At 44.1% G+C, this 144179-nt stretch overlaps 3 protein-coding genes across 3 annotated transcripts in view; 1 reads left to right on the plus strand and 2 right to left on the minus strand.

Annotated features, from left to right (window-relative positions):
• Positions 1–2165: 2165 nt before the first annotated feature.
• On the minus strand, positions 2166–8503 carry LOC311233572 (uncharacterized protein; the record flags this gene model as incomplete). Its single annotated transcript, XM_084320538.1, has 2 exons — positions 2166–3643; positions 7589–8503. 2 exons carry the CDS (start codon positions 8501–8503, stop codon positions 2282–2284), a joined length of 2277 nt encoding a protein of 758 aa, XP_084176664.1. The 3' UTR covers positions 2166–2281.
• Positions 8504–27120: 18617 nt separating this feature from the next.
• On the plus strand, positions 27121–70373 carry gabrr3a (gamma-aminobutyric acid type A receptor subunit rho3a; the record flags this gene model as incomplete). Its single annotated transcript, XM_084320803.1, has 9 exons — positions 27121–27254; positions 31193–31305; positions 39522–39589; positions 54523–54746; positions 55125–55207; positions 60404–60541; positions 62961–63113; positions 69279–69472; positions 70062–70373. 9 exons carry the CDS (start codon positions 27121–27123, stop codon positions 70371–70373), a joined length of 1419 nt encoding a protein of 472 aa, XP_084176929.1.
• Positions 70374–120801: 50428 nt separating this feature from the next.
• Positions 120802–144179, minus strand: part of map7d2a (MAP7 domain containing 2a) — a gene marked incomplete at both ends in the record, with an annotated part of 40660 nt that continues 17282 nt past the window's right edge. The window contains 8 exons of the mRNA XM_084320541.1: positions 120802–121003; positions 125018–125528; positions 128561–128582; positions 129877–129927; positions 131416–131619; positions 135647–135782; positions 136328–136472; positions 138808–139247. Of these exons, the coding sequence (XP_084176667.1) occupies positions 120802–121003; positions 125018–125528; positions 128561–128582; positions 129877–129927; positions 131416–131619; positions 135647–135782; positions 136328–136472; positions 138808–139247 (1711 nt within the window). The remainder of the gene's footprint in view (positions 121004–125017; positions 125529–128560; positions 128583–129876; positions 129928–131415; positions 131620–135646; positions 135783–136327; positions 136473–138807; positions 139248–144179) is intronic.

Here is a 144179-nt window from a genome sequence, read left to right on the forward strand (position 1 = left end):
CTCATGTTATACTGTAATACTACACAATGCTCATGTTATACTGTAATACTACATGATGCTCATGTTATACTGTAATACTACATGATGTACTGCTCATGTTATACTGTAATACTACATGATGCTCATGTTATACTGTAATACTACATGATGCTCATGTTATACTGTAATACTACATGATGCTCATGTTATACTGTAATACTACATGATGTACTGCTCATGTTATACTGTAATACTACATGATGCTCATGGTATACTGTAATACTACACGATGCTCATGTTATACTGTAATACTACACGATGCTCATGTTATACTGTAATACTACACGATGCTCATGTTATACTACATGTGCACAATCCCCTCCTGCACCTGTACATCCCAGATGGGGTTTAAAAGAGCATCTACGCATCCCGATGTAACAATATGAACGTGGGAGTGCAATTGCAATCAATCTATAATCTATAATAGATCTCAATTAATAATCAGCATGATTCTGCAAATCTTGGAATTAAGGGATAACATTTTAATTGTATAAATTCAGTTGTTGTTGCTTTGAATAAAATAGCTATATAAATCATGATCATCATATTTGTATTTCTATTGCATGTTTAAAATAAATCAAAATGAATGTAATCAAATAAATAACTTGATTGGGGATTGAACCTTTGCCGAAATCATTACACCCTTAATACTAAAATATAGAGTATATATAGTTCAGTATTACAGAATCCTAAAATATAGAGTATATAGAGTTCAGTATTACAGAATCCTAAAATATATAGGATATAGAGTTCAGTATTATAGAATCCTAAATATAGAGTTCAGTATTACAGAATCCTAAAATATAGAGTTCAGTATTACAGAATCCATAAATATATAGTTCAGTATTACAGAATCCTAAAATATATGGTATATAGAGTTCAGTATTACAGAATCCTAAAATATAGAGTATATAATAGTTCACTATTACAGAATCCTCAAATATAGAGTATATAATAGTTCAGTATTACAGAATCCTAAAATATATAGTATATATAGTTCAGTATTACAGAATCCTAAAATATATAGTTAATAGCTCAGTATTACAGAATCCTAAATATATATAGTATAATAGTTCAGTATTACAGAATCCTCTCCTCACCAAATAATGAGGTCAGCGGATCTGTCTGTGTTTGCAGTCTGTGTATCTAATTCCTCATGTCGTGCATCGTCGTGCATCCCCCCCCCCCCCCCCGCCCCTAAAGCTGTTATATCTAACATCGGTTGTACATCCATCCATACGTTGTACAAATAAATATTTACGCCACATCACTGTTAACGACAGCAGGTATGATCCGACACTGAAACGTACTTATATCTTTATTGATTACATAGGAAACAGGACATAGATGAGACTATACACACAGTGTCCTCTCAACTCTAGTCTCCAGACTCCCTACTGTCCATGACATCACCGGCCCCTCCTCCCATCTATACCGTCCTTCGCCCAGAGTTCCATATGAGCCGGGGGACAAACGTGGGTGCAAAAAAGAATCGGACGGAGAAAATTAACAGGAGGAGGGGAAGAGCCTTGGGCTCATATTGGCACATTTCTGCTACATAGGTCCAGAGATAGGAGTGGAATATATTTCCAGAGGTGTTGATGGGGGGGGGGGGGGGGGGGGACTTGTACTTATCAAAGAGTTTGCTGGAAAGAAAAGAACAAAGAAAAAAAGGGGGTTTGGAGATTCTACAAAAAGTAACAAAGATTAAAAGTGTTGTAGAAAAAGTCTGATTTCAAACCATAAGTCTGTATGAAAAGCACCCTGAAAAGGCACTCTCCTGTGTTGTTTATGACATGTTCTCTCCAATTCCCCCCAAGGTTTTCTTCTTGTGTTTTCATGCGGAGCCATGTGGAGACATGTGGAGATGCGTGGAGATGCGTGGAGACAAGTGGAGGTCTGTGGAGATGTGTGGAGACAGGTGGAGACAGGTGGAGACAGGTGGAGACATGTGGAGATGCGTGGAGATGCGTGGAGACGTGTGGAGACAGGTGGAGACATGTGGAGACAGGTGGAGCGCCGTCTCCTCCCGTCCTCTCCGCTCAAGCTGCGGTTATGAATCCAATCAAAGACAGAGATAACAAGACTCTGGTGTGAAAGTCTCAGAAGATCAGTTCTACTGCCCGTATAAATGCAGTGAAGAAGGATAAATCGGCATAGGGACGTTATGTGGCTATATTGGAAACAAATAGCGTTGGTTGAAGCCATAATATCTACTATTGGATACGACTCAGTCCGTCTTTCATTTTCTCATCTGGGTGACGGTGGCCGTGACCTGGGGCCTGGTGGCGATCCTGCGGACGGGGACCTTGGAGACGGGTATCTTGGTGCGAGTGGGGATCTGAGATGAGGAGTGAGGCTGCTTCACAGGGATCTTTGAGTCACGCGGTGAACTGCTGATCCCCTTCGGCTGCTGGTGTGGCTGCTGACTCTCCTCCTGGCCGTGTCTCGCGGTGGAGGCCTCAGCATCAGCAGGGAGATCACTGGATTTGCCTCCGCCGTCTTGGAGGCTGAGGTGCGGAGTGTCCTCCTCCACGGGGGTGCTGGGCCCCGGGCTCCCTTCCTCCGCCGCGGGCTGGTTGTTCCAGACAGGCAGCCTCCCTGCTCGGCCCCCTCCCACCACAGGGATCTTACTGAGTCCAGAGGGTTTCACCACAGGTGTCCTCTTCTCCTCTGTCCTCTTCTCTGCAAGGGGGGACTCGTTCTGCAGCTCTTCTGTGTGGCGCGGTGTGCTCCTTGTTCCCGGGGTATCCATGCCGTTCGGACTCGCCGATATCCTGCTCCTCTCCACTGATGCCTGACAGCTCCTCTCCACCTGGTCACTCCTCTCCACCTGGTCACTCCTCTCCACCTGGTCACTCCTCTCCACCTGGTCACTCCTCTCCACCTGGTCACTCCTCTCCACCGACGCCTGCTTGCCGAATTCCACCGCCGCTTGCTTGCCGAATTCCACCGCTGCCTGCTTGCCGAATTCCACCGCCTCTTGCTTGCCAAACTCCACCGCCGCCTGCTTGCCGAACTCCACCGCCGCCTGCTTGCCGAACTCCACCGCCGCCTGCTTGCCGATCTCCACCGACGCCTGCTTGCCGAACTCCATCGACGCCTGCTTGCCGATCTCCACCGACGCCTGCTTGCCGAACTCCACCGACGCCTGCTTGCCGAACTCCACCGCCGCCTGCTTGCCGAACTCCACCGACGCCTGCTTGCCGAACTCCACCGCCGCCTGCTTGCCGACCTCCACCGACGCCTGCTTGCCGATCTCCAGCGACGCCTGGTTGCCGATCTCTGCCACCGCCTGCTTGCCGAACTCCACCGCCGCCTGCTTGCCGATCTCTGCCGCCGCCTGCTTGCCGAACTCCATCGACGCCTGCTTGCCGAAGTCCACCGCCGCCTGCTTGCCGAACTCCACCGACGCCTGCTTGCCGAAGTCCACCGCCGCCTGCTTGCCGACCTCCACCGACGCCTGCTTGCCGATCTCCAGCGACGCCTGGTTGCCAATCTCCACCGCCGCCTGCTTGCCGAACTCCACCGCCGCCTGCTTGCCGATCTCTGCCGCCGCCTGGTCGCCGATCTCCACCGAGGCCTGGACATCACTATCCTTCACCTGGGCAGAGCTCAGAGGTTTAGCCAACAAGAGGGCACGAGTGGGGGCAAGAGAGGGGGAGGTGGTGGGTTGCAATATAGAAACTGGGATCAAAGTTGGGAGTATGGTAGGGGCAGCGGGCTTATCTAAAGAAGGAGGAGGGGTCGTGGTGGGAGGCACTGGGATAGTCGCAGGGCCAGAAGTGGGCTTAATTGAACATAAAGCAGTTGGGACAGGCTCAGACGTAAGAGTGGGCTTAAATGAACATAAAGCAGTTGGGACAGGCTCAGTAGTAGGAGTGGGCTTAATTGAAGATATGGGAGTTTGGACAGGCTCAGTAGTAGGAGTGGGCTTAATTGAAGATATGGGAGTTGGGACAGGCTCAGACGTAAGAGTGGGCTTAAATGAACATAAAGCAGTTGGGACAGGCTCAGTAGTAGGAGTGGGCTTAATTGAAGATATGGGAGTTTGGACAGGCTCAGTAGTAGGAGTGGGCTTAATTAAAGATATGGGAGTTGGGACAGGCTCAGAGGTGGGAGTGGGCTTAAATGAACATAAAGTAGTTGGGACAGGCTCAGGAGTAGGAGTGGGCTCAATCGAAGATATGGGAGTTGGAACAGGCTCAGTGGTAGGAGTGGGCTTAATCGAATATATGGGAGTTGGGACAGGCTCAGTGGTAGGAGTGGGCTTAATTGAGGACATGGGAGTTGGGACAGGCTCAGTGGTAGGAGTGGGCTTAATCGAAGATATGGGAGTTGGGACAAGCTCAGGAGTGGGAGTGGGCTTAATCGAAGATATGGTAGTTGGGACAGGCTCAGTGGTAGGAGTGGGCTTAATTGAAGACATGGGAGTTGGGACAAGCTCAGTGGTAGAAGTGGGCTTAATTGAAGACATGGGAGTTGGGACAGGCTCAGTGGTAGGAGTGGGCTTAATTGAGGACATGGGAGTTGGGACAGGCTCAGAGGTAGGAGTGGGCTTAATCGAAGATATGGGAGTTGGGACAGGCTCAGTGGTAGGAGTGGGCTTAATCGAGGACATGGGAGTTGGGACAGGCTCAGAGGTGGGAGTGGGCTTAAATGAAGATATGGAAGTTGGGACAGGCTCAGCGGTGGGAGTGGGCTTAATTGAGGACATGGGAGTTGGGACAGGCTCAGTGGTAGGAGTGGGCTTAATCGAAGACATGGGAGTTGGGACAAGCTCAGGAGTGGGAGTGGGCTTAATCGAAGACAAGGGAGTTGGGACAAGCTGAGGAGTGGGAGTGGGCTTAATCGAAGATATGGGAGTTGGGACAGGCTCAGTGGTAGGAGTGGGCTTAATCGAAGACATGGGAGTTGGGACAGGCTCAGGAGTGGGCTTAATCGAAGACATGGGAGTTGGGACAGGCTCAGTGGTAGGAGTGGGCTTAATCGAAGACATGGGAGTTGGGACAGGCTCAGGAGTGGGCTTAATCGAAGACATGGGAGTTGGGACAGGCTCAGTGGTAGGAGTGGGCTTAATTGAAGATATGGGAGTTGGGACAGGCTCAGCGGTGGGAGTGGGCTTAATTGAAGATATGGGAGTTGGGACAGGCTCAGCGGTGGGAGTGGGCTTAATTGAAGATATGGGAGTTGGGACAGGCTCAGTGGTGGGAGTGGGCTCAATTGAAGACATGGGAGTTGGGACAGGCTCAGGAGTGGGCTTAATCGAAGACATGGGAATTGGGACAGGCTCAGTGGTAGGAGTGGGCTTAATCAAAGATATGGGAGTTGGGACAGGCTCAGAAGTAGGAGTGGGCTTAATTGAGGCCATGGGAGTTGGGACAGGCTCAGAAGTAGGAGTGGGCTTAATTGAGGCCATGGGAGTAGGGACAGGCTCAGGAGTGGGCTTAACTGAAGACATGAGAGGTTCAGAGGTAGGAGTGGGCTTACTTGAAGATATACATGTAAGAATTTGGACAGGCTCAGGAGTTAGCTTAATTGAAGACATAGGGTTTGGGACAGGCTCAGGAGTTAGCTTAACTGAAGACATGAGAGGTTCAGAGGTAGGTGTGGGCTTAATTGAAGATATGCATGTAGGAGTTGGGACCGGTTCAGGGGTAAGGATGGACTTGGATGAAAATGTGGGTGTTGGGGTAGATTTAGAGTCAGGCTCAGTGCAGACAGGATCCCTGGCTGAGGCCATGGGGCCAGATGGAGGTGTGGTTGTGTTAGAAAGGGACACAGATGCAGACACCGGGGTTGGTGGCATCTTAACGGAGGGAACTGGGTCAGGAGTGAGTGGTGGGACCTCAACAGTCCTGGGGGGCGCGACTGAAGTTAAGGAATCAAGGGGTTTAGTTGCACTTGAATTTCGGGAAGGTTCGTGAGAAGAGGAGGTTTGGAAGGCATTCATAGGATCCAACTTCGTAGCCGGGTGACGCGGAGAGGGAACGGGGGCAAGAGGAGAGGGAACGGGGGCAGGAGGAGAGATATCGGTTACTGGGGTTGGTTTAGCTGAGATACAGGTTACTGGGGTTGGTTTAGCTGAGATACAGGTTACTGGGGTTGGTTTAGCTGAGATACAGGTTACAGGGGTTGGTTTAGCTGAGATACAGGTTACTAGGGTTGGTTTAGCTGAGATACAGGTTACTGGGGTTGGTTTAGCTGAGATACAGGTTACTGGGGTTGGTTTAGCTGAGATACAGGTTACTGGGGTTGGTTTAGCTGAGGCAGGAGGATAGATACAGGTTACTGGGGTTGGTTTAGCTGAGGCAGGAGGATATATACAGGTTACTGGGGTTGGTTTAGCAGAGGCAGGAGGATAGATACAGGTTACTGGGCTTGGTTTAGCTGAGACAGGAGGAGAGATACAGGTTACTGGGGTTGGTTTAGCTGAGGCAGGAGGAGAGATACAGGTTACTGGGGTTGGTTTAGCTGAGACAGGAGGAGAGATACAGGTTACTGGGGTTGGTTTAGCTGAGACAGGAGGAGAGATACACGTTACTGGGGTTGGTTTAGCTGAGGCAGGAGGAGAGATACAGGTTAATGGGGTTGGTTTAGCTGAGGCAGGAAATGTTAGTGTACTTACTGTAGCAACAGCTGGAGTAGCTTCTGGGCTGGATTTGGCCGCAGTAGAGTAAAGTGAGGGACTAAAAGAAGGAGGCTTGGTGACAGCAGTAGAGTAAAGTGAGGGACTAAAAGAAGGAGGCTTGGTGACAGCAGCAGGGGGCACCACAGGAGTTGGGGTAGTAGCAGAGACACAGCTGGGGGTGGATGCTGTTATCAAAGGGGAAGCTGATTTCAGGGGGAAAGTTTTTAGTGGGGTTGAAAAGCTACTGAAAGTCGCCTGGGTCGTCGAAAAGCTATTGAAAGTCGCCTGGGTCGTTGAAAAGCTACTGAAAGTCACAGGGATTGTTGAAAAGCTACTGAGAGTCACCGGGATTGTTGAAAAGCTACTGAAAGTCATCGGGGTAGCTGAACAGACAGCTGAAGGTATAGGGGTAGTTGAACAGACAGCTGAAGGTATAGGGGTAGTTGAGAAGAGAGCTGAAGGTATAGGGGTAGTTGAGAAGAGAGCTGAAGGTATAGGGGTAGTTGAGAAGAGAGCTGAAGGTATAGGGGTAGCTGAACAGACATATGAAGGTATAGGGGTAGCTGAGGGTTTGGTTGTTGGTTTGGTTGTTGCTGTCGGGGCAGTGGTTGGTTTGACTGTAATGGTGGCCGTGGGTTCAGTGGCCAGGTTACGACTGGAGTCGGATTTGACTGAAGGGGGAGTCGAAGTGGAAGATTTGGTTGTAACAGCGGACACAGAGCCTGGTTTGGTGACAAGAGAAGAGGTCACAGTTGGCTTTGCTATGGGAGTAAAGGATTGGACAGATGTTGTGATGGGGACTAATGGAGAGGGTTTGGCCTTAGTGGTCGTAGCAGAAGAAGATGTCGATGTTGACGGTAGAAGGGGTTTGGATGTGGGAGCTGTTGTGAATAAGGGCTTCTCTCTGGGTACATCTACCCTCGTCTCAGTCCCTAATCCACTGACGGTGTTGCTGGCTTTGCCCCACTCTGCCTCCACATCAGCCAAGATGTCTCCACCTCCTGAGATGGAGTCAAAGGTCAGGAGAGAGGAGATGTCTGCGAGCAGGCTGCTCAAACTGGTCTCACCGGGTTCCATAAGTGCACGCTTGTTAGCCCCCCTCACATCCCCTGTGGTCTTCTGGGGAGAGGTTGTCTCTGATGGGGTCGTGGCTGAGCTGTCCTGTGTGCTGACCTCCTGGGTGCGATCGGATGGCTCACAGCTGGTCGTGGCTGAGCTGTCCTGTGTGCTGACCTCCTGGGTGGGCTCAGACGGCTCAGGGCTGTCCAGAGAACGGGTCTTCGCTCGGGGGGTGAGGGTGAGGTCCTCCTTTATGATCTCTACGCTGTTCGTGCGGGAAGACATGAGCAGCGGACTGGGCGGGGCCTCCTCCTTCTCGTCCTCCTTATCTCTTGGACGGAACTTAACACTGCCGAAGAGCCCCTTGATGCCCCGGCGCTGACGAGGGGCCGGCTGGGACACCGTCTGGGCTCGGCGCTGACCCTCGCCCCTCGCCCCTTCCCTCTTCCCACCCCGCAGCATCGTCAGGAAGCCGAGCGACTTGACCGAGGCTGTGGAGGAGATGGAGGCCGTCCGCTCCTCCTCCGGCTGCTCCTCTTCGGCCCGACTCATCCCGGGCTCCTTCTCCGAATCTGGCGCCGCGCTCTCCATTAATCCGTCCATGGCTTTGCCGCCGGTGCCGGCCGGTGCCTTGTTGTTCCCGTCGCTCTTGCTGCGCATGGAGAAGATGCTGCCCGGCTTGCGTTTCCCGAACAGCTTGAATCCTTTCCTGATCTTCCCTGCATGCTGCGAGTCACCAGGCAGGGCTTCACCGCTCTCCAACTGTACATCCATTTTCTCCTTGGTATCGCCCCCCTCTCACCCCTCCCTCTCTCCGTATCCTCTATCGATGGCTGTAAATATTGTTCCCAGATCAGCTGAATGAGCGTTTCTGCTCTCCCCGTCCTCTCTTCGTCTCTGCGGGCTTCGCTTCTGTTGCGTCTTCCTTCCGTCTATCTCTCCCTCCGTCTATCTCTCCCTCCATCTATCTCTCCCATCCAGCTCTTTCTCCTCTATTTCTCACACACACGCTCCTCCCCTCCGCCTCCTTTTCTCTCTGGCTGCCCTTGCTGGTCTCCATAGCAACTGGGGTCCTAAGCAGCTTTCGTCATCACGCCCCCCCCCCCCCCCCCCCCCTTCCCCAGCGGCTGTCATCACGCCCCCCCCCCATCCGAGACCAGGCTCTCTTTCACTCTTCTCTTTCTTTTTCTCTCACTCTGTTTCCTCTACTACATTAGACCCAATAACAGGCTGATACCAGCTTCATGTAAACCCCTCTTATTTCATCACTCTGTATGACAGACATGTACAATGAGACGGTATACAGCATATATATTTATATATATATATATATATATATATATATATATATATATATATATATATATATCTGAATATACCTGCATATATTTATGTTTTCATACCTGTATATATATCTGTATATATTCCATACCTACTCTTACTAGTTATACCGCTGGCCAGTATGACTTACTGCCATAGTGTCCTTATACCTGTATCACTGTATATATTAATACTATATCTATATCTGTACATATCCCTTACCTACTCTTACTAGTTATACCGCTGGCCAGTATGACTTACTACCATAGCGTCCTTATACCTGTATCACTGTATATATTAATACTATATCTATATCTGTACATATCTCTTACCTACTCTTACTAGTTACACTGCTGGCCAGTATGACTTACTACCATAGTGTTTTTATACCTGTATCACTACATATTAATACTATATCTATATCTGTACATATCCCTTACCTATCTCTTACTAGTTATACCGCTGGCCAGTAGGACTTACTACCACGTTGGATTTCAGAAATCATCTGTCTAAATTCAATCTAGCTCATGCTAGAACCTACAGAGATGCAGCTTCACTGGCACAGAAGATGCTTTTCAACATGCACATGCGTTTCAGCGTTTTCCTTGACGTCACCAGCCGGCAAGTTCTCTCCTCTTGCTGCAGCATGTTTTGTTGACTCCGGTGTATCAGCTGAGACCCTTATTGAGAATGAGGACGAAGGAAGGCAGAAGACTACATCGCTCACAGCATGCCACGAAGAGTGGAAGTGCGAGTGGAGCAGGGGACAGATGATGACGAGGAACTGGAAAATGTGATAGAGAGGCTTCAGCAGAGACGACCTCGGCAAAGCGGCCTAGAGTAACTGGTGTAACACTAACACTAACACTAACCCTAGAGTAACTGGTGTAACACTAACCCTAACCCTAACCCTAACCCTAGAGTAACTGGTGTAACACTAACACTAACCCTAACCCTAGACGTAACTGGTGTAACACTAACCCTAACCCTAGAGTAACTGGTGTAACACTAACACTAACCCTAACCCTAGACGTAACTGGTGTAACACTAACACTAACCCTAACCCTAGCCTAGAGTAACTGGTGTAACACTAACACTAACCCTAACCCTAGAGTAACTGGTGTAACACTAACCCTAACCCTAACCCTAGAGTAACTGGTGTAACACTAACACTAACCCTAACCCTAGAGTAACTGGTGTAACACTAACACTAACCCTAACCCTAGAGTAACTGGTGTAACACTAACACTAACCCTAACCCTAGAGTAACTGGTGTAACACTAACACTAACCCTAACCCTAGAGTAACTGGTGTAACACTAACCCTAACCCTAGAGTAACTGGTGTAACACTAACACTAACCCTAACCCTAGAGTAACTGGTGTAACACTAACCCTAACCCTAACCCTAGAGTAACTGGTGTAACACTAACACTAACCCTAACCCTAGAGTAACTGGTGTAACACTAACACTAACCCTAACCCTAGAGTAACTGGTGTAACACTAACACTAACCCTAACCCTAGAGTAACTGGTGTAACACTAACCCTAACCCTAACCCTAGAGTAACTGGTGTAACACTAACACTAACCCTAACCCTAGAGTAACTGGTGTAACACTAACACTAACCCTAACCCTAGAGTAACTGGTGTAACACTAACACTAACCCTAACCCTAGAGTAACTGGTGTAACACTAACACTAACCCTAACCCTAGAGTAACTGGTGTAACACTAACCCTAACCCTAACCCTAGAGTAACTGGTGTAACCCTTCAGTGTAACTGGTTACCTCTCAAGGGGCCGCCGCAACAGAGCAAGAGACATATTGGAAAGAAGTGCTTTTCTCAAGATGAACAAGTTTAAATAGTCATGTGAATGCTGTGAATGAATGAATGAATGAAAACTTTATTTAACAGATTGCAGAATGGGTACAATACAGTACGGCTCAATACATACAATTGTTAAGGGGATGCAGACCTGAGAAAGACGTTTGTCTTGTTTCCATCAGGGTCCCCCATTTTCAATTCATATAGATCTGTAATGGTTACTTACCAGTTACTTACCAGTTACTGGTAATGCTGACATTTTCTTTTCCAGATATCAAAGACAGTGTTTGAGTTTTTTTTTTATCTGACAGAAGTCATACTACAACCCATATGTGATTTAATATGTGGCCCTTTTTTGCATGATAATTGAAGTAAGGAGAATTAGTTAAGGATCATTTTCAGTAACTGTACAATACTATATACAGTGAAACATTTTGATGCACTATGTGCTTAATTATTTGATATTTTCAAAGATCTGACTACAAGCCCTTGTTCAGGATGTTCGGAAGTTAGTGTGAATTGAACAAGACATTTGGGAGGAGTAAGGTTCAGATTGCTTTTATCCATTGACTGGTCAAAATATGTTCATTACGTTTTCAGTTCAGTTTCACAGACAGACACACACTTAACATTTAAATTTTGGTTGTTATTGTAGCATTCATTATTATTATTATTTAGATAGATGGATGTAAAGGGCTAGACCAACTCTTAACCCCTATCCGGACCTAGACCACCTCTATCTCTAACCAGACCTAGACCACCTCTAACCCTAACTTAGGGGTTAGAGGTGGTCTAGGTCTGGTTAGGGGTTAGAGTTAGAGGTGGTCTAGGTCTGGTTAGGGGCCATAACCAGACCACCTCTAACTCTAACCAGACCTAGACCACCCATATCTCTAACCAGACCTAGACCACCTCTAACTCTAACCAAAACACCTCTAACTCTAACCCCTAACCAGACCTAGACCACCTCTAACTCTAACCAGACCTAGACCACATCTAACTCTAACCCCTAACCAGACCTAGACCTCTTCCTTGTGACACCGACCTCAGAATGTGATTTTATATTTATTTTTTTATATAATGTTTTTATGCAAGCAGATTGCAATCAGTGTGTACTGTGTATTTACAGTATCCTATTGTTGCTTTGTTGGTTAAAAAAATTAAATAAGCCAATTAAATCAGAATATGTTCCATGTCTAACTATTTCTGAATCTATTGACCATTTCAAGGAATGTTTCGTTACTGGGCTTCTAGCCTTCTACTGAACTTATTGTGAATCAGCTGATAAAATAATATTTTGGGTTTGGCTAGACTATACTTAAAGAATACATTTAATTGCATTACAAGAGAATAAAATGCCTTTTTTTCATTAACAAAAAATAGACAAATGTCATCCGTTTTCTGAAACTAAATCTAGACTAAAACAAAAAAGACAAAATCTAGACTAAAACTGACTAAGACTAAAATTCTCAGACCTGTAGTTGACTAAAACTGACTAAACGAAAAATAAATGAAGGTGACTAAATATGATGAAAACAAAAAAGGAGCATTTGACACATGACTAAGACTAAAACTAACATTAAAATAGCTGACAAAATTAACAGATATGTACATATCCCTTACTTACTCTTGCTAGTTATGCTGCTGGCTAGTATGATTTATTACCAGTGTCTTTATCAGTGATGCCAGTTACTCTAATCTGATTACTTTTTTCAGTAAATAGTAATCGAACTTGTTACTTTTTACAAGCCAGTAATCTGATTACAGTTACTTTTCCAAGTGGCTGTGCATTACTATTTAGTTACTATCTCATAATGCTGATGATAGGAGAGCCAGGGGTACAGTCAGCTAGACCGGAGATGGGACGCTCGCGCACGAACGCACACAGCCACACACGTTTACGTTTATAGCTGATTTTAGAATGGCTTCAGCATGAAGTAAAATCAACTATCCAGTTTGTATGCATGCAAATTTCTCTATTCTGATTGGCTGAAACAGTCAAGTTACACGTGGGTATTTGTACTAACCCCACGCTCTTGGTCCCAGGACCCGCCCACAACCGCATTACTATCACTCCACCATGCAAGTTTTTAGAAGTGAAAGCAAGATGGCGGACACGCCGGACAGTAAATATTACGAAAGGATATGGTGATAGGGTCATAAAGACTAAATGAAAAACGATTCTGTCACGGCGAATGTGTTAGTTTCTTAAACAATGTTGGATGGGGGAGCTCCAGTAGCTCACCGCGTATCTCTGCGCTATTTCGGCGTCGGGGACAACCGTGCGCGTCACGGATCTGTGGTACACGAGTTCGACTCCCGGACTCGCCGTATTTTCTCAGAGTGTCTTTCCCCCGATCTATATCCCATTCAACCTGTTTCTGTCGGTCATGCTTGACCAGAAAAAGCGATAAACGCTAAAAAGAACCAGCTGACTGGTCAAAGTTTTTTTTTAAACAATGTTGGATGATGTAATTGATGGGTCATGAGTCATTGTGGAACAAAATAAAAATCGCGCGAATTGATTGATTAATTGCAAATTGTATTACTGTCCGCCTTGTTTCCAACTGGTTAAGTTTAGGCACTCTTTTGAAGTCGCTCTCTTTCGAAGTTGGTTAAGGTTAGAGTTTGTCTTTAGAGCAGGGCGATAAACCACCAGCCCTGATTCCAAACTCTAACCTTAACCAACTTCGAAAGAGAGCGACTTCGAAAGAGTGCCTAAACTTAACCAGTTGGAAACAAGGCGGACAGTAATAAAATTAGCAATCAATCAATCGCTAATTTTATTACTGTCCGCCTTGTTTCCAACTGGTTAAGTTTAGGCACTCTTTCGAAGTCGCTCTCTTTCGAAGTTGGTTAAGGTTAGAGTTTGTCGTTAGAGCAGGGCGATAGACCACCAGCCCTGATTCCAAACTCTAACCTTAACCAACTTCGAAAGAGAGCGACTTTGAAAGAGTGCCTAAACTTAACCAGTTGGAAACAAGGCGGATAGTAATAAAATTAGCAATCAATCAATTCAATAACCCACGCTCAGTTAAAACAGCGCACATCCCAGCTGCTTCTATAGAAAGTAGGTTTAAAAAATGTTTTTAAATAAAAACTCTTATAGGGCAAAGAAAACTTTTTTTAATTTGTTTGACCTACTTTCTATAGAAGCATCTAAGAATGAAGTTCTATAGAAAGTAGGTTCAAAACAAGAAAAGTTGGATGTCTAGTTGAAAGACAGTTGGATGTCTTAGTTTGTTGGATGTCTTAGTTGAGAGACAGTTGGATGTCTTAGTTTGTTGGATGTCTAGTTGAATTAAGCATTACATCACGCGCAGGAGTGGGTTGTGAGAATTAGACCATGCCTAGGGGTGGTCGTTGGCATGGTCTAATTCTCACAACCCACGACTGCACGTGGTGTAATGGCTTTTATACAACTGCCGCATTCATCCAACCTTATTGCTATACAATAAACACACATTAATTGAAGATTTATTGAAAAAACCATCCGCCAGAAAAAGTAGTTCCCAAAAAAAAAGAGAAGTTGCCTCCATGTGGAAGCAGCTCGGAAGTGCATCCAACTGTTCTCAGTAAGACATCCAACAAACTAAGACATCCAACTGTCTCTCAACTAAGACATCCAACAAACTAAGACATCCAACTGTCTTTCAACTAGGCATCCAACAAACTAAGACATCCAACTGTCTTTCAACTAGACATCCAACAAACTAACACATCCAACTTTTCTCTTCTTTTTTAACCTACTTTCTATAGAACTTCATTCTTAGATGCTTCTATAGAAAGTAGGTAAAACAACAACAAAAAAGTTTTCTTTGCCCTATATAGCGGGGGGGGGGGGGGTTCTTTTCCCTATAAGAGTTTTTTTTTTTTTTTTTTTTAAACCTACTTTCTATAGAAGCAGCTGGGAGGTGCGCTGTTTTAAGTGAGCGTGGATTATTGAATTGATTGATTGATTGATTGATTGCTAATTTTATTACTGTCCGCCTTGTTTCCAACTGGTTAAGTTTAGGCACTCTTTCGAAGTCGCTCTCTTTCGAAGTTGGTTAAGGTTAGAGTTTGTCTTTAGAGCAGGGCAATAGACCAACACATTCGCCGTGACAGAATCGTTTTTCATTTAGTCTTTATGACCCTATTGATCCATATCCTTTCGTAATGTTTACTGTCCGGCTTGTCCGCCATCTTGCTTCACTTCTAAAAACTTGCATGGCGGAGTGATAGTAATGCGGTTGTGGGTGGGTCCTGGGACCAAGAGTATGGATTTAGTACAAATACCCACGTGTAAGTTGACTGTTTCAGCCAATCAAAATCGAGAAATTTGCATGCCGTTGTATAAAAGTCGTGGGTTGTGAGAATTAGACCATGCCTTATGGTCTAATTCTCACAACCCACTCCTGCGCGTGATGTAATGCTTTATTATAGTGTACTTTGGCTACTTGAGAGAGAGTGAGAGAGTGAGAGTGAGAGATTCATGTTATGCGCGACTTGCGGAGTACGCACTGAGTCCGTTGTCTCAGAATGGATTTGGTAGAGAGAGAGAGAGAGAGAGAGAGAGAGAGAGAGAGAGAGAGAGAGAGACATTATCACTTACCTAATGAGACGGGTGATGTTGCTTCGCAGAAGCAAAAAAGACGATGACTTCGTAACCTAGTTACTTTTCAAAGTAACTAAGTTACTTTGATAATAAGTAATCAGTAAAGTAACTAGATTACTATTTAAAGGAGTAATCAGTAATCAGATTATTTTTACAAGTAATCTGTGGCATCACTGGTCTTTATACCTGTATCACTGTGTTAATACTACTTGTACAACTCTGTACATACATCTGATTGACACTATTACTCAATAGTACACATTTATATATTTTATACCCAGTTTAATCACCTGTACATTGTATTATTATTATTATTATTATTATTATTATTATTATTATTATTATTATTATTATTATTATTATTATTATTGCACTTTACTGTTACATTTGCACTCTGGTTGGATGCCAAACTTATTTTCATTGTACTGTACTTGTGCTGCATGATGACAATATGAATCTAATCTAATCTTATCTAATTGGCTCCATCTGGTGGAGGGGTGGAGGTAGTACATTCTCAACACCCATTATGTCAGCAGAGGGTTGTTTCTTGGGCCTCCTGGTTGGGCTGCAGGGTTCTTCTGTTTGGTGTTTAGACTTTAGAGTGTGTTTACAGGTTGTTTAGAGTGTGTTTAGAGTGTTTACAGGGTGTTTAGGGTGTGTTTAGAGTGTGTTTGAGTGTGTTTGGAGTGTGTTTGGAGTGTGTTTAGAGTGTGTTTAGAGTGTGTTTGGAGTGTGTTTGGAGTGTGTTTGTTTGCAGTGTGTTTACAGGGTGTTTACAGGGTGTTTACAGTGTGTTTACAGGGTGTTTAGAGGGTGCACTGTATTGGACTTCAGTGCAGCCTTTGATCTAATAGACTGAATTCCAACATGCATATAAAGAGGGTTATTCAACATGTACAGCCTTAACCTCTCCCGCCCGTGCGGTCCGTGTCCATTTAGTTTTTTTTAAATGTGTTGAGTCAAATGTGTTGAGTCATTTTGAAAAGAGGACATCCAGAGCTTTCAATGAGTGTTGGAATTTTTCAGAACTACACTTCCCAAAGGCTTCTAGCGTTTTGCAAGCAAATGACTTCCTCATTATTATTATAATTTTTGTCTTATTACTCTGGATTATATACCACAAAACTGAACCTTATTTGCATATATTGGAGCGCAGTTAGTTTGTCTCCCCTATTTTGAGCATTTAGCAACCATCCAATTTGAAATCAGTTGTTTGAGCCGCCCCTGTGCCTCAAATAGATCCGCTATCAGCTCTATCTTTAATCTTTCAAAATGTTCAGTTGCTATTGCATGCACTCATCTGTGTTTCACTACACACTTGAGTGCATGCTTACCAACTGTCCGTCTGCAACACTACTATCACCAACATCTAAGAAGGGAGATCCCCCCTTGAATGGCCCTTCTAAGGTTTCTCTCCTCCACACTGCCTGTGGAGCTTTTTTCCCTATTGTTAGGTTTTAGTGAGTTTTTCCTTACCTTCGCGTGGGGTATGTCTGGGAGTGCTTGTATTCTTTAATTTTTTATTTAAAAAAAATTTTGCATTCATCTAAAAATGTTTGGACCTTATGGTGTTCTTGTTCTGTTCTTGACTTATTGTTATGTTTTCTTCTTGACTTGTTTAAAGAAGACCTGTACGGCCCATGGGGACATTAACGTGTGTTGTCGGGCCTTATAAATACATTTTATTTGATTTGATTTGATTTGAGTTTCAAAATTGCGGAGCTCTGGCAAGAATAAAAAACCTACTGTACATTCAGTAGATTTCATTATCTGTTCCACATGCACGCCTGGTGATACTAAATCCAAATTGAACTCGGCCATTTGAAAGATAAGATGTGGTCCAATCTATAAATGTGCGAATTGGCTATAATAAAGTCATTTATAGGCCTGCTATTCTATATTCTATAATAATATTACAAATTGCATTGGTCCGGATGGGAGAATTCAGTACTGTATCTACAAAACCTTCTGTTTAATCATCTTCCCTTAATTAATTTCCTTAGATTTTTTTGTACATGTAATCTCAAGAAGGTACTGAACGATGTCTGGTCATTTTTAGCATGGTGTTATTCACTGTCAAAGATGGAAAGAAAATCATAATTCATATTCTCCTTTGTTTCATCACAATTTAAGCAAGCCTAGTATATTTTATAATAGATATTTCTAGACACTGGGAATACATTCACTGAGGTCCATATATGTCCCTAGATACCAAGAACATGTACCTTGTAGAAGTGGAGCAATATTCCATTTACTTAGGTATGTATTTTAGGCAGATTTTCAGAAAATAGGGCTCCGGGCTTAAGAGGTTAACACAACTAACAGACGACTGGTTACAACAGATTGACAGAAGGTTTATGGTAGGGACTGTACTATTGGACTTCAGTGCAGCAGAGACGTATCTAGACCAAGCACTATACTGGGGCACAGGGGGCACCAAGGTATGTGAAGCGGGCGCGTGGAGCGTGCACGCCAATTCTTTTTTTTGCCGATTTTGCCCGGTTTTGGGGCGAAAATGGGCAGATTTTGTAACTATTTTATTTTTTACTTTATTTTGGTTTTAGGGTTAGGGTTAGGTTAGATGCATCCATCTGTATGGAGAATGGGAGGGGTTTGTCTGATGTTAAGGCCTTGAGAACATCACCCACTGCCTTTGGAGCAAGGACCAGAGCCTCTGCCTTTGTTCTTCCTAAAGTCACTATTTTGGAATCATGTAGAATCTTTTGATTGAGCTTGTTTTTTTTAAGAAAATATTTATCATTTAGATGCCTTTATTTCATATTCGACGCAGAGACGGTAGGCTATAGCACATTTTGTTTGGTTTTCAGTTTTCAATCCATAATAAGTTAACAGAAAAAATAAGTACACAACCACATTATTTCAACCTAATAAAACTATGTTTATTGTCATTGTTTTAAGAACACAAGGTGACTTGGTAATACTCACATTTTGAGTAAAAAGAATACCACTGGTCACAATGGTGACCGTAATAATGTTTTTGTTATAAGGCTCTGAAAATGTTACTGAATGATATATCAATGTATTTCCAGCTAAATTGAAATAATAAAGGGTCTCAATTAAATAAGTGTAGTGTCACATGACCAGAACTCGGTCCTCGCAAGGTTTAACTGAGGCTGCGTTAACATGATGGCACACCCTCCTCCAATCCCTCCACCGGACCAAGGCCAGAGAGAGAGAGGAGAGGAGAGAGAGAGAGGAGAGGAGAGGAGAGGAGAGGAGAGGAGAGGAGAGGAGAGGAGAGGAGAGGAGAGGAGAGGAGAGGAGAGGAGAGGAAGAGAGAGAGAGAGAGAGAGAGAGAGAGAGAGAGAGAGAGAGAGAGAGAGAGAGAGAGAGGAGAGGAGAGAGAGAGAGAGAGAGAGAGGAGAGGAGAGGAGAGGAGAGGAGAGGAGAGGAGAGGAGAGGAGAGGAGAGGAGAGGAGAGGAGAGGAGAGAGAGAGAGAGAGAGAGAGAGAGAGGGAGAGGAGAGGAGAGAGAGAGAGGGAGAGAGAGAAAGACGTTCAAGTTAACACGCCATGTGTAGGAAAATAAACAGCTGCCGCAGCCTACCTGAGATCCCTGGCACTGTTTGCTTACTTGGTCCCTTTAAGCTGCACACCGGAGCATCTTTTAATCCAGCTGTTTGCTGTTCTTTGATATTTTCGGACATTTCGTTGATGCGTCGCTCGACACTTTGAGCTGACATGGGGATATCTTTTATCCTTGATTTGATTGTCTCTTTGTTCGGCAAGCCTTCAACATAAGTACACACAGCACGGCCCTTCTGACACACAAACCCGTAGTAGTCTGTCCACGAGGGCTGGAATGCCCGCATTTCTTTTGCTTTAACTTTCTTAGCTGGCGGGGTTGCCATCATGACAGAATGCGACCGCAGTACTGTGTGATTTTACCTGTGAACTGCGCGAGGCCAGCTGACTGCTGGGATGTACCATGTATTAGCTGTCATAGGGGTGTGCAAACCAGTCAACTTACAAAAAAGAGCCTGTTGGAGGATTTCAACAAGATAAATGCGACAGTGCAAAATATTTCACTATAATATTTCAAAGCGAAGTATTAACAGCAGTCCTGATCAACTGGATCACTGGGGCACAGCTGATCAACACTGGGGCACGTGCCCCAGTGATAGTGGTCTAAATACGCCGATGCAGTGCAGCCTTTGATCTAATCGATCATGAGTTGCTACTTATCAAATTATCTGCTTATGGATTTAAAACATCTATCAATTGGATGAAAAGTTATTTATTTAATAGACAACATTGTGTTTTATTAAATGTCAAGCTTTAGATCACTACAATGCGGAATTCCACAGGGGTGGGGGGCGTTTAGGACCTCTCCTATACAGCATATTCACAAATTATCTGCCACGTGTCTTAAAAAATGCATCTATGGGTCTGCTGATGATACTACCATGTACAGTGCATCAGCAGACAAGACTGAGGAGCTTAGCAAAGTCCTCCAAAGTGAATTGATGCTGGTAACAGATTGGGTTTCTGACCAGAAACAAATCATATCTTTACAAGGAGTGGTGATTGAGCAGGTTACTGAGGCCAAATTATTGGGTGTCACACTTGACAAAACACTTTCATGGTCCACTCACATTGATAAGCTGGTTGCCAAAATTAGCAGAGGCATTTCAGTCATTAGAAGGTGTGCCCATTCCTTAACAGAAATTACAATGGTACAAGTAATACAATCCCTAGTCTTATCCCGCCTTGACTCCTGTCCATCAGTCAGGTCTAGTGCCTCAAAACAAGAGCTTAACAAGATCCAACTGACTCAGAACAGAGCTGCCCGCCTGGCCCTTCACTGTTCAATGAGGGACAGTGTGGAAGCAGGGATGCATGCCAGCCAGGCTGTCATGGTTGAGGGTGGAAGACAGACTGGCTTGTAGCATCATCCTCTTTGGTAGAAATATCTGTACCATGAGAGTGCATATATGTTTATAAACACAGATGATACATACAAAAGATCAACATGTTTATAATACCAGACATGCAGCTATGGAAAGATTCACGCTTCCACTACCCAAAACGAATATAGAGCTATGTCAAACTGGAACAAATTGCCATTACATCTAACAAATATTACCAGTAGTTATACCTGGTAATACCTGGTAATATACCAGATTATTATATCTGTATATCTGTATGTTGTGTATGTCATATATGTTACGATGAATTGAAAATGGGGGACCCTGATGTAAACAAGACGAAAGTCTTTCTCTGGTCTGCATCCCCTTAACAATTGTATGTATTGAGCTGTACTGTACTGTACCCATTCTGCAATCTGTTAATAAAGTTTTCAATCAATCAATCAATTCAATTCAATCAATCAAGTTGACAGCTGCGTTAACGTTACAATGTGTTGTGTTCACAACACTGTTTAGTCTGTGACGACGCGTTGCGATAATATACATGTATATTCCATAGTAAAGTACAGTTGACAGCTGCATTGTTTCTTCTGATATCACTTTCAAACTCCAAGTGATTCGTTGCAATGTACGCGGAAATGCTGCGTTTGTGTTGCAATGTACATGCATTTGTCTGAGTGGGGCGAAAGGAAAGGCGCATTACCGTACTGGCGTGCGGTGACGAATGCGGAAGCATTTTTGCACTCTTCCGCTGTCAATAAGCAACACGCTGCCAGCCTGGCTGCCGGCTGGCTGCACATGCGTCGGAGGAAAGCATGTGACAGTCTCCGGCCTCTCGGTCTCGGACCAACAGTAGGGGGGTGCGCAACAACCAGGAAGGGGGTTGGGAATTGGCATAACGACTAACAGTGGGATGGGAGAAAAATCGGAGTGATTAGCTCGTCCAACAATGTTGGCGTGATTTACAGTCCCAAAAAGGGGGGCTAACTGTTCACCTTATGCAGTAACATGACTGTTCACCTTATGCAGTAACATGACTGTTCACCTTATGCAGTAACATGACTGTTCACCTTATGCAGTAACATGACTGTTCACCTTATGCAGTAACATGACTGTTCACCTTATGCAGTAACATGACTGTTCACCTTCTACAGTAACATGACTGTTCACCTTCTGCAGTAACAGGGACTTTCATGTCACAAATGTTCTGTGAAAATCCTGTCGTGCACACATTGATGAGGTGAGGCTACAGCCTGTTTTATTTATCTTCTGTCTGAGCCGTGATGAAACCACTGGTTGTATTATCCTCCCCTCACCCCCCCCCCCCCCATCCCCCCTCTCCCGCCTAGCCCTCCCTCTCCCCCTCCCTGCCTCTGGTTTGTAGGTTACGGAAAGATTTCACCAAACACGGATAAGAAGATTATGTGGGGGCGGGAATTAACGTCATTCCTTTGTCATTATAGGAATAGAATTGATATTTGCTTGCGACTGGGAGGGACTGGCTGGGAGGAGGGTAGAGTCCGACATGCTGTCCGGTGAGGACCAACCAGAAGACAGGAGCAGCCGAGGGGAGTAGAGGGACGACGCACTGTCCCGTGAGGACCAGCCAGAAGACGGGAGCAGCGACGCACTGTCCCGCGAGGACCAACCAGAAGACAGGAGCAGCGACGCACTGTCCCGTGAGGACCAACCAGAAGACGGGAGCAGCTGACGTAACCGCTGAGCGGCCGGGGCCGCGGGACGTGTGGAGCTCAGTGTCAGAAGTCTTAGAGGACGGCAGGGACTCAACGGAAGGCGGCCTGCGGTGGAATGTAGAGCTGCAGAGAGACAGACAGGTCAGTGATGTAGAGCTGCTGCGATACAGACAGGTGAGTGATGTAGAGCTGCAGAGAGACAGACAGGTCAGTGATGTAGAGCTGCTGCAGAGAGACAGACAGGTCAGTGATGTAGAGCTGCTGGGATACAGACAGGTGAGTGATGTAGAGCTGCTGCAGAGAGACAGACAGGTCAGTGATGTAGAGCTGCTGGGATACAGACAGGTGAGTGATGTAGAGCTGCTGGGATACAGACAGGTCAGTGATGTAGAGCTGCAGGGATACAGACAGGTCAGTGATGTAGAGCTGCTGGGATACAGACAGGTCAGTGATGTAGAGCTGCGACAGAGAGACAGACAGGTGAGTGATGTAGAGCTGCAGGGATACAGACAGGTCAGTGATGTAGAGCTGCTGGGATACAGACAGGTCAGTGATGTAGAGCTGCTGGGATACAGACAGGTCAGTGATGTAGAGCTGCTGGGATACAGACAGGTCAGTGATGTAGAGCTGCTGGGATACAGACAGGTCAGTGATGTAGAGCTGCAGGGATACAGACAGGTGAGTGATGTAGAGCTGCAGGGATACAGACAGGTGAGTGATGTAGAGCTGCAGGGATACAGACAGGTCAGTGATGTAGAGCTGCTGGGATACAGACAGGTCAGTGATGTAGAGCTGCTGGGATACAGACAGGTCAGTGATGTAGAGCTGCAGGGATACAGACAGGTGAGTGATGTAGAGCTGCAGGGATACAGACAGGTGAGTGATGTAGAGCTGCTGGGATACAGACAGGTGAGTGATGTAGAGCTGCAGGGATACAGACAGGTGAGTGATGTAGAGCTGCAGGGATACAGACAGGTGAGTGATGTAGAGCTGCAGGGATACAGACAGGTGAGTGATGTAGAGCTGCAGGGAGTGATGTAGAGCTGCAGGGATACAGACAGGTGAGTGATGTAGAGCTGCAGGGATACAGACAGGTGAGTGATGTAGAGCTGCAGGGATACAGACAGGTGAGTGATGTAGAGCTGCTGGGATACAGACAGGTGAGTGATGTAGAGCTGCAGGGATACAGACAGGTGAGTGATGTAGAGCTGCAGGGATACAGACAGGTGAGTGATGTAGAGCTGCTGGGATACAGACAGGTGAGTGATGTAGAGCTGCTGCAGAGATACAGACAGGTCAGTGATGTAGAGCTGCTGGGATACAGACAGGTGAGTGATGTAGAGCTGCAGGGATACAGACAGGTGAGTGATGTAGAGCTGCAGGGATACAGACAGGTGAGTGATGTAGAGCTGCAGGGATACAGACAGGTGAGTGATGTAGAGCTGCTGGGATACAGACAGGTGAGTGATGTAGAGCTGCTGCAGAGATACAGACAGGTCAGTTAAGTTGTGATGTATTCACTGTGGGGTTGTGTGTGGTCAGCCCAACTTCTGTTTTACGTGGGAACGTTCTGCTCGTTCATGTATACGAGGATATCCAGGATTGAGACGTAGAGATTCGTGCTTTTATATCGTCTAGGCTGGACTATTGTAATGCCCTGTATGTGGGTCTTTACCAGCTCTCCCTGCGCTGAACGCTGCTGCACGCCTCTTGACCGGCACAAAGAGGCGTGAGCACATCAGACCAGTACTGGCTTTTCTGCACTGGCTCCCTGTTCGTTTCAGAATTTATTTCAAAATTGCTATGTTTGTGTTCAAGGCCTTAAATGGTCTGGCGCCTCAGTATCTAGCTGAACTCCTCCATCTTTGTACCGCAGCTAGAGCACTGAGGTCAGCAAATAAACTACTCTTAGATGTCCCGAGGTCTAGGCTAAAGACTAAAGGCGATCGAGCTTTTGCGGTGGCTGCCCCTAAATTAGGGAACAGTCTTCCACTGCAAATGAGGTATGCCCAGACCCTACAGAGTTTTAAAACACAGCTGAAGACTCACCTGTTTTTATTGGCATTCTGAGGCTTGGTAAGCCACACATTCCTCGTCGTGTCGTGATTGTTTTTTAAATTGTATTGTAGTTTTTATGACTTTGTGTGTATACTGTATTATTTTGTATTTCTTTTAGTATTTCTGTTTTTGTATTGTACAGCACTTTGGTACAACTTCGGTTGATTTTAAATGTGCTATATAAATAAAGTTGACCTTGACCGTGACCTTATGTAGAGCTTATTCTGAATAAGACTTAAATCCCACAAACCTGATTTTCTTTATCTAGCTGCGACCAGCAGCTCTATAGGTTGCTCCCTCTCCTCTAGCACGAGAGATGATTGTGGACTTTAGGAGGTCAGGGGTCAGGGACTACAGCCCCCTCAGCATCGACGGGGCATCGTTCGAGAGAGTGAACAGTTTTAAGTACCTCGGAGTCCACATACCCGAGGACTTGACATGGACCACACACATTGACAGTGTAGTCAAGAAGGCACGACAACGCCTCTACCTCCTTAGGCGCCTAAGAAAGTTCAAAGTGAGTCAGAAGATCCTCAAGAACTTCTACTCATGCACAATAGAGAGCATCCTGACTGGTAACATCACCTCCTGGTTTGGGAATAGCACCGCACAAGACCGACTACAGAGAGTGACCCGTTCAGCCGAGCGCACAATTGGAGGTGGGCTTCCCACTCTCCAGGACGTTTATAACAAGCGTTGCAGGGCCAAGGCTAAGAGATTAATCAAAGACTCTAGTCACCCAAACAACTGCCTTTTTGAACTGCTGCGGTCATGCAAGCGCTACCGGAGTCTCATGGCCAGTACAGAGAGACTCAGAAGGAGCTTCTATCCCCAGGCCATCAGGATGCTCAATGACAAGGACTATAATACAACCCATCATCTACACACACTGCACACACATCCACATGTACACACTCACTTTAAACAAACACTCACCTTACCACTCACTTTACTCACTTTAGACACTTTAACACACTTTATATGTATCTATTATTAATAGATGTGCACTACATTCATACCTCATTTGCACCCTACTCTAAGTTTTGTACCTCTGAATTACACCTCACTGTTACTCATGTTACTCATTTGACTCTGTATTGTATATTGTATATATGTATACTGACTTTACTTACATTTTACTTACTTCTTAATGACTTTTTTTACTTACTTTCTTTTTACTGTATGTAGCACACTCTCAGGGGCTCATACAGAAACAAGCATTTCATCATAAAGTATTCTGTATTTTGTTTGATAATAAACAAACTTGAAACTTTTTTTATTTGATTTGAAATCTTTATTTCGAACATGTAAATAAATACAAACAATATTAAATCAAAACAAATCATTGATCTCAAGAAATTAAATTTAAAAAAAATTTAATAAAAAAAAAGCAAAACATAACAAAATGTACATGTTCGAAAATGTCAGATATATCTGTTTTCATCCTTGTCTATCAACTAGAAAATGAAAATATGCTGTCAGACCTTCTGTTGGTCTGGAGATGGTCCCGCTGTCAGACCTTCTGTTGGTCTGGAGATGGTCCCGCTGTCAGACCTTCTGTTGGTCTGGCGATGGTCCCGCTGTCAGACCTGCTGTTGGTCTGGAGATGGTCCCGCTGTCAGACCTTCTGTTGGTCTGGAGATGGTCCCGCTGTCAGACCTTCTGTTGGTCTGGAGATGGTCCCGCTGTCAGACCTTCTGTTGGTCTCAGAAAGGAATCAATCAATCAATCAGATTTATTTATATAGCACATTTAACATGACACGTGTCAACCAAAGTGCTGTACAGAGGGTAGATACATAGATACATAGACAACAATCACAACTCCGTTTTACGGGAGGGCACACAGGCAAGCACACAGGAAAACAGGGTATGAGTCAGTGAACGGGAAAGGCTAGTAGGTAGAAGTGGGTTTTGAGCCTAGATTTGAAGGCATCTATCGAGGGGGCAAGCCTAATGGTGGTGGGGATGCTGTTCCACAGTTCAGGGGCTGCGACAGCAAAGGCACGGCCCCCTCTGAGCTTAAGGTTAGACCTCCGGACTGTCAGGAGCCTCTGATCGGCTGACCTGAGGGACCTGGTGTTGGAATAGGGGGATAGGAGGTCTGAGATGTAGGAGGGGGGCTGACCATTAAAGGTCCCATGCATTATAAATGGCCTTTTCCAGTGTTTAGCATTGTTTCCTAGCAATTGGGGATTATATCATCATGTGGTCTGTGTCATTAATTATCATATTGACTCATCAGTCTAGTCTCGAGTTCACGAGATCTTCCCTCACTCAACTAAGCTGTTCTGATTTGACGGTATTGCTGACGTGAATATAGCACTGATTTGCAGTAATGCCCCCTCTATGGTTGTAGCGCATAGTGTAACCCGACACTTCCTCAAACGGGTTTTGACAGAGAGGCAGAGAGGCTAGTTTCTGATGTAGCTAGTTGCTGATGTAGCTAGTTGCTGATGTAGCTAGTTGATGTTGCTAGCTGATGTCGCTAGTTGCTGATGTAGCTAGCTGATGTGGCTAGTTGATGTCGCTAGCTTATGTAGCTAGCTGATGTTGCTAGCTGATGTCGCTAGTTTCTGATGTAGCTAGCTGATGTGGCTAGTTGATGTCGCTAGATTATGTAGCTAGCTGATGTTGCTAGCTGATGTCGCTAGTTGCCGATGTAGCTAGCTGATGTGGCTAGTTGATGTCGCTAGCTTATGTAGCTAGCTGATGTTGCTAGCTGATGTCGCTAGTTGCTGATGTAGCTAGCTGATGTGGCTAGTTGATGTCGCTAGTTTATGTGGCTAGCTGATGTGGCTAGTTGATATCGCTAGCTGAAGTTGCTGATGAAGCTAGTTGATGTATCTAGCTCTCCAGCATGCCAAGCTCTTATTGTGCTAGATGTACACTATAATATGCTTCATGTAATTACAAATATACTTTTGTTGCAGGTTCTATTGGTTTGTTTTTTGCAAACGGATGTTCTTGACTCCAACCCTGCCTCTCGCCCCTCCAGCCCCGGCGTCACCATGATCCTGGCCGTCCTGGTGCTGCGGCTGCTGTGTCTGGCCGGACTGTGGCCCCTCACTCAGCTCAACAGCAGCCCCAAGAAGAGGCACAAGGACACGGACCTGGGAGAGAACAGCAAGCTGAAGCAGGGAGGGTGAGCTGACATGGAGGGCAAGCCCTGCTGGAACACAACAACATGGGGGGCAAGCCCTGCTGGAACACAACAACATGGGGGGCAAGCCCTGCTGGGTTAGGGTTAGGGTTAGCCCTGCTGGAACACAACAACATGCTAACTTCTTCTCCAGAGGCATGCCAACATGCTAACGTGTTCTCCAGAGAGCACGCCAACATGCTAACTTCTTCTCCAGAGAGCACGACAACATGCTAACGTGTTCTCCAGAGAGCACGCCAACATGCTAACGTCTTCTCCAGAGAGTACGACAACATGCTAACGTCTACTGAGAGGCGGCAGGGCAGAATGCTCCATGAAACGAGTCATTGCAACCTATAGACAACAGAAGACAAGTAACCATGGCGATGTGTCGGACAGGTTGCTGTGGTCTGACAGATGAGGTTGTTTGTGTCTTTACTTCAGTTTCCAATCAGACTGTTAAAAATACACTTAATCATCATCACTAACACCCTGTAGCAGATGTCCCCGCTGCTGTGTGTGTGTGTGTGTGTGTGTGTGTGTGTGTGTGTGTGTGTGTGTGTGTGTGTGTGTGTGTGTGTGTGTGTGTGTGTGTGTGTGTGTGTGTGTGTGTGTGTGTGTGTGTGTGTGTGTGTGTGTGTGTGTTGTGTGTGTGTGTGTGTGTGTGTAGTGTGTAGTGTGTAGTGTTGTGGAGGAGTTTACTTCATGTAATTAAACTACCAGTATCTTGCTGGGAGGTGCTAAATTGAATAATTTGAATGTGCATGTTAATTGAAATGTGCATAATTTTTACGTGCATGTTAATTGAAATGTGCATCATTTTAACATGCACATTTTAATTGGCATGCGTTGCGTGCCAATCACGAGTTTTCTCAGGTTTTGCTCGTTATTTCTTTTATTAGCGATATCCATTCATTTTCATCCATCCAACCTGATGTTATCATTGGGAATGGGTCTGAGCTCGCAAAAGGGCAAATACCGCCCTTCTCCCGGATGGTATTGCACATCTTGACTTACTTGACTTAAGCCTTTGCACTCCCTGCGGAGCATAGGCCACTGATGATTTATTTCCATGTTGCGCGGTTTTTGGCCTCCCGAACGATGTTGTGCCATCCCAGTCCAGCCTCTTTCATTTCCCCTTCCCAAGAACGAGGTGGGTTCCATCGTAGGGCTTGCCGGGTGATGTTTGTGTCTTCCTTTCTCAGGGTATGGCCTATCCACATCCACTTTCTCTTCTTTATTTCTTCTGGCGGGGTAGTTGTTTTGTGCGCTCCCACAGGTCCAGATTTGTAATGACATTTGGCCATTTCACTCTTAGAATGCGGCGGAGGCAGGAATTTATGAAGGACTGTACTTTCTGCTTCAGCCCTACGGTTGTCTTCCAGGTCTCCGAGCCATACAGGAGGACTGATTTAACATTGGAGTTAAAGATCCTCAGCTTTGTGTTGGTTTTTATTTCGCGAGACCTCCATACTCGACCAAGTAGGTTGTATGCCGTTCTTGCTTTTCCGATTCGCACTCTGATGTCTTCTTCTGTGCCACCCGCTGTATCTACTACGCTCCCAAGGTAGGTAAAGGAGTTAGTTTCTTCGATGGCCTCTCCCTCTAGTTCAATGTTTTGCTGGCACTTTGTGTTGATCTTCATAATAATAATAATAATAATAATTTAGGACCTGCTCAGAGGTCATCAATCGGCACACATGCGATGCATGCATGCAATTCGTATCTGCGATTAACCCATCCCGTCGTCCTTCCCCCCCAAGGGCAGCCGGGAGCAGACAGGCGTCAACGTGAGCCGCGCCAGGGGACCAATCCAAGTGCTCCTGTCCGTCTTCGTCAAGGACGCCACAGCGTTAGCGATCTATTGTTGTGCATGTTTTTCCATTGGGTTTATCTTATCGGGGGGGAAACCCTTGCGAGCACGGGGAGAACATGCAAACTCCACACAGAAAGGCCTCATCTTGGTTGAGTTGAGGCTGTTTCCTTTAGTTTGTTAGTCTTTTGTTGCATTTGCTGGTGACTGTGTGATAAGAGAGCTAGGTCATCTGCAAAATCGAGGTCTTCAAGCTGGTGCATCAGTGTCCACTGGATGCCGTTTCTGGCTCCTTATGTTGTCTTCTTCATGGTCCAATCAATGGCCAGCAGGAACAAGAAGGGGGACAGCAGGCAGCCTTGTCTCACTCCGGTCTTTATCTCGAACGGGTTTGAGGGCTCCCCTCTGTGCAGTACCCTATTGCACATCATTGGATTGGATTGACTGGGAATGTGCATAGAAAAAATAACTCCGGTCCGGGTCTTGCTTCTCGGGCATGCAGTATCGTGTGTGTGTGTGTGTGTGTGTGTGTGTGTGTGTGTGTGTGTGTGTGTGTGTGTGTGTGTGTGTGTGTGTGTGTGTGTGTGTGTGTGTGTGTGTGTGTGTGTGTGTGTGTGTGTGTGTGTGTGTGTGTGTGTGACATTAGCGCTGACCAGGTCATGGATAATCGATTTTTCAGCCCGCTTCAAATACTATTGATAATCTAGCAACTCTGGTTTGTTCCACACCATAAAGACATCATGTTAGACAGGGACTCTGGTCTCCTCCCACACCATGAAGACATCATGGTCGACAGGGACTCTGGTTTCCTCTCACACCATAAAGACATCATGTTAGACAGGGACTCTGGTTTCCTCCCACACCTGGAAGACATCATGTTAGACAGGGACTCTGGTCTCCTCCCACACCATGAAGACATCATGGTCGACAGGGACTCTGGTTTCCTCTCACACCATAAAGACATCATGTTAGACAGGGACTCTGGTTTCCTCCCACACCATGAAGACATCATGTTAGACAGGGACTCTGGTCTCCTCCCACACCATGAAGACATCATGTTAGACAGGGACTCTGGTTTCTTCCACACCATAAAGACATCATGTTAGACAGGGACTCTGGTTTCCTCTCACACCATAAAGACATGTTAGACAGGGACTCTGGTTTCCTCCACACCATAAAGACATCATGGTCGACAGGGACTCTGGTTTCCTCTCACACCATAAAGACATCATGTTAGACAGGGACTCTGGTTTCCTCCACACCATAAAGACATGTTAGACAGGGACTCTGGTTTCCTCTCACACCATAAAGACATCATGTTAGACAGGGACTCTGGTTTCCTCCACACCATAAAGACATCATGTTAGGCAGGGACTCTGGTTTCCTCTCACACCATAAAGACATCATGTTAGACAGGGACTCTGGTCTCCTCCCACACCATAAAGACATCATGTTAGACAGGGACTCTGGTTTCCTCCACACCATAAAGACATGTTAGACAGGGACTCTGGTTTCCTCCACACCATAAAGACATCATGTTAGACAGGGACTCTGGTTTCCTCTCACACCATAAAGACATCATGTTAGACAGGGACTCTGGTTTCCTCTCACACCATAAAGACATCATGTTAGACAGGGACTCTGGTTTCCTCTCACACCATAAGGACATCATGTTAGGCAGGGACTCTGGTTTCCTCCCACACCATAAAGACATCATGTTAGACAGGGACTCTGGTTTCCTCCACACCATAAGGACATCATGTTAGACAGGGACTCTGGTTTCCTCCACACCATAAAGACATCATGTTAGACAGGGACTCTGGTTTCCTCTCACACCATAAAGACATGTTAGACAGGGACTCTGGTTTCCTCCCACACCATAAAGACATCATGTTAAACAGGGACTCTGGTTTCCTCCACACCATAAAGACATCATGTTAGTCAGGGACTCTGGTTTCCTCCACACCATAAAGACATCATGTTAGACAGGGAATACGGATGAAAACTAGCTCATTAGCTAACTCTGACACATTTACATTGATGTGGAAACTGAAAGTGTTGATTGATGTGCATTGTCCCTGGGTAATAAATAAATAAATACACTTAAACTGTCTCCTCTGCTTCCCAGACGAGTGGACTCACGACTGAAGAAGTCCGACAGCACCAAGTCGCTGCTGATCAAGTCTGAGCAGCTGCTGCGGATCGAGGACCATGACTTCGCCATGCGACCAGGCTTCGGAGGTAAGACGTGCCTGTGTATATGCTAGCCGGAGGGGGCGTGGCCCTGGTCTGTGATAGGTGCATTGGTGTGGCCCTGCTCTGTGATAGGTGTATTGGTGTGGCCCTGGTTCTGGGGATATAATCACACATCTAATATTAACTCTAAAAGATATAATCACACATCTAATATTAACTCTAAAAGATAATCACACATCTAATATTAACACTAAAAGATATAATCATATCTAATATTAACACTAAAAGATATAATCACACATCTAATATTAATTCTAAAAGATATAATCACACATCTAATATTAACTCTAAAAGATATAATCACACATCTAATATTAACTCTAAAAGGGTTAGGGTTAGGGTTCGAGATATAATCACACATCTAATATTAACTATATATATATATAATATAATAGAGTATAATAGAGTTCACTAATAACAGGGTGATTCTACACAACTTCTATCGCTGTGTGATTGAGAGTGTTCTTACTTCCTCCTGTACTATATGGTTTGGTAACATTACAGACCAGGAGAAGAAATCTCTGAACAGAATTGTGCGTCTTGCACGCAAGACAATCAGGGTTAGCCTACCAGCTCTAGAAGAGATCTATGGTGCCAGGCTGCTTTCCTGTGCCTCTGGCATTATCAACGACCCCTCTGGTCACCCAGCCGCAGGCCTCTTTGTCCCCCTCCCGTCGGGTACGCCTGTATATTTTCCCCAACGGAGTTTCACTTCCGCGTTTGGTTTGCGCGATCTGATTGGCCACTGACGTTTCTCTCAGCGCCAATCGCGTTACTCCTAACAAACTGGTTAAGCTTGGCGACTCTTTCGAAGTCGCTCTCTTTCGAAGTTGGTTAAGGTTAGGGTTAAGGTTAGGGTTAGGGTTAGGGTTAGTTGGTTATGGTTAGGGTTAGGGTAACAGCCTGCTGGCGCGATTGTTAGGAGTAAAAAACTTCAGTGGCCAATCAGATCGCGCAAACCGAACGCTGAAGTGAAACTCCGTTGGGGAAAATATACACGCGTCGGGTACACGCTACCGCTCTATCACATGCTCCACCTCTCGGTTTACAAAGAGTTTCTTCCCCAGTGCTGTGCGCAGCCTGAATAACTCCAAAAACTAGATTTGTATATTATCCTATTTTATTTTGGTGTGTTATTAGTCAGGTGGTGGAAGTGCTATTTCTGTGTGTCTGTGCATCACGCACTTTGATTATATGCACTTTTACTGTAAATTGTGCCTCTATGCATTATGCACTTTACTATGATATGCACTTTAGGGGATGTTGATATCAACTTTAGCATTTGTCCTTTTATACGGTTTGTGTTTTTTTTTTATGTTTCTGTACTGTTTCTACTCTGCTCCTGCATTGGATTAGTTGTAGACACACATTGTTTGCTCTGTACCTGTATTTCAATGTGGATTCGTCCATACATGGCAAATAAAATCTCTGACTCTGACTCTCTGAAAAGATATAATCACACATCTAATATTAACTTCACAGGGTGTAGTAAGTTGTCTCTCTGGCGGTTACAAAAACCTAGGGGTCCACAAAGACGACTTCAAACTTGAAATGGTAACAACCGATGAGGTACTCAAAAAATTGAGCGCCCTCCAACCTAACAAGGCCACTGGCCATGACAACATCCCCTCCAAATTCCTCAGAGACGCAGCAGCCGCCATCACCCCAGTCATCACACACATAATAAACCTCTCTATAAGACAGGGGCACGTCCCCAAGGACTTCAAAATTGCGAGAGTGACCCCTCTACACAAAAAGGGCAGCAAATTAGACCCAGGCAACTACCGCCCTGTTTCTATTCTTACCTCCATCTCGAAAGTCATGGAGAAAATAGTCTACGAACAGGTCGAAAAGTACCTGGCGGAAAAAAACCTAATCTACGAATTCCAATCTGGCTTCAGAACGTCCCACTCCACTGACACATGCCTCCTCTATTTGAACGACCACATCAAACAAGAGGTGGACGCTGGCAAATACTGCGGCATGGTCATGCTGGACCTACAAAAGGCCTTCGACACTGTCAATCACTCCATTCTAATGGACAAGCTAAAAGCAATTGGTTTTGATAGCCTATCAGTGAGCTGGATGCAATCCTACCTGGAGGGGAGAGAACAGATGGTAGAGGTAAACGGTACTCTATCCCCCCCCCTCACAGTGAGCTGTGGTGTTCCACAAGGAAGCATACTAGGACCGCTACTCTTCCTAATTTATGCAAATGACATGTCGTCAGCCTGTGACTGCAACTTGTTCCTGTTTGCGGACGACTCAGCCCTGCTGGTCTCTGACAAGAACAAATTGCAGGTTGAAAAAACCCTCAGCACGGAACTAGGCAAAATCTGCATATGGCTCGCTGATAACAAACTATCATTACACATGGGCAAAACAGAGTCCATTCTCTTCGGTTCAAATAACAAACTCAGCAAGACCGACGGCTTCTCAGTTACAGTGGGTGACAATATTGTCACAAGGAAAGACGAAATTACCTACCTGGGTTCCATCCTAGAGGCAAATCTTTCCTGTGACAAAATGGCATCCAATGTAATAAAAAAAGTCAACCAACGAACTAGATTCTTGTACCGGATCTCCTCTCTGGTAAACAAGAATACCCTGAAGACTCTGGCAGGAGCACTCATTCAAGGGTACTATGACTATGCGTGCACCTCATGGTACCAAAGCACCTCAAAGGCGCTTAAAACAAAATTACAAACATCACAAAACAAACTGGTCAGACTACTACTTGACCTGAACCCCAGAACCCACCTCACCCCTGCCCACTTTGCCAACCTAGGATGGCTTAGAGTAGACGACAGAGTACAGCAACTTGCAATGGGCCTGGTCTACAAGATACACTATACGACCGGGGTGCCCATGTACATGTCAAAATACTTCCCAAAGGTCAGTGAATACCACAACCACTACACCAGAGGAAGCTCAACAAATCATGTTAAACCCAGATTCGGCTCAAACAAGGGACTAAACACGTTTCGCAATTATGCCACAACAATGTGGAACGCCCTACCCAAAGCTGTAAAGGAATGTGAATCCCTGCCCACATTCAAAACCGCCCTTAAAGAGCACCTACGGGAGGCTGCAATTCGAAACTGGCCACCGTAAATGCCCAAAACCCCCACCACCTCCTAATAGACAGTCTCCTCCCCACCGCATGTATATATTCCCTCCCCGCCGTATGTATATTTCCCCCCCACCCACCCACCCCCTCCTAATGTACAGTCCCCTCCCCATCATATGTATATACTCTGTCAGGATCTAGGGGTAACAGTACTGTATATTTGAATACCGCCTATGTCACAAATGTATCAGTACTAAATACCTATATGTCCCTATGCCATAAATGTCATGTATGTTGTGTATGTCATAAATGTCTATATGAATTGAAAATGGGGGACCCTGATGGAAACAAGACAAACGTCTTTCTCAGGTCTGCATCCCCTTAACAATTGTATGTATTGAGCCGTACTGTATTGTACCCATTCTGCAATCTGTTAAATAAAGTTTTCATTCATTCATTCATTCAGGTTCATATTCACAAAGCCTCTCAAAGTGGGAGTACTTATGTGTTAGTTTAAATTAGGTCATGAAGACGAATGTTCCTCGCCACTGACCACAGATCAGCCCTCCTAGCTTCTGACCACAGATCAGCCCTCCTAGCTTCTGACCACAGATCAGCCCTCCTAGCTGACCACAGATCAGCCCTCCTACCTTCTGACCACAGATCAGCCCTCCTAGCTTCTGACCACAGATCAGCCCTCCTAGCTTCTGACCACAGATCAGCCCTCCTAGCTTCGTGAATATGGGCCAAAATAGATCAAACTGAAGAATATTAAGCGCTGTCACAGCTTGTACGTTTGAGCTGAATGTAGGTTACAGTGTCATATTTGTCATAACCCCCTTCCAAAAAACAACCTGCCTGACCTAGATAGTCTGTGATGATAAACAATGACAGCAGCTTATTAATCTTTATGAGGCCCTGAACAACCACAGCCACCAGATCACCCCGACTGATCACCATGACAACACACACAACCTGTGAGGGGGGAGGCTCTGTACACTGTGTATAACCCCTGTCTTACAGTCTTAATTTAGTCAACGAAAATGATGACTAAATATGGTTGTCAACGAAGCTTTTTCCCCTGACGACAACGAGACGTCACATTAATGGAAATCATGTGACACTAACGTGACTAAATTAATGTATAATAATAATAATCTTAATTAATGCAATGTCGTTGACCACAAACGACGACACAAAATGTAGTTTACAAAATATAATCTTGCCGGAATCTCTTCATTTTAAGACGAGACAAAATAATTATGATATGATATATATATATATATATATATGTATATATATATATACACAGGCCCCTGAGGTCCAAACACAGTGAGGGTTCAAACACAGTGAGGATCCAAACACAATGTCCTCTGGTCCCTGAGGGTCCAAACACAGTGTCCTCTGGTCCCTGAGGGTCCAAACACTGTGTCCTCTGGTCTCTGAGCGTCCAAACACAGTGTCCTCTGGTCCCTGAGGGTCCAAACACAGTGTCCTCTGGTCTCTCAGGGTCCAAACACAGTGTCCTCTGGTCTCTGAGGGTCCAAACACTGTGTGCTCCACTAATATTTTTCTAAAAGTTATAATTATTTTTTCCCCCCTGGCTGCGCCCCGGACCAATGTAAAAATTGGCTGGGGGGTGCATTATTATATATATATATATATATATATATTATAATGCACCCCCCAGCCAATTGGCTGGGGGGTGCATTATTATATATATATATATATATATATATATATTATAATGCACCCCCCAGCCAATTTTTACATTGGTCCGGGGCGCAGCCAGGGGGGAAAAAATAATTATAACTTTTAGAAAAATATTAGTGGAGCACACAGTGTTTGGACCCTCAGAGACCAGAGGACACTGTGTTTGGACCCTGAGAGACCAGAGGACACTGTGTTTGGACCCTCAGGGACCAGAGGACACTGTGTTTGGACGCTCAGAGACCAGAGGACACAGTGTTTGGACCCTCAGGGACCAGAGGACACTGTGTTTGGACCCTCAGGGACCAGAGGACATTGTGTTTGGATCCTCACTGTGTTTGAACCCTCACTGTGTTTGGACCTCAGGGGCCTGTGTTTGGACCCTCAGGAACCTGTGTTTGGACCCTCAGAGACCAGAGGAGACTGTGTTTGGACCCTCAGAGACCAGAGGACACTGTGTTTGGACCCTCAGGGACCAGAGGACACTGTGTTTGGACCCTCACTGTGTTTGAACCCTCACTGTGTTTGGACCTCAGGGGCCTGTGTTTGGACCCTCATGGACCTGTGTTTGGACCCTCAGAGACCAGAGGACACTGTGTTTGGACCATCAGAGACCAGAGGACACTGTGTGTGGACCCTCAGGGACCAGAGGACACTGTGTTTGGACCCTCAGGGACCTGTGTTTGGACCCTCAGAGACCAGAGGACACTGTGTTTGGACCCTCAGGGAGCAGAGGACACTCTGATGGAGAGGCCACTGTAATCCCATTACAACATATTGAGGGATGCTGGTCTCTGCTTTGTTAGCAGGACAGACAAAACAATTGCATCATTGAATGCAAAGGATTATGTGTAAGAAGAGCTGCAGCTGCTATGTGTGACCCTAACCCTAAAGAGCTGCAGCTGCCACGTGGGTCGGCTGACATGGATGTAAACACAGCTGATCATCTGAGAGACTTACATAATAAAACGAGATTTACGTTTTGAGACTATCATAATATATAATCTTATCATAACAAACGACACGTGACGTATAGGTTGAGCGAGGTTTCCTGAGTCCATATTGATTTTGATGATTATATCAACATTATAATATATCAAGGCATATTCATCAAGATATTCATCATTATGTTCATCACATGCTATAGACAGGTGTTTCACCAGATTAAGAACGGGTACTTTACCCTACACAGTGCGATGGAGACAGTTTGGATTCTCAAATGAACACATTTTAGCACACACACACACACACACACACACACACACACACACACACACACACACACACACACACACACACACACACACACACACACACACACACACACACACACACACACACACACACACACACACACACACATACACACACACACACACATACACACACACACATACTGTACATACACACACAATACAGTTTACTGTAATAAGTGTCTTTGATTCAGATCATGTTTGAATATGTTTTTATTCAACACTACAGTACTACAGATTCAACACTACAAAGATGACTTCAAACTTAAAATGGTAACAACGGATGAGGTGTTCAAAAAACTGAGCGCCCTCCAACCTAACAAGGCCACTGGCCATGACAATATTCCCTCCAAATTCCTCAGAGACTCAGCAGCCACCATCACCCCAGTCATCACCCACATAATAAACAGGGACACGTCCCCAAAGATTTCAAAATTGCGAGAGTGACCCCCCTGCACAAAAGAGGCAGCAAATTAGACCCAGGCAACTACTGCCCTGTTTCTATTCTTATCTCCATCTCGAACGTTATGGAAAAGATTTTCTACAAACAGGTCGAAAAGTACCTTTTCTAAACTAATCTACGAATTCCAATCTGGCTTCAGAACATTCCATTGACACATGCCGTCTCTATTTGAACGACCACATCAAACATCAGGTGGACGCGGGCAAATATTATTTGCGGCATGGTCATGCTGGACCTCCAAAAGGCTTTCGACACTGTCAATCACTCCATTCTGATTGACAAGCTAAAACCAATTGGTTTTGATAGCTCATCAGTGAGCTGGATGCAATCCTACCTGGAGGGGAGAGAACAGATGGTGGACGTGAATGGTACGCGTCTATACTTCCCGCAAGCAAGTCCTTTTGCGCGATTTGATTGGCCACTGACGTTTCTGGTCATGTGACATGTGCGCCCAATCGTGTGACGGCAAGTTCTTTGGACGGTTAAGCTTAGGCGCTCTTTCGAAGTTGGTTAAGGTTAGAGTTTGTCTTAGAGCATGGCGATAGAATGCCAGCCCTGATTCCAAACTCTAACCTTAACCAACTGCGAAAGAGTCGCCTAAGCTTAACCAGTGATAAACTAGGCGTTAGGTCGTTTGCAGGCTGTTCGACGTGGAAATGGGCTAAGACACTGCTCGTCATGCGATTGGCGCACATGTCACATGACCAGAAACGTCAGTGGCCAATCAGAGCAACGTGGAAGGACAACTTGCTTGTGGGAAGTATAGACGTGAATGGTACACTGCCCCCCCCCCCCCCCTCCCAGTGAGCTGTGGTGTTCCACAAGGAAGCATACTAGGACCTTTACTGTTCCTAATTTATGTAAATGACATGTCTTTAGTTTGTGACTGCAACTTGTTCCTGTTCGTGGACGACTCAGCCCTGCTGGTCTCTGACAGGGACAAGTTGCAGGTTGAAAAAGCCCTCAGCTCGGAACTCAGCAGAATCTGCACCTGGCTCGCTGATAACAGAGTCCATTCTCTTTGGATCAAATAGCAAACTCAGCAAGGCCAACGGTTTCTCTGTTACAGTGGGTGAAATTATTGTCACAAAGAAAGATGAAATTACATACCTGGGTTCCATCCTAGAGGCAAATCTTTCCTGTGACAAAATGGCAACCAATGTAATTAAAAAAGTCAACCAACGAACAAGATTCTTGTACCGGATCTCCTCTCTGGTAAACAAGAATACCTTGAAGACTCTAACAGGAGCACTCATTCAAGGGTACTATGACTATGCTATGGTACCAAAGCACCCCAAAGGCACTAAAAATAAGACTACAAACATCACAAAACAAACTGGTCAGACTACTGCTTGACCTTACTCCTAAAACCCACCTCACCCCTGCACATCTTGACAATCTAGGATGTCTTAGAGTAGGCGACAGAGTACAGCAGCTTGCAATGGGCCTGGTCTACAAGATACACTACACCACAAAGGTACCCATGTACATGTCGAAATACTTCCCAAAGGTCAGTGAATTCCACGACCACAACACGAGAGGGAGTTCCACAAATCATGTTCAACCCAGATTCGGCTCAAACAAGGGACTAAACACGCTTCGCAATTATGCCACAACAATGTGGAACGCCCTACCCACAGCCGTAAAAGAATGTGAATCCCTACCTTCAAAAGTAACACTGACTGGTTGTGCTCTTGTGTTACAGGGGCAGCTATTCCTGTGGGCATCGACGTCCAGGTGGAGAGTATTGACAGTATATCTGAGGTCAACATGGTAAGTATCTTAACCTATGTGTCGCCAATGCCATCATCAACATAATCTATGGTGAGGTGTGCGCTGATTCATCTTCCAATGACACCACCTCTGTCCTGTTTCATTACATTATGACCATCGCAAGAAGACAAGACTGATCATTTAAAAGCAGCGTATCATTAAGCCAACATCAAAACCTAATCGACCACATAATGTACATTATGTTATAGCCATAAGTTAAGTAATATATTTACATTTCGTATCTGCAAAAGTCCAAAACAAACCACGACCGGGTGTCAAACCAACAATGATGATGGTCAGAGGCGAAGTGCTCTCACTAGACTGAGCCAACACCCTGATACAAACACAGCTCTCACCACTAGACTAAGACACACACCGTGTGTACGTAAATGAAAATGTATGTGTCTGATAAAGAAATAGGGATATACGTAGATGAAAAGGTATGCATCTGATATGGATATATTATTAGAAGATTGTATAATTGGTTGATATGAACATAGATAATGTATGTGTAGGAGCCATTATGATGGTGGCATATTATTTATTATTTGTAATATTATTATTGGACACCTGGTGGCGGGTTTTAGATTTGACAGCACTGGTTAGGTATTTAGAGGGTCACAGGTGCAGTAATCAGCAGGGACACAGGTAGTGAGGAGCACACCGTTCTTACCAGAAGCTCAGCAGCTCAGCAGCTCAGCAGCCAGAAGCAGAAAGAAATACCAAATAAATATAGAATACCATATAATTCCTACAGAACCCACACTGGCAATAAATTTAATGTACAACTGCAATTTCAGCAATAAACATCCCTAAACCTGGAATCACGACTGGACAACCATCATTGCTGTGTCTACTGCGTAAGATCACTCCCTAGCATACCTGTGAAGTAACGGGCAAGAGAAAGCAGGACATTGGAAAGGAAAAATTGCTGTTACAGTATGTAAAAGCTAAATAGTATATTATGCTGTATTGTATTATGAATTAATTATGAGTAGGTATTGTTGTATTGTATTATGAATTGATTAGGAGTATGTATTGTTGTATTGTATTATGAATTTGATAAGGAGTATTTATTGTTGTTTTAATTGTCTGTATGTGAATGTCTGTAACTGTATTTTACGTGTTATGGACCCCAGGAAGAATGGGGCTCCAAATAAACTTAAACTTAAACACCCACCCTGATACAAACACAGCTCTCACCACTAGACTAAGACACCCACCATGATACAAACACAGCTCTCACCACTAGACTAAGACACCCACCCTGATACAAACACAGCTCTCACCACTAGACTAAGACACCCACCCTGATACAAACACAGCTCTCACCACTAGACTAAGACACCCACCCTGATACAAACACAGTGCTCACCACTAGACTGACACCCACCCTGATACAAACACAGCTCTCACCACTAGACTGACACCCATCCTGATACAAACACAGCTCTCACCACTAGACTAAGACACCCACCCTGATACTAGCTCTCACCACTAGACTAAGACACCCACCCTGTTACAAACACAGCTCTCACCACTAGACTAAGACACCCACCCTGATACAAACACAGCTCTCACCACTAGACTAAGACACCCACCCTGATACAAACACCGCTCTCTGTATGACAACTACAGTAATAAAGAAACTTGAACTTGAACTTGATACAAACACAGCTCTCACCACTAGACTAAGACACCCACCCTGATACAAACACAGCTCTCACCACTAGACTGAGCCAACACCCTGAGAAAAACACAGCTCTCACCACTAGACTAAACCACCCACCCTGATACAAACACAGCTCTCACCACTAGACTGACACCCATCCTGATACAAACACAGCTCTCACCACTAGACTAAGACACCCACCCTGATACAAACACAGCTCTCACCACTAGACTAAGACACCCACCCTGATACAAACACAGCTCTCACCACTAGACTAAGACACCCACCCTGATACAAACACAGCTCTCACCACTAGACTGAGCCAATACTCTGATACAAACACAGCTATACTATGATGATGGTTTGTTTATTTATTTTATTTATGTTTTTGTAGATTTGTATTGCGTTTTTACTACCGGGCAGTCCGGTAGAGAGAGAGGGAGGGGAGGAAATGGGAGACAGAGCAGGGGAAGACATATGGCAAAGAACGCCGGGTCCGGGAATCGAACCCGGGTCAGCCATGCCGCGACGCAGCACGTTACGTGGTTCACCACTTGGGCGCCCGATGGTTAGTTTTAATGTTTAACAGTTAATGTTGAGATAGAAAGTGAGGGTTATGGTTATGGTTAGTTTAAGGTAACAATATGGTTAAGCTTAGGTTTATGGTTTGGGTGATTCTATCAGAAAACTGTGTCTTTGTTAGGGTTAGGGTTTGGGGTGAGACTATCAGAAAACTGTGTCTTGGTAGTCTTGAGGTAAAGGCACTTGCCTCCCAATGCGAGTGTCCTGGGTTTGTTCCCCAGCAGGGGAAATCAAATGTTTTCTGAAAACGTTGAAAGTAAAAGAAAAATCTTCAATATGTAATATGTATTTATTTGTAAATATGTCAATATATAACTTATTTGTAATATGTACACATTGTACATTTTCGTAAATAAGTGGCAAATGCACTTGATACATGAGAAGTGATAAGAAAGGGGCCTACTGGAGGCGGCTGGGTGGCGCAGCGGAGATTGCGCTCGTCACCAATGCAAGAGACTCCGGTATCGAATCCGGGTGTCAGCATTGCCTCCGGCTTGGGCCAGCCGTCATACTAACTCATTCATTTGGCAGAGTTAGAGGGTGGAAGTCAATGGGTGGGGATTTGGACGTTGTGGACAGCGACTCCTACAGGTCGGTTGGGGGACGCCTGCACAGCAGAGACAGGAAGTAGCGGGGGTAGTGTGAGCCTCCCATGCGTTACACCTCGCAAACTGAGAGTCCGCGCTGGCAGGTGAAAAGATGTGACAGGCTGCCTCCTCGTGTACCAGAGGCGACACGTGATGCAAGGCTTCTATCCTCCCTACAACCGACCAGTGGGGGGCATAGTCGAGCAACGTTCAAGACAGGGGAGGGGAGAATTGGAAACACGAAATTGGGATGGGAGAAAAATAGAAAATAAGGAGAAAAAGTGGATACAAAAAAAGGAAATGGGCTTACTGTCCTAGCTATGTCCTAGCTACTGTATGTCCTAGCTACTGTATGTGCTAGCTACTATATGTCCTAGCTACTGTATGTGCTAGCTACTGTATGTCCAAGCTACTGTATGTGCTAGCTACTGTATGTGCTCGCTACTGTATGTCCTAGCTACTGTATGTGCTAGCTACTGTATGTCATAGCTACTGTATGTCCTAGCTACTGTATGTGCTAGTGTAGTAAATTCCCACAGACGTTCTACAATAATTTGAGGTTATTGTAGCACAATTACAATGAGATTGATTATCTGGAAGGAGGAGGAAAGATTCATACTTGATAGAATGGTTGGTCTCCACATCTGGCTTAATGCAGATGAAGAATAAAACGTGTACGCCAGACAAACCAGAATTGTAGTTCAACTCAGCTGATTTATTTGATCAGAGCCAGGAGTTCAAGGTGAATAGAAGGTTGACTTCTACATACAACAGATGATCAGAGAATATTTAACAGCTGTCTGTTGTACAGAAATATCACAATCAGGTTTGCAGCTCAAACCTAAATACTGCACATCAAACAGTCACTTGGTTAACATAATTTGAACATACATGGTTTACTGTACACATTATACATGAGTAAATCTGGTTTACAGATCAGGGATCTGTACAACATTACTCTAATCTATAAACAACCATTTGGTGTTTCCCATGAGTTACTCACGTACAATGCATCAGTTCACAGTTGTTTCTGGGTGGTTTCGAAGCGGTGGGGGAGCCCCCAGACCCCTGGTTGGGTCCGAGAGCTCCTGAATAACCCTGTGTAGGGCCCTATATACTATCATTTCTAGCCAATAATACATATGGCTGGTCCAATCCTAGCGTCTTCTTGTGGGGGGTGTCCTGTGGGCGCTGGCAGCCCCTCCCTCTGGGTTTCTCTGGGGGGAGGCTGGCTGCCCCCCCCTTTGATCTCCCGTGTGGATCTTGACTCAATACCCAGAGGGGGACGCTAGTGGCCCCCGTCAGTGTCTTCCTGATTGGGTCTGTCCCTACAGAAATCTCCTCTTAAATGAATAATATATAACTTTAACATTCCTTCTATATGGCTATAGATGTCTAATATCATCCAAGTACAGTCAGTGCTTTCTAAGACTGATACCAGACATCATATTATACCTTTTGATACTAAACAGTTGATTAATAGATTACTTTGTCTGTGAGTTAGTGTTCATGCTTCAACAAGTCTAAACTGGTCTGCCTTGTGGTCAACCCAGCTTTCTCTGATCAGCATTTACATATAGTCAGTTCGAGAAGGTGTTGTTTGTTCTCTTAATTTAGTCATTGCTTGAGTGGGGGTTGAAATGACTGTTGCAGCTGTTATCTGATGCAGCTGTCTCAACTGACAGTTGAGACTGTTTCGCCACTTAGTCCACTCTGCTATTGAAAGGTACATCTGGCTTTACATTTATGGTTCTCTAATTTATTCACACATATTAATTATGAAATTCATCGTCAATATTTACCACATTTCCCCACTTTGACAATTCAATTGTCATATACTGTATATTGACTTGATTTTCTATACATACTAACCATACAATATAATAATAAAAATCATTTTTTCAAAATTTTCTCACATTTTTCTTTTTTCTCATAATTTTTCTTTTTCATTATTCTTTGGTACATATCATCAATTAGTTTCTTCTTGTCTTCTTCTTTTCTCCCCCACATTCCCCTGACTATGGCCCCCTCCCGGGGAATCCTGGTGACCCCTTCATCCAGGTCCCCAATTAAACTATTCTGCCTTTAATGAAACAGTGTTTACCACCTACTATCATCAGGCTCTGTTCCTCTGGGCCCACAGCCAGAGGCTTATTTGTTGAAAACAATTAAAACAATGTAATCTAAACATTACACATTAAAGTAAAACAAAATTTTTTTTAAAAATTATGGTATCCGTTGACATGATCTGTGGAGACACAGAGATTATTCTTCATTCTTTCATACATTTTGCTTCTCCTCTCCTGTTAATTCCTTTTCCAAGTCAGCCCAATCACATTTTGCATAATCAACCCAGTTGGTCTTCTCACCTCTCCCCCCTTTTATGAACATCCCTATGGACATAAATCTTACCACCTCTGCGCACAGACGGACAGGGAGGGAGGAGCATCACGCAAGGGAAAAAAATTTCACCATATCGGCCATAACCTACACCTTACTTTTTACTCTACCTTTGTGTATGTGTTTAGTTTAGTACTCTTGCGTTGTGTCATAATCTATATCAGTCGTTACCGTTCAGTCACTTCCCGTCCAACACACCAATCAATCACACAGAGGCCCTTGTTCAACGCTTTGGTTGCACAGTCTCCGACCGTTTTCGCCCCCCCCCCCCTCCACCCCATGTCGGCCAGCCTCAGCTGAAGCCACTGTTTTTAGGCCTGGACCTCGCCATTTTCTGTCCCATGACTGTATTTCCATGGATCTACAGACGAACGACTCCGTCAGTCTGGAGGTATGTCTCAACCTCCGGCCTTTGTATCGGGGCTATATTGAAGGAGGGGTAGAGTCCCAAGCGACCTCTCTTCATAATCCAACAATCTCCCACAGGAACTGACTGAACGGGTCACACCATCGTGTCATAATCTAATGAAATGTATTCCTACACATTTTCCCCATGATCCCCCCACTCGTGATGGTCCATCCTCCCTCTCCGCCTGAACTGCAAGGGAACAAAAACACAGAACAAATTTTCCTTATACAACATGTCAAATATTCCTCAAGAGAAACCAAATGTTTAATCATTATGCAAAACGTAATGGGACCACTTAACTGCCATTGATCTGTCCCAATGCATCTCATGCTCCAACAGTCCTCTCAGAGAAACAATAAACAAAAAACAAAAGGCAAGTAATCAAAAAAAAACATTCCAACAGATGTCACATGTAGACCACCTCAATGGTTACTAAAAAAGAAAAGAAAAGAAATTTAAAACCTTTCAAGCCAGCACAGTCACCCTCTACAGGCTCCATTCACACCCATTCAGGCCACACAATCATAGATTAAAAATAGAAAAGAAATCTAAAAATTTAACTTCAATACTTCCTCCCTACAACACATTCAACAGAAATCAAATCAAAATGAAAGTAATAAAGACAAACACCTTCAGTAAAACAAATGATATGAAACAAATGATAATGGTATAACCCAAGTGGTTCGATACACTCCTTACCTAAACACATTTTGTTATTTTTAAGACTAGTCTCACCTTAAGTGAAAGCTAAGTGGCGTGTGTGCATGCATGTGTGACCAAATTGTGTGAATGTGTGTCTGTGTGTGTCTGTGTGTGTGTGTGTGTGTCTGTGTGTGTGTGTGTGTGTGTGCGTGTCTGTGTGTGTGTGTGTGTGTGTGTGTGAATGTGAATGGGTGTGTGTGTGTGTGCCTGTGTGTGAATGGGTAGACACAGCCTCTTTGCCCCCATCCCCCGCTCAATCATTCACTAAAGGACATCTCAATCTCACACATACATACAAAAATTAAATTTAAATAAAAAATACCATCTGTACCAGCTCAACCAAAATTACGAGCTCCAGTAATCATTCATATTATAAACATATATCTCTCTCATACACTCGTTAATCAACCACAGACCGACAATGGGTTAGTTCCCCTGCGCCCATCTCTTCTACTATCTCATCCGGCTACACTCATCCCTGGCTAATACAATTCACACTTAATTTCTACCCTCCTACCTACTGCCAGAGAGAGTCTAGGAACTCTCCCTCAACGACAGAACCTCAAAGCAGTCCTAGTACCCTGAGAGTCTACCGCTATTCCTTCTAATCAAACAGGTAGCCCCCCAATGTAATTAACCTCATCTGAGCTGGCTATCCTAATTCAATTACTGTGCTCACTCCTCCATCAGCTGTGTCCTGTATTAGCACGCTTCCTGTCTCAACATTTCCCCTGTCATAAAAATAACTGCCAACTGTTCTCTCACTCTACAACTGTCTCCTGCATCTTCACCCCTCTCTCCTGTTGCATCTAATCTCACTCATCCTGTCATAAAAGAACAAACAGTCATTGTAAACAACAGCTGTACATCCTGACCCCCCTTGGGCCTATTGGCCCGCCTCAAAAGGATTCCTACCCCCCTGGGTAATACAACCCTTCATCTGTAAATCATTAAACGGTTAATCACACTTCTCATCTTCCCAGAGGCAAGCGCCCCCAGGTTTTTGAATTAATCACACATTCCCAGGGAGAGGCCAACCCCCTCCCCAGCGTATAAAATTATTAAGGATTAATAAAACACTCATGTCAAAATTTGTCATCTTCAGCAAGCCTCCATCAATAAATTATCCTACAAATCGAAGGCTTGTGTCAACACTTTAACACTATATCAAAGATTTTAACAACCTAAAACAAGCATAAACACATGTCCTAACCACATCAACAGTGTATCAAAGATTTAGCAATCTAAAACAAGCATCAGTAAATTATCCTGCTTCACAACCGGGCTTGTATCAAAAACAAAGCATCATTATTCCAAGCATACAATTGTACATGTTACACAAATTTAAAAAAACTGGAAATACGCTATCAACTCTAATTATTATACATGTAAGCATGTTTCATCTCAACATAACATTATAGTGGTTAGTCCTAAATGTGCACCAAGCCTCAATTGTTGTAAACAGGTTTAGGAATGTTCCTATATACAAACGTGACTATTTTTAATCAATCAACTACTCCTCCCCCCTTGGATAAAAATATTCCTGTGTCAAAATGTGCGTACGTAAACCAACCACTAACAATGTTATGTGTCTTAGCCCGTGCACTTGTATTAAATCGCCAATGTACTAACAAAACTGCTTTCTTACACAGACAACAAGGCCCCACCAACAAATTATAATCTCCCATAAATCTGAGACCTGTGTCCACATAATAACAGTGTACTAAAGATTTCCCTCACACAAACATCTTAAAATAATCAAATCACATTTGTACATCCTAAAAAGCACATTATTTATCAGTTAAGTTCCCACCATGCTATGTCTGATAACTGTAAACAGGATATTCCGGGAACGCCTACCACTGTATACAGATGACATGTGACTATAATGTAGACGCTTTAATCAAAATATGACGCAAGCGATATGCCTTGGATAAGACTCCCCCTGTGTAACATATTTACTGCCCATTTATTACAAGTAAGTTAAGGGCATGTATTTTAAATCATCCCACCACATGCTTACACCTATATAATTTGTAGTAACACCACCAAACCCACTCCCAGAACATTGTTTACAACCCACAGAATGTACAATATACTTAATACAACCATTTTACATAATGCAGAGTCCATTATAATGTACAATATACAATTACCCACAATCCCTGGCTCCGAGCGAATTATGAATTACGAATGCATGGATCCACGCTGTACCGCGCATGCGCAGTGGCCAACGTTGCGACTGTCCCCATAACGTTGCTACGACAACCAAATTCTGCCACACATTCATAACATGCCCCGACATTCATAACCTGCCACGTTCTCTACCCCTCCCCAAACATCATTCTCAAAACTCGAAACGTAACATATGTCGCCCGCAAACGCCACACAACAACAGCCCGCAAGCTAACTAGCTTAGCCAGCTCTGATGCGACGTTCAAGGCCCTCACGGAAGCCGTGCTTTCCAAGATCCATTCATCCACGCAATTCGCTCAGTACCAATCAAAGCATAAACAACTCACACAAGCCTAAAATAACCAACCCCTATAAAAGAAGAATAATTTTTAAAACATTCTCACCAACCAACGCCGCACATATAGTCAATCACGAATCCTTTCTCCTACCCTTCTCTTCTTCCGGCTCCATGGGCGCTTTCACACTCTCCACGCAACACCATGACGTCACCAAGCAGCGACTTCTTAATATCGTACACAATCGTTACCGCATTAATAATAACCCTCAAAACGGCCACAATTTCGCCACCCTGCGTCTCAATCCGCCTCTTACTTGTAATCGCCGCCACAGTGTTTAATCAACCCTCTCATAACGCCATTGTAACGTCCCCAGTTTCACCGCGGACTTTTCCACAGAGCTAAGCTAGCTAGCCCCAGCCAACAGTAGGACTCGCCTCAAACATAATATGTCCGTTGGTCATCAAAATATCATAACAAAACCATTAAGTACTTATCAGTCAGTTCGACCGAATCGTTTTTGTATCACAGCGAACGTAATTAATCAACAGGCCGGTTTCGCTCAAGAGAACGTACTACGCACCCTGAACACGCCGGCACCCTACATCTCCATTAACTACTACGTTTTAATCCTGCAATCGCACAGACCCCTGCGCTGATCATGCCAGGGTCAACAACCTTTCACCATACTTGACTCGTATGTTCTGAAATAGTAACAGAACCCTTAGCCCGACGCAATTATGCCCATACCGACCCGTCACTCACGGTCCCCGTCCCGCTATCTGTGACTACAAGCAGGGACACAATGCACCTTGGACCCAGCTCCCCTTCCATTTCAGAACAGTCAAATCTCCTCGTCTTACCTGCGCCCTCTTCCTGAGAATAATTTTAGGGCAATTATATACTCAGAACGCGCCCCTGTCGTATACAACAGAATAACCGTGCTTCCTAGCAAGAAAAGCCTTTTACCTGCCGTCATGCGACGCTAGCTCCCACAACATGACCAGATAGTCTGTGCGCCACCACCCTTCCTGGTGCAACTCCCCCGTATAGTTCATAACGTACATTCCATACGAGTTAACTAACCCCCGTGGCCCGCTGGGCCGAGACCGGCCTCCTGTGTCTGAATGAACACACAAACACAAAAAGCCTACGTTTGCATGTTCACTGCACAACAAGCGCGATCGTCATACCTCCGGACACACAAGCTAAAATATTGTTGTTGTCGATATAGTCTGTTTTCAGTATAAAGCAGTTCTTTGTTGTCCTGGCTGACAAAACAAAGCAGTCTGTTTTTAATAATATTGCATTTACCGCTCCAGTTGTTCCCACCGCAACCCCCAACCCTGCATGCAGACGCCATATTCACCGCGGGCCCCAAACAGTGGCGTACACAACCAACCTCCATCCCTCCCTCCTCCATTCAGACAACAAGCACATCGTTAATTACTTCAAACGCAGCAGCACCCCAGCTCTTTTGCCCCGTGTCCCCAACACACCGCACGGTCCAGATATGATACATATAACAAGACCCTACCGCACCTTTTCAGGGGGAGACACCAAGGGTAGGGAAAAACGGCACCATTTCTGTAGTAAATTCCCACAGACGTTCTACAATAATTTGAGGTTATTGTAGCACAATTACAATGAGATTGATTATCTGGAAGGAGGAGGAAAGATTCATACTTGATAGAATGGTTGGTCTCCACATCTGGCTTAATGCAGATGAAGAATAAAACGTGTACGCCAGACAAACCAGAATTGTAGTTCAACTCAGCTGATTTATTTGATCAGAGCCAGGAGTTCAAGGTGAATAGAAGGTTGACTTCTACATACAACAGATGATCAGAGAATATTTAACAGCTGTCTGTTGTACAGAAATATCACAATCAGGTTTGCAGCTCAAACCTAAATACTGCACATCAAACAGTCACTTGGTTAACATAATTTGAACATACATGGTTTACTGTACACATTATACATGAGTAAATCTGGTTTACAGATCAGGGATCTGTACAACATTACTCTAATCTATAAACAACCATTTGGTGTTTCCCATGAGTTACTCACGTACAATGCATCAGTTCACAGTTGTTTCTGGGTGGTTTCGAAGCGGTGGGGGAGCCCCCAGACCCCTGGTTGGGTCCGAGAGCTCCTGAATAACCCTGTGTAGGGCCCTATATACTATCATTTCTAGCCAATAATACATATGGCTGGTCCAATCCTAGCGTCTTCTTGTGGGGGGTGTCCTGTGGGCGCTGGCAGCCCCTCCCTCTGGGTTTCTCTGGGGGGAGGCTGGCTGCCCCCCCCTTTGATCTCCCGTGTGGATCTTGACTCAATACCCAGAGGGGGACGCTAGTGGCCCCCGTCAGTGTCTTCCTGATTGGGTCTGTCCCTACAGAAATCTCCTCTTAAATGAATAATATATAACTTTAACATTCCTTCTATATGGCTATAGATGTCTAATATCATCCAAGTACAGTCAGTGCTTTCTAAGACTGATACCAGACATCATATTATACCTTTTGATACTAAACAGTTGATTAATAGATTACTTTGTCTGTGAGTTAGTGTTCATGCTTCAACAAGTCTAAACTGGTCTGCCTTGTGGTCAACCCAGCTTTCTCTGATCAGCATTTACATATAGTCAGTTCGAGAAGGTGTTGTTTGTTCTCTTAATTTAGTCATTGCTTGAGTGGGGGTTGAAATGACTGTTGCAGCTGTTATCTGATGCAGCTGTCTCAACTGACAGTTGAGACTGTTTCGCCACTTAGTCCACTCTGCTATTGAAAGGTACATCTGGCTTTACATTTATGGTTCTCTAATTTATTCACACATATTAATTATGAAATTCATCGTCAATATTTACCACACTAGCTACTGTATGTCCTAGCTATATCATAGCTATGTCCTAGCTACTGTATGTCCTAGCTATGTCCTAGCTACTGTATGTCATAGCTACTGTGTGTCCTAGCTACTGTATGTCCTAGCTACTGTACTGTATGTCCTAGCTACTGTGTCCTAGCTACTGTGTGTCCTAGCTACTGTGTGTCCTAGCTACTGTATGTCCTAGCTACTGTATGTCCTAGCTACTGTGTGTCCTAGCTACTGTGTGTCCTAGCTACTGTGTGTCCTAGCTATGTCCTAGCTACTGTATGTCCTAGCTACTGTGTCCTAGTTACTGTATGTCCTAGCTACTGTATGTCCTAGCTACTGTGTGTCCTAGCTACTGTGTGTCCTAGCTATGTCCTAGCTACTGTATGTCCTAGCTACTGTGTCCTAGTTACTGTATGTCCTAGCTACTGTACTGTATGTCCTAGCTACTGTACTGTATGTCCTAGTTATGTCCTAGCTACTGTATGTCCTATCTACTGTGTGTCCTAGCTACGTCCTAGCTACTGTATGTCCTAGCTACTGTGTGTCCTAGCTATGGCCTAGCTACCGTGTGTCCTAGCTACTGTGTGTCCTAGCTATGGCCTAGCTACTGTATGTCCTAGCTACTGTATGTCCTAGCTACTGTATGTCCTAGCTATTGTATGTCCTAGCTACTGTATGTCCTAGCTACTGTATGTCCTAGCTACTGTGTGTCCTAGCTACTGTATGTCCTAGCTACTGTGTGTCCTAGCTACTGCATGTCCTAGCTACTGTACTGTATGTCCTAGCTATGTCCTAGCTATGTCCTAGCTACTGCATGTCCTTTTGATTGATTGATTGATTGATTGATTGATTGATTGATTGATTGATTGATGATTGATTGATTGATTGATTGATTGATTGATTGATTGAAAAGTTTATTAACAGATTGCAGAATGGGTACAGTACAGTACAGCTCAATACATACAATTGTTAAGGGGATGCAGACCAGAGAAAGACTTTCGTCGTGTTTACATCAGGGTCCCCCATTTTCGATGCATCATAACATGACACACACAACATACAGATAGACAGTACTGCTACACTGTGTTGAGTGACATTGGAGATGTGCAGGTTTTAGTGTATCTTGTAGACCATGCCCATTGCATAGCTACTGTACTGTATGTCCTAGCTATGTCCTAGCTATGTCCTAGCTACTGTATGTCCCAGCTACTGTGTGTCCTAGCTACTGTATGTCCTAGCTACTAGTATTGTATTTTTATTATTGGAAGCTACTATGGTCGAGGGACCACAATAAAGTACTGAAATAAGTGACAATAAAGGAATCTGAATCTGAATCCTAGCTACTGTATGTCCACCACTATTAGCAAAACAAAAAGAGCAACAGAGACTGTATGGACATGAGTGTATATGAATATGCATATTGACAACAATAACCTCATATTTACCAGGTGATCCAAGGCAGCAGCTTACTGGATCTGTGTTGAGTGACATTGGAGATGTGCAGGTTTTAGTGTGTTGTTATTGGATCTGTGTTGAGTGACATTGGAGATGTGCAGGTTTTAGTGTGTTGTTATTGGATCTGTGTTGAGTGACATTGGAGATGCGCAGGTTTTAGTGTTGTTTAGATAAACTATACTGTGCTAGTATAATGTATGTAAGTATAAAGCCCATAGAGATATTCCCTAGAGATATGCAAGACTGTCTCATCCAGATCTAATAAATGGGGGAAACTGTATATCGGCTGCCTCTGACGCGCGTTGGTGGGGGCCCTAAGACTGTTTCATTACCAAATTCCTGTCCCCCAGTCTCCCCCATCCCTCCCCTCCCTCCATCCCTCCCTCCCTCCCGCCACCTGGCACGACGATGCCTTGTTTTACTACTCTGTGTTGATGCTGCCGACTATCTCATACGGCGTCTCAGGCCTCCTGTAGATGACATGTGTCAACAAATGTACATGTCTGTTGAATTTATGCTGTGCCATTGTTACTGTAAAAATGTAATGATTGTGATGTGTTGTTATTATTAATGAGACGTTGAGCTGTATGTGTGTGTCATGAATTTCCCCAAGGGGATTAATAAAGGAATATCTTATCTTATCTTAATATCGATGAAACCTTACTTGGTCCCAAGAAGAGGGTCTTGTGTATTATTGGGTCAGGACATTTACTGTACATTGGAGGGGGTTGGGTTAGGACATTTACAGGGGCCAGTTTCGAATTCCAGTCTCTCGTAGGTGCTCTTTGAGAGTGGTTTTGAAAGTGGGTAGTGATTCACATTCCTTTACAGCTTTAGGTAGGGCGTTCCACATTGATGTGGCATAATTGCGAAACGTGTTTAGTCCCTTGTTTGAGCCGAATCAGTATACAGTACAGTATCATCAGTATACAGTACAGTATCATCAGTATACAAGTCAAGTCAAGTCAAGAGATTTATTTGTCACGGCATACAAGTATACAATGAAATGCGGGTGGTATGGTCAGTATACAGTACAGTATCATCAGTATACAGCAGTATCATCAGTATACAGCAGTATGGTCAGTATACAGCAGTATGGTCAGTATACAGTACAGTATCATCAGTATACAGTACAGTATCATCAGTATACAGTACAGTATGGTCAGTATACAGTACAGTATGGTCAGTATACAGTACAGTATCATCAGTATACAGTACAGTATCATCAGTATACAGTACAGTATGGTCAGTATACAGTACAGTATCGTCAGTATACAGCAGTATCATCAGTATACAGTACAGTATCATCAGTATACAGCAGTATCATCAGTATACAGTACAGTATCATCAGTATACAGTACAGTATTGTCAGTATACAGTACAGTATCATCAGTATACAGCACAGTATCGTCAGTATACATGGTCATTATACAGTACAGTATCATCAGCATACAGTACAGTATGGTCAGTATACAGCAGTATGGTCAGTATACAGTACAGTATCATCAGTATACAGTACAGTATCATCAGTATACAGTACAGTATGGTCAGTATACAGTACAGTACCATCAGTATACAGTACAGTATGGTCAGTATACAGTACAGTATCATCAGTATACAGTACAGTATGGTCAGTATACAGTACAGTATCATCAGTATACAGTACAGTATGGTCAGTATACAGCATTACAGCAGTATCATCAGTATACAGTACAGTATCATCAGTATACAGTACAGTATCATCAGTATACAACAGCAGCAGTATGGTCTGCCTGCAGGACTTCACCATGACGCTCTACCTGAGGCACTACTGGCAGGACGACCGCCTGGCCTTCCCCTCCAGCAGCAACAAGAGCCGCACCTTCGATGCCCGTCTGGTGAAGAAGATCTGGGTGCCTGACGTCTTCTTTGTCCACTCCAAGCGGTCCTTCATCCATGACACCACCATGGAGAACATCATGCTGAGGGTGTACCCAGACGGCAACATCCTCTACAGCGTCAGGTAGAGCTTCCTATTGGTCATTAAACCCATCACTCAGCATCAGGTAGAGCTTCCTATTGGTCATATTTAAACCCATCACTCAGAGGCAGGTAGAGCTTCCTATTGGTCATTAAACCCATCACTCAGCGTCAGGTAGAGCTTCTTATTGGTCATTACACCCATCACTCAGATTACTCAAGAAGATTAACTCAAGAAACACTGGTGTGGTTTTGCCTGCGCCAGTACCACCTGAATTCTTGAGAAGGGATTACATATTATATATTCTATTGTCTCAATGATCTGGCTAATTGAGTGATTTCTACGTCCACACCCTGGTGCTGACTGGTTGTTTTCTGTGGATGTTCCTGCTGACTCTGCTGATTCTGCTCCATGTTGTAGGATCACAGTGACAGCACTTTGCTCCATGGACTTCAGCAGCTTCCCTCTGGACACTCAGAACTGCTCCCTGGAGCTGGAGAGCTGTGAGTACAACCAGCTGTTGCATCATCTGTGATGTCATCCATAGGGAGTAGTCCATGGGCCAGAGGCCAAAATGTCACTTGTCGGTGCCACTCAGGGTGACTAAACTTACATATAATTTTTTCAAAGATCTATAATAATAATGCAGGACCTGTTGCAGAGTTATGTCTGTAGATGATATTTTGGTATGATAGCTGTTCCAGAGTGGTAGCTTTATCATAATTATCAAGTCATGAAGTATACCCACCCGCTCAGGAAATTGCATTTCAGATGCTGGCGCATATCCTGTTTAGACTCATGTAGAGGACATCTGTCAATGTTTCAGAATATTGAGTTTGGTATCATTTTAAAGGGGACTATGTCATATTTCATTCAAGCTAAGATGTGAATCTTACTGACCAATATAGAGGTCACTGGAGCTCTTTGAACAGTCAACAACACACATTTTTACAAGATTTTCGCCTAAATGATATACTATCTTTTAGCCTTGTGTCATCTAGGAGCAACAGGGAGACAAAATACGAAATCTACAACACTCTCAGGACCATAAGGATTCAGGAAATGTATAATATGCCTATACTATTTCATTGTTACAGGTCATTGTGAGCCTTAAATTAGAAGAGCAGTATTAGGCTCCTATTAAACTATACAGAACTATACACTTATTACACACTATACACTATACACTATAGTTTATATGGAAACATAGGTCCACCTGCATAGGGTGGATTTTTTTTCACCACCTGTTTTTTATTAATCCTTGAAGTGTCTATTTTAAGATTCTGACAGGTAACAGGTTGGAATAATGTCCCATGGGGTTTATTTTTAACCCTTTATTACACCTATCTTGAACCAAAACCTGAAAAAGAAGAAAAAGAAAACAGCATAACTTTTGAAGTTAACAACATATAGAGACAAATTAAAACATTTTCCCAAACAAGTTTGACCCAAGGAATTCAGTACAATTGTTATTTTTAAGATTCAAACACATCTTGATTAAATTTCAGGACAGAAAAAGCAAAAAACGCTGAAAAAAACATATATCACATTTCTATTTTCCCTTTTTACTCAAATGTAGTGCATTGGATGAGATCGATTTAGGTTTATATTGGTTTTTGTGATTTATTTATTGTTAAGGTTCAAACTATATGTTTTCATATGCACTGGATATCATGGACTGGATATCTTCTTTGTTGACACAACATTCAAGTCTTTTTTTCTATTTGTATTTTGTACCCTAAACTACTAATCATCATCATCATCACTAAAACAATTGTCAAAGTCTATCTCTTCGATCTCCATCTCTTCCTCCGCCTCATCACACTCGTACTCTCCACCCTCCTCATCCATGTTATTTTTTGCGTAATCTGCCTCCTTATCAAGAGCTTCTTGCTCTTCTGACTCCACTTTCTGGGCCAGTACCTCAACAAGAGAAGGACAGATGATGGGTCCAACCAGGTTCTAACACCTCCTCATCCATTGTTTTTCCCAGTCCATACTTTGATCATAGGCTTTGGGCCTCTTGAATATTGGCTGTTCTGCTCTTTTGTAGCAGGCAACTATGACAGACCTTGCAGGCAACTAAGACAGACCTTGAGGGGAGGCAGGCATTCAATGTCTACTTTGGAGTTTGCATCAAGGACTTTATCAGCACCCATAATTTTCTGCAGCATCTTGGCTCACACAGCATCAACTGACTTCATCCAACCATGGCCATCCATAATGCATGTGAAGGACTCCATCTCCTGTTGGAGCTAATCTGTTACCAGCGACAATGCGCCAAGCTGACTAAAAGCCTTCTGGAATCTAGGGTTTTTCTGCAGATTATTCAACGGATTCACCTGTCTCTTTCCTTTGAAAGCGCTGGCACAGTCATCCCCAGAAAAGTCATAGTATCCCAGCAGAGTGCTGCAGTACTCTGAGTCCAGAGACTCAGCCAGTTCGGACACATGCATTAGCTTGCAGTGCCAAGGTGCCAGTGCCGTGGTCCAGGTATCTGGAGAGGTTGGTCATGCTGACATGGTAGAGGAGGGTCACCAGTATGTGAGAGGTTGGTCATGCTGACATGGTAGATGAGGATCATCAGTATATAGAGGTTGGTCATGCTGACATGGTAGAGGAAATTTAATCCAAGATGTTTGAATCTTAAAAATAACAATTGTACTGAATTCCTTGGGTCAAACTTGTTTGGGAAAATGTTTTAATTTGTCTCTATATGTTGTTAACTTCAAAAGCTATGCTGTTTTCTTTTTCAGGTTTTGATTCAAAGAGCTCCAGTGACCTCTATGGTCAGAAAGATTCACATCTTAGCTTGAATGAAAGATGACATATTCCCCTTTAGAATGATACCAAACACAATATTGTGAAACATTGACAGATGTCCTCTACGTGAGTCTAAACAGGATATACGCCAGCATCTGAAATGCAATTTCCTGAACGGGTGGGTATACTTCATGACTTGATAATTATGATACGGCTATCATACCAAAATATCATCTACAGACATAGCTATTTGAAAAAATTATATGTAAGTTTAGTCACCCTGAGTGGCACCGATATCTGGTCTGGCCCATGGACTAGAGGGGAGCTCCACCCACAATGCTATTCAGAACACAGTTTAATGTAATGAAATGGAAGCCCCGCCCACAATACTATTCAGAACAGTTTAATGTAATGAAATGGAAGCGCCACCCACAATGTTATTTAGAACAACCTTTCTGCTGCCAAGGCACCCCTGTGTTCAATAAAATATTCCAGGGCACCCCTACATACGATAAAGACTTTTCCGGTCCGGTCTTTTTTGCTACAATGATGACAAAAGTGCTTGCTTTCAAAATAATGTTTATTTAAGAAACCGGGAAACACATTTGTGTGTATATGCAGGCTATATAATGCATTATTAACAGGTGTTTCAGGTCTAAATGGCTTAGTACTGTTGACATTACACTGCTTGTAGTAGTAAATCAAATAGCATATTTCTTTAAAGGGGAACTATTTTACTATTTCTTTCACTATTTGGGCACTTTTACACAATTCCTGTGAGTCTATGGAACACCTCTGTAATATATATATTTTTTTTATTCATTGTTTTGTATTTCTAATCAAGTCCTCAAAAACAGCATTTTTCTACCTCAAGATCTCGAGCTGTTTTGAGCCTGGGCTCCTAAACCACTGCGCAGCGTCGTCTTCGCCTGAACATTAACATGCAGCGGTGTCTTTCTGACATCACATATAGGGCACATTTTCAAATGACTCAGTTCAATGAGGGTGAATATTGTGAGAGGAGAATTGGAAGAATGCGCCAATATGAGAATTTTGAGACATAGATCATATTAATATAAGTTCACATAGCTAGGAAACAATGCTAAACACTCAAAAAGGCCATTTATAAGATAGTTCCCCTTTAAATAAAATTACAGAAAATTATCACTAAAGTGCTATCTGTTGCAGCTGCACACTTTTCCATAAAAATAGCATATTTGGATAAGTGTGACCATTTCTCAAAAACTGAAAATCATGTATTTTTTTTTTAAATACAGAAAAGGATCACTAAAGTTCTATCTGTTGCAGCTGCACTGTTCTCCATAAAAATAATACAGAAAAGGATCACCAAGTTTCTCAAAAAATATTAATAAATACAGAAAATAAGCACTTGTTCACTCAGTGGACATTTCTAGCTCAATGCGAGGTCTGCTGCTGCTGGCTAATAATACGGTCAATACGTGGGGAGATCTTTGACAAGGCAACACGCATGTCATCCTCAAGGCTCAACTTGGCCCTATATTTTGTTTTCAGAGCTGTCATGGATGAAAAGCCAGCTTCACACAGATATGTGGTACTGAATGGTATCAACACCTTAACTGCTGCATCATGAGATACTTGGTACTCAGCACCACACTCTGAAACTAGCTCTCCAGGTGGTATCAGATGAGATTTCAATGAGTTCTTCCAAGAGTTTGGATGGAGATGTGTCAGGAAGCGTTGTCTCAATGTTGTCTGTAAAGGTATTTTTTATCCAGAGTAACTTGGTGATCCTTTTCTGTGTTTTATTAGATAATGATTTTCAGATTTTGAGAAATGGTCAAACTTATCCAAATATGGTATTTTCATGGAAAACAGTGCAGCTGCAACAGATAGCACTAATATCTAATATCTTATATCTTATATCTAATATAAAGCCTCAAATGATGGCTTACAATATTTCATGAAAGCAAAGTGTTTCGTTTGTCTAAGATTTAAAAAGGTTTAAACTTTACAGCACTGACAATTCTCTATAGTATTTTTTATAGTGTCCCGACCCATATAAAAACTTCTGCCTTTGTCTCTATTAACTACATATAAATATTTATATAATTGTTTGCTTTATAGACGAAGGTTGCAACATAATTATGTAATGTAATGTTGTTGGCTGTGTAACGGAGAGCAGCCGCCCAGGCAGCGCAGCTCAGTGCATGCCTCACATATCGGCATGTAACTCCAGAACAGCTGAACGCATTTTGTCGCCTGAAATGGCAATCGACAGGCAACAAATAGGGCTTTAATTCGATATATATATATTGTATTAAAAAATATGCAAGAGTAACTGTAGAGGAGAGTAATATTCAATTCATTATTAGTTATTAGCCAGAATGAAGAGCATGTTCAGCCTAAGACTCATCCCCCCCGACACACCACAAACCACCTGGGCCGGTCCTTTATACCGGCAGCTATCAGGCTCTACAACAAAGGGCTTGGGTGGCCGGATCTGCTGCCAGAACTATCACTGTCACAACTCTGGACTTGAGAACTAGAGACTCACATCACCGTACTGACTATCTTGTATTTTGCACTAGAGACTAATATCACTGGACTCTCATCACTAGATTATCTTGTGTTTGTACTTTTTTTTAATAATATATTGTATTTCTATCTATACTTTAAGTGTACCTATAGTGTATATAGGAGTAGGAATGTGAAGCTATGCATCCCCCATCCTGTATCCCCCCCATACTGCTTTGACACCCGAATTCATCTCTCTCTCTCTCTCTCTCTCTCTCTCTCTCTCTCTCTCTCTCTCTCTCTCTCTCTCTCTCTCTCTCTCTCTCTCTCTCTCTCTCTCTCTCTCTCGCTCTCTCTCTCTCTCTCTCTCTGTCTCTGTCTCTGTCTCTGTCTCTGTCTCTGTCTCTGTCTCTCTCTGTCTGTCTCTGTCTCTCTGTCAGATGCCTACAATGAGAATGACCTCATGCTGTATTGGAAGAACGGGAACGACTCCTTGAGGACAGATGAGATCGTTCTGTCTCAGTTCTTTGTTGAGGAATTCAGTGCATCCTTTGGGCTCGCCTTCTACAGCAGTACAGGTGTGTGAGGTTTCAAATATATATATAGAGAGAGAGAGAGACACGGGGGGTGAGTCATCAGCCCTTGTATGGGTGAATGTAACAAGTTCCTAATGTTTTCTTTCCCCTATTATTTCATGCACACTTTATTCATTGTTTTAAATTATTATTTTCTTTTAAGTTATTTTGTGCATCACTCTGTTTTGAATTTGATGCAAATTTGCAATGCATGCGGGTCATCCTTTTGTGTTAAATGGCGGCACAAAGCAAGCATTTGTTGACTCTCATGTTGATAAGAGTTGAAAAAGATCTATTTAAGGTAGATTTAGAACAGATACAAAATATGAGATTAATTTGTGATTAATCGCAAGTTAAAACTATGGACAAATCATGCGATTAATCAGATAAAATATTTTAATCGATTGACAGCCCTTGTGCAGCCTTGGCGCCTTTTTTGTGCTTTTTGCCCTTTTTTGTGTTTGTGTGCACAACGGTGGCTGTGTTGATGATTATGTCATGAAATTGGGTCCATGTCGTTATTTTCCATATATTTTCAATATGTCAAAAGATTATCATTTGAATCGCTCTCAAAAAAAAGTTACACATATTAGATTTGAAAACGTGCCTAAGGGTTTTTTTCTTCCAATTGACTCCCATGTTAAACGCTGTTTTTTAATCTGCAATCATTCATTTAATTTTCGATAAAATTAAAAGATTAATGCCTTTTTCAGCATGTAGGGACTGAATGGCGAGGGGACGCGAGTCGTGGTGAAAGATTCACAAGTTGGGACTTCCAACCACTTTACTGTTGAAATTACGCACACGGACCTACCTGGATTATAATACCACTTGGCTTTATGATGACTTTTGTCAGTGTTTCAGACCAATATGCAGCAACTCGTTAGGTAATTACAAAACGGTGTGAATCTAAACTTTGTTGCATTCATTGTATGGTCGCCGGGGGGGCTCAGATCGCCTCCCACCGGGTGAATCTTCCACAGATCCACGTGGGCCTTCTCCACCGTGTATATATCGGCCTGCTAGACATATTCGCGATGCACTTATTAGCGAAAATATCGGGAAAGACCCGATATTTAGGAGACGCACACGTGTGCTTTCATGGTCCTATATGTGTGCCTGCCTACGGCGCGCTGTGTGTCACTGTGCCCGCTCTACCTCGCTCTGAGGCAGGGGCGTACAGCGTGAGGCTAGAGGGGGGCACTAGTCGCTCCCACTACCCGTAAAACTGTATATCTAACCCGGCTTGATATCTAAGTGATAATAGGGTATTTTATAACGTTAGCGTTTCACCAATTTCTGACCAAATGAGTCAATTATTTGTCTAACTCAGGACATGAGGTTAATCACAACAAATTTGCGCTGGTTTGCCACGCATTTGCCATGGTGTCGAAAACGTATAGAAATAATATAAATATGCCGTTTTGTGTCTTTTTTTGTCATAAAAAGGCAGTTACTATCAAACAAACGGGAATATAAGTGGTAACATTTCGGAAATATTTGTAATCTTTTATAGATATCTTGAGTTTAGGTTCTTAGGTAATCGTGAAAAAATAAATAAAAAAATTATATTAAACATTAACAATTGTATGACCTTGAACTTGATGCAAACTTTCTTGCTTTAAGCATCATGATCTCCTATGTTATGAGGGCTGCACATCCCATTAATAAAACAGTTCTTGTTGTGGGTGGGTTTTTGCTTACCTGCATGGTTCAAGGAGGGTCCACATTCCACGGCAATCCAGCAAGCCAGTGTGTGTTTGTTACTTCGTTAGATGTGGTCCGACTCATCTTGGCTCTGAACCGCATGTCATCTGGTCTAGTGTGGTGGGTTGGCGACCCTGCTTGATCGTACTAGGGCTAACGTTAGCCTGACCAGCATTAGCTCTAGCATCCCAAGGAACTTATGTGTCTCCACCTCATCCCCTTGGATGGTGATGGAAGTTGGGAGGGGGGCTCTTCTTGTCTCTCTTCCAGGCTGGTCTCTACATCAGTGTGTTGTCTCTCTTCCAGGCTGGTCTCTACATCAGTGTGTTGTCTCTCTTCCAGGCTGGTCTCTACATCAGTGTGTTGTCTCTCTTCCAGGCTGGTCTCTACATCAGTGTGTTGTCTCTCTTCCAGGCTGGTCTCTACATCAGTGTGTTGTCTCTCTTCCAGGCTGGACTCTACATCAGTGTGTTGTCTCTCTCTTCCAGGCTGGTCTCTAACATCAGTGTGTTGTCTCTCTCTTCCAGGCTGGTCTCTACATCAGTGTGTTGTCTCTCTTCCAGGCTGGACTCTACATCAGTGTGTTGTCTCTCTCTTCCAGGCTGGACTCTACATCAGTGTGTTGTCTCTCTCTTCCAGGCTGGACTATACATCAGTGTGTTGTCCCTCTCTTCCAGGCTGAACTATACATCAGTGTGTTGTCTCTCTCTTCCAGGCTGGTATAACCGTCTCTACATCAACTTCCTCCTGAGACGGCACATCTTCTTCTTCATGCTGCAGACCTACTTCCCCACCATGCTGATGGTGATGCTCTCCTGGGTGTCCTTCTGGATCGACCGGAGGGCGGTGCCGGCCCGCGTCTCTTTGGGTACCCTTTTCAATGCGTTTGATTCATTAGACGACTGTAACAATACGCGCCAAGGACTTGTTTCCGTTGTGGTCAAACATGACATACAGTATCACAAAGAGCAGACACGTGGAAATCATCTTAAGAGCTAAATGATTTGCATTGATGCTCTTAATGGTAAAGGGAAGTTTGTTCAGGTTCAAAGCTCCACTGTACTTAAAGGAGCATTTACCCATGTTGGTTGAAAACCTTGTTTACTTCAACGCCATATCTGGTCAACTATAGACCTGAGTAATGGGGTTCCACTGTAAAACTATAAAAGAAGGAAGGGTCATCACGTCAGAACCAAGGAAACTATAAAAGAAGGAAGGGTCATCATGTCAGAACCAAGGAAACTATAAAAGAAGGAACGGTCATCATGTCAAAACACCAGTGCTCTATGTTCTGCTTGGTGCCAGACTTTGGTGTCAGTTCTATTGAAGCCTGTATTAAAAATCGAAATATACCAGCTCTCTGAGGAAATATACATCAACCAATATATCAAATGTTAGCTTGTTAACAATGCAAGAAATTGCAGATGAGTTTGACATCCGAGGTAATAACCTGCCAGTCTTCAACAAATGAATAGAGCAGGACGACTCTGACACTCAAAGAGAAGAGAATAACGAAAGACCCAATCACCCAAACAACTGCCTCTTTGAACTGCTGCGGTCAGGCAAGCGCTACAGGAGTCTCATGGCCAGTACAGAGAGACTCAGAAGGAGCTTGTATCCCCAGGCCATCAGGATGCAATGACAATGACAGTGTATTGCACTACCAAAGGACCTAGCATGTCCTCCATGCTCTGTAAATAACTTATGTACAAATACCGAGATGCCCCACTATGTTACCTGTTTATTGCACAATGTTGTTTTATTGGATTCTATTATATGTTGTACTACTGTATTGCACATCGTTGCGGGCAAGACCACCCGCATTTCATTGTATACTTGCCGTGACAAATAAAACTCTTGACTTGACTTGACTTGACTATGTAACATCATCTAGGTCGTCCTCGGACGGGCCCTCCATCGGTGCTTCCAGTCATCCCGATCCTCCATGCATCTGGCTAGCTCGCCGGTGCATTCTGTTCCCGCATCTCTCCTGAGTATGTCCACGTAGGTTAATGTGGGACGTCCTCGTGATCGATGCCCGTGTGTTGGTTCCCACAGCACAAGTTTGCTGGTTGGCATCTCATGATGTCTCTGGCAGTGACCTGCCAGCCTCATTCTCCTGACTGCCACTTTCTCGCTCACCCTTAGCACCCCCCCATACAAATTTGCATTAGTGACATGCTCATCCCTGTTGATGTTGAGCACCACACGCATCATTCTGGTGTAGCACCCATCCAAGGACTTCTGCAGGGTGGGCTTCAAGGTCCAGCATTCACTGCCATACAAAAGGACAGACTCAACTGTTGCATGAAAGAAGTTGAGCTTGATTTGACGGGGGAGGTTGGATTTCCACACACTGGTCATGCCGTTCAGAGCCCTCCACGCAAGCACCTTCCTCACTTTAAGGTCTTGCTCGGACGAGTTGACCCACGAGCCCAGGTATTTGAAATCACCGACTTCCTTTAGAGCAGAGCCTCCTGTTGTCCTTAGAGGTGGATGATCCGGGAGGATGTTATACATTATGACCTCGGTTTTCTCGGTTTTCTCGGTTTGTCCACTCTGCACAGGAGTTCCTGTGCCTGCTCCACATGGTCAGAGAGCAGGCTGATGTCGTCCACGTAGTCAAGGTCTGTTAGGACTATGGCGGGGTGTCGTCTCGATCTCCTTGGGGTTATTGTCAGACCAAGTTCCTGCTCCCGTCCATTGATGGCCTTCCTGAGCGCATAGTCAAGGACTATGACGAAAAGGAAGGGGGCAAGGGTGTCCCCTTGCATCACTCCAGCCAGGATGTCAAATTCTTCACTGTTGCCGTCTGGGGTTACCACCTTGACCCTTGTACCCGTGTGCATGGTCCCTATGGCCCGGAGTAGATTCGGAGGGACTCCGTAGGCCTTGAGACTTGAGTATCCTCATCATCACGGCTCTGTGTATCGAGTCAAAAGCCTTTTTGAAGTCGATAAAGCACAGTACCGCTGTCAGGTTGTTCTTCTTCACCTCCTCGATGATTCTTCTCAAGGCCAAGATCTGGGCCACAGTGGTCCTCTTCTCTCGGAAACCATTTTGGTTCTCCCTGAGGTGGGGGTCGATGGCATTCCTTATCCGGTTTAGTATCATGCGATTGTACATCTTTGCAATGACACATGTCAGACGTATGCCACGGTAGTTGTCTGGCTTCGAGAGATCTCCAGACTTAGGCACTGGGATGATGTTAGAGAGAGACCACATATCAGGCTGGTTGTTTTTCATCAGGGCATGGTTGCAGAACTCCAGGATGATGTTGTCAAGGTCACAGTTCTTATAGACCTCTGGGGGAATGCCGTCCGGCCCAGAACTTTTTCCCTGCTTCAGTGTGGATTTCACTTTGGTAAACTCCCTGGCTGTGAAGGGACCATCGTCAATGGTGAGATTCGTGAGGACGGCAGGTATCGTCTCGTCATCTTCATCCACTGTCAAGTGTGTTCCCAGTAGATTTCGGAAGTAAGTGAACCAGGAGGTCACCCTCTCCTCTGGGATGTTGCCTTGATGCCTTCTACCTGTCCCTGCTTCGACGTTTTCCTCCCACTCATCTCATTGATGACCCTCCATGCCTCAACCCATCATCTACACACACTGCACACACATCCACCTTACCACTCACTTTATTCACTTTAGACACTTTAACACACTTTATATTTATCTATTATTAACCTGTTAAGCTGTAGGAATATTTCGCCTAAAGGTACATGCCTAAGTAAATGGAAGATTGCTCCACTTCTGCAAGGTCAATTTGCATGTTCCTGGTATCTAGGAACATCTATGGACCTGGGGGTATGTATTTCCAGTGTCAGAAATATTGTGTCTGTTACTAGGCTTGAGTAAATTGTAATGAAGAAAAGGAGAATATAAATTATGATTTATTTTTGCATCTTTGAATGTTAAATCTGCGGGGTACGAGAAAATGCTCACTGAGCTCATTCACCACATTATTGAGATCATGTGTACAAAAAATCTAAGCAAATGAATAAAGGGAAGATTATTAAACAGAAGGATTTGTAGATACTAGGGATGTCCGATATTATCGGCCTACCGATATTATCGGCCGATATTGGCATTAAAATGTGATATCGGAAAATATCAATATCGGTTTTCAAAAGAAAATTTATTTATTTATTATTTTTTATTTTTTTACATTTCTATAACCTTTATTTACCCAGGCAAGCAAGTAAGAACAACTTCTGATTTAATTTATTGTCAAAAGTATGCATAATGTTGTATTAATTCCACAACAAGATATATGTAATGTTAATTACCGGAAATGATTCAGTTTTTTGGGGGGGGGGGGAACCCTGCATATATCGGTATCGGTTGATATCGGTATCGGAAATTAAGAGTTGGACAATATCGGTATAACGGTATCGGTAAAAAAGCCAATATCGAGCATCCCTAGTAGATACAGTAATAAATGATCATCGATTTTAATTATGAATTCATATTTGACCTTGAACTTGACCTTGACCTTATTATGGCCAGATTTAGTCATTTCCTTGCGGTTTTACGATAATTAGCATTTTCAGATAAATTCGTATTTCCGATAAATCGTATAAAACATCGGTAAAAATGAAAATATACACTTTGACTACTGTTTTTGATAGGGTTATGGTCTTTACTCTTGGCTACAAATACTTTTTTTTTAAAACATTAACCTCTTAACATCCAAGGGCCCACATGTGGACGATTCGCGATGCCACTTTGCCGACCTCTAATGGCTCGGGTGTGCATTTCTTTTAATACAATATATAGATAGAATTAAAGCCCTATTTGTTGCCTGTCGATTGCCCTTTCAGGTAACAAAATCCGTTCAGCGGTTCTCGAGTTACATGCCGATATGTGAGGCGTGCCCCAAAGTACGCAAAAGTACACATTACCACCCCCGACTCCCAGGGCTCTAGCTCCATCAATCATTTGGCGATCTCGAAAATCTTTGCAAAGGGTTGGAGCCAATGAGTGTAGCTTTCCAATGATACCCCATGATATGATAATTGGGGATCTAATACGGTCTCTATTGATTGACTTATGATAAAGAAAAGCAGGGTCCCCCTATAGGGGGACCTTAAGGCTTAACAGAGATTTGCACCACATTCATACCTCATTTGCACCCTACCCTAAGTTTTGTACCTCTGCATTGTACCTCACTGTTACTCATTTTACTCTGTATTGTATATTGCATATATTTATATTGACTTTACTTTTTATTTACTTCTTAATGACTTTTTACTGCATGTAACACACTCTCAGGGGCTCATACAGAAACAGGCATTTCATTATAAAGTATTCTGTATTTTGTTGTGACAAATAATAAACAAACTTGAAACTTGAAACTATGTGGCTAGTTAAAGTATATGTTAGCTATGTGGCTAGTTAAAGTATATGTTAGCGATGTGGCTAGTTAAAGTATATGTTAGCGATGTGGCTAGTTAAAGTATATGTTACCAGACTGGTGGACAAGCTGATCGAGCTGGGTCTGAGCTCCGCCCTGAGCGCCTGGGTACTGGACTTTCTGAGTGAAAGACCCCAGGCGGTCAGGGTGGGGGGTCAGACCTCCAACACCATCACCCTGAGCATCGGGTCCCCCCAGGGCTGTGTTCTAAGCCCCCTGCTGTACTCACTCTACACACACGACTGTGTGGCCAAGTTCAGCTCCAACTCCATAGTGAAGTTCGCAGACGACACGGTGGTGGTGGGGCTGATCTCGGACAACGACGAGAAGGCCTACCGGGAGGAGGTTGAGGTACTGGAACGCTGGTGCCAGGACAACAGCCTGCTCCTGAACATTGGTAAAACCAAGGAGCTGATTGTGGATTATAGGAGAGGACAGCAGGAGACACACACACCACTGATGATTAACGGGGCTACCGTGGACAGGGTGAGCAGCTTTAAGTACCTGGGGGTCCACATCTCAGAGGATCTGACATGGTCAACACACATAGACACAGTAGTAAAGAAGGCGAAACAGCGCCTCTACCACCTGAGACAGTTAAGGAAGTTCAGAGTATCGGGGAAGATACTCCAGTCCTTCTACTCAGGAGCTGTAGAGAGCATCTTGACCGGAAACATCACTGCCTGGTATGGAAACAGCACGGCACAAGACAAGAAGGCCCTACAGAGAGTGGTGCGCTCAGCCGAGCGTACCACGGGTATTGCACTACCTCCCCTGCAGGTTCTATACAACAAGAGGTGCAAATCCAGAGCCTGCAGGATAATGAAAGACCCTCACCACCCCAATAACAGCCTGTTCCAGCTGCTGAGGTCAGGCAGACGCCTGCGAACCCCAGCTACTAGGACAGTGCGGCTTAGGCTCAGCTTCTTCCCCCAGGCCATCAGAGCCCTGAACAATGAACATTGAGTGCCACAGAACACTGATCTATCCACACACAAGCACACATGAACACACACACGACACGCACGCTGTGCACGCTCACACACTAGCAGCCACTTAACACTTTAACATGAGCGGGCACACACTCATGCCGCAGCGGCACACTTATGGCCAAAAGGAAAGGCCACTTTAAATTAGAATAACAGGAACAGTGTATTGCACTACCAAAGCTACCTAGCATGTCCTATATGCTCTGTAAATAACTATGTACAGATACCGAGATGTCACACCATGTTACCTGTTACCTGTTTATTGCACAATGTTGTTTTTTTATTGGATTCTATTATATGTTGTAACACTGTATTGCACATCGTTGCGGGCAAGACCACCCGCATTTCATTGTATACTTGTATGCCGTGACAATTAAAACTCTTGACTTGACTTGACTTGACTTGTTAGCGATGTGGCTAGTTAAAGTATATGTTAGCGATGTGGCTAGTTAAAGTATATGTTAGCGATGTGGCTAGTTAAAGTATATGTTAGCGATGTGGCTAGTTAAAGTATATGTTAGCTATGTGGCTAGTTAAAGTATATGTCAGCTATGTGGCTTAAAGTGAGTTTTCAACAATTTTATAGGATTTCCATGAATGTGTGGATGTGTGTCTCTGTGTGCTGCAGGTATCACCACAGTCCTGACCATGTCCACCATCATCACGGGCGTCACGGCCTCCATGCCCCAGGTGTCTTACATCAAAGCCGTGGACATCTACCTGTGGGCCAGCTTCCTGTTCGTCTTCCTGTCCGTCATTGAGTATGCCGCCGTCAACTACTTCACCACTGTGGAGGAGATGAAGAGGCTCCGGAGGGGAAAGGTGAAAGTGCAAGCTCCTATATACCTCTCATGCGGTCACGTCATTATTATAAAGATCATTATTATTGTTATTTGTGACTTTGACGATACATATTGTTATATGTGACTTTGACTATACAGATTGTTATTTGTGACTCTGAATATACAGATTGTTATTTGTGACTTTGACTATACAGATTGTTATTTGTGACTTTGAATATACAGATTGTTATTTGTGACTTTGACTATACAGATTGTTATTTGTGACTTTGAATATACAGATTGTTATTTGTGACTTTGAATATACAGATTGTTATTTGTGACTTTGACTATACAGATTGTTATTTGTGACTTCGACTATACAGATTGGAGGCAGAGCTGAGTAACATGTGTGACGTCACTAATAGGTTGAACCTCTCATGGTCTAATAATGTGGATATAAGGTGTAGAGATGTGTATTGAACAATTAGGTGGAAAAAGCTTGTTATTGAATGTAGAAATGGTAAGGCTTTAAACCCGGAGGAGATCTTTCACATCCTACCAGGAGACACTGACAGGGCTTCCACGGCACCTCCTGTTAAAACCCACCTTCTCCTCCCTCTCCTCTCCAGATCCCCCCCTCCTTCAACACCTCCCAGGCGATGGCCTTCGACGGCTGTTTCCACGACAACGACATCGACCTGGCCTCCTTCGGCGAGGTGTCCAGCACGCCCAACGCCGAGAGGACCACGCGGTCCCAGAACTCCACCACCGCCGACTCCCCGCAGCCGACCGAGGGCACCAGGCTGCGCCGGAGGAGCCCCCTGAGGCACAACCTCAGCTTCATCATGAGACACAGCTACATGATCGACTCCTACTCCAGGATCCTCTTCCCCACGGCCTACCTGCTGTTCAACATCCTCTACTGGAGTCTCTACACTTGAGGAAAGGACTCTTTCTCTCAGGATACAGTGGGCGATCCACTGCCCTTAATGTTATTCTGTATTCAAACAATAGCAAGACTAAGAGGAAACCAGAGTTGGGGAGACGCAAGAGAGACAAGAGAGACACGTCTGCTGCTTGAACCCAGGGTCTCCACTGCTACACACGACCTCAAGGATACGACCTCTAACCTCTCGTTATACGCAGTTGAGAGCTGTCAGCTGTGCTGTCCTACAGTCCACCCAGACTGTAGCCGCTTTCAGGGACCTCTAGTACAACTCATACTGGATGATGTACCAGATTAACCAGATCAGAGACGCTCTGTCTGAGTCTTGTCTGCGTCCTTGAGATAGAGAAGCACTGTTTGTAAGAAGCAACCGTAAACACAGACGTTGCCGTCAGACGACAGCTTTAAGGGGACAATACAGAAGACTGTTGGATACGACAGCTTTAAGGGGACAGTATAGAAGACTGTTGGAAGACATACGACAGCTTTAAGCCCTAAATGATGGAAAATAGTCTATTTGTTGGGATTTCTTGGGCCTTGTCTATTTCACATTATTTTTCATTTCTGTATTTTTCCTTTAGGTCCAAAAGAGCTTGGAAAGGGTTATGGTCCAAAGAGCTTGGTAGGGTTAGGGTTAGGGTCCAAAAGAGCTTGGTAGGCAAGGAACTAATTAACCAAATTAAAGGTGTATATTTTTCCCACACTGAAAGTATATTTTTAGTATATTAACTCATTGAGCGCCAAAAACGTAACATCTCGTGTTTCGCAGCCAACGCTTGAGCGCCAAAAACGTAATATCTCGTTTTTAGATCCTTTGATATTTTTCCTTTGATCCCCGTTTTAAACACTCAGCTGAAGCTCCCTGGCACATCTGCCTTAACACATTGGGTGCCAACAACAAGAGATCATGCGTTGGTTGCCAATAGCGAGATTTCTCGTTATTTAATCGCTATTTCTTTTATTAGCGATATCCATTAATTTTTCATCCGTCCAGCCTGACATTATCATTGGGAATGGCTCTGAGCTCGAAAAGGGCAAATATCGCCCCCTATCGTCTCCCGGATGGTAATTCCACATCATTGGATTGGATTGAGTGAAAAAGTGCATCAGAGAAAAACTCCGGACCAGGGTTTTCCTATCTCTGGCAAGCAGTGTCGTGTTACCAGATTCACTGGCGAGGCTGGAAGCAGCTTGGATTATGCGTTTCGGACTATAACGTTGGATCAATAAACGCGATCAATATTTGAAATGGCGATCAGGAATTGGATTCATATTTTTGCAGAACATCTGATCTGAGGTAAGGAATCTATGTTACCAGTTTTGGGTTAATCAGAGTTGTTTTTCACAGATTTCACAACGTGTGTGTGTGTGTGTGTGTGTGTGTGTGTGTGTGTGTGTGTGTGTGTGTGTGTGTGTGTGTGTGTGTGTGTGTGTGTGTGTGCGTGCGTGCGTGCGTGCGTGCGTGCGTGCGTGCGTGCGTGCGATAGAGAGAGAGGGGGGGGTGAGAGAGATGAATGAATGAAAACTTTATTTAACAGATTGCAGAATGGGTACAATACAGTACAGCTCAATACACACAATTGTTAAGGGGATGCAGACCAGAGAAAGACGTTTGTCTTGTTTACATCAGGGTCCCCCGTTTTCAATTCATAGTGAAATGAGGAAGGATCTAAGAGAGAAAGAGAGCTGGGAGAGCTGTGTGTGTGAGAGAGAGAGAGAGAGAGAGAGAGAGAGAGAGAGAGAGAGAGAGAGAGGGGGGGGGTCCTCAGCCCTTGTGTGGGTGAATGTAACAAGTTCCTAACGTTTTCGTTCCCCTATTATTTCATGCACACTTTATTCATTGTTTTAAATTATTATTTTCTTTTAAGTTATTTTGTGCATAAATCAAATCAAATCAAATTTGATGCAAATTTGCAATGCATGAGGGCCATCCTTTTGTGTTAAATGGCTGCATAAAACAAGCATTTGTTGACTCATGTTGATAAGAGTATTAAAACTTGAAAAATATCCGTTTAAGGTAGATTTAGAAAAGAAAAAAAATGCGATTAATTTGCGATTAATCGCGAGTTAACTATGGACAATCATGCGATTAATCAGATAAAATATTTGAATAGATTGACAGCACTAATCTGCCTACGTTGGAATTGCAATGACGATCGCATCTCGCCAGGTGCCAGTATCGCCTACCTTATGAACACCAGCTTAGTGCCGGCCCCACAGCCCCAAACAACTAGGGACTCGTTGTGAGCAGCAGTGAGAAGGACATGTTCGACAATCGCGATCACCTAGAGCGAACTATTGTATATTATGAAAAAGACTAAATGGATTATATGGATGATGATTATGGACGATAAGGTGCGTTTCCACCAGACTATGGACTATGTTGGACTCAGCACTACTGGTAAAACGTAAAAAAAAAAAACTATAATCAAACCGACTGATGAGGAAACCTATTTGGCTCCATCTATAGTCTGGAGCAGATGAAGAAGATGGATGAGGGCTACCTAACGTTATATGTATTGATCCTGTTCTGATTCAAGACACTTTTGGACTCGAAGTGAGAAACGGAGTACCTCTAAAACAAAGGTAACGGCTATTTTACGTGTACTTTACCGAAACTCCATCATAAAACATGCGTTTGTATGATTGCAGCGTCGGATAAACGACCCCCCCCCCCCCCCCCCCCCCGGCTTTGTGAAGAAACAAGGTCATGTGTTTACCTTTGACCTGGCAATACTATAGGTTTCAAGCGAGCAGCCGCGAGATTTGCGCATACACTGCACAAAACACACTTTATAGTGTGTTTAGAAAACCAGCCTGGATTATTTTGAAATGGGGCAATGTTTATCTTGGGATTGTGAACGAACAAGGGTATGTAGAAACTAACAATTGTTGGAATATAAATAGTGTCTGTCAAATGAGCCATACTATTGTCTCCATAACTATAATATACAATATACAATAGCTCCGCAAAGATCGTGAAATATCGTGAAAATGGTAAAAAATACAAAAAAAGTTGGTGCCAGGCAGTACAGATGGGGAACGAGTGTGGCGCTCAATGAGTTAAGTGTTAAAAGTATATTTCTATCAAAACTTTTTCTGAGAATATACTTGCAGTGTATTTTTATACTTACATGCTTCTGTGTACAAAGCACATGTTTAGTATGACAGTCATAACATGTTTACCAAACCTATTTATTAAAAGTGTACTATTACACTTTTAACACAAGTACAACATAAGTGGTTTAAATTGACTGTAACATAACTGTTTGTACATTCTGAATACATAAAAAGTCTACTAAAGTATACAAAGTCTATTTTCAGAAAATATACTTGGACTTGGGTTCTTGGGATATAAACATGTACGTTACATGCAGAGTGCAGGGTGACCACGCAGGGGGTCAGTGCCTTGCTCAAGGACACTACAGGTGCCAGACACATTGGGTGACATTCAGATTATGGTGACGGTGCTGGTGGTGATGGTGGTGATGGTGCTGGTGGTGGTGATGGTGATGGTGGTGGTGTTGATGGTGGTGGAGGTGGTGGTGGTGATGGTGGTGGTGATGATGGTGGTGATGATGGTGGTGGTGATGGTGGTGGTGATGGTGGTGATCAGGACCATAAAACAAGAACCACCTCCAGCTAAATGTGATGAAGACCAGGGAACTGGCTGTGGATCTGGGGAGGAGGAGGAGTACACCTGTGACATCCGTTTCCATCATGGGGGGTCGACGTGGACAAGGATGTTGAGGATGTTCTACGAGTCGGTGGTGGCGGGTGCCTTCTTGTACGCTGTGACCTGCTGGGGCAGCGGACTGAGAGCGGGGGGGCGCAAACAGGCTGGATAAGCTGGTCAGGAAGGCCAGTAACATTGTAGGGGTGGAGCTGGACTCTCTAGCGGTGGTGGCGGAGAGGAGGAGCCTTGCTAAGCTCCATGCCATCAGGGATAACCCCTCCCACCCACTACACACGGACTTGGCTGATAGGAGCACGTTCAGTGTTAGACTAACACTCCCAAGATGCAACACTGAACGGCACAGGAAGTCCTTCATTCCAACTATAGAACTATATAACGCATCACTGTGCCTCACTGCATCACTGAGCACAGAGTGACAGTACAATTCTGGCAAATCTTCCCGAACTTTTACTTTTTAAATTTACATTTTACTGTATATTACTGTATATTTTTGGCTGTATATTTTACAATGTATATACATATATCAGAATGTATATCCCTGATTGTATTTTATTCTTATTCGTGGTTTTTGATTTTTGACTACCTAAATGTATACTGTGAGCGATCTGTAGTGCTGAATTTCCCTCGGGATCAATAAAGTACTTCTATTCTATTCTATTCTATATCAATAAAGTACTTCTATTCTATTCTATTCTATTCTATTCTATTCTATTAGCACACCATGTCATAGTGATCAGCAACATAAACACCATGTCACAGACATAAAGTTAGGGTTAAGGTTAGTTTTAACATTTACTTAACGGTTATAGTTAAGACATGAATTTTTTACTCAAAACTGTACTCCTGAATTATTAAATTTTGTAAGGCTTTTTAAAATCTCCCCTGAGAAGTATATAATAATAATAATAATGCAGGACCTGTTGCAGAGGTCTTTAATTGGCATGCAACGACACTCAATGTTAGCGGCACACACACACACCGGAACACACACGCATGCATTGTCTGTAGGTCATATGCAATACTCCTCTGCGCTTAACCCATCCCATCGTCCTTCCCCCCAAGGGCAGCCGGGAGCAGACGAGGGCTGTGGCGTGAGCCACGCCCAGGGACCATCCAAGTGCTCCTGCCCATCTTCGTCACGGACGCGACAGCGTTAGCGATCTGTTGTTTTCATGTTTTTCCATTGGGTTTCTCTTATCGGGGGGGGGGACCCTTGCGAGCACGGGGAGAACATGCAAACTCCACACAGAAAGGCCCGGGAGATACCCCACCTGGGTAACTGGCATCATGGAAACCTGGTCCCCAAGCGGGAATCGAACCCTGGACCTTCTTGCTGTGAGGCGACAGTGTTAAATTAACCACTACACCACCGTGCCGTTGAAGTACACGACTTCAACCCGTCACTAAGGCTATTCCATAGTTTAACTCCCAAAATTGAAACACATCTAGCTTTTACATTAGTTCTTACTTTTTTTACATGTTTTAAGAATACATACAGTAAAGTAACCCTCTTAACCCTTTACCGGTCACTTGAAATACCTGGAAATTCACAATTTCAACTCTAGAATGTTATTTTGGTGCTATTTGGGTGCTATTTATTGTAGTTATCTACAATTTAAAAAAAAAAAAAAAAAAAAAAAATAGTTTCCCCTTGTAAATTAAGGTTAACCGAAGTGTCCGTGAACAGGCCCTCGACCGGTACCCTAAAAATGTGGGGGCTATGGGGCATATTTTTCCTTAGGGGGCATATCTATGAAACTTGGCAGGCTGATTCATAACATAAAATAAATAATAAAATGTATTGGGAGTTTTCTTGAATTTGCGTTGCCATGGCAACAGCCGATAAAGGCCCAAAGAAGAATAGCGGACAAAACGATATAACTACATGGTACTACATGGTACTACAGGGTACTACAGGATACTACATGGTACTACAGGGTAATACATGGTACTACATGATACTACATGGTACTACATGATACTACATGGTACTACAGGGTAATACATGGTACTACATGGTACTACATGATACTACATGGTACTACATGGCACTACAGTGTACTACATGGCAATACAGGGTACTACATGGCAATACATGGTACTACAGGGTACATGGCAATACAGGGTACTACATGATACTACAGGGTACTACATGGCACTACATGGTAGAAGTAATACCCTAAGTGTGACTGACTAGATGCATCGGGCATATGTCTAAAAATGGACACTATCATGTCACTTCACCTGAAGGGGCATATGACCGTTTATGGCTTCACCACTTTTTAGCTAACAACAAATCATGATTTCACTAATCCTATACCAAAAACACCTATCCCATCCTGTACAATGATTGTTCAACTGCAAAAATGAGTAAATGTTATCAATTCACCATGAAATTGCAGATCCCCAGGGTCTATCCTGATTGGTCAGATGGGATGGTGACAATATCTGTGTCATAGTCTGACCTGTGCTGATTGGCTGGAAGAAGTTTTTTTCATAGATTAAAGATCCCCCCTCTCCCACCTGGCTAAATATATTATATGGGGAAGTGGCCAAAAATGGTTACTTGGCCGGTAAAGGGTTAAATTATACTTTCCTTCTCTTGGTTTAAAGAGACATTGAATACAAACTGGTAGGCTTTTACTCTTAGCACGAAAAATGATTTCCAAGGTTTTTATGTATACACCATGTCTACACATTTTAATGTGCAGGACTTTATGAATAATGGATTTAACATAAAGTTCTATTCAGTATTTGGAGTTCATGGCAGTGGGTTCTATACAGTATTGGGTTCTATACAGTATTGGGTTCTATACAGTATCTTGAGTTTGACATGAATTCCTCAGTCTGGAGTCGACCTTGCCTAGTGGCAGGCCTTATAATGATCCATTGTTTACAGTAAAGCACCTCTGAGTGAAGCTCACCCATGAAGAACACTCTGATCTATTATGGGAGTGCAGCCTTAAAGCAGTTTGGGATGAATCTCACTCATTGGAAGTCTGCTGAGAACACCTTACAACATCTGTGATTATTCTAGATACCTCATTCTGGGAGTACAGAACACCTGCGCTCGTATAGTGCCCCATTGTTCCTCAAGTCAGTGAGAACATTCTTAAATGTATCTTATAATACCACAACGGTATTATTTGTTTTATTTTTTCTGTATTTTTACCCCCTCTTTTATATAGCTTCTCTCTCTTGTAAAGCGTCCTTGAGTCTGAGAAAGGCGCTTCTCTCTATAAATTAAATTTATTATTAGAACGGACTGGAAACTCAAGGACTTTGTACTCAAACGCTACAGTCACCGCTTTTCTGGGCGTGAACCACCATTACCTCACCATTATATTAACCAATCAGATGTCAGTACGTATCAAATTAAACTACTTTAGGGGAGGAGTTTACAGGTATATAACCTACTGTTTGTATTCCATTTGCATTCCTTTTGCATTTCTCCTGCGAGAGACCTGTGCATTTGGATCACAGATCTGTATACTACTTTACTCGTGTGACTAGAAAAAAACAGCCTTTGTTATATTCTGAAATCTGACTTTGTCTCAATCTTATAATTAACCACCTGCGTCCAACCTTGTTCACCCTTGCAGCAATCAACGAACATGTTCTTATAGCATGCGGGTTAAGTGATCATTATATGATATTCTGTACCCGCAAAAAGCTAAAGCAAAAGGCTGGCTGTCACAAAACAGTCACATTTAGAGACCTCAAAACCTACTCTAGCGAGGCCTTTAACCTTGAACTGGAGAGCCTGGACTGGTCAGATGAGCTCAATGGTACACTGGTTGAAGAAACCTGGCTTGGCTTCAAAACCAAATTCTCAACAATACTAAACAACATGGCCCCCCTAAGAACCACCAGGGTAAAAAATCGCGCTGAGCCGTGGATGCACACTGAAATACTGACCGCTATAAAAGCCAGAGACAAAAAATGCTTTGAGTTTCGTAAAAGTCAGTCAAAGCTTACCAAAAGCACGAGCAGTGAACTCCAAGCCCACATGATTGAACTCAAACTAGAAAGAAACAGACTAAGAAATGACATAAACTCCATGATAAAAACGGCCAAAAAATATTTCATCAATGACAAAACTGAGGAAAACAAAAATAAACCATGTGAACTTTGGAAATTACTCAATAATCAACTAGGCTGCAGTAAAAAACTTAAAACCAGGTTCTCAAACATAAACATAAAGACGGACAACACGCTCATCACAGACAAGCTGGATGTAGCCACTTAAACACTTTCTTCACAAACATAGCCACAACACTGGTAAACAAACTACCCTCCCACTCAGGGCAGTATGGGGTAGAACACATAGTAGCATACTACAAGAACCTAGGCGTCCACAAAGACGACTTCAAACTGGAAATGGTAACTACAGATGAGGTACTCAAAAAACTGACCGCCCTCCAACCGAACAAGGCCACTGGCCATGACAACATCCCCTCCAAATTCCTCAGAGACTCAGCAGCCGCCATCACCCCAGTCATCACACACACATAATAAACCTCTCCATAAAACAGGGACACGTCCCCAAGGACTTCAACATTTTATTGCGAGAGTAACACCCCTGCACAAAAAGGGCAGCAAATTAGACCCAGGCAACTACCGGCCTGTTTCTATCCTTACATCCATCTCGAAAGTCATGGAAAAAATTGTATACGAACAGGTCGAAAAGTACCTCGCGGAAAAAAATCGAATCTACGAATTCCAATCTGGCTTCAGAACATCCCACTCCACTGACACATGCCTTCTCTATTTGAACGACCACATCAAGCGACCACTGATTGACAAGCTAAAAGCAATTGGTTTTGATAGTCTATCAGTGAGCTGGATACAATCCTACCTGGAGGGGAGAGAACAGATGGTGGAGGTAAACGGTACCCTATCCCCCCCCCCCCTCACAGTGAGCTGTGGTGTTCCACAAGGAAGCATACTAGGACTGCTACTGTTCCTAATTTATGCAAATGACATGTCGTCAGCTTGTGATTGCAACTTGTTCCTGTTTGCGGACGACTCAGCCTTGCTGGTCTCTGACAAGAACAAGTTACAGGTTGAAAAAACCCTCAGCTCGGAACTAGGCAAAATCTGCATATGGCTCGCCGACAACAAACTATCATTACACATGGTCAAAACAGAGTCCATTCTCTTCGGTTCAAATAACAAACTCAGCAAGACCGACGGCTTCTCAGTTACAGTGGGTGACAATATTGTCACAAGGAAAGATGAAATTACCTACCTGGGTTCCATCCTAGAGGCTAATCTTTCCTGTGACAAAATGGCATCCAATGTAATAAAAAAAAGTCAACCTCAACCAACGAACTCGATTCTTGTACCGGATCTCCTCTCTGGTAAACAAGAATACCCTGAAGACTCTGGCAGGAGCACTCATTCAAGGGTACTACGACTATGCTTGCACCTCATGGTACCAAAGCACCTCAAAGGCACTAAAAACCAAATTACAAACATCTCAAAACAAACTAGTCAGACTACTGCTTGACCTGACTCCTAGAACCCACCTCACCCCTGCCCACTTTGACAACCTAGGATGGCTTAGAGTAGACGACAGAGTACAGCAACTTGCAATGGGCCTGGTCTACAAGATACACTACACTACACGACCAAGGTACCCATGTACATGTCAAAATACTTCCCAAAGGTCAGTGAATACCACGATCACAACACCAGAGGGAGCTCCACAAATCATGTTAAACCCAGATTCGGCTCAAACAAGGGACTAAACACGTTTCGCAATTATGCCACATCAATGTGGAATCTACCCAAAGCTGTAAAGGAATGTGAATCACTACCCACTTTCAAAAACACTCTCAAAGAACACCTACGGGAGACTGCAATTCGAAACTGGCCCCTACAAATGTCCTAACCCAGTTGTACAGTAAATTACCAAGTATGGCTTTGTCAGTATTCCAATGTACAGTGTACAGTGTCTTTCTCTGGTCTGCATTCCCTTAACAATTGTATGTATTGAGCTGTACTGTACTGTACCCATTCTGCAATCTGTTAATAAACTTTTCAATCAATCAATCAATCAATTCTTTCACCCCCCCCAAAATGGTAAGAAAACTACACATGCTTTCCCCCCAAAATGTCCCTAGTTCTGGGGGGAAAGTTCGTTAGTGTTTCCCACAGGATTTTCAGAGACTATGGGGGGTGAACCTCCGACCCTATAGGGGGTCCGGTGGCATGCCCCCCCGGAATTTTTTTTTGTTGTACATTTTAAAGTTAAATGCATCAATCTAACATGTACGTTACATGCAGAGTGCAGGGTGACCACGCAGGGGGTCAGTGCCTTGCTCAAGGACACTACAGGTGCCAGACACATTGGGTGACATTCAGATTATGGTGACGGTGCTGGTGGTGATGGTGGTGATGGTGCTGGTGGTGGTGATGGTGATGGTGGTGGTGTTGATGGTGGTGGAGGTGGTGGTGGTGATGGTGGTGGTGATGATGGTGGTGATGATGGTGGTGGTGATGGTGGTGGTGATGGTGGTGATCAGGACCATAAAACAAGAACCACCTCCAGCTAAATGTGATGAAGACCAGGGAACTGGCTGTGGATCTGGGGAGGAGGAGGAGTACACCTGTGACATCCGTTTCCATCATGGGGGGTCGACGTGGACAAGGATGTTGAGGATGTTCTACGAGTCGGTGGTGGCGGGTGCCTTCTTGTACGCTGTGACCTGCTGGGGCAGCGGACTGAGAGCGGGGGGGCGCAAACAGGCTGGATAAGCTGGTCAGGAAGGCCAGTAACATTGTAGGGGTGGAGCTGGACTCTCTAGCGGTGGTGGCGGAGAGGAGGAGCCTTGCTAAGCTCCATGCCATCAGGGATAACCCCTCCCACCCACTACACACGGACTTGGCTGATAGGAGCACGTTCAGTGTTAGACTAACACTCCCAAGATGCAACACTGAACGGCACAGGAAGTCCTTCATTCCAACTATAGAACTATATAACGCATCACTGTGCCTCACTGCATCACTGAGCACAGAGTGACAGTACAATTCTGGCAAATCTTCCCGAACTTTTACTTTTTAAATTTACATTTTACTGTATATTACTGTATATTTTTGGCTGTATATTTTACAATGTATATACATATATCAGAATGTATATCCCTGATTGTATTTTATTCTTATTCGTGGTTTTTGATTTTTGACTACCTAAATGTATACTGTGAGCGATCTGTAGTGCTGAATTTCCCTCGGGATCAATAAAGTACTTCTATTCTATTCTATTCTATATCAATAAAGTACTTCTATTCTATTCTATTCTATTCTATTCTATTCTATTAGCACACCATGTCATAGTGATCAGCAACATAAACACCATGTCACAGACATAAAGTTAGGGTTAAGGTTAGTTTTAACATTTACTTAACGGTTATAGTTAAGACATGAATTTTTTACTCAAAACTGTACTCCTGAATTATTAAATTTTGTAAGGCTTTTTAAAATCTCCCCTGAGAAGTATATAATAATAATAATAATGCAGGACCTGTTGCAGAGGTCTTTAATTGGCATGCAACGACACTCAATGTTAGCGGCACACACACACACCGGAACACACACGCATGCATTGTCTGTAGGTCATATGCAATACTCCTCTGCGCTTAACCCATCCCATCGTCCTTCCCCCCAAGGGCAGCCGGGAGCAGACGAGGGCTGTGGCGTGAGCCACGCCCAGGGACCATCCAAGTGCTCCTGCCCATCTTCGTCACGGACGCGACAGCGTTAGCGATCTGTTGTTTTCATGTTTTTCCATTGGGTTTCTCTTATCGGGGGGGGGGACCCTTGCGAGCACGGGGAGAACATGCAAACTCCACACAGAAAGGCCCGGGAGATACCCCACCTGGGTAACTGGCATCATGGAAACCTGGTCCCCAAGCGGGAATCGAACCCTGGACCTTCTTGCTGTGAGGCGACAGTGTTAAATTAACCACTACACCACCGTGCCGTTGAAGTACACGACTTCAACCCGTCACTAAGGCTATTCCATAGTTTAACTCCCAAAATTGAAACACATCTAGCTTTTACATTAGTTCTTACTTTTTTTACATGTTTTAAGAATACATACAGTAAAGTAACCCTCTTAACCCTTTACCGGTCACTTGAAATACCTGGAAATTCACAATTTCAACTCTAGAATGTTATTTTGGTGCTATTTGGGTGCTATTTATTGTAGTTATCTACAATTTAAAAAAAAAAAAAAAAAAAAAAAATAGTTTCCCCTTGTAAATTAAGGTTAACCGAAGTGTCCGTGAACAGGCCCTCGACCGGTACCCTAAAAATGTGGGGGCTATGGGGCATATTTTTCCTTAGGGGGCATATCTATGAAACTTGGCAGGCTGATTCATAACATAAAATAAATAATAAAATGTATTGGGAGTTTTCTTGAATTTGCGTTGCCATGGCAACAGCCGATAAAGGCCCAAAGAAGAATAGCGGACAAAACGATATAACTACATGGTACTACATGGTACTACAGGGTACTACAGGATACTACATGGTACTACAGGGTAATACATGGTACTACATGATACTACATGGTACTACATGATACTACATGGTACTACAGGGTAATACATGGTACTACATGGTACTACATGATACTACATGGTACTACATGGCACTACAGTGTACTACATGGCAATACAGGGTACTACATGGCAATACATGGTACTACAGGGTACATGGCAATACAGGGTACTACATGATACTACAGGGTACTACATGGCACTACATGGTAGAAGTAATACCCTAAGTGTGACTGACTAGATGCATCGGGCATATGTCTAAAAATGGACACTATCATGTCACTTCACCTGAAGGGGCATATGACCGTTTATGGCTTCACCACTTTTTAGCTAACAACAAATCATGATTTCACTAATCCTATACCAAAAACACCTATCCCATCCTGTACAATGATTGTTCAACTGCAAAAATGAGTAAATGTTATCAATTCACCATGAAATTGCAGATCCCCAGGGTCTATCCTGATTGGTCAGATGGGATGGTGACAATATCTGTGTCATAGTCTGACCTGTGCTGATTGGCTGGAAGAAGTTTTTTTCATAGATTAAAGATCCCCCCTCTCCCACCTGGCTAAATATATTATATGGGGAAGTGGCCAAAAATGGTTACTTGGCCGGTAAAGGGTTAAATTATACTTTCCTTCTCTTGGTTTAAAGAGACATTGAATACAAACTGGTAGGCTTTTACTCTTAGCACGAAAAATGATTTCCAAGGTTTTTATGTATACACCATGTCTACACATTTTAATGTGCAGGACTTTATGAATAATGGATTTAACATAAAGTTCTATTCAGTATTTGGAGTTCATGGCAGTGGGTTCTATACAGTATTGGGTTCTATACAGTATTGGGTTCTATACAGTATCTTGAGTTTGACATGAATTCCTCAGTCTGGAGTCGACCTTGCCTAGTGGCAGGCCTTATAATGATCCATTGTTTACAGTAAAGCACCTCTGAGTGAAGCTCACCCATGAAGAACACTCTGATCTATTATGGGAGTGCAGCCTTAAAGCAGTTTGGGATGAATCTCACTCATTGGAAGTCTGCTGAGAACACCTTACAACATCTGTGATTATTCTAGATACCTCATTCTGGGAGTACAGAACACCTGCGCTCGTATAGTGCCCCATTGTTCCTCAAGTCAGTGAGAACATTCTTAAATGTATCTTATAATACCACAACGGTATTATTTGTTTTATTTTTTCTGTATTTTTACCCCCTCTTTTATATAGCTTCTCTCTCTTGTAAAGCGTCCTTGAGTCTGAGAAAGGCGCTTCTCTCTATAAATTAAATTTATTATTAGAACGGACTGGAAACTCAAGGACTTTGTACTCAAACGCTACAGTCACCGCTTTTCTGGGCGTGAACCACCATTACCTCACCATTATATTAACCAATCAGATGTCAGTACGTATCAAATTAAACTACTTTAGGGGAGGAGTTTACAGGTATATAACCTACTGTTTGTATTCCATTTGCATTCCTTTTGCATTTCTCCTGCGAGAGACCTGTGCATTTGGATCACAGATCTGTATACTACTTTACTCGTGTGACTAGAAAAAAACAGCCTTTGTTATATTCTGAAATCTGACTTTGTCTCAATCTTATAATTAACCACCTGCGTCCAACCTTGTTCACCCTTGCAGCAATCAACGAACATGTTCTTATAGCATGCGGGTTAAGTGATCATTATATGATATTCTGTACCCGCAAAAAGCTAAAGCAAAAGGCTGGCTGTCACAAAACAGTCACATTTAGAGACCTCAAAACCTACTCTAGCGAGGCCTTTAACCTTGAACTGGAGAGCCTGGACTGGTCAGATGAGCTCAATGGTACACTGGTTGAAGAAACCTGGCTTGGCTTCAAAACCAAATTCTCAACAATACTAAACAACATGGCCCCCCTAAGAACCACCAGGGTAAAAAATCGCGCTGAGCCGTGGATGCACACTGAAATACTGACCGCTATAAAAGCCAGAGACAAAAAATGCTTTGAGTTTCGTAAAAGTCAGTCAAAGCTTACCAAAAGCACGAGCAGTGAACTCCAAGCCCACATGATTGAACTCAAACTAGAAAGAAACAGACTAAGAAATGACATAAACTCCATGATAAAAACGGCCAAAAAATATTTCATCAATGACAAAACTGAGGAAAACAAAAATAAACCATGTGAACTTTGGAAATTACTCAATAATCAACTAGGCTGCAGTAAAAAACTTAAAACCAGGTTCTCAAACATAAACATAAAGACGGACAACACGCTCATCACAGACAAGCTGGATGTAGCCACTTAAACACTTTCTTCACAAACATAGCCACAACACTGGTAAACAAACTACCCTCCCACTCAGGGCAGTATGGGGTAGAACACATAGTAGCATACTACAAGAACCTAGGCGTCCACAAAGACGACTTCAAACTGGAAATGGTAACTACAGATGAGGTACTCAAAAAACTGACCGCCCTCCAACCGAACAAGGCCACTGGCCATGACAACATCCCCTCCAAATTCCTCAGAGACTCAGCAGCCGCCATCACCCCAGTCATCACACACACATAATAAACCTCTCCATAAAACAGGGACACGTCCCCAAGGACTTCAACATTTTATTGCGAGAGTAACACCCCTGCACAAAAAGGGCAGCAAATTAGACCCAGGCAACTACCGGCCTGTTTCTATCCTTACATCCATCTCGAAAGTCATGGAAAAAATTGTATACGAACAGGTCGAAAAGTACCTCGCGGAAAAAAATCGAATCTACGAATTCCAATCTGGCTTCAGAACATCCCACTCCACTGACACATGCCTTCTCTATTTGAACGACCACATCAAGCGACCACTGATTGACAAGCTAAAAGCAATTGGTTTTGATAGTCTATCAGTGAGCTGGATACAATCCTACCTGGAGGGGAGAGAACAGATGGTGGAGGTAAACGGTACCCTATCCCCCCCCCCCCTCACAGTGAGCTGTGGTGTTCCACAAGGAAGCATACTAGGACTGCTACTGTTCCTAATTTATGCAAATGACATGTCGTCAGCTTGTGATTGCAACTTGTTCCTGTTTGCGGACGACTCAGCCTTGCTGGTCTCTGACAAGAACAAGTTACAGGTTGAAAAAACCCTCAGCTCGGAACTAGGCAAAATCTGCATATGGCTCGCCGACAACAAACTATCATTACACATGGTCAAAACAGAGTCCATTCTCTTCGGTTCAAATAACAAACTCAGCAAGACCGACGGCTTCTCAGTTACAGTGGGTGACAATATTGTCACAAGGAAAGATGAAATTACCTACCTGGGTTCCATCCTAGAGGCTAATCTTTCCTGTGACAAAATGGCATCCAATGTAATAAAAAAAAGTCAACCTCAACCAACGAACTCGATTCTTGTACCGGATCTCCTCTCTGGTAAACAAGAATACCCTGAAGACTCTGGCAGGAGCACTCATTCAAGGGTACTACGACTATGCTTGCACCTCATGGTACCAAAGCACCTCAAAGGCACTAAAAACCAAATTACAAACATCTCAAAACAAACTAGTCAGACTACTGCTTGACCTGACTCCTAGAACCCACCTCACCCCTGCCCACTTTGACAACCTAGGATGGCTTAGAGTAGACGACAGAGTACAGCAACTTGCAATGGGCCTGGTCTACAAGATACACTACACTACACGACCAAGGTACCCATGTACATGTCAAAATACTTCCCAAAGGTCAGTGAATACCACGATCACAACACCAGAGGGAGCTCCACAAATCATGTTAAACCCAGATTCGGCTCAAACAAGGGACTAAACACGTTTCGCAATTATGCCACATCAATGTGGAATCTACCCAAAGCTGTAAAGGAATGTGAATCACTACCCACTTTCAAAAACACTCTCAAAGAACACCTACGGGAGACTGCAATTCGAAACTGGCCCCTACAAATGTCCTAACCCAGTTGTACAGTAAATTACCAAGTATGGCTTTGTCAGTATTCCAATGTACAGTGTACAGTGTCTTTCTCTGGTCTGCATTCCCTTAACAATTGTATGTATTGAGCTGTACTGTACTGTACCCATTCTGCAATCTGTTAATAAACTTTTCAATCAATCAATCAATCAATTCTTTCACCCCCCCCAAAATGGTAAGAAAACTACACATGCTTTCCCCCCAAAATGTCCCTAGTTCTGGGGGGAAAGTTCGTTAGTGTTTCCCACAGGATTTTCAGAGACTATGGGGGGTGAACCTCCGACCCTATAGGGGGTCCGGTGGCATGCCCCCCCGGAATTTTTTTTTGTTGTACATTTTAAAGTTAAATGCATCAATCTAACATGTACGTTACATGCAGAGTGCAGGGTGACCACGCAGGGGGTCAGTGCCTTGCTCAAGGACACTACAGGTGCCAGACACATTGGGTGACATTCAGATTATGGTGACGGTGCTGGTGGTGATGGTGGTGATGGTGCTGGTGGTGGTGATGGTGATGGTGGTGGTGTTGATGGTGGTGGAGGTGGTGGTGGTGATGGTGGTGGTGATGATGGTGGTGATGATGGTGGTGGTGATGGTGGTGGTGATGGTGGTGATCAGGACCATAAAACAAGAACCACCTCCAGCTAAATGTGATGAAGACCAGGGAACTGGCTGTGGATCTGGGGAGGAGGAGGAGTACACCTGTGACATCCGTTTCCATCATGGGGGGTCGACGTGGACAAGGATGTTGAGGATGTTCTACGAGTCGGTGGTGGCGGGTGCCTTCTTGTACGCTGTGACCTGCTGGGGCAGCGGACTGAGAGCGGGGGGGCGCAAACAGGCTGGATAAGCTGGTCAGGAAGGCCAGTAACATTGTAGGGGTGGAGCTGGACTCTCTAGCGGTGGTGGCGGAGAGGAGGAGCCTTGCTAAGCTCCATGCCATCAGGGATAACCCCTCCCACCCACTACACACGGACTTGGCTGATAGGAGCACGTTCAGTGTTAGACTAACACTCCCAAGATGCAACACTGAACGGCACAGGAAGTCCTTCATTCCAACTATAGAACTATATAACGCATCACTGTGCCTCACTGCATCACTGAGCACAGAGTGACAGTACAATTCTGGCAAATCTTCCCGAACTTTTACTTTTTAAATTTACATTTTACTGTACATTTTACTGTATATTACTGTATATTTTTGGCTGTATATTTTACAATGTATATACATATATCAGAATGTATATCCCTGATTGTATTTTATTCTTATTCGTGGTTTTTGATTTTTGACTACCTAAATGTATACTGTGAGCGATCTGTAGTGCTGAATTTCCCTCGGGATCAATAAAGTACTTCTATTCTATTCTATTCTATATCAATAAAGTACTTCTATTCTATTCTATTCTATTCTATTCTATTCTATTCTATTCTATTCTATTAGCACACCATGTCATAGTGATCAGCAACATAAACACCATGTCACAGACATAAAGTTAGGGTTAAGGTTAGTTTTAACATTTACTTAACGGTTATAGTTAAGACATGAATTTTTTACTCAAAACTGTACTCCTGAATTATAAAAAATGTTAAGGCTTTTTAAAATCTCCCCTGAGAAGTATATAATAATAATAATAATGCAGGACCTGTTGCAGAGGTCTTTAATTGGCATGCAACGACACTCAATGTTAGCGGCACACACACACACCGGAACACACACATTGTCTGTAGGTCATATGCAATACTCCTCTGCGCTTAACCCATCCCATCGTCCTTCCCCCCAAGGGCAGCCGGGAGCAGACGAGGGCTGTGGCGTGAGCCACGCCCAGGGACCATCCAAGTGCTCCTGCCCATCTTCGTCACGGACGCGACAGCGTTAGCGATCTGTTGTTTTCATGTTTTTCCATTGGGTTTCTCTTATCGGGGGGGGGGACCCTTGCGAGCACGGGGAGAACATGCAAACTCCACACAGAAAGGCCCGGGAGATACCCCACCTGGGTAACTGGCATCATGGAAACCTGGTCCCCAAGCGGGAATCGAACCCTGGACCTTCTTGCTGTGAGGCGACAGTGTTAAATTAACCACTACACCACCGTGCCGTTGAAGTACACGACTTCAACCCGTCACTAAGGCTATTCCATAGTTTAACTCCCAAAATTGAAACACATCTAGCTTTTACATTAGTTCTTACTTTTTTTACATGTTTTAAGAATACATACAGTAAAGTAACCCTCTTAACCCTTTACCGGTCACTTGAAATACCTGGAAATTCACAATTTCAACTCTAGAATGTTATTTTGGTGCTATTTGGGTGCTATTTATTGTAGTTATCTACAATTAAAAAAAAAAAAAAAAAACAAAAAAAAGAGTTTCCCCTTGTAAATTAAGGTTAACCGAAGTGTCCGTGAACAGGCCCTCGACCGGTACCCTAAAAATGTGGGGGCTATGGGGCATATTTTTCCTTAGGGGGCATATCTATGAAACTTGGCAGGCTGATTCATAACATAAAATAAATAATAAAATGTATTGGGAGTTTTCTTGAATTTGCGTTGCCATGGCAACAGCCGATAAAGGCCCAAAGAAGAATAGCGGACAAAACGATATAACTACATGGTACTACATGGTACTACAGGGTACTACAGGATACTACATGGTACTACAGGGTAATACATGGTACTACATGATACTACATGGTACTACATGATACTACATGGTACTACAGGGTAATACATGGTACTACATGGTACTACATGATACTACATGGTACTACATGGCACTACAGTGTACTACATGGCAATACAGGGTACTACATGGCAATACATGGTACTACAGGGTACATGGCAATACAGGGTACTACATGATACTACAGGGTACTACATGGCACTACATGGTAGAAGTAATACCCTAAGTGTGACTGACTAGATGCATCGGGCATATGTCTAAAAATGGACACTATCATGTCACTTCACCTGAAGGGGCATATGACCGTTTATGGCTTCACCACTTTTTAGCTAACAACAAATCATGATTTCACTAATCCTATACCAAAAACACCTATCCCATCCTGTACAATGATTGTTCAACTGCAAAAATGAGTAAATGTTATCAATTCACCATGAAATTGCAGATCCCCAGGGTCTATCCTGATTGGTCAGATGGGATGGTGACAATATCTGTGTCATAGTCTGACCTGTGCTGATTGGCTGGAAGAAGTTTTTTTCATAGATTAAAGATCCCCCCTCTCCCACCTGGCTAAATATATTATATGGGGAAGTGGCCAAAAATGGTTACTTGGCCGGTAAAGGGTTAAATTATACTTTCCTTCTCTTGGTTTAAAGAGACATTGAATACAAACTGGTAGGCTTTTACTCTTAGCACGAAAAATGATTTCCAAGGTTTTTATGTATACACCATGTCTACACATTTTAATGTGCAGGACTTTATGAATAATGGATTTAACATAAAGTTCTATTCAGTATTTGGAGTTCATGGCAGTGGGTTCTATACAGTATTGGGTTCTATACAGTATTGGGTTCTATACAGTATCTTGAGTTTGACATGAATTCCTCAGTCTGGAGTCGACCTTGCCTAGTGGCAGGCCTTATAATGATCCATTGTTTACAGTAAAGCACCTCTGAGTGAAGCTCACCCATGAAGAACACTCTGATCTATTATGGGAGTGCAGCCTTAAAGCAGTTTGGGATGAATCTCACTCATTGGAAGTCTGCTGAGAACACCTTACAACATCTGTGATTATTCTAGATACCTCATTCTGGGAGTACAGAACACCTGCGCTCGTATAGTGCCCCATTGTTCCTCAAGTCAGTGAGAACATTCTTAAATGTATCTTATAATACCACAACGGTATTATTTGTTTTATTTTTTCTGTATTTTTACCCCCTCTTTTATATAGCTTCTCTCTCTTGTAAAGCGTCCTTGAGTCTGAGAAAGGCGCTTCTCTCTATAAATTAAATTTATTATTAGAACGGACTGGAAACTCAAGGACTTTGTACTCAAACGCTACAGTCACCGCTTTTCTGGGCGTGAACCACCATTACCTCACCATTATATTAACCAATCAGATGTCAGTACGTATCAAATTAAACTACTTTAGGGGAGGAGTTTACAGGTATATAACCTACTGTTTGTATTCCATTTGCATTCCTTTTGCATTTCTCCTGCGAGAGACCTGTGCATTTGGATCACAGATCTGTATACTACTTTACTCGTGTGACTAGAAAAAAACAGCCTTTGTTATATTCTGAAATCTGACTTTGTCTCAATCTTATAATTAACCACCTGCGTCCAACCTTGTTCACCCTTGCAGCAATCAACGAACATGTTCTTATAGCATGCGGGTTAAGTGATCATTATATGATATTCTGTACCCGCAAAAAGCTAAAGCAAAAGGCTGGCTGTCACAAAACAGTCACATTTAGAGACCTCAAAACCTACTCTAGCGAGGCCTTTAACCTTGAACTGGAGAGCCTGGACTGGTCAGATGAGCTCAATGGTACACTGGTTGAAGAAACCTGGCTTGGCTTCAAAACCAAATTCTCAACAATACTAAACAACATGGCCCCCCTAAGAACCACCAGGGTAAAAAATTGCGCTGAGCCGTGGATGCACACTGAAATACTGACCGCTATAAAAGCCAGAGACAAAAAATGCTTTGAGTTTCGTAAAAGTCAGTCAAAGCTTACCAAAAGCACGAGCAGTGAACTCCAAGCCCACATGATTGAACTCAAACTAGAAAGAAACAGACTAAGAAATGACATAAACTCCATGATAAAAACGGCCAAAAAATATTTCATCAATGACAAAACTGAGGAAAACAAAAATAAACCATGTGAACTTTGGAAATTACTCAATAATCAACTAGGCTGCAGTAAAAAACTTAAAACCAGGTTCTCAAACATAAACATAAAGACGGACAACACGCTCATCACAGACAAGCTGGATGTAGCCACTTAAACACTTTCTTCACAAACATAGCCACAACACTGGTAAACAAACTACCCTCCCACTCAGGGCAGTATGGGGTAGAACACATAGTAGCGTACTACAAGAACCTAGGCGTCCACAAACACGACTTCAAACTGGAAATGGTAACTACAGATGAGGTACTCAAAAAACTGACCGCCCTCCAACCGAACAAGGCCACTGGCCATGACAACATCCCCTCCAAATTCCTCAGAGACTCAGCAGCCGCCATCACCCCAGTCATCACACACACATAATAAACCTCTCCATAAAACAGGGACACGTCCCCAAGGACTTCAACATTTTATTGCGAGAGTAACACCCCTGCACAAAAAGGGCAGCAAATTAGACCCAGGCAACTACCGGCCTGTTTCTATCCTTACATCCATCTCGAAAGTCATGGAAAAAATTGTATACGAACAGGTCGAAAAGTACCTCGCGGAAAAAAATCGAATCTACGAATTCCAATCTGGCTTCAGAACATCCCACTCCACTGACACATGCCTTCTCTATTTGAACGACCACATCAAGCGACCACTGATTGACAAGCTAAAAGCAATTGGTTTTGATAGTCTATCAGTGAGCTGGATACAATCCTACCTGGAGGGGAGAGAACAGATGGTGGAGGTAAACGGTACCCTATCCCCCCCCCCCTCACAGTGAGCTGTGGTGTTCCACAAGGAAGCATACTAGGACTGCTACTGTTCCTAATTTATGCAAATGACATGTCGTCAGCTTGTGATTGCAACTTGTTCCTGTTTGCGGACGACTCAGCCTTGCTGGTCTCTGACAAGAACAAGTTACAGGTTGAAAAAACCCTCAGCTCGGAACTAGGCAAAATCTGCATATGGCTCGCCGACAACAAACTATCATTACACATGGTCAAAACAGAGTCCATTCTCTTCGGTTCAAATAACAAACTCAGCAAGACCGACGGCTTCTCAGTTACAGTGGGTGACAATATTGTCACAAGGAAAGATGAAATTACCTACCTGGGTTCCATCCTAGAGGCTAATCTTTCCTGTGACAAAATGGCATCCAATGTAATAAAAAAAAGTCAACCTCAACCAACGAACTCGATTCTTGTACCGGATCTCCTCTCTGGTAAACAAGAATACCCTGAAGACTCTGGCAGGAGCACTCATTCAAGGGTACTACGACTATGCTTGCACCTCATGGTACCAAAGCACCTCAAAGGCACTAAAAACCAAATTACAAACATCTCAAAACAAACTAGTCAGACTACTGCTTGACCTGACTCCTAGAACCCACCTCACCCCTGCCCACTTTGACAACCTAGGATGGCTTAGAGTAGACGACAGAGTACAGCAACTTGCAATGGGCCTGGTCTACAAGATACACTACACTACACGACCAAGGTACCCATGTACATGTCAAAATACTTCCCAAAGGTCAGTGAATACCACGATCACAACACCAGAGGGAGCTCCACAAATCATGTTAAACCCAGATTCGGCTCAAACAAGGGACTAAACACGTTTCGCAATTATGCCACATCAATGTGGAATCTACCCAAAGCTGTAAAGGAATGTGAATCACTACCCACTTTCAAAAACACTCTCAAAGAACACCTACGGGAGACTGCAATTCGAAACTGGCCCCTACAAATGTCCTAACCCAGTTGTACAGTAAATGACCAAGTATGGCTTTGTCAGTATTCCAATGTACAGTGTACAGTGTCTTTCTCTGGTCTGCATTCCCTTAACAATTGTATGTATTGAGCTGTACTGTACTGTACCCATTCTGCAATCTGTTAATAAACTTTTCAATCAATCAATCAATCAATTCTTTCACCCCCCCCCAAAATGGTAAGAAAACTACACATGCTTTCCCCCCAAAATGTCCCTAGTTCTGGGGGGAAAGTTCGTTAGTGTTTCCCACAGGATTTTCAGAGACTATGGGGGGTGAACCCCCGGAATTTTTTTTTGTTGTACATTTTAAAGTTAAATGCATCAATCTGGTGCACTTTGAGAGCAAAATAAAGAGGCTAGATCTATGATGAACTTTGTGCTCAAAACACAAAATCGACTAGACTAGTGCTTCCCAATCCTCTCCTCGAAGCACCCCAGCCGTTCAATGTATTTGTTAAATTCCACCACCAGCACACCTGATTCAACTTAACCTTTATTAGTTGAATCAGGTGTGCTGGTGGTGGAATTTAACAAATACATGGAATGGCTGGGGTGTCTCGAGGAGAGGTTTGGGAACCACTGGACTAGAGCATACATTTGAGCCATCAAAGAAATGAAGCAAAAGTGGTTGAACTGGTTTATTTTTTTGAAAATTGGGGAGGTAGGAACAGATGTAGCCCTTCACAAGCTCCTCAAAGCACTTCATGGCTATGGAGGTGGGAGCTACAGGGCAAGAGTCATTGAGGCAAGCGGGCGTGGATCTTTTGGGTACAGGGATAATAGTGGATTTTTCAAACAGGTGGGGATGACAGACTATTCTAAGGACAGGTTGAATATGTCAGTGAATACCGGGGCCAGTTGGTGGGCACAGACTTTTAGGACGTGACCGGGGATGCCATCAGGTCCTGCTGCCTTCCTGATATTCACTTTCTGAATTTGATTCTGGCTCTGATGTCGTCCAGTTTGTTTTCGATGGACTGGACGTTGGCCAGCAGGATGGGAACAACAGAACAGGACACAAAATGATCTATGGATCAGTTGTTTTCGATGGACTGGGATATAAATGCAGCCATCTTACCTGGTAAAGTATTCATAAATCATCCATCTCCATAACAACCAGTAGTTTGTAAACAGCAATATAACGTCTGATTTAAATTAAAACGGCGAGAGAAACGTTCCAGACATTCTAAATGCACTGCCTGATTTAGGCCTTTATTTATTTCAGCTCTTAAGGAAATAATTCACTTTAGTAGAACTTGAACTATACATTCAGAAGTATGCTATTTAAGTCCCCAAAATGATTGGAAGTGAATGAGGAGCCTGACACCAGGGAGGAATGGTGGTGTTGACAGCAGATGACAGGGTGGGATAGCAGTGGTGACTAGTTGACTAGTAGATTACTTTACATAGAGGTAAGACTGCTAGTTTACTAGTAGATGACTTTACATAGAGGTAGATTGATTGATTGATTGATTGATTGATTGAAAACTTTATTAACAGATTGCAGAATGGGTACAATACAGTACAGCTCAATACACACAATTGTTAAGGGGATGCAGACCAGAGAAAGACTTTCGTCTTGTTTACATCAGGGTCCCCCATTTTCAATTCATCAGGATATATATGACATACATGACATACAGATAGTCAGTACTGCTACATCTATACATTTATGACATACCAGATTTGCAAATACAGTACTGTTTGTGATACAGAAGGAGTCAAGAAAAGGGAGTATATACATTTGACGTAGAAACTGTACATTGGAGGAGGTTGGGTGGGGGGGGGTTGGGTACGTTGGGATATTGACAACCATACTGGGTAATTTACATTGGAGGTGGTTGGGGGGGGGGGGCACACTGTATAAACAAGCAAAACTGTACATTGAGGGGGGGGGGGGGGGGGAGACACTGTACAAACAAACAAAATTGTACATTGGACTATTGACAAAACCATACTAGGTAAATGACTGTACATTGGAGGGGGTTGGGTTAGGATATTTACAGGGGCCAGTGTTGAATTGCAGTCTCCCGTAGGTGTCCCTTGAGAGAGGTTTTGAAAGTGGGTAGTGATCCACATTCCTTTACAGCTTTGGGTAGGGCGTTCCACATTGATGTGGCATAATTGCGAAACGTGTTTAGTCCCTTATTTGAGCCGAATCTGGGTTTAACATGATTTGTGGAGCTCCCTCTGGTGTTGTGATCGTGGTATTCACTGACCTTTGGGAAGTATTTTGACATGTACATGGGTACCTTGGTCGTGTAGTGTATCTTGTAGACCAGGCCCATTGCAAGTTGCTGTACTCTGTCGTCTACTCTAAGCCATCCTAGGTTGTCAAAGTGGGCAGGGGTGAGGTGGGTTCTAGGAGTAAGGTCAAGCAGTAGTCTGACCAGTTTGTTTTGAGATGTTTGTAATTTTGTTTTTAGCGCCTTTGAGGTGCTTTGGTACCATGAGGTGCAAGCATAGTTGTTACGAAGGATCAGATTAAACCGAATATATATATTTATTTATGGATATATATTGAATAGTATTTGTATGTCGTTTGATATCCCTTGTATATTCCTTGTACATATACACGGAATATCCCTTTAGCCTACTATAGCCCATAATAGTTCATTCTCCTATTGGACAAAGGACCAGGCGCCAGGGGACCAGCCCCTGGCGTCAAGTTCAAAGGTACCGACGAGACATGTCCGTACTAGCCCCGGCTCCGCTCAGGGATACGGCTACCGAAATGAGAGTGGCACTATTTGTTCACCGTGCATATAAATATGGCGCAAGTAAATGTAGAAGTCCCTTACCCTTCTTCCCAACTTAGTAACAGAACGTGAAGCCTCACCCACGATACGACGTGCGGTGAAGTATGGCCTGTTTGGCCTTAGAATAGCATCGAGACCTCGTGCGAATTAATAACTGAATTGTCAGAGTTTGGCACTGTACCGTCGAGTGCGACGTATTTCTATCAAGTAATAATAGTCTATCGTGTATGGTGCATCGTGCGGTTAGAGTTCTAAAGTGACCAGCATCTCCAACGCTTCCTCGTGTTATCTAGAGTCTTATCCAGGTTGGGCCGACCACATGGCGCTTTCATCCGAGGAGATCTAGGCGAGGACCGAGGGACATGTACACTGGATTACCTACCCGACGACTGCTGAGCCCTATGCGGCTGGAATATATATTTGCTTTGGTACTGTGATTTGTGGAGCGGATAATCGCCGACGCCTGTGAGTGTTGGATTTACCCCCGAGAGGAGTCAAGTTGAGTCGGCGCTCAGAGAGACTGAGGTCGCCTAGCTTCTTCTTCATTGTGGAGCTACAGCCTACAAGAGAACCAAGGTGTATTCATCTGCGGATCAAGAGTCTATCGCACTGTCTTCTGTACTTGAAGTCTCCCTAGATATCGTTGACCAGATGGTCTACTACCGACGGCTCTCCTACCCCCCCTACCGGCTTACAACCGGGAGGACCCCCTCCAGAATATCCCGCTATATCATTAAGTGTACCATAGATGTAATTCCCTAAGAGCCAGGTTGTATACTTGCTTCCTGCGTAACCAGAGATTGGACATTCAGTGTTGATTTGCCTAAGAGTACTCATTTGCCTTACAAGTGCATTCAAATGATAAATGTAAGATAAATATTCTATGTACCTTTTGCTCCATTAAATATTTGATTATTACCTTTGACTGGAACCGATTTCATTGTGGAAAGTGTTCATCATATTTAGATATCGTGTACTGTATGGCCAGTAGTTAAAGTACATAAAGCGGTAGTGGTTTAATGATACCATACTTATCAATACAGTCAGGGAATTGTACCCCTCAGTTACAATAGTCGTAGTACCCCTGAATGAGTGCTCCTGCCAGAGTTTTCAGGGTATTCTTGTTTACCAGAGAGGAGATCCGGTACAAGAATCGAGTTTGTTGGTTGACTTTTTTTATTACATTGGATGCCATTTTGTCACAGGAGAGATTCGCCTCTAGGATATAACCCAGGTAGGTAATTTCATCTTTCCTTGTTACAATATTGTCACCCACTGTAACTGAGAAGCCGTCGGTCTTGCTGAGTTTGTTATTTGAACCGAAGAGAATGGACTCTGTTTGCCCATGTGTAATGATAGTTTGTTATCAGCGAGCCATATGCAGATTCTGCCTAGTTCCGAGCTGAGGGTTTTTTCAACCTGTAACTTGTTCTTGTCAGAGACCAGCAGGGCTGAGTCGTCCGCAAACAGGAACAAGTTGCAGTCACAAGCTGACGACATGTAATTTGCATAAATTAGGAACAGTAGCGGTCCTAATATGCTTCCTTGTGGAACACCACAGCTCACTGTGAGGGGGGGGGATAGGGTACCGTTTACCTCCACCATCTGTTCCCTCCCCTCAAGGTAGGATTGCATCCAGCTCACTGATAGACTATCAAAACCAATTGCTTTTAGCTTGTCAATCAGAATGGAGTGATTGACCGTGTCAAAGGCCTTTTGTAGGTCCAGCATGACCATGCCGCAGTATTTGCCTGCGTCCACCTCTTGTTTGATGTGGTCATTCAAATAGAGAAGGCATGTGTCAGTGGAGTGGGATGTTCTGAAGCCAGATTGGAATTCGTAGATTAGATTTTTTTCCGCTAGGTACTTTTCGATCTGTTCGTAGACTATTTTTTCCATGACTTTCGAGATGGAGGTGAGAATAGAAACAGGGCGGTAGTTGCCTGGGTCTAATTTGCTGCCCTTTTTGTGCAGAGGGGTCACCCTCGCAATTTTGAAGTCCTTGGGGACGTGTCCCTGTTTTATGGAGAGGTTTATTATGTGTGTGATGATTGGGGTAATGGCGGCTGCTGAGTCTCTGAGGAATTTGGAGGGGATGTTGTCATGGCCAGTGGCCTTGTTAGGTTGGAGGGCGCTCAGTTTATTGAGTACCTCATCTGTTGTTACCATTTCCAGCTTGAAGTCGTCCTTGCGGACCCCTAGGTTTTTGTAGTAAGCTACTATGTGTTCTACCCCATAAAGCCCTGAGTGGGAGGGTAGTTTGTTTACCAGTGTTGTGGCTATGTTTGTGAAGAAAATGTTTAAGTAATTGGCTACATCCAGCTTGTCTGTGATGAGCGTGTGGTAAATATTGAGTTGAATTTCATAAATAACCTTGTATACTGTTTAGCAGAAGTGGCTGCAGGGCTAAATGAGGAATGAGACGCAGGGACAGTTGGATAGACAAAGGTCACACCTAATGTGACCAGATTAGTACTGTATGGTAATGGCCCAAAAGGTCAAAGAGTATTCACACCCCCCCCCCACCAGAGGACATCATGCCAGCCCCCACTCGTGAGAACAAGACCCAACACAGCGACCACACGGACGGGGGCCACCGGCGGAACCCCTCTGTGCTCAGCGGGGGACCACACCGACGGGGGCCACCGACGGGCCCCCTCTGTCTCTGTCCCATCACGTCGCCACAACCCAGGGGGGGGGGGGCTGCCAGCCCCCACAGGAGATCGCCCACAGGAGACCGCTCACAGAAGACGCCCACGGACCAACTGTATTCTATTATTGGCTAGAAATTATAGTATATAGGAGGACCCTAAATGGTAATTCGGGAGCCCTCAGACCAGACCGACCCCAGGGGTCTGTTGGGTTCCACCGCTCCTTCCACCAGAGAGACTGTGCTGCTTTTTATGTGAGTAAATCATGGACCCTTGGTTGGTTAAAATAGAATGTAAAGATACTTATCTTAGAAACCAGGCTTACTCATATAAAAAGGGGCCTACAGGAAACTATGTATGTTTAAATTATGTTAACGAGTGACTGTTTTATGTACATGTTGGGGTTTGAGATGCAAACCTGATTGTAATTTCTGTACACAGATAGCCCTGTTAATGTTTTCTGATAATCTTTTGTCCTATTCACCTTGGTCTCCTGGCTCTGATCAAATAAATGTTGAATTGGACTATAGTTCATGGTTTGTCTGGCCTACACGTTTATTCCTCATCTGCTTAAGGAGATCAACAATTCTATCAAGTATGATCCCTTTCTCCTCCTTCCAGATAATCAATCTCATTTGTACTGTACTACAATAACCTCAAATTATTGTAGAAGTTCTGTGGGAATTTACCACAGAAATGGTGCCGTTCTTCCCACCCTATTGTGTCTCCCCCTGAAAAGGTGCGGTAGGGTCTTGTCATAACAAATCTGGACCTTGCTGTGTGTTGGGGACACGGGGCAAAGAGCTGGGGGTTGCTGCGTTTGGAGTTATAGACGAGGGGCTTGTTGTCTGAATGAAGGAGAGAGGGACAGGATGAAGGTTGGTTGTGTACGCCACTTGTTGGGACCCACGGTGAATATGGCTTTTGCATGCAGGGATGGGGGAGAGGTGACTTAGGTTAGGATGTCCGAAGGTATGAAGATTGCGCTTGTTGTGCAGTGAACATGCAAACGTGGGCTTTTTATGTTTGTGTGTTTGTTCAGACACAGGAGGCCGGTCCCGGCCTATGCGGGCCACGGGGGTTGAGTTGGGACTCGTATGGAATATACTTTATGAACCAAGAAGAGACGGCATGTAATGGGATTGCGTATTGGTGGCGCACAGACTATCTGATCATGATGTAATGGTGGTGGCGTCGCATGACGGCAGATAAAAGGCTTTTCTGGCTAGGAAGCACGGTTATCTGGTGTGTACGACAGGGGCGCGTTCTGAGTATATAATTGCCCTAAAATTATTCTCAGGAAGGGGGCGCGGGTAAGTTGGGGAGATTTGGTTGTTCTGAAATGGAAAGAGAGCTGTGTCCGATGAGCATTATGACCCTGCTTATAGTCACAGATAGCGGGACGGGGACCGTGAGTGAGGACAGTATGGGCATAAATGCGTCGGGCTCGATGTAAAGAAGAGCTCTGTTAACTATTCAGAACATGCAAGTCAGGTATGGTAAAGATGAGTGGAACCTGGCATGATCAGCGCAGGGGGTCTGTGCGATTGCAGGATTAAAACGTAGTAATTAATAGAAGATAAGGGTGCCGGCGTGTTCAAGACAAGGCTCGATAATGGACGAACTGAAGTCAGGGACCAATCGGCCTAATTTAAATGAAGATATATTTGCCGTCCTTAGGCATAGTATCGAGCGGATCGGGTGGTCCTTTTTAATCTTGAGCGAAACCGGCCTGTTGATTCGATTACGTTCGCTGTGATACAAAAACAATTCGGTCGAAATGACTGATAAGTACTTAATGGTTGTATGGGGGACTATGGCTATGGTTAGGAATTGTATGGGGGACTATGGCTGTGGTTAGGAATGATTGGCGAAACGTAGGAGCTTATTGTTGTATTGTTGTGATATTTTAATGACCAACGAACATAGGTCTGAGGCGAGTCCTACTGGTGGTTGGGGCTAGCTAGCTTAGCTCTGTGGAAAAGTCCGCGGTGAAACTGGGGACGTTACGATGGCGTTATGAGAGAATTGATTAAACACTGTGGCGGCGATTGCAGGTAAGAAGCGAATCGAGACGTAGGGTGGCGAGATTGTGGCCGTTTTGAGGGTTATTATTGATGCGGTAGCGATTGAGTATGATATTAAGAAGTCGCTGCTTGATGACGTCATGGTGTTGAGGAGAGTGTGTAACGTTCGCGGTACTATGAAGTGAGGCGGAGAAGGTAGGAGAAAGGATTCGTGTTGAACTATGTGTGCGGCGTTGGTTGGTGAGAATGTTTTAAAAATTATTTTCTGTTAGAGTGGTTGGTTATTTTAAGCTTGTGTGAATTGTTAATGCTTTGGGTGGTACTGAGCGAATTGCGTGGATGAACGGATCTTGAAAGGCACGGCTCCCGTGAGGGCCTTGAACGTCGCATTAGAGCTGGCTAAGCTAGTTAGCTTGCGTGCCGTTGTTGTGTGGCGTTTGCGGGCGACATATGTTACGTTTCGAGTTTTGAGAATGATGTTTGGGGAGGGTTAGAGAACGTGGTGAATGTCGTGGCAGTGTGTTATGTTGGAACAAGGCGTTTATGATAGTTGTTATGCTTTGCCGTAATACATCGTCCGGGGAGCAACGTTGGCCACTGCGCATGCGCGGTACAGCGTGGATTGGGTCTATTTTCATTCGTGGTAATTCGCTCAGGGGCCAGGGAAAACGGGTGAGTTTATATTTAGCTTTGTGTGATATGGTTATATTTGTATATTGTACATTGTATTTTTGTGTAAACAGGGGAAGAGATGTAACATGTATGGTGGTTAGATTAGGGGAGATAGTCAATAAGGGTTTACTTAGGCTGCAGACAATACAGTGAGCCTATTGAGGAGAAATGAAATAATGGATACATTGCCTATGATAAATCTGGAGTTCACAAACTAGCTACTCTGGGTGATTGTATTATTAATATTAGGAACATACATATACACATTGGACACAGGTGTATATTCTTGACCAAAGGGGGGAGTTTGAGAGTAGCTATAGGCTGAATTTGGAAAGATGCTCTACACTAGAGTTACATGTGGCTTGCAGTAAAATCAATTTATCACACGTGTATGAAGAAAGGAGCATTTGGAACTAACCACTAATAATGTTTTTCTAGATAAGTGATGCTTATATTTGTAATATGCATGAATATTGTTGTGTAAAACCGTGATGTTGGAATCTGTTGATGCTTGCTTTAATGACACTGTTGATTTAAATAGGATAATGTTTATATTAATGTTTGCTGCAAGTCTTTAGATCATGGGGATGATAATTTAATGATGTAGGCTTGTTGGGGTATATTTTGTTGCATTGCTATGTTGGAATTTGTTATTGCTTGTGTAATTGGTTAAATCTTTGTAACACTGTTGATTTGCATAAGCTAAATGTTTTATAGTGGAATTTGATACAAGCCCAGTTGTGAAGCAGGATAATTTACTGATGCTTGTTTTAGATTGTTAAATCTTTAATACACTGTTAAAATGTTGACACAAGCCTCCGACTTGTAGGAGATTATAATTTATTGATGGAGGCTTGCTGTGTTGGAATACACTTTTATTGCTGTAATGACAAATTTTGATATGGTTGTGTTTACAGTGATCGAAATGATTGTTTTTATTAATCCTTAATAATGTTATACGCTGGGGAGGGGGTTAGCCTTCTCCCTGGGAATGTGTGATTAATTCAAAAACCTGGGGGCGGCTTGCCTCTGGGAGATGAGAAGTGTGATTAACCATTTAATGATTTACAGATGGAGTTATTTCATGAAGTGAGGAGATAGGGTCTTTGTGTCAAAAGCCTTTATGCTCAGGGGAGACTGTATGCATGGAGCATGAAAGAGACAAAAGTTGAGAAGGTTATATTGCCCGGGGGGTAGGAATCCTTTTGAGGCAGGTCAAAATGCCCAAGGGGGGTCGAGATGTACAGCTGCTTACAATGGCTGTTCTTTTTATGACAGGATGGCGTGAGATTAGATGCAACAGGAAAGAGGCCACAGGTGGAGATAGGAGAGAACAGTCAAAGTGAGATAACAGATGGCGTTATTTTTAGAGCAGAGGACAGGAAGTGGGGGTAATGGGCCAGGGGGCCAGGAAGTGACAGGAAGGTGAGACAGGGGAAGGTTTGTCAGGGAACAGCTGGGTGAGTGAGTGAGACAATCAAGGAAGTAGGCATTCATTTGGGGTTATGACTTATGAATGTTAACTGTTTTGATAAGGGAATATTTGGATCTGTCTGTGCACTGGAAGGCATGGATAGGTCTGAATTAAAGATGGATTCCAGTCCGTCTTTGAAGTGAGAGTAGAGGAGCTGATGTGAGGAGAGGCTGTAGTAGCCTGAGATCAGAGTAGCCTGAGATCAGAGCAGAAAATTGAGAGCAGAAGAGTTGAGCGCAGAAGAACTAACATTGTGTGTCTGTCTGTGGTTGATTAACGAGTGTATGAGAGAGATTTCTTTTGGTATTTGTTTATGATATGTGTAATATATGTATGTCCTTTTGATTTCAGTGAGTGGTTGAGCTATTGATGACATCATAGACCGATTCTGTTATCTAGTTAAGGCCTAACAGTAGACAGGGTGTTAGATTGTCAGCTGGGTGAGCCAGCAGACCACTTTTAGTATAAGTCATATCTAGGTAAAATAAAACAATAATGACGTTAATAAGTAGTAGGGCTGTTATCCTGTCTATCAGGATAAGGAGCGTATTAAACCACTTGGGTTATACCACAAATAGACCTGGGAATTATTGTCGCTTATCATTTGTTTCATATCATTTGTTTTACTAAAGGAGTTTGTTTTTATTACTTTCATTTTGATTTGATTTCTTTTGAATGTCTTGTATGGATGAGATTTCTTTTCTATTTTTGGTCTTTAAATTTAGATTTTTAGATTTCTTTTCTATTTTTTCTATGATTGTGTGGCCTGAGCCTGTAGAGGGTGTCTGTGCTGGCTTGGAGGTGATAAGATGTTGAATGGGTGGTTTTGGAAAACCTGTTTTTTATTTTATTTCATTGATTTACTGTTTTAGGTATGAATGGTAATTTTTTTGTGTAAGAATTGCAAGGCATGTGGTCGGGGGATGTGTTATGTTTAAGTATTTGGTTAATTGTTTGGTTTTTGGTTTTTCCCAAAACTCTGTTATGATCTGGTGAGAGGACTGTTGAAGGCTGGGATGCATTGGGACAGATCGAGGCTGGGATGCATTGGATCAGATCGATGGCAGTTAAGTGGTCCCATCACGTTTGCATAATGATTGAACATTTGGCTTCTCTTGAGAATATTTGACATATTGTGTGAAAAAAAATTTGTTTTGTGTTTTGTTCCCTCGCAGTTCAGTCGAGGGGGAGGACGGACCGTCACAGGTGGAGGGATCATGGAAGATGTGTAGGAATACATTTCATTAGATTATGACACAATGGTGTGAACCCGTTCAGTCAGTTCCTGTGGGAGATTGTTGGATTGTGAAGAGAGGTCGCTTGTAGGCGCTGGCCCCTCCTTCAATATAGCCCCGAGTACAGAGGCCGGAGGTTTGGGACAAACCTCCAGACTGACAGAGTCGTCTGTAGATCCATGGAAGTACAGTCATGGGACAAAATATGACGAGGTCACAGGCCTACAAACATTGGCTTCAGCTGAGGCTGGCCGACATGGGGTGGAGGGGGGGGGGCGAAAACGGTCAGAGACTGTGCAACCAAAGCGTTGAACAAGGGCCTCTGTGTGATTGATTGGTATGTTGAACGGGAGGTGACTGAACGGTAACAACTGGTATAGATTATGACACAACGCAAGAGTACTAAACATATGCACATAGGTAGAATATTAGGTGTAGATTGTGGCCGAGAAGAGGTGGTGAAAAAAAAAATTCCTTGAAGTGATGCTCCGCCCTCCCAGTCCGACTGTGCGCTGAGGTGGTAGGTATTATGTCCATGGTATGTTCATAAAGGGGGGAGAGGTGAGAAGACCAACTGAGGTGATTATGCAGATGTGATTGTACTATCTTAAGGACAATTAGCAGAAAGAAGAGATTATTGAATGAATGTAAAAATGAAAGTATTGTGATACTAATGTATGTTTTCTCTCAACCAGATCATCTAAAAGAGTGTGGGAACAAACTTTCCTGTAGATTAAGATAATTGGGTTTTAAATTTGTGATTTTTAGATTCAATTTGTGATGTGTAGATTAAAATTATTTTTAATTGTTGTTAGAAATTTTGAAAAAATGAATTTTAATTATGGAAAAAAGGAATTTTATTATGTATGGTTAGTGTTGTGAAGGGCCAGATTAAACCGAATATATATATTTATTTATATATATATATTTAATTGTATTTGTATATTCTCTAATATTCCCTGATATCCCTTGTATATTCCTTGTACAATATGCATTGAATATCCATTCTAGCCTACTGAACATCCCATAATAGTCTCCATTCTACTATTGGTCGAGACCTTGGTGCCAGGCTGCCATACCCCTCAGACCCAGTTCAAACGTACCGCTCGACATGTACGAACAAGTCCTAGTTCCGCGTAGGAATTTGGCTACCGCACCACTAATGGGACTATTTGTTCATAGTGCGTATATATACTGCGCTACTAAAGTAGGACTTTCTTTTCAGTCCAGTTTCTTACCCTCCAATAGAGTCACAGACGTAAAGCCTCCCCGCGATGCCACGTGTGGGAGTAAGGCCAAGTTCGGCCTACCATCGGTATTGAGACATCGTGTATATTAATATTTGAATAGTCATATTTGGCACTATATCGTCGAGTTGGACGTAGTCTATTAAGCTAATAATAGTCTGTTAATATATAGTGCTTCGTGCGGTGAGAATACTACCGTAGTCAGTACCCCATCGTTTCGGGCAGAGAACTGGCTGCTTACCCAGGGTGGTTGACCCTATGTGAAGCTGCACCCGAGGAGCCCCAGAGCCGACGAGCGAGTGGACCTGTATACCGGATTATTCTACCGACGACAGCCCGCCTTCCCAGGCACGGATTATGCTTTGGATACTTTGATTATTCTATGGATAAAGACCCCCGACACTACCGTGTGTTGGAACCCCCCCCCTGGAGAGGACGCAAGGTGAGGAGACGCTCTGCAAGACGAGGTCTCTCCACATCTCTCCCCCGTGGACCGGAGAGAGCCGGCCCACAAAGAGTCCACCTGCTTTCATCTGTGGTCCAAGGATCGCCGGCGCATTGAACGGCACTACAGTGGGTTCACCTGGGATACCCTTGGCCGGACGAGGCAGCTGGATTCTACCCCCCCCCCCCCCCCTCCTACTCCTGTCGGCTTACAAGCGACCGGATTAACCCCCTCTAGTGTATCCAGCCTATAATCATTAAAGTATCATTGCTGTTATTCCTTAACTATTCCAGGTCGTATATTTACCACCTGCGCCTTCAGAGATTGGACATTATCTATTGATATACCGACGAATACTCCTTGCCATAAAAGTGCATACTATTTCAATTCATAAATGTAATTAAGTGATTAAGTGTTTATTCTACACACCATCGCTGTGTAGGAAATAAAGACCTGCTTCTAATTCGTACATTTGTGTTGGATCCGTTTCATCTACGTGAGAGTGTTCATGATAATATATTTATGCCGTGTACTGGGTGGCCGAATATTAAGTACAAAGGTAGTGGTAGTAAGTATCATATCTAGTAATACAGTCAGGGAATTGTACCCCTCAGTTACAATTGGTCCTTCGAGCCGGAGGGTAATTAGTGTAATATTAATATAGTGTTATTAATATTGAAATGGCCTATGATGAACACTCCACGAAACGATCCTCCTAACCAACGCCCGCAGCGCGAACGACGGCTCCCTCAGTACTTAGAGGCTTACGCTGTCAGTCAACAACCTAGTCTTCTACTAACAGTAAACGCGGTAAAACTAGAAAGTAAAAGTATGTCTAACCCCAACGCCCAGACTACCCCGACCATAGAGGCCCCTACGGGCTCTAATGTAACTGACCAAGTTCACGGTGGGGACCAGTGGGAACCAGACATGACTTCACACCCCGCCGGTACTGAAGAAGTAGTCCCCGATGAGTCCCGGGAGGAATACAACGCTACCGAGAGAGAACTCGGCACGGAAGAAGACGGGGAGAGCACCGTGGAGATAGAGCTCCAAGGCTCCGCAAGGAGTACCCCGAGGGAAGGCTCCCCTATACAACCGCCTTCTCCCAGCGAGGCAGAGAGGACCCTACAGCAGGCATTCCTCGTCAGCCTGAAAGCCTCTACTGAACGCGATAGACTCCAGGGTGAACGCGATCGATTGCAGCTACAGCAACGGAGCGAAGAAGAGCACATACGCCTGGAAATAAGACGCATTCAGATGGAAGAGAATGTGGCCCGAGACCGAGCAGACAGCCAGCGAGCAGCTGCTGGTGCTCTACGGGACGCAGAGCGCGACAGACAGCAAGCGCAACTAATAGAACAGCTGATCAGACGGACAACACCCTCTCCCTCCGCCAGAGGCTCCAGGAACTCGTCTAGACACACCTCCAGGGCGGCATCCCCTAGCCGAGTACACAACCCTGAACTTGACCAACAGACGAGGTCTATACCCCCCACAGACCACCTCCCCCCACCGGTCCAAGCGAGACCTAGCAACCGGGAAGGAGCAGCATATCCTGTGGAGAGGCTAAACCAGAGACTACAAGCACTGGATGACCTAACTGAAGACGAAGAGGAAGAGGAGGAGAACCGCGCCCGAAGACAGCACAGTACTCTACCGGACCAGGAGGTCCGGTACAGCCCAGGCTATACTCCCGCGGAGCTGCGCTACAGACCCCCGACTCTATACACGGGTGAGCACGACGCACGACCCGCACCGAGGAACAGCACCTGGATAAGCGGGCCATGGTACACTGCCGGTACCAGCCCATACCAAGGAGCGGGAGGAGACTCGCCTAGGAGGCCTCTCCCCCAACGCTCGCCGATGTATCCACAGTCAGCGTCATACATTGGCACGCCTATGGTACCCGACTTCACCCAAGAGAACCGGGCCCAGTATACAGAACTCCGCATGTGTCTGGAGACCATGTTGGTGGATGTATTGGATGAACGCCACAAATACGCCATCCTACTGCAGCACTTAAAGGTGCCCCGCGCACATAATATAGCGCTCGCCTACGCGACTTCCACCACCCCATACACAGCAGCGCTGGTAGCATTGGACCAGAGGTATGGGCGCATATGGGATTACGTGATCCAGGAGATCCGACACATCGACCGCTTACCCCCAGCAATAGACAATCGAGCACTGGACGACCTGTCCATCAGAGTGCAGTCCCTGGTAGGGATGTTGGGAGCGCAAAGAGAGAAGGGGAAGTATGAACTTTACGCCAACTCAAATGTGGAAAGGATCCTGGAGAAGCTGCCGCCCGCTCGTCAGGAGCGCTTTAGGCGGCAGAGGGACCACAGAGACCCGAATGGCCCCGAACCGAACCTCCTCGATCTAGCAGACTTCCTGGCGAGAGAAGTCAGCAGCCTACGGCTAGATACATTCGGACGGAGCACCCCTGGCTCCAGAGAAGGAACCAGACGACTAAATGATGGAAGAAGATCGGTGACTGTGATGCACCAATCGGAGTCAGTACCGAGCAGCAGGAGCCACAGTACCCCCTCCAGAACGGAGAAGTGGAAGATAGTGTGCCCCTACTGTGAGAAAGAACACTGGCTAGCGCAATGTGACTCCTTCCCCAAGCTGAACGCGGAGGAAGCAGGTCAATGGATAAAGTCCAACAAGCGCTGTTTTCGCTGTGCGCGCTCACACATGGCAGCCGAATGCCGCTTAAAGAAAAGGTGCACCAAGTGCGATGGAGCCCATCTGGACATACTTCACGACAGTAACAGACGGCGCCCTTCACCTGCACCATCCAGCCGCAAAGCGAGCGTCATGTACATCGATCCCGCCAGCAGCAGTGGAGCCCGAGTACTCCTAAAAGTAGTGCGTGTGACACTAAGCTACCAGAATAAAGTCCTGGACACTTACGCCGTCCTCGATGACGGGTCAGAGAAGACCCTGCTGCTCGCCTCCGCTGCGGCCCAGCTAGGGCTACGGGGAAGCGAAACCCAAATGACAATTCGGACAATAAGACGAGATTTGAAGACGATAAAGGGCGAGAATGTCTCATTCTCTATCGCAGCAAGCGGCCAGCCTGAGCGACGGTACCAGATTGCAGACGCTTTCACCAGCCAAGAAATAGGACTGTCGCGGTACACATACCCCGTCGCCAAGCTGATGGAGAAATATGCACATCTGCGCAAGTTACCGATCCCGCTCATAGACAATGCTATGCCGACCCTGTTGATAGGCTCCGACCATGCAGACCTCATTGTCCCGATAGACCGGGTTCATACCGGACCCCGAGGCTGTCCTGCAGCAGTCGAGACCCGTTTGGGATGGACTCTCCAAGGCCCGCTCGCCAAATCTCTCAACCGAAGTACAGCCACTAGATGTCTCCACTCCCGAGTCACAGAGGGAGAAACCGCACTCCTGCAACACGTAGAGCGGCTATGGAGCTTGGAACAAATGCCCTTTAAGAATGGAAAGAAAGACATTCGCTCTAAAGATGACATTTACGCAATTCACCTCCTCGAGACAGGGACCAAGAGAGTCCCGGTCAACGGCGTGTTGAGATACGCCACGCCACTCCTGCGGCGAGAAGGAATGCCTACTTTCCACGCCAAGACAGACGCCATAGAACGGTACCTGCTGAACACGGAGCGGCGCTTAGCCAAGAACCCCGCCCAAGAGAGTGTATACCGCGCTGAGATTGAGAAGCTCATCACAGCGGGACACGTCACAAAGATGGACATTAAAGAGGCTGACCAGACCACTGAATCGTGGTACGTGCCCCACCACAAGGTCCATCACAACGGTAAAGACCGCATAGTATTTAACTGCAGCTACCAGATCGGATCCCAAAATCTGAATAAAGAGTTACTGCCCGGTCCCACACTCGGCCCCTCCCTACTCGGCGTTCTACTCCGCTTCCGCCAGGAAAAGGTGGCCATCAGCGGGGACATTAAAGGAATGTTCCTGCAGGTGAGATTAGTAGAGGCGGACAAGCCCCTGTTACGGTTCCTATGGAGAGAGAAGCCAGGAGATGAGCACCCAGCCATCTACCAATGGGAAGTCCTCCCCTTCGGAACGACGTGCAGCCCCTGCTGTGCGGCATTTGCACTACAGAAACATGTAGCAGAGGACCCAGCAGCGGACGAAGAGGTCCGACACAGCGCAAAGAACAGCTTCTACGTAGACAACTGTCTACAAAGCCTTTCAACCCAGGAAGAAGCCGAGGCTCTCCTGATTAAACTCCGCGCCTCATTGATCAAAGGCGGCTTTGATCTCAGGCAGTGGGCCAGCAGCGATCCGCAAGTACTGCGCAGCCTCTCCTCCGAGGACAAGGCAGCCAGCAGCGAGACCTGGATGGCTACAATCCCGGGAGAAGCCCAGGAGATGACCCTGGGATTGGTGTGGCGATTCAAAACAGATTCGCTTCACTACAGACACAAGCCCCTGACTACGGAGCAGGGAAGGCCGGCGGCGGCGCCGACCACCAGACGGAGTGTGTACACAACACTCGCCCGACAATATGACCCGCTAGGATGTATTCTACCGTACACCACCAGGGCAAAAATGATTGTACGAGCATTGTGGGACATGGACCAGGGCTGGGACGACCCCATTCCCGCACACCTTGCATCCACCTGGAGAGAGTGGGAGATGGAGCTCCACTCACTCCCAGGCGTTAATATGCGCCGAAGCTACTTCCCACCCACGGTGAGGCCAGAGACATGTAAAATGGACTTACACGTCTTCAGTGACGCCTCAGAGGTCGCATACGGATCAGTAGCCTACTTGCGGGCCCAAGACCAGGGGGGAGAGATCTACACAGCATTTGTCCTCGCCCGCTCGAGAATAGCCCCACGCAAGCAACAATCTATCCCACGTCTAGAGCTCTGCGCAGCCCTAGCCGGAGCGCACCTAGCCACGCTCATCCAACGTGAGCTCACCATACCGGTGTCTAGAACAATCCTGTGGTCAGATTCCACGACGGTACTCGCCTGGATCAAATCGGACTCATGCAAGTACAAAGTCTTCGTGGGAGTCAGAGTCACCGAGATTCAAGACTTAACCGAAGAGTTAACCGGAGAAACAGAGTGGCGCTACGTTGATACAAAACAGAACCCAGCTGACGTCATCACCCGGGGGATGCCCCTGGATGACCTCACCCGTCGCAATGTCTACAGTGACGGCCCCGCATTCCTAAGACTCCCGGAAGGACAGTGGCCCATGCCTATCCCGAGGGAAGCAAGTCCAGAGGAGGTGGAAATTAAGAAGTCTGTGTTCTGTGGATTGAGCACCGTAGCCTCCACCGACCCTAACATAAACGATTGCACGTCCATAGAGAGTGCACAACAAAGAACATTCCTGCGGTACCACCCGGAGTGCAAGTCCCCCGCTGATATGTCAGCAGCTAACTACGAGGAAGCAGAATTGCTTCTACTGCAGCGAGCCCAGAGAGACTCGTTCCCCGATGAATTGGCCTGTCTACAGGGAGGAAAGCCCGTCCCATCCGACAGCAGATTAATTCACCTGGCCCCCGAGAGCGACGCTCACACCCTCATCAGAGTGGGTGGTCGCCTACGCAGAGCCCCCAATCTACCGGATGACATTAAATACCCGATCGTATTGAACAGCCGACACAAGGTCACAGAGCTGATTATAAAGAAATACGATGAGGATGTACATCACGCAGGAGCAGAAAGAGTCTTCGCGGAAATCAGACGTCGTTACTGGATCCTACAAGGAAGAGAGGCGGTACGACGCTTCCAACGAACATGTCTAGACTGCCGCAAGTGGCGCGCGCAGCCCAGCATACCAAGGATGGCTGACCTTCCTCCATGTCGCCTCCGAATCGGTGACAAGCCATTCCACTCAACGGGTATGGACTGCTTTGGCCCGCTGCACATAAAGAAAGGAAGAGGAACCGAGAAGCGGTGGGGTATTGTATTCAAATGCATGACCACCAGAGCGATACACATCGAGCTTCTCCCGACCATGAGCGCAGACTCATTCCTTATGGCCTTCCGTAGATTCATATCACGGAAAGGAAGACCGTCTACCCTATTGTCCGATCATGGGACAAACTTTAAAGGCGGCGAAAGAGAGCTGAGAGAGAGCTTCCAAGCTATGGGCCCAGAACTTAAGACCCACCTCGCTCCAGCACAGGTTGATTTCCAATTCAACCCCCCAAACGCACCCCACTTCGGTGGCACTTGGGAACGAGAAGTGCGCTCCATAAAGACAGCCCTGTACGCAGTACTTGGGGCCCAGACTGTGGCGGAAGAAGTCCTAATTACAGTCCTCACGGAGATTGAGGGAGTACTTAACTCGAAGCCCCTCGGATATGTCTCCAGTGATGTGGCGGATATCGACCCAGTTACCCCCAACACACTCCTGATGGGGCGGCTAGATCCCACATTACCCCAGACAATGTACCGGCCTGAAGAAGCGAACGGCCGACGAATGTGGAGGTACAGCCAAGTATTAGCCGACAAGTTTTGGAACAGTTTCCTACTGCACTACCTACCGTCTCTACAGACCCGCCAGAAGTGGGTAAAGGAGAGAGACAATTTGACAGAAGGAACAGTCGTCATGATTATTGATCAATCACTGCCCAGAGCTATGTGGCCGGCCGGCCGCGTAAGCAAAGTGATCACCGGTGCCGACGGCAAGGTCCGAGCAGCTGAAGTGCTCGTCCAGGGTCGCACTTACACCCGTCCCGTGGCAAGGCTCATAGAACTGCCTCGACTCCCAGACACAATCGATGATGACCATGACCCTACAACCCTATGACTTTGTGAAGTTGACTGACCCCTACAGCAAACCCTTATGTGTAAATAGACAACGCGATTAATCTGTCTCCGTTTAACTGATTAGGTCTGGGACCTATTCAGGGGGTGGCTGTTGTGAAGGGCCAGATTAAACCGAATATATATATTTATTTATATATATATATTTAATTGTATTTGTATATTCTCTAATATTCCCTGATATCCCTTGTATATTCCTTGTACAATATGCATTGAATATCCATTCTAGCCTACTGAACATCCCATAATAGTCTCCATTCTACTATTGGTCGAGACCTTGGTGCCAGGCTGCCATACCCCTCAGACCCAGTTCAAACGTACCGCTCGACATGTACGAACAAGTCCTAGTTCCGCGTAGGAATTTGGCTACCGCACCACTAATGGGACTATTTGTTCATAGTGCGTATATATACTGCGCTACTAAAGTAGGACTTTCTTTTCAGTCCAGTTTCTTACCCTCCAATAGAGTCACAGACGTAAAGCCTCCCCGCGATGCCACGTGTGGGAGTAAGGCCAAGTTCGGCCTACCATCGGTATTGAGACATCGTGTATATTAATATTTGAATAGTCATATTTGGCACTATATCGTCGAGTTGGACGTAGTCTATTAAGCTAATAATAGTCTGTTAATATATAGTGCTTCGTGCGGTGAGAATACTACCGTAGTCAGTACCCCATCGTTTCGGGCAGAGAACTGGCTGCTTACCCAGGGTGGTTGACCCTATGTGAAGCTGCACCCGAGGAGCCCCAGAGCCGACGAGCGAGTGGACCTGTATACCGGATTATTCTACCGACGACAGCCCGCCTTCCCAGGCACGGATTATGCTTTGGATACTTTGATTATTCTATGGATAAAGACCCCCGACACTACCGTGTGTTGGAACCCCCCCCCCTGGAGAGGACGCAAGGTGAGGAGACGCTCTGCAAGACGAGGTCTCTCCACATCTCTCCCCCGTGGACCGGAGAGAGCCGGCCCACAAAGAGTCCACCTGCTTTCATCTGTGGTCCAAGGATCGCCGGCGCATTGAACGGCACTACAGTGGGTTCACCTGGGATACCCTTGGCCGGACGAGGCAGCTGGATTCTACCCCCCCCCCCCCCCTCCTACTCCTGTCGGCTTACAAGCGACCGGATTAACCCCCTCTAGTGTATCCAGCCTATAATCATTAAAGTATCATTGCTGTTATTCCTTAACTATTCCAGGTCGTATATTTACCACCTGCGCCTTCAGAGATTGGACATTATCTATTGATATACCGACGAATACTCCTTGCCATAAAAGTGCATACTATTTCAATTCATAAATGTAATTAAGTGATTAAGTGTTTATTCTACACACCATCGCTGTGTAGGAAATAAAGACCTGCTTCTAATTCGTACATTTGTGTTGGATCCGTTTCATCTACGTGAGAGTGTTCATGATAATATATTTATGCCGTGTACTGGGTGGCCGAATATTAAGTACAAAGGTAGTGGTAGTAAGTATCATATCTAGTAATACAGTCAGGGAATTGTACCCCTCAGTTACAGTTAGTATGTATAGAAAATCAAGTCAATATATCATATGTGACGATAAGAATCGTCAAAACGGGGAAATGTGGTAAATATTGAGTTGAATTTCATAAATAACCTTGTATACTGTTTAGCAGAAGTGGCTGCAGGGCTAAATGAGGAATGAGACGCAGGGACAGTTGGATAGACAAAGGTCACACCTAATGTGACCAGATTAGTACTGTATGGTAATGGCCCAAAAGGTCAAAGAGTATTCACACCCCCCCCCCCCACCAGAGGACATCATGCCAGCCCCCACTCGTGAGAACAAGACCCAACACAGCGACCACACGGACGGGGGCCACCGGCGGAACCCCTCTGTGCTCAGCGGGGGATCACACCGACGGGGGCCACCGACGGGCCCCCTCTGTCTCTGTCCCATCACGTCGCCACAACCCAGGGGGGGGGGGGCTGCCAGCCCCCACAGGAGATCGCCCACAGGAGACCGCTCACAGAAGACGCCCACGGACCAACTGTATTCTATTATTGGCTAGAAATTATAGTATATAGGAGGACCCTAAATGGTAATTCGGGAGCCCTCAGACCAGACCGACCCCAGGGGTCTGTTGGGTTCCACCGCTCCTTCCACCAGAGAGACTGTGCTGCTTTTTATGTGAGTAAATCATGGACCCTTGGTTGGTTAAAATAGAATGTAAAGATACTTATCTTAGAAACCAGGCTTACTCATATAAAAAGGGGCCTACAGGAAACTATGTATGTTCAAATTATGTTAACGAGTGACTGTTTTATGTACATGTTGGGGTTTGAGATGCAAACCTGATTGTAATTTCTGTACACAGATAGCCCTGTTAATGTTTTCTGATAATCTTTTGTCCTATTCACCTTGGTCTCCTGGCTCTGATCAAATAAATGTTGAATTGGACTATAGTTCATGGTTTGTCTGGCCTACACGTTTATTCCTCATCTGCTTAAGTCAGATGAGGAGATCAACAATTCTATCAAGTATGATCCCTTTCTCCTCCTTCCAGATAATCAATCTCATTTGTACTGTACTACAATAACCTCAAATTATTGTAGAAGTTCTGTGGGAATTTACCACAAGCGTGTTGTCCGTTTTTATGTTTATGTTTGAGAATCTGGTTTTAAGTTTTTTACTGCATCCTAGTTGGTTATTGAGTAATTTCCAAAGTCCACGTGGTTTGTTTTTGTTTTCCTCAGTTTTGTCATTGATGAAATTCTTTTTTGCAGTTTTGATCATGGAGTTTACGTCGTTTCTTAGTCTGTTTCTTTCTAGTTTGAGTTCAGTCACGTGGGCTTGGAGTTCACTGCTCGTGCTTTTAGTAAGCTTTGACTGACTTTTACGAAACTCAGAGCATTTTTTGTCTCTGGTTTTCATAGCGGCCAGTATTTCGGAGTGCATCCACGGCTCCGCGCGATTTTTTACCCTGGTGGTTCTTAGGGGGGCCATGTCGTTTAGTATTGTTGAGAATTTGGTTTTGAAACCAAGCCAATAACTTCAGCCAGTGTACCATTGAGTTCATCTGACCAGTCCAGACTCTCCAGTTCAAGGTTGAAGGCCTCGCTAGAGTAGGTTTTGAGGTCTCTAGATGTGACTGTTTTGTGGCAGCCAGCCTTTTGTAAGGACTGCTAGTTTACTAGTAGATGACTTTACATAGAGGTAGGACTGCTAGTTTACTAGTAGATGACTTTACATAGAGGTAGGACTGCTAGTTTACTAGTAGATGACTTTACATAGGTAAGACTGCTATAGTTTACTAGTAGATGACTTTACATAGAGGTAAGACTGCTAGATTACTAGTAGATGACTTTACAGAGGTAGGACTGCTAGTTTACTAGTAGATGACTTTACATAGAGGTAGGACTGCTAGTTTACTAGTAGATGACTTTACATAGAGGTAAGACTGCTAGTTTACTAGTAGATGACTTTACATAGGTAAGACTGCTAGTTTACTATTAGATGACTTTATAGAGGTAAGACGGCTAGTTTACTAGTAGATTACTTTACATAGAGGTAAGACTGCTAGTTTACTAGTAGATTGCTTTACATAGAGGTATGACTGCTAGTTTACTATAGATTACTTTACATAGAGGTATGACTGCTAGTTTACTAGTAGATGACTTTACAGAGGTAAGACTGCTAGTTTACTAGATGACTTTACAGAGGTAGGACTGCTAGTTTACATTTTAAACACAAACACATGACAGCATAAGCAGTGTGACTTTTTATTGATGAATATTTCTCTTATGACATGGTTACCATGCACAATGTCTAAAATTGTTACATAACTTACATATTTAAATAGATTTTGACTGCTTCTGAGATATAATATGGGTTTGAACAAACAGGTTTCTCTTGTCCTTGGATGCTTGTCTTAAGAAAACAATATACCGTCCTATTGCATTTGTGAAAAGCAATGGACAGCAAATGGACCATATGCAAATTATACTTCAAACATTACGTTTCAGATGCTTGTATGTTGGGGGGGCTGTGTTTACATCTCAGGGAGAAAATACTTCCAACTCTACAGGGACTTTGAACTAAAACCACCATTCAGGCTAAATTCATGACATACATTTTTCAGGAAAAAGTAATCAATGGGAAAATGAACAGGGATTGTCTCCGAAGACAGCCAGCAGGGGGCAGAAGGGAGCCAGCAGGGGGCCAGCAAGGAGTTGCTTCATGTCCCTTTGCCTCCGCATTGGTTGATGGCGCTGGAACTCCCTTACCCAAGAATGAAAGACTCAGAGTCCCTTGCAGTTTTCTAATCCCACCTCAAGACCCCTCTTCTCCACTGCCTCCTCTCAGCCCCCCCCCCCCCCCATCAGTGTGTGTTTGTCTGTCTGTTGTTCGTCTCACAACCAGCACTATTAGTGTAAAGCGCCTTTGAGTTCTAGAGAAGCGCTATATAATATATATTATATAAGTACCATGTATTATTATTACTGCTGGGTATTGTCATAATGTTCTGATGCAGATACTGGGTCTGATACAATTCCTTTTTTCCACATCTTTGTTTGCTGAATCAAGTCCGTCATTTGATATTATTTCCTGTACATTATTTGAACATGCTAGTAGCTTTAAACGGAACAGAAGCAGAATGATTTACACTCGGTTTTCTCAATAGAAATGTCCCTAAACTAGTGCAAAACTTTAAGTAAAAAATGTATTCCAACATTTTGAAGCTTTTTGATACCTATTGATACCTTAAAATCGGTATTGACACCAAAGATCAGTACAGTAGGTGTATTTGTCTATACCAAGCCTAAATGGCGACCTACTTTACTATGAAGAATGATACAGGTGATACATTTTAAACCCGGGTTGAAGTATTATGGCAACACATGCTGCACTCTCACTGGCTTAGCAGGATGGAGACATATACATTTGGAATAACAAGCTGGAGTCCCTACAGCCATAAAACTGCTGTTGTGCAGCACAAAGAACAGAACTAACCCCTCATAAGATCAGGATGAAATGACACCAGTTATAGGGTTAGGGTTAAACCAACACCAGTCCTCTTTGGAACATTCATTTGAGGAACTACAGTTGAAGTAGTGCGGGGAAACGCATGAACATTCTTTACACAGGTCCTGTCAGGAGCATGGAAGGGGGCCAAGTGTTCAGGAGACAGCGCCCTCCTCTGGAAGGAACACTGCCCTTCAACCAAGTCAGTCAACAGGAGCATGGAAGGGGGCCAAGTGTTCAGGTGACAGCACCCTCCTCTAGAGGGTTAGGGTTAGGAGCACAGGACTCGTGGTTCGACACCAGTGGCCTCATCCCAAGAGGGGGACGCTATTAGTGCCGTGACCTGGATTGCGTGGTGAGCTCCGCTCGCCACTGGGGGACGCTGTCGTGATGTGTTCCAGTAGTTTAAGTTCAAGTTGAAGTTTCAAGTTTGTTTATTATTTGTCACAATAAAATACAGAATACTTTACGATGAAAGTCAGGTCATCCCGCACACACTCACTCACTCTGGCATTAATACATTATTTAATACATGAATACTGGCCTTCAAGACAGCATGGTTCTTCATCTGGCTTGATCACTAGCTTGGCTGCCTGTCATGTTAGCGTGTCCAGATTGAATGACACCTGTAACCTGTGGCGCTCGAGCAGCATATTGGACTGAAGCGCACACCTGGTGCTCGCTGCAAAGTGTGCCGTTGGACATCAGTTAAGTTAAGCTTGAGTCCGGTTAAGTTGAACCTTTAAGTAAGTTGGAATTTTTACCACACGGTTCCAGCTATTTTGACTTGCGATGCGTTCATGCGTGTACAGCATTTATAACACATTATTACTTTATTTTATCTTTATTATTATCATAAAGATGGAATAATCATGCCTTTCACTACATCACTCTGAATTCGATACACTGTCCTCCTCTCTCTCTCTCTCTGTCTACACTGTCCTCGTCTCTCTGTCTACACTGTCGTCTCTCCTGCTTAATACTTATGTGGAGCCATGGAGGCAATAGAACAGCAACCTGAAGTCTTGTTTTATAAATCACCAAACCAAGGATGAATCCATTCAAGTGGGGGCTGGAAAAGGCAACTTGCACTGTGGAGGAATCTGTCCTAACAATAGCTTGAATCTTACACCTAGAGAGACAATGTCCCCAAAACGTCCCCTAACCGGCTTTTCTATCCTCTTCTCTACCTCAGTGTCCCCTAACTACAGTACGACCATAATTAATGAGTCTGGTTCCACGATAGTACCCAAGGCCAATATACCCTGACTGTACACAACACTAGTATTCTACCCTGGGAAGATTAGAACAAGAGCAGTGTTGATGAACGCACACTGAAGTGACAGATCCTATGAGAAGGCTTAGAATAGACGCTTGATTTTAAAACACTGGTGGTGAGAATAACAGGTGGTGAGAATAACTACTTAATGTTGTTGTACTTCTTTTAGTTTATATGAATTCTATTTAACACAATATCCTGGTGAATAACTATGACTCGCTGTGGTCAGTGGCTACCATACCATTGCCTATTCTTAAGTCTGCACGTTTACGTTGCACTACTTTTATTGTCTTCTATACCTATTCTTATGTCTGCAATTTATGTATTGTTTTTATTCTGTCAATTGTGTGCTGATTTTATGCCTATGTTCATTTTATACTAGTTGATGTGGGGCACCCCATGTGTGAAAAGTGCTATAGATAGTTATTCACATTTATTATTATTATATTGTAAAAAAATGTATGCATTGAAATGTCTGTAAAGTCTCGACGACATTGAAAATGAAGGGTGACCTCAATTGTCCTTTTGAGAATAAATAAAGGTTTGAATGAATAACAATAGCGATAACATAAGTCTAACAACCGTTAGAAAGACTAACTAACATGAGCTATTATCGTTAACAGACGACTTTTAGTAGCTTCCTATGATAATTCTTGATATTCTCAGAATCATCGAGCTCTCTTCCTGAAGAACATCATCAACTTAAATTCACCAACCTATATTACAGGATTTGTAGGCCAACCAATTCTTCTTTTAGTTTTACAGTATATATACTTTTGTCATTATTTAAATCACCTCACAAGCCCTACAATCAAGTCTTGGTGACAGGGGAGAAAGACTGGGTCTGCTCCTAAAGTCAAGTCTGGTGAACCACCAGGGGGAAGGGGTTCAGTCTCTATGGGTTTTGAAGGGTTTCAGCTGAAAAGATGTGTTGCAGGCATTGAACCACACATGCTTCACAGAGATCAAATCACTGAGGGCCAGAGATAGAATCACTGAGGGCCAGAGAGAGAATCACTGAGGGCCAGAGATAGAATCACTGAGGGCCAGAGATAGAATCACTGAGGGCCAGAGATAGAATCACTTGAGGGCCAGAGATAAAATCACTGAGGGCCAGAGATAGAATCACTTGAGGGCCAGAGATATAATCACTGAGGGCCAGAGATAGAATCACTGAGGGCCAGAGATAGAATCACTGAGGGCCAGAGATAGAATCACTGAGGGCCAGAGATAGAATCACTTGAGGGCCAGAGATAGAATCACTGAGGGCCAGAGATAGAATCACTTGAGGGCCAGAGATAAAATCACTGAGGGCCAGAGATAGAATCACTTGAGGGCCAGAGATAGAATCACTGAGGGCCAGAGATCAAATCACTGAGGGCCAGAGATAGAATCACTGAGGGCCAGAGATAGAATCACTGAGGGCCAGAGATAGAATCACTGAGGGCCAGAGATCAAATCACTGAGGGCCAGAGATAGAATCACTGAGGGCCAGAGATAGAATCACTGAGGGCCAGAGATAGAATCACTTGAGGGCCAGAGATCAAATCACTGAGTGCCAGAGATCAAATCACTGAGGGCCAGAGATCAAATCACTGAGGGCCAGAGATAGAATCACTGAGGGCCAGAGATAGAATCACTGAGGGCCAGAGATAGAATCACTGAGGGCCAGAGATAAAGCCATGTTGTTCTTGGTTACCAGACTCCCACTTCACTCAGTGACCCAACAATACATAACAAAAACACAATCATTCTGCTTCTGCTTCCAGCCTGTTTCAGAGGTAAGAGGTTTCACTCTGTTATCTCCTCACCAACACCATTATTTGGGCAAATCTGTGCTAAATGATAATCTATCAACAATTGTTTTTAAATTAGTATCTCACTGGGGGTCCATGACATGGGGAAGAAACTGTGACCCCCTTGTGTTAAGAGAGAGAGAGAGAGAGAGAGAGAGAGAGAGAGAGAGAGACACTATTTGGCGCTGCAGACGGCCTCCATCAGGTTCTTGTTGCAGTCCCCGTGGTTGCCTACAGGGGGCAGTCTGGGGTAGGCATGGCCTGTGAGGTCTAGTAGGTCCTCCAGTGCGTGGGCGTTACTCATCCCGTTGTTCTGGACCTCTGGACTGACCGGAGAGAACTCTGGGATGGAAATTAGCTCCTCTTTGGAGACCGGGCTGGAGACAAATGGAGAAGGAGAAACATCAGATGAACAAAGACTCAGGCTGCGTTCACATCCACATGTTCCCCCGTTCCCTGTGAAGGGTTTGGGCTGCATTCACATCCACATGTTCCCTCCCCTCGTTCCCTGTGAAGGGTTCATCTAAAACCTTCCTTTAGTGAGCCCTCTGGTTGCGCCGCCCCCTTGCCTCAAATAGATCCGCCATCAGCTCTATTTTTTATCTTTCAAAATGTTCAGTTGCTATTGCATGCACTTATCTGTTTCATTCCGCATATGAGTGCATGCTTACCAACTGTTTCGCCTGTTTTATTGCAACACTACTATCACCGACATCTAAGAAGGGAGATCCCCCCTTGAACGGCCCTTCTAAGGTTTCTCTCCTCCACATTGCCTGTGGTGCCTGTTTATGATGAATTGAAAATGGAGGACCCTGATGTAAACAAGACGAAAGTCTTAGGCCCTATTCCCGGTACCTGGTTCAACTAAGTCGATCAAAAGTCCCATTATCCAGATTCAATTAACCCGATGTTTGAATCCGGGCTTTCCATGTTCCTCGAACGCTGATTCAGTCTCGTTAATTCTAACCAGACTTGATACTCAGGATAAGTGCGCGCGGCCGCCTCACCTGAAAAGACAGCAGGTGTCGATAGCAGAAATCCTGATTTTCTAACGGCATTGATTGATTGATTTAAAACTTTATTAAAGATTGCAGAATGGGTACAATACAGTACGGCTCAATAGCCTCGCAGACAAGTTAAATGCACAATCTATAGGCTAATTTTAAGTCCCTCATTACCCCAATCAATCAGATTATATTTCTTTAAATGTGCCTGCTGGCAGTAGGCTTAATGGAATGAATAATGGAATGAGATCTTGCTAGCGAAAATAATTTGTTAAACTCGTTCAGAATAAGTAGATACAAACAAGCCCAAAGAGTATCTAATTGATATGAATTAATAGATACTTATGAGGATATCTGTACTGTATGTGCTTAGGTATCATGTACTATAAATACATATAATACATATACTATAAATACATTGTTCATCATCAGATAACACTAACAGTGCTTGAACAGATAAATGCATTTTCTCAAATGCATTCATCAAAACGTCAAAGGCTTGCAATTGCTCATTAATTTTCTCAAGTCACGTCCACGTCATCAAATCAAACAGCGCATCTCCTCAAACATTTTAATCCCAGTTACAATATCACAATAACGTGTGAGTGACAGTGACAATTCAACAATCCACATATTCAGATTCATCGTAATTCATATCCACAATCCACGCATGAAGACTTCAATTTATGCTTGAATGAAACAAAATCCAGGTGCTCCGTTAAACATCCACAGCGGAGAATATGAAAGGAATCAGAGCCAAACGAGTTTCATTCATTAAAAACATCCCTGCGGGATTCACATTTGCAATGCTGCGCGTTATTAAAATAACCACATAATGTGTATATCGCACCTCGCGAGCGCCGTATACCGTGCATTATTTAGGACAAAGTAAATTTTGTATCAGCATTTTAGGTCTATTATTTTACATTTCAAACGCCCCCTCTAGAAAAACGAAGCACAAAAACATAATTCAGAATGGTATAATGGGATCTAGACTGTGAGAATTATTTCAGGAAGCGAACTGGCATTTCTTTGCGAGGGTGTGGCCATGGTTTATCCAGCTAACTGAACTAAACCCTGCCCTCGACTAGGTTCAAACTTTCTGATCTGTTGTCATAGTGATTTAGACAATCGAGCGTCGGGAAACGGAAAGGTCTGGCTTAAGTCAAGTTATCCTGAAAATGATCCGGCTAACTCAGTTAGCCAGGTACGAGGAACAGGGCCCTGGTCTGCATCCCCTTAACAATTGTATGTATTGAGCTGTACTGTACTGTACCCATTCTGCAATCTGTTAATAAAGTTTTCAATCAATCAATCAAGTGCATTTTTCCCTATTGCTAGGTTTTAGTGAGTTTTTCCTTACCTTCACGTGGGGTATGTCTGGGAGTGTTGCATTTATTTTATTTATTTATTAAAAAATGTTGGACTTCATGGTGTTTTTGTTTTGTTCTTGATATATTGTGATGTTTCTTCTTGACTTGTTTAAAGAAGACGTGTCCGGCTCATGAGGACATTAACGTGTGTTGTCGGGCCTTACAAATAAAGTTGATTTGATTTGATTTTGATTTGATTAATAAGCATGATTATTCCATCATACTGTTACATAACATATTAATAAGCATGATTATTCCATCATACTGTTACATAACGTATTAATAAGCATGATTATTCCATCATACTGTTACATAACGTATAATAAGCATGATTATTCTATCATACTGTTACATAACATATTAATAAGCATGATTATTCCATCATACTGTTCCATAAGGTATTAATAAGCATGATTATTCCATCATACTGTTACATAACGTATTAATAAGCATGATTATTCCATCATACTGTTACATAACATATTAATAAGCAGGATTATTCCATCATACTGTTACATAACGTATTAATAAGCATGATTATTCAATCATACTGTTACATAACTTATTAATAAGCATGATTCTTGCATCATATTGTTACATAATTTATTAATAAGCATGATTATTCCATCATACTGTTACATAACTTATTAATAAGCATGATTATTCAATCATACTGTTACATAACTTATTAATAAGCATGATTCTTGCATCATATTGTTACATAACTTATTAATAAGCATGATTATTCCATCATACTGTTACATAACTTATTAATAAGCATGATTCTTCCATCATACTGTTACATAACTTATTAATAAGCAGGATTCTTCCGTCATACTGTTACATAACATATTAATAAGCATGATTATTCCATCATACTGTTACATACACATATACAGAAACTACAAATAGCTCAAAATAAGGCTGCCAGACTAGCTCTCCACTGTTCAAAGCGCACTAACATTGGAGTTATGCACAGACATGTATCATGGCTTCCGGTTGAGAAACGTCTGCAATCCCGTCTCATTTTTTGAATACTTTATACTAATAAGTATCTTGTACAATATCATCCTTAACTGAGGATGAGATTGTTAATGATGTTGATAATGATGTAATTGATGATGTAATTGATGTTGATAATGATGTAATGTATTGAATATTGTTGTATGTGCCGGACCCCAGGAAGAATAGCTTTTGTCAAGTGCAAAAGCTAATGGGGATCCTAAATAAACATAAACATAACTTATTAATAAGCATGATTATTGCATCATACTGTTACCTAACTTATTAATAAGCATGATTCTTCCATCATACTGTTACATAACCTATTATTAAGCATGATTATTCCATCATACTGTTACATAACTTATTATGGGCCCCCCCTAAAATATATATTTTTTAATAATAATATATTGTTATTTTCTGTTTCAATTCAGTTAAAATGTTCAGTTTCAGTTCAATTCAGTTATTCTTTTGAATAGAATGGATCATTAAAATCAAATGGTATTGCACATAAATAAGCACTTCAGATAATCCTTCAGAACGTTGATTGGCTCAGCTGACCGACAATAAATCAAAATGACACCATTCACCATCGTAACCTATAATAACAGCATGGCATTGGCCTATCAACTGATTTTAATACATTTATTATATAAAAATCTGGAGACTGGCTCGACTATTCGAAAGTTTGAAAATTCTAACTCATCCCTATCATATAATCATAAACGATTAATATGATCTTATTAATATGATTGTATTATGTAGTCATAAACTATTCATATAATTGTATTATGTAATCATAAACTATTATTATTGTATTATGTAATCATAAATTATTAATATTATATTATTATGTCATCTTAAATTATTCATGTGATTGTATTATGTCATCATAAATGATTCATGTGAATTATCATATCATAAATGATTAATATTATTATTATTTTATGTCATCATAAATTAACCCCACTTCACACATGAAGATATAAAAGCGCAGGGTATCACAGCTCACCTGACCTCCATGGACTGCACCCCCCCAGAGTACCCACGGCCCCCCTTCACGTCCAGCAGCTCCAGGCTGATGAGGGACCCGGCGGCCTCTCCCTCTGACCCTCCTTTCCCCTCCCTTCCTTCAGGGACGCTGAGGGTCACTTTCACCTGGAGGGTCTGTGGTTTTCTTCCTTCAGCGCTGCTGTCCCGTCCGTTCACCAGGATGACCTCCTTCTGGTGGACTCTGAGTTTGTTCACCTGGGCTGACGCCTGTGTCTCTGCAGATGTAAACTCTTTGTTTTCTTTGTAGCCTTGCTGTACATTTACATGTTCGGCGTTCCTGATTCCACTTTCCACGACAGGCTTTAGTGGCGGCACTTGATCGACAGCTTTGCTAGCTTGAACACTATTCTGAGTGTTGGTCGTTACTTCTTCCTTCTTCGCCAGATCGTCTTGCTGTTTGTTACGCTGGTTTGAGACCTGTTCATCCGTCTGAAACTCCACGTTTCTGATCACTGGCACCCCTGCGTCCCCTGTGGAGAATATGAATAGAATAAGAATAATAATGAATGAACTCATTTCTTAAAAGAACAGTAGGCTAAGTAGTAGGGGTGGGAATCACCAGAGGCCTCACGATACGATATTATCACGATACTTAAGTCACGATACGATAGTATTGCGATTCAAAATATATTGCGATATGCTGAGTATTGCGATATTAATATTGCGATATATTACCTTTTTTCAACTGCAAAGTAAAACTTTGTCAATGTTTTATCTAATAAAATAAAGTTTTCAGTCTGTTCATCTCATTTCAATAATTTTTATTGCAGCAAATGGGATTTTATCAAGCAGACAGATGTCAACACTGTAATCTGTGTTGCATGTACCTGACAAACTGTTTGTATTACAGTCATATTTAAACTTAACTGAATGCACACATGTGCGTGTGTGTGGACTACTGTACTATTACAGGTATTGAAATGAACAAAGTAACTTCCTTATACAAAACAATTATAATTATAATAATTATTAAAAATTTAAAAATTTAAATAAATGTGCATAATAAAATATCGATACTTGGCATCCTTGTATCGATACAGTATCGCCATGCAAAGTATCACGATACTATACTGTATTGATATTTCCCCCCACTACTACTAAGTAGGTCAAACAGGCCAAATGTCTGAGCTGAAACACCAAGAACAGAACAGAAACTGTTCTCCTAAAAAACTATTTGGTGAATAAGAGACAAGGTTTTCAGCTGGTACGCCAGCTTTATGAGGAATTTATAAAGAAATTAGCTTCGACTTGAATCTCTCTTTTCACGAGATCCACGCTGCATCAAATCCTCTGGTTCATTCTGGTCCATTCTGGTCCATTCACGCACCAGTCAGAGCACATGTTCAGCTGCAGAGGCCAGTGAAACGGAAAGTTCCGGGGTAGGTACTGGATTACATTCGGCCTGGCTGATCAGTTCAGGATCAATTTGGGTAGGTACTGGATTACATTCGGCCTGGCTGATCAGTTCAGGGTCAGTTTGGGTAGGTACTGGATTACGTTCGGCCTGGTTGATCAGTTCAGGGTCAGTTTGGGTAGGTACTGGATTATGTTCGGTCTGGCTGAGTTCAGGGTCAGTTTGGGTAGGTACTGGATTACGTTCGGCCTGGCTGATCAGTTCAGGGTAAGTTTTTCAGTTGAGTCGCATAGCAAACGTCCAATGTTTATCACACTGTACTGAAGACCATTGGCTTCAACCAGGAATAGAGGCAACACCACCAGACCAGCTATATCGACACAAAACATGTTAGCTTGCTGCCAAGCCAGCCAATTAATTCATCATGTTAGCACGCTAGCTAATGTTAGCAAGCCAGAAAATTCACTCATCACGTTAGCACGCTAGCTAATGTTAGCAAGCCAGCCAATTCATTCATCACATTAGCATGTTAGTTAATGTTAGCAAGCCAGCCAATTCATCATGTTAGCACACTAGCTAACGTTAGCAAGCCAGCCAATTCATTCATCACATTAGCATGTTAGTTAATGTTAGCAAGCCAGCCAATTCATCATGTTAGCATGCTAGCTAACGTTAGTAAACCAGCCAATTCATTCATCACATTAGCACGCTAGCTAACGTTAGCAAGCCAGCCAATTCATTCATCACGTTAGCATGCTAGCTAACATTAGCAAGCCAGCCAATTCATTCATCATATTAGCATGTTAGTAAATGTTAGCAAGCCAGCCAATTCATGATGTTAGCTAATGTTAGCAAGCTAGCAAAAAAACATAACGTGGGGCAATTGTCTCAAAATCTCTAAGTGATGAAGACAAACAGTGTTTAATTCTATATCTCGTCATAGAAACGTACAGACAATTATAATAATAATTCATTTTATTTATATGGCGCTTTTCAATAACCCAAAGACGCTGAAAATGATCTGAAAATGATATTTGGTAAAGCGTGATAAACATCTATACAACTATGAAAAACGGACCCAGAGCATTGCAATGTACATTATTCAGTATAGAAAAGGTTGCTAGTTAGCAAGCAAGATGCTGTTGCTTGATCAGTTGTCAATGGTTTTGTGCAGCAGGCATTTCTATTTAAGTAACATCGGAGCATGGATGCAGTGAAGACGGATGAATGTTGCAGAACAACATTGTCTCATCAGAAAATGTTAATTAAATACTAATCAACCACAGGTACATAACGTACATTATGTTATAGCTATAAGTAAAATAATTACTTTTGTATCTGCAAGAAGTCCAAAACAAGACTAGTCTAAGACACACAGTGCTCTCACCACTACCCTGATACAAACACAGCAATACTATGACGATGATGATTTGTTTTAATGTTTAGCGGTTATGGTTAAGATGGTAAGTTAGGGTTAGGGTTTGAATATGTAATATATGTACCTATGTGTTATGTGTTCATGTATATATTGTACTACGGTCTGTGGGAGCTCCCCTGAAATTTCGTTGTATACTGTGCAATGACAATTAAAAGTCTATTCTATTCTATTTGTATACGTAAATGCGTCAATATATTACTTATTTATTATACGTACATTTTCATAAATACGTCAATATATTACTTAAGACACAACGTACAATATGTACCTTTTTCCTGTGGTCAATAAATATAAATGGTAAATGGCTGCATTTATATAGCGCTTTTATCCAAAGTGCTTTACAATTTGTTCCTCACATTCACCTATTCACTCACACATTCACACACCGACGGCGGAGGCAACCATGCAAGGTGCCGATCTACTCATCGGGAGCAATTAGGGGTTAAGTGTCTTGTTCAAGGACACTTCGACATGCTGCCCGGGAGGAGCGGGAATCGAACTGGGAACCTCCGGATTACCAGACGATAGCTCTACCTCCTGAGCCACTGTCGCCCCTGGTAAATAAGTACTATTTACATATTTTAATCAGGAAATCAGGCTGTACGGAAACACCTGCTGAATCCATCCCATAATGAAACACACTTGGTTTAGTAGCAAGCGAGAGACAGGGAGCAGGCGAGGACAGACAACCTTGGTGGTAAACAACGTACCTGGTGGTGAGACCTGTCCCTCCTTCTGGCCCAGCAGGAGACACAAACCAGCACACGTTAACATCATGATCCCTAACCCTAACCCTTCTGACCCAGCAGGAGACACAAACCAGCACACGTTAAGATCATGATTCTACTGATGAAGAGCTTCTCTGTCTGTCACTCTCTCTCTCTCTCTCTCTCTCTCTCTCTCTCTCTCTCTCTCTCTCTCTCTCTCTCTCTCTCTCTCTCTCTCTCTCTCTCTCTCTCTCACTTTATCTCTCTGTATCTCTCACTTTATCTCTATCTCTCTCTGTCTCTCTCACTTTCTCTCTCTCTCTGTCTCTCTCACTTTGTCTGTCTCTCTCTCTCGGTCTCGCTCTATCTGTCTCTCTCACTTTCTCTCTATCTCTATCTCTTTCTCTCTATCTCTCTCTCACTGTCTCTCTCTCTTTGTCTGTCTTACTTTCTCTCTAGCTCTCTGTCTCTCTTACTTTGCCTGTCTGTCTTACTTTCTCTCTCTCTCGCTCTCTCACTATCTCTCTCTCTCATTTTCTCTCTCTCTGTCTCTCTCACTTTGTCTTTCTCACTTTCTCTCTATCTCTGTCTCTCTCACTTTCTCTCTCTCTATGTCTCTCTGTCTCTGTCTCTCTCACTTTCTCTCTCTCTCTGTCTCTCTCACTTTCTCTCTCTCTCCCTGTCTCTCTCACTTTCTCTCTCTCTCTGTCTCTCTCTGTCTCTCTCACTGTCTCTCTCTCTGTCTCTCTCACTTTGTCTCTCTCACTGTCTCTCTCTCTGTCTCTCTCACTTGGTCTCTCTCACTATCTCTCTATCTCTATCTCTGTCTCTCTCACTTTCTCTCTCTGTCTCTCTCACTTTCTCTCTATCTCTGTCTCTCTCACTTTCTCTCTCTGTCTCTCTCACTTTGTCTCTATCACTTTCTCTCTATCTCTGTCTCTCTCACGTTCTCTCTCTATCTCTGTCTCTCTCACTTTCTCTCTCTCTCTGTCTCTCTCACTTTCTCTCTCTCTCTCTCTCTCTGTCTCTGTTACCTTGAGTTCAGCATCAGTTACCTTGAGTTCAGCATCAGTTACCTTGAGTTCAGCATCAGTGAGTTCAGCATCAGTTACCTTGAGTTCAGCATCAGTTACCTTGAGTTCAGCATCAGTTAGTTCAGCATCGGTTACCTTGAGTTCAGCATCAGTTACCTTGAGTCCAGCATCAGTTACCTTGAGTTCAGTTACCTTGAGTTCAGCATCAGTTAGTTCAGCATCAGTTACCTTGAGTTCAGCATCAGTTACCTTGAGTTCAGCATCAGTTAGTTCAGCATCAGTTACCTTGAGTTCAGCATCAGTCCTCCTGGTCCTCTTCATGATCTCCTCAATTCTCTGGAGGATATTAAACCAGTAATTTAGTCATCATCAAATAACACCTACAATTAAAAAATGTATTAAAGAAATTGCAAAAAGCCCATAACAATGACAGGACAACACAGATGTCCTCTACAGGAAGGGACAGAGCAGGACAACACAGAGGCCTCTACAGGAAGGGACAGAGCAGGACAACACAGAGGCCCTCTACAGGAAGGGACAGAGCAGGACAACACAGAGGCCTCTACAGGAAGGGACAGAGCAGGACAACACAGAGGCCTCTACAGGAAGGGACAGAGCAGGACAACACAGAGGCCCTCTACAGGAAGGGACAGAGCAGGACAACACAGAGGCTCTACACTACAGGAAGGGCCAGAGCAGGACAACACAGAAGCTCTACAGGAAGGGACAGAGCAGGACAACACAGAGGCTCTACACTACAGGAAGGGACAGAGCAGGACAACACAGAGGCTCTACAGGAAGGGACAGAGCAGGACAACACAGAGGCTATACAGGAAGGGACAGAGCAGGACAACACAGAGGCTCTACAGGGAGGGACAGAGCAGGACAACGCAGAGGCTCTACAGGAAGGGACAGAGCAGGACAACACAGAGGCTCTACAGGAAGGGACAGAGCAGGACAACACAGAGGCTCTACAGGAAGGGACAGAGCAGGACAACACAGAGGCTCTACAGGAAGGGACAGAGCAGGACAGCACAGAGGCTCTACAGGAAGGGACAGATCAGGACAACACAGAGGCTCTACAGGAAGGGACAGAGCAGGACAGCACAGAGGCTCTACAGGAAGGGACAGAGCAGGACAACACAGAGGCTCTACAGGAAGGGACAGAGCAGGACAACACAGAGGCTCTACAGGAAGGGACAGAGCAGGACAACACAGATGCTCTACAGCAGGGGTCGGGAACCTATGGCTCGCGAGCCATATATGGCTCTTCTGGTGACAGCATAATGGCTCCCAGAAATGTTTGAGTAAATTTTCTTTTTTTTTTAATACTTGTGATATTTCTTAATAATACTGTGTCATTTTAAAGTAAACAGAAATTAGTTTTGAAGATACAGCCAATAGTATCTGTAGCTGAAGAGATAGCGAGCAGAGCTGGCGAGGGAACACAAGTGGACAGAAATTAAAAATCTTCAACCTGAAGACCAGCTGATTCTTAAAACTTGGAACGAGCTTCCTGTGACATACCACACAATGCAGCGTGAGTATTGCCGTATTGACCATGTTTGGCTCTACATATGCATGTGGAGGAAGGGACAGAGCAGGACAGCACAGAGGCTCTAGTCTACAGGAAGGGACAGAGCAGGACAACACAGAGGCTCTGCAGGAAGGGACAGAGCAGGACAACACAGAGGCTCTACAGGAAGGGACAGAGCAGGACAACACAGAGGCTCTGCAGGAAGGGACAGAGCAAGACAACACAGAGGCTCTACAGGAAGGGACAGAGCAGGACAACACAGAGGCATCTGTGTGTGTGTTGTGTACCTTCTTCCTCAGCTGTCTCTCCTCCTCTTCCAGCTGCTTCTGAAACTCTAGATCTGCGTCCTTCAGAACCTGATCCTTCAGAACCTGGTCTTTCAGAACCTGGACCTTCAGAACCTGGTCCTTCAGAACCTGATCCTTCAGAACCTGGTCTTTCAGAACCTGGACCTTCAGAACCTGGTCCTTCAGAACCTGGTCCTTTTCCCCCTGTTTGGATCAAGACAGAATATGCACATTAGAATGTGTGAGCTGTTCAACACTGCAATGGTTCATTTACAGATAACTACAATAGTGTAATTAGGTCTTATGTCCAAATAGTATAGTCTGTTTTAAAGTGATAATGTGTAATGGTGGCACGGTCGGTACTGTCTCTGTGTTTTCACTACGTTTCCCAGCAGCCTCTCTGCTCTGTCTGCAGCTTCCTGGTCCTGGGTGCGTCTATGCCAAACGCAACGCAGTTCGGTTTCCGGGTTCCTCTGATTGGCCGCGACGCCCACGTGACCCGCGCTAGCACGCCCCCTTATCCACCGCTGCCGCTACAGCTCACCTGTGTGTTGACGCTCGCCTGTGTGTTGGCGCGCGCGCGGCAGAGCACTTAGCGCTGACTGAGAAAGTAAACGTTACAGTTCTACTTTATAAAATGCTAATTGTAAATATGTTTAAGTCCACTCCACATTACAGTTGATGCGTGATGCTGCTGAGGCGATCGTTTCTTGACTGGCGTTGCATAAGATTTACATTTAGTCAGCTAGCTGATAACTGCATAAGCAGCATATTAAGATGACTGCGTTTCTTGACTCAGAGTGGCGGCGCGACAATATTATTAAACAAGAGAGCTCTGTCATTGAAGTGGGTGGTGTTACCAACAGCGCGTTTCTTGACTCAGGCGTCAAGCTGATAACTGCATAAGCAGCATATTAACACTATGACGACCGGCGGGGCCCGGCGATTTAGGCCTCAGAGGACAGCAGAAAGTAAACAAACCGATGTACTTTCTAAGAGCTTTATATATCATTTATAGTATTGCTATCTGTCCATTCTCATTGTCACTTGAGTGCATAAACCGTGCCTTCATAATGGCTTAAAGAAAATAAAAATCCATCGGTTGGTTGTCATTTTATAGCGTCGTGAATATAAGGTTTATCGCACTTTTCGTCTTTTTTCCCGGGAGCTAGATAATAGGCTAAACGTTGGCGCCGTTATATCAAACGCCATTTCTGCTGTATATATACGAATGAAATAAAACAAACTGCGTAGCATCCGGACTATTACAGAGCATCTATGGATGAAATGGGGGCAGCGGGGAATGCCGATTACTATTATTGATTACCAATACAGTGTGCGTTCAATATAGCATTTTCATTGACCGATCACGTTACGTTATAAAACAATGTCTAAAGCTGTAATTTGGGGTAATATTATCCTACCGTCAGGCCATGTGATCGCCGGCAGCATTTCCTCACCAGTCATCGGATTCTGGTAGATCGATATGCACATTGGCTAATCATAAATCCCATTATTCCACGCTGAAAAAAACGCTCGCCAAGCTGATCCAAGATGGAGGATGTTCGGCTGGGATCATTGATTCTTTTTTTATTCACATAATGATACTGCAGTGGAGCGATGGCGCCCCTAAGCGGGTCTGGCCGGTACTGCATGTTTCAAAAATCAAATATGTGAAAAGATGCTGGTAGTGGATCGGGTACCTAAGAAGCGTTATAAATATGGAATAAAACAATAACAACTCGTCACGTATATACTCGTGGCTCTGGTCCACAACGCTCTTTTTCGAAACACGTATATACTCGTTCTCGGACGGCATAGTGTTAAGATGACTGCGTTTCTTGACTCAGAGTGGCGGCGCAACAATATTATTAAACAAGAGAGCTCTGTCATTGAAGTGGGTGGTGTTACCAACAGCGCGTTTCTGGACTCAGAGTGGCGCGTTTCTTGACTCAGGAAGCGAGCGGCAAAGCCGCTCTGCCGTGCGCGCTGCAACACACAGGCGAGCTGTAGCGGCAGCGGTGGATAAGGGGGCGTGCTAGCGCGGGTCACGTGGGCGTCGCGGCCAATCAGAGGAACCCGGAAACCGAACTGCGTTGCGTTTGGCATAGGCGCGTCCTGGGTTCTGTGTTTTCACTGTTTCCCAGCAGCCTCTCTGCTCTGCCTGCAGATTCCTGGTCCTGGGTGCATCTATGCTTTCTACAACGCAGTTGGGTTTCCGCGTTGCCGTTTTGCGCTCTGATTGGCCGAGCGCGCGCATGCGCATGAGCCGCAACGCGGCCCTCAGCCAGGCAGCAATACTACGCTCCAGTTAACCTAATTTATACAAATGGAGTATTGATTTCGCCGTAACGAATCATTAAAAAAATATACCGTTAACTGGAATATGTTGTTTCTTTACACATATGTTGGATTATGTAATTGCTTTGTCATGACAAACCAATAAAAAATCCACGACCCTCCGTGCTCCGATCGCCAGCGGGGAGAATATGCTGCCGTGAGCGGCATCGCTGAGCTCTGGTGTCCGCTGGACGAAGCCAGAGACGGTCTTATTATGGGGCTTATGCTGAGAAGCAGTAAGTAACACAACAGTGAACACATAGTTAAGTACGATTGCAACTATGTGTTCACTGTTGTGTTACTTACTGCTTACTGCGCGCTCGGCCAATCAGAGTGCAAACCGGCAACCCAACTGCGTTGTAGAAAGCATAGACGCGCCCTGGGTTCTGTGTTTTCACTATGTTTCCCAGCAGCCTCTCTGCTCTGCCTGCAGCTTCCTGGTCCTGGGTTCTGTGGAACGAGGTGGCTGTGTATCTGTTGTCCACTGTTTGTTGCAGAAGATACAATCATGTCTGGTTCTTTCTAGGGCGTATGTAGGGCTGTACCCAATAGTGTGAAGCGTCGAAGCTTCATTCATAACGTTGACATTCGAATTCTAAATAAACATTTGATTTTTTTTTTTTTTATTATTATCATTTTTATTCATTCTGTTTAAATCAATGGGGTTTTTCGTCACAGTTGCAGATACAGTTTAGGCTACACTAATATTATAGTATTATACTATTATAGTATATGACTCATCATAAAAATTTAAATAAAACATTTATCATAAATGATGTAGCCTATCTGCATCCGCTTGGCACTCCGCGCTCCATCAAGACGTCACCATCCCTTTCGTACCAACCGTGCCCTTATTGGATTATTTATGTTGACGAAACTGACGAGTTGAATTCATTAATGAAATCATATAATGCTATCCTGTAAGGGTTAGGGTTAGGGTCAGGGTTAGGGTCAGTGAGCCCTATATAATGCTACCCTGCAAGGGGAATGTAAATAGAAGCACATGGGATATAAGTGGAAATGCATCAACTCAAGGGACACCAACAAGCTCAACAAGCTGGTGAGGAAGGCTAGCTCCGTGGTGGGAGTCGAGCTACCTAGACTTGAGGTGATGGCAGAGAGGGGGATGAGAAGGAAGCTGGCTGCCATCATGGAGAACCCCTACCACCCCCTCTACGACGAGCTAGTCAAGATGAGAAGCTTGTTCAGCCACAGACTCATCCCCCCACGACACTCAACTAACCGCCTCGGACAGTCCTTCATACCAGCGGCCATCAGGCTCCACAACAGTGGGCAGCGACTAGCAGCCTCCAGGCTCAACAGGGGGCAGCGACAGCGACTGCTACCAGACATTGACCTGGGACTTATAGGAACCCAAGGAGGACAACCTACACTACCTTAGGCTTACTGCACCTTATGTGGACACTGTGATACTGTGAATAATGTATATTTCAGTGGATACCGTGATACTGTGAATAATGTATACTCAGTAGATAGTAAATTATAACACTACCTCATGCATACTGCACCTTATGTGACACTGTGAATAATGTGAATATTTCTTCAGCTAGTCAGATAGTAAATTGTAAATTATATTGACCATATTGACCAAATTGTTTACACTGCCTGTGTTGTTTTTACTACCTGTACACTGTGTTGTTTTACTACCTGTACCCCCCCCCCTCCCCCCATGCTGCTATGATGCCTGAATTTCCCCAAGGGGATCAATAAAGGAATATCTTATCTTATCTTATAATCTATGCCAGAAGGACAGGAGGTGGTTGCCCAGTTGTATTACACTAAAATGTGGAAACAAAATAACTACATTTGAATATCGTTTTAATACTCATGTGTTGCTATAACAACGTGCTGATCTCTAATGACCCCTGACCTCTTTGTCCATCTGGGCTTGTGATTCCTTCTCCCGCTCCTTTCTCTGTTGTTTCTCCCGCTCCTCTCTCGTCTCCTGAATCCTCCCTGCTGTCGCCTCCTTCTCCAGCTGCTCCTGTTCCTCCTGCTTCCTCAGCCTGATAAAAATAAATATATATATAAAAATTTGATTATGTGCATTGTGGCTAATTTCACAGATGTTTAACCCTTAACTGGTAGTGAAAGGGGTTAACCTTCTGTATTGTCGCAGTGAAAGGGTTAACCTTCTGTATTGTCGCAGTGAAAGGGTTAACCCTTTGGTAGAGTGGTAGTGAAAGGGTTAAACGCGCTCGTCCAGTCCAGGCCCTTAATGGTTAAAGGACAAGGACAGATCTCTTGTTTCTCTTCTGCTGAATCTGGCCATGACACGTTGAAGCTGCAGTAACTCTTTTCTGACCAGTAGAGGGCAGCAAGGGGTTAGTAAACAAAAGTCAAACTCAAACTCAAAACGTTCTCCCTAAAGGAAGCGCCCCTTTTCACCAAATGAGTTCTGGTTCTGGAACCGGTTCCGTTCAGGATTCCATTTGTGTCTAGTTCCCATGCTGTATGTGTCTAGTTCCCATGCTGTGTATGTGTCTAGTTCCCATGCTGTATGTGTCTAGTTCCCATGCTGTATGTGTATCTAGTTCCCGTGCCTCCTCACCTGTCCTGCTCCTCCTCCTCTTGCTCGGAGCGTCTCTTGTCCTGCAGCTCTCTCTGAGCTCTGGCCTGACGCCTGCGCTCTGCCAGCAGCTTGGTGGCCTCCTCAGCACTGGTTGTACCTGCACCTGTCTTTCCTGTGGGGGGCGCTACAATCAGTAGATAGACATGCAAATATATACTGGTAGAAGAATTGATCATACCTTAGTCCCATTCTACCAGGTAACCCTAACCATAATCCCTAACCCTAATCCTAATCCTAACCCTAATCCTAACCCTAACCCTAACTCTAACCCTTCACCCTTTTAACTTGTATACATTTTACCACCAATAGACCACTGCACTTCCGCATTACATTGAGCTCATTGGAGAGAGAGTGGGGGGGGGGGGGGGAATGAATGAATGTGGATGAGAGCCCTTGATATTAAGTGGTTGTAGCTACGGCTGTGGGGGTGCTGGAGACATTATCCAATAGACTTGTCTACGCCTGAGTCTCCTGAATACAGAGAGACCAGTCCCAAGTCGATCGGCTCTTTCTCGGCCAAGCTATAGTCACTTTTCCGCACCTACTCCCGAACTTGCAGATTGATTAACCTAGATCTAGACAATCCAGAGAGACTCCGCGGGAAATCTGAGTAGGTGCGTAAAAAGTTACTATAGCTGGGCCGAGAAAGTGCCGATCGACTTGGGACTGGTCTCTCCGTATTCAGGAGACTCAGGCGTATAACAGTCTATTGGATCATGTCTCCAGCACCCCCACAGCCGTAGCTACAACCACTTAATGTCAAGGCTCTCATCCACATTCACTCATTTTCTCCCCCACTCTCTCCCCCATGATTTCAGAATACCGGAAATGTTGCGGTGGTCTATATATTTTTATTGTATATTATGATTTTTCTTTTCATTATTACTTAGTATCAGCGGATTTAGGAACATGGTCCTGTGTAGCTCAATGGGTAGAGCAAGGCACTAACCCTGTCAGGGTTAGAGGTTCCATTCCCTGTGTAGCTCAATGGGTAGAGCAAGGCACTAACACTGCCATGGTGATCATTAACACAGAGGTGTTGCTACTCTGATCATTAACATGTTGTTACTCTGATAATGAACATGTTACTCTGATAATGAACATGTTGTTACTCTGATCATTAACATGATGTTACTCTGATCATTAACATGTTGTTACTCTGATCATTAACATGATGTTACTCTGATCATTAACATGATGTTACTCTGATCATTAACATGTTACTTTGATCATTAACATGATGTTACTCTGATCATTAACTCATTCTGCGCCAATTACGAAAAAAGTCGGGTTATCTCGCCAGAGGTTGAGCGCCAAAACCAGAGAAAAGTCGGGTTTTCGATAGTTTTCATCGTTTTTTCTTTTATTTGATTTTAATATTCTATACAGTCTCACGGACCTTGTGTATCATTGGGACTCATTCTGAGACCTCGAGATTGCAATGCCGGCCGAATCCTGCTAGGTGACAGTATCGCCTACCCTTTGAAACCTTATTTCACACTGTGTGTTACATTTGATATGGTCCGGGCATAGAAATGGTACCCCAGCAGAGTGAAAGGCTTCATTCGAGCCACTTGGAATGCGTCCAGCACACTTGATGCATAGTTTGTCCCATTTCATGTCAGGGACCCGATGGACATCAATACTGGAAATCGCGATCAGACAATTGGAATATTCATTTTGGAATACCTCCTAGCAAAGGTAAGGCCTATATGACATCAATCCTACTTTGATCCTACAATGATTTCACATCGATCGCAACGATCATATGTCACGTATTCCAAAACGTATGCCGTTGCTGACGATCAGAGCATCACAAAACGACCCCCCCCCCTTTGATGCCTTCATGATGAAACATAATACCTATTATATACCTTTGATTTGGAAATAGTATCCTGTCCAGGTGAGCAACGCAAACAACTTTCGCAAAATGCACATAGCGCTCCATAACTCAGCTTCCAGGAATTAGCCCGGATCACTCTGAAACTATACAATATTCACCACGGGATAACACGCGAACGTATACAAATTTACTCTTTTTTACATGTTGGACGAGGGATAGTGACTGTCAAATGAGCCATAGTATTGTCTCCATAGCTATAATATAGAATATAGATATATCTCTGCAAACATCGTGACGCAACGTGAAAATGCCTATCTTTTAAAGCGTGGCCCATTGACAGCAGGGATGGGGATACACACTGGCGCTGAATGAGTTAACATGTTGTTACTCTGATTATTAACATGTTGTTACTCTGATCATTAACATGCTGCTACTCTGATCATTAACAGAGGTGTTGCTACCATCTATCATGTAGCAATGACTATGAATATGAGAACTGACATAAAATGAAAAAGTCCACCTTTTCTCTTGTCTGCATCCAGATCATTGCCTGAGGATTTTGTGCTCTTCTTTTCTGCAACATCCACCTTAGGGGAAATTTTTTTGAGACCGTCACCTGTGACGTCCAACTTGTCCGAACAACAGTTTTTCCCAGGTGTCTCGTCCTTGGATGTCTCATTCTGAGGTGATCTTTTCCCAGGTGTCTCGTCCTTGGATGTCTCAGTCTGAGGTGATCTTTTCCCAGGTGTCTCGTCCTTGGATGTCTCAGTCTGAGGTGATCTTTTCCCAGGTGTCTCGTCCTTGGATGTCTCAGTCTGAGGTGATCTTTTTTGAGGGTTGTGGGATGGATTCTTCCTGAGGTCGTCAGATGGTGAGTTGTTATCAGGGCTGTTTGCACCAGACTTGTTTTTCCCAGAGACGTTGGTGGCGGATGTCTCACCATTGGTCTTGTCCTCTGACCTCTTGCTGTTTGGCAGGACAGGATACCTTCTCTTGGGAGACGAGTGGTACTGGCGCGCAGCACTGGGGGACTGGGTGCGTATCCTGGACGTCAACCTGCAAAGAGAAAGTGAAAGGGGTCTTTAAAAAAAGCTGTTTTTTGAGAAGTAACTGTTACTGTTTACCTCGGATCTCTGAACCCATGTTAAAGGCAGAGGTTGACCTCTGAACCCTGACCTCTGGACCCATGTTCAAAGCAGTTTGACATCTGAACTCATGTTCCAGGAAAAAAAGGATGTTCTGCTATGCTGACAATACACAGCCTTTTCTCTGGAGCTTAGCTGTCTGGGATGGAGGTCTCGCTCGCTAAGTAAGGTACCTTTACCTTCAGTTCAATATTGACACCAAACGCAGGCGGTCAGTTTGAGTAAAATGTTCTCAGTTTGAGTAAAATTTACTCTGCGAAATGTACTGTGTACACCCCCCTCAGAGCAAGAACAAAAGCAGTGACAAAGACTGTTACAACTTGGCCTGAGGACGCACTCCCCCAGCTACAGGACTGCTTTGCACAGACTGCTGGGGATGTTTTCGAAGACCGTCCAGGACCTGTCCGCACACAGAGAGTCGGTACTATCCTACATAAAGTACTGTATCTGCAATGTCACTGTGGAAAAAAGCATCCGGGTCTTCCCAAACCAGAAACCCTGGATGACAAGCCAGGTCTGCATGCTCCTCAAGGCCTGCGACTCCGCCTTCAGGTCAGGTGACAGTGCTCTGTACAGTGCTGCTCGAGCTGACCTGAAGAGAGGAATCAAGGAAGCTAAGACGGACTACAAAGAGAGGATTGAAGACCACCTCTCAAGCAACAACCCACGCAGATGTGGCAGGGCATACAGAACATCACCAACTACAGAGGCTGTGATGCAACAACCGGGGACTGGGATATGTCGCTGGCAGAGGAGCTGAGCGGCTTCTTTGCTCGCTTCGAGACACCACAACCAGTCACAGCCGCACCACAACCAGGCACAGCCGCACCCCCTCGCCGCCCACCAGCCCCCAGCACTCACTCTAGAGGAGCACGACATCAGGCGGGTGCTCAGGGCAGTGAACTCCAGGAAGGCGGCTGGTCCAGACGGAGTACCTGGAAAGGTGCTCAAAGCATGCGCTGACCAGCTCTCCTACATTGTCACTGTCATCTTCAACCTCTCCCTGGCACAAGCACTCATCCCACCCTGCCTTAAATCTGCCACAATTATCCCGGTACCCAAGAAAGCTGCCACAGATAGCCTCAACGACTATCGCCCAGTACCACTCACACCTGTCATCGTGAAGTGCTTCAAGAGGCTGGTCCTACACCACACCAAGGCCTGCCTCCCCCCCACCTTAGACCCACACCAGTTTGCCTACAATGCCATAACTATAGCTCTACACTCGACTATAGCTCAGCTTTTAATACAATCATCCCAGACATCCTGGTCACCAAACTGCTGGATCTAGGCCTCCCCACGCCCACCTGCTCCTGGATTAAGGACTTTCTGACCAACCGACCCCAGACGGTGAAACTAGGCCCCCACCTCTCCTCCTCCCGCACACTCAGCACCGGCTCTCCCCAGGGCTGTGTGCTGAGCCCCTTGCTGTACTCCCTCTACACCCATGACTGTAGTCCAGCCCACCCGGAGAACATCATCGTCAAATTCGCTGACGACACAACGGTGGTTGGATTTATTGCAGGGGGGGATGAGTCTGCATACAGAGATGAGGTCCTGAAACCAACAGCTTGGTGTTCGGTGAATAACCTTCAAAAACCAAGGAACTCATTTTTTACTTCAGGAAGAACAGTGCAGACCCCACCCCCCTCTGCATCAACGGCGAGGATGTGGAGAGTCAGCTCCTTCAAGTTCCTCGGAACCCTCATATCTGCTGACCTGTCCTGGACCGCAAATACAACCGCGGTCATCAAGAAGGCCCAGCAGAGACTTCACTTCCTGAGGGTGCTGAGGAAGAACAGACTGGAGGAGCAGCTGATGGTGACCTTCTATCGCTCTGCTGTTGAGAGCCTGCTGACGTACTGCATAACAGTGTGGTACACCAGCTGCACCAGGTTAAACACAGGTTTTTGTTTTTAAGAGGGGGGGGTTTGATTTGATTTAAGTTTATTTCAAATATGCAACACAACAAACAAACATCAAGTACAGATATAGCCTTAAGCCGTTCAAATAATAAATGTATAGAATTTCTTTTTTAAACAAAGAACAAAAAATAAAAAAGTCAAACTCAATTATTATAGTTTTTTTGGGTTGGGTGGGGGTAGGATCGGTATCATTTAAAAAAAAAATATTGTATAGTATTTTATGTTTCTGTATAGTATTTTATGTTTCTTGTATAGTATTTCATGTTTCTTGTGTAGTATTTTATGTTTCTGTATAGTATTTTATGTTTCTCTTTTATTACTTGTGTGATTTTATATTCCACTACTGCACCTTAACTCATTCAGCGCCATACCCAAGAAAAGTCAGGTTATCTCGCCATGCGTTCAGCGTCAGAAACCCAAGTATTCTCTGGTTTTGATCCTTTGATATTTTCCTTTGATCCCTGTTCTATACGGTCAGCCGGAGCACTCTACAGTAGGTGTCTCTGATTCATCTGCCTACGTTGGAATTGCAATGACGATCGAATCTCACCAGGTGGCAGTATCGCCTACCTTTTGAACTCTGATTGTCTGAACTAAACTGTCTCTGTCCTGATCCCTTTCTTTCCTGACTATGCTCTGAGGGGGAGGAGAGCTTGCAGAGCAATCGCTAGGAGATCTCCTCGCCTCAAAACCTATAGTTTCCCGTATACACGAGTAATTACATATAAACGAGTAATCGTGATCGCCGATGGGATCATTGGAATTATTGTTTTTGGAGTACCTTCTGGCTAAGGTATATTATAGGTAAGGTATAGTAGAGGTAAGGTATATTCTATGTCTATTTTACCGAACCTGAAACATGTTTCTGTAACGATCACAGTGTTGTATCTTACCGGACCTAAACCAAGCTTTTTGTAACAATCACATTTTTTACCCCCCCCCCCCCCCCTTGATGATTTTGTGAAGGCACATATGTACATGGTATATAGCTGTGATTTGGGAGTATTTGGGGCTTCAGGCGATCAACCAGAACGATTTGGGCTTATTGCATAAAACGCGCCATATCTCGCGATCTATGGAAAAAGACTGGCTTATTTTGGAAATGAGGCGATGTTTAGCGTGTAGCGTGTAACAAACTACAGTGTGTAGAAATGAACTGATTAGTCAGTAAATGTAATGGACTATGAACAATGCCTGTAAAATGAGCCATACTATTGTCTCCATAGCTATAATGGGTGTTTGGTCCCAGCAATGGTCATGTGCCTCCTCCTGGTGACTTGGGCCCTCTTGGGCTTTTTGTGAAGCCAACAGTCACCAACCTAGGGGGGAAATTCGATTGTGACCTAAAGCTGGACAAGCAGATCAATACTGTGGTGGGAAGGAGCTTTTTCCAACTTAGGAGGCTGTCCAAGGTCAAACCTTTTTTATCCCGTTCCGTTTTTGAAACGGTTATCCATGCTTTTATGACCTCTCGCCTTGATTACTGTAATGCCCTGTACGTGGGCGTCAGTCAGGTCTCCCTCTCTCGTTTGCAGTTGGTGCAAAACGCCGCTGCCCGTCTACTGACGGGAACGCAAAAGCGGGAGCACATTTCCCCTGTGCTGGCTGCCCTCCACTGGCTTCCTGTGCGTTTTAGGATTGATTTTAAGGTTTTACTGTTTGTTTTTAAATGTTTGAACGGCTTGGCACTGGGTTACCTCTCAGACCTGCTATGTTCCTCTAAGGTCCCTCAGGTCCTCTGACCAGCTCCTCTTGGCCGTTCCAAACTCCAGGCTGAAGCTTAGGGGGGACCGTGCTTTTGCAGTGGCAGCCCCAAAGCTCTGGAATGAGCTGCCACTGCATGTTAGGCAGGCCCCCACTCTGCCGGTGTTTAAATCACGCCTCAAAACACACTTATTTGCTCTGGCTTTTGTTTTTTAAACCGTTTTTGAGAGATTGGCCTTTTTTATGTGACACATTGTACTGTTTTATTATGTGCTTTCATTACATTTTTATGTTTTATGTTTTATGTTTGTGGACTTGTACAGCACTTTGGTCAACTTTGTTGTTTTAAATGTGCTATATAAATAAAGTGGATTGGATTGGATTGGATATAATACAGAACACACGATGGGTCTGCAAACATCTCTAAAATGGTCAATAACGCTGGCGCCATTTAGTAAAGATGGCGCAAGCTGGTGGCAGTCAAAGAGTTAAGTTTGAGTCCCAAATCTCGTTGTATGCAAATATAATGACAATAAAGTACAATCTAATCTAATCTAATGGCGAAAATGATTGACCACCATTGTAGCCAAGGAGCGTCTACTCCGATAGCGATCCCAGACGGGTGCTGAGAGTGGGGGAAGGTGACACAAGAAGACAAAGAAGTCCATTGTTTTGACGAGAGCCTCTGGCAGCAGACGGCCATTTTGGATAATCATACCGAATTTTTACTGGTACACACATTACAAAAACCTTTGTAAAACATACATTTTCCGTGATTTTTTTAAACTTTGGACCTGTACTACATAATATATAACTGGACTTTGGAGAAGTCTTTATTCGGCATGCAGGCAGACACACGCATGCAATGGGCAGCACACACACACATGCAGTTAGTTGGGTCGCCGATGCGATTGAGTCTCTGCACTTGACCCATCCCCTACAAGTGAATCCCCTACAAGATCCTCCTCCTCACCTACAAATCCCTGCACGGGTTGGCCCCTTCCTACCTGACCAACCTACTCCACCCCTACACTCCAGCACGAGGCCTCCGATCCTCCAACTCCGACCTCCTCACCATCCCCCGCACCAGGCGTTCCACACTGGGAGACCGAGCTTTCGCTGCAGCAGCCCCCAGACTGTGGAACTCCCTCTCCCCCCTCATCCGAGGCTCTGACACCATCAACCTCTTCAAAACCAAGCTAAAAACCCACCTG

This window comes from Notolepis coatsorum, assembly GCF_963971535.1.
Source record: "Notolepis coatsorum genome assembly, chromosome: 8".
Classification (NCBI taxonomy): Eukaryota; Metazoa; Chordata; class Actinopteri; order Aulopiformes; family Paralepididae; genus Notolepis; species Notolepis coatsorum.